Genomic DNA, 105,845 nt, shown 5'->3' on the forward strand with positions numbered 1-105,845 from the left:
TAACTGTACTTATTCTGGAATTGTGTTTTTTTAAGATTAGCATTTATTTATAATGGATTAGTCATACATGTAAAAAAGTCTCAATTAATATTGTCTTTACAAATGCATTAAATAATATTAATGTTATGAAAGTAATTGTTGATTCTTTATTGGAGGTGATAGAATTGATAAATAGTAACCATGTCTTAAAAGCAATAGATTTTTTTCACAAAGGTACAAAATCATTTCAATACAGGAAAAATAACCTTTTCAACAAACCATGTTAGGACAATTTCAGAACCACAAGCAAAAAAATGAACATCAGCCTATACTTCACACATATACCAAAATTAATTTAAATGAGTCACAGTATAAATATAAATATAATTGTGTAAATATTTTAACAGATAACAGGAGAAAATCATTGGGACTGAAGGCCTGGTGAAGGGCTCCTGTACATGACACCAAAAGCACAATCCATAAAAGAAAAATATCAATAAATTGAACTTCATCAAAATTAAAATAAAAGCAATAGATTTTTGTGTGTGTACCTTCAGATAAGATGCTACAATCTAAAAAAAGAGGCAAGTAGGTGTGGTGATGTTCACCTATAACCCCAGTACTTGGGAGGCAGAGGCAGGAAGACCCTGAGTTTGAGACTAGCCTGAGCTACTTTGCAAGAACCTGTCTCAAGCCAGGCTCATACCAATAATGGTAATCCTAGCTACTCAAGAGGCAAACTTAATAAATAGTTTGTGATGCTGGGGATCAAACCCATGATCTTGAGTACGTTAAGCAAGAACTCTACCACTGGGTAGAGTACCCAACCCCACCCTGGGTACTTTAAACTCAACACAGTCCAAACTATAGTCATTATTGTCTCCTTTAGTTTTTCTTTTGTTTCTTTCTGTAAGTAGAATTTGCATAGCAAAATTCACCATTTTGAGCATTTTAAAGTATATAATTCAGTAGCATTTAAGACAATGTGTGCAGCCATCACTGCTATCTAATTTCCTCATTCAAATAGAAACTCCATAAACATGAAGCTGTCACTCCCTACCCCTCCTGCAGTCCCCCACAACCACAAAGCAGCTCTCTGACTCTCCGTGCTGTGACTTGAATGTGTCTCCTGAGGCAGACTAGATCATGGAAATTGAGGCATGGGAAACAGCAACCAGGAATTCAGAGATAAACACTATATTAATAAACGGCTTGAGCCAGGTGGCAATAGCTCACACCTTAATCCTAGCTACTCAGGAGGCAGAGATCAGGAGGATTAATGATAAGAAGCCAGCCCAGGCAAATAGTTCACAAGACCCTATCTCAAAAACACCCTTCACAAAAAAGGGCTGGCAGAGGACTCAAGCACTAAGAGTGCTTACTTAGCAAGCATGAGGCCCTGGGTTAAATCCCAGGGCTGCTAAAACATACACACACACACTGTTTACTATTTTCTCTGCTTAAAGACTTACACCCCCTCATCAAGCTGCAACATTTACTAAAAAGAAAAAAAAGGAGGAGGGGGGGAAGACCAGCTCTTACTCCCTGACCTTGCCCACCTGCCCCAAAATAGTTAGTGCACTATGAGAACTGACCAAGGATATCTTAAAGAAAGACACTTGTCCTGAGAAATAACTCTTGGAAAAATGACTCCTCTGGGCTCAAAAATATCTACAAAGAAAAATTCTCATTGCAAGGATAGACATCTGTCTTAAGGGAGCATCTTGCAAGACCCATTCTTTGTTTAAAGGGATGTTTAAACATCTCTGTCATAGTGACCCATATTTAATGAGCTGGCCAACTTTGAAGACTCTGGGCCCAGTTGATAAAGCAGTGTAACAGCAAAACTGATAAAATATACCAGATGTCAGAACAAAGAGGAGCACTCTTTCCTAAGGCAATTTTGAGTCAAACCTCCAACCCACTTTTTCACCATAAATACCCTTAATGTTGGAGCACCCATTTCACCTATTATCAGATGTGCCCACACCCATGTCGTAAAAGGTGTTCAAACTGTTTTTGCTGAAAAGCACTGACTCCTTACTCAGGCCCATGAATTAACTAAAAACAGGAGAAAAACATGGCATTTCTTCTTTATTTTGTATCTAAGCCATTCTCTCTGCAGCTACTTTGCAATCACCTTGGATTCTAGGAAACACAGACTAATAAAATCTTCATGACAAGGAACAGAAACAACCCCAATAGCAGAGCCTCGTCAGGATGGACCACCAGCCAGACAACAATGACTCCAGATTACAACTCCCAGAACCTCTCCCAGAACTCAGACTGAGATAATGACCAATCAGATCACACCTGTGACCAGGACTGCTGGTTATGAATACCTTTGCCCCGCCCCCAAATCTTTGTCTATTTAAATCTGTAACTCATGTCTGCACCTTGAAGATGGTTGAGGATGAGCTGAGTGTTTACTCTGCCTCTTCCCACGCCATGTCCCAAGCTGTTCAATAAACCTTTCTCTGCCTTTACCATGCCTCTTTATTTGGCGTAGAGGGGCAAGTAGCGGGACCTGGCATGTAGAATCCCAGGAGTTTGGGCTGCGGTTCCAAAGCTTTGGTTTCAATGTTTGGTTCATTTATTATCTTTCCTTTGCTTTGCTTTGTTCTACCAATAAACTTTTTTGGCCTCTACTTCAGTGTGTCCTAAAATTCTTTTTTTGCGACATCACAAACCCAGTACCCAAAGACCAGGTGGAGGCCCCTCCCTTTCGTAGACTACCTCCCTAAAACGTCATGGATTTGGTACTATCTCCCAAATTACACATGTTGGAAACTCAATCACTAAAGTCCTAAGTCAGTGATGCTGAGAGATGGGAACTTTGGGAGGCAATTGGGTCACAAGGGCTCTGCTCTCCTGATGGATGAATCTATTGCTGGGCTGTCTCTGGAGTGGCTTGCTGTCTCCCCAGGGGAAGCCCTCCATCATGCTAGAAAGCAGTAAGAAACTCACCAGATGCTGAGCGCATGCCTGTACCCTACAGACATGTAGAAAATAAGTGTCCTTACAAATCACACTCCTGAAGTAGTCCATTATACCAACAGAAAACAGACCATAGCCATATGGATTTGCCTGTTTTGGGCACTATATATGTATTATAAAGGCACATCCATGTTGAAGCAAGGATCAGTACCTCTGAACCATGATCCTCCTGATCTCTGCCTCCTGAATAGCTAGGATTACTGGTGTGAGCCACCAGCGCCTGGCTGTATTGCAGATGTTAATCAGAAATAATAGTTTATGTATTTTACTTATCTTTGGCACAGATAGACTTCTTATAGATTTTAATCTATAAGAATGTAATTTTCACAATGAGTATCTAGCACTCCAGAAGGCATTTATAAAATTTTTTTCAGTTCTCTGGAATTATCACGTTACTGCATTTTGACTTAACAAACTTCCAAAGTTAGATGGAAACTCTCCTGTTGAACACCTCAATGGATTTTGGAATATGGAACAATCCTTTACACTTGTCACATTGAAGTCTGAAAAATTCTATTGGGCTCAGTTATATATCCACTGCGATTTTTGATTGTGTGTGTGTGTGTGTGTGTGTGTGTGTGTGTGTGTGGTACTGGGGTTTGAACTGAATTGCCGCATGCTTGCTAGGCAGGTACCATACCACTTGAGCCACTCCACTAACCCTGTTTTTGTGTTAGGTTTTTCCAAGAAAGGGTCTAGGAAACTGTTTACCTGGGGTGGTTCAAAACTTGATCCTCCTGATCTCTGCCTCTTGAAGAGCTAGGATTTCAGGAATGAGCCACAGTGCCCAGCTCTGCTGCAAATTTTATGAGAATGGAGATCAGGCTTCTTGTTTTACTAAAAACAAAACAAAACAACCTGCTTTGTGTGTGTGTGTGTGTGTGTGTGTGTGTGTGTGTGATACTAGGGCTCAAATTCAGACCCTTGCATATGCTAGACAAGCACTCTACCTGAGAGCTACATCTCTAGCCCTTGTTTTAACTTTTTTTGGAGGTGGAGGAGCAGTAGTGGGATTTGAACTCAGGGCCTGAGCTCTCTAAGAATGCACTCTACCACTTGAGACATCCCCCAGGCTTTTCTTGCCTCAGTTCTTTTTTGGATAGAGTCTTCTGTTTTTGCCCAGAGCTAGCCTGGGATCTCAATCCTTCTACCTAATCCTTCCGAATAGCTAGGATTATAGATGTGTGCCTTCACGTCCACTTTGTCTGTCTAGGTGGGATTTTGCTAACTTTTTTGCTTGGGCTGACCTCAAACTATGATTCTCCTGATCTCCACCTCCCAAGTAGCTGGTATTATAGGTGTACACCACCACATCTGGCTCCCTTGTTTTAACTTTTGACAGCATAGGAAGTATATCAAGCAGGTTAACATTACTTGTCATTCATAGATGTTCCTTCCAAGACTTTTGCCATGTAATTTTTTAGACAATTAAGTAACATTACTATGTCTGCAGCAAAAGCTAATTTCCAAAGCTATTCAGTGTTTGATAATAGTGATTCAGAGTAGCTATCTTCCAACCACCTTTTAAATAGCTAAACATCTGGGTGTGATGGTAGGCACCAATAATCCCAGCACTCAGGAAGCTAAGGCAGGAGGATGTCAAGTTTGAGGCCAGCCTGGGCTAAGTAATAAGAACTTGTCTCAAACAACAGCAAACAAGCAAGCAACACCATCCTCCAAATGTCAAATCGATTGTTAGTGGGTCAAATAAGGACAGGTGAGGTAGAGTTGACAGCCACTTCTTTTTTTTTTTTTTTTTTTTGTGGTACTGAGGCCTGAACTCAGGGCCTACTCCATGAGCCACTCCACCAGCCTTTTTTTGTGAAGGGATTTTTCAAGATAGGGTCTTGAAAACTATTTTGCATAGGCTGGTTTCAAACTGTGATTCTCCTGATCTCTGCCTCCTGAGTAGCTAGGATTACAGGCGTGAGATACTGGCCCTCTTACACACTCATCTCTGGGGTAGGTCCAAAATACTGTAATTACTAAATATAAATTAGCTTCTCCCAACTCTATACAAACATACTCATCCTGCAGTCATTCCCAAGGCAGTTTTCTATGTTTTTCAGGATAAGAGCTAAAGAATATGATAGACTAATCTTTTTTGATACATTTTAGCAGGCATCTTGCAGAATTTGTCCCTGATATACCCTAAGGGATTCATCTTAAGGTCAATTTTTCACACCAAGGAAAAGACAGTTAGAGGTTCTTTGGATAATCTTTCATTTATTTAGTTTGAGACTTTTCTACTTTTTAAAAAATTTAAGACATGGTCTTGCTTGAGGCTTTGCTGCTCTTGGTTGCACATTAGAACTGGAAACTTTCAGAAAAACAAAAATAAGACAAAAAAATTAATGCCAGACCCAAAAAGTCAGAATCTCTTGGAGTAGAGCCTATACATCAGTATTTAAAAAGTTCAGATGATTTTAAAGTGAAATCAGATTAAATGCTACTGTGTATTTCAACTATTTCGATGTTCCAGTTTTATTTATGCATTTTAAGGTGCATAATAATCATCGTAGTATTTAATTTAGTAGATTTGGCTGAGGGTTAGGAATTTTTTAATTTTTTTTTTTTTTTGTGGCACTGGGGTCTAAAGCTTGCTATGCAGATGCTGTTACAGTTTGAGCCACTCCACCAGTCCTTTTTTGTGTTCGATTTTTTTGAGATAGGGTCTTGTGAACTATTTGCCTGGGGCTGGCTTGAATCTTTATCCTTCTGATCTCTGTTTCCTGAGTAGCTATGATTATAGGCATGAATCACTGGTGCCTGGCAATTTGTAATTTTTTTCTTTTGAGACAGGTGTCCAAGAAAAAAAGAGAGAGAGAGAGAGAGAGAGAGAAAAAGAGAAAATAAAAGAAAGGAAAAGAAAAGGGGCTGGCAGAGTGTCTTAATTGGTAAGAGCACCTGCTGAGCATTAGGCCCTGAGTTCAAACCCAACTTCTGCCAAAGGAAAAAAAAAAGAAAGGAAGAAAGAAAAGACAGGGTATCCATATGTGGTCTAGGCCTCATAAGATGAGTGAGGAAGTGTTTCCTCCTTTTCTATTTTTTGGAAGTATTTGTGTAGAATTAATATTGTTTCTTCCATAAATGTTTCGTAGAATTCACCAGCAAAGCCATCTGGGATTCAAATCTTCTTTGTGAGAAGATTTTTAACTAATATTCATTTTATTTAATAGATATAAATTTATTCAAATGCTTCTCCCCCCCCCTTTTTTTTTTTTTTGCAGTTCTGGGATGTCTTGTATATGTTTGGCAAGCACTTTCTATGACTGAGCTATAGTCCCAGTCCCATATGGTTTTCTGCTCTTACCCTTATTATATTATCTTTCCTTATTTGGATCTAATTTGCTCTTGTTTTCCTAGCTTTATAAGCTGGAAGCACAAATCACTGATTTGTGCCTTCTTTTTTGAGTCAAGTGTTGTATTTTACAAATGTCTCTCTAAGCTTTTTTTTTTTTTTTTTTTTGCAACACTAGTGTTTGAACTCAGGGCCTCATGCTTGGTAAGCAGGTACTCTACCACTCTGCCAGCCCTTTTTTGTGATGGGTATTTTCTTTTCTTTTCTTTATACTGGGGTTTGTACTCAAGGCCTACACCTTGAGCCACTTCACCAGCCCTTTTTTTTTTTTTATGATGGGTAATTTTTTTTTTTTTTTTTGAGATACAGTCTTGCAAACTATTTCCCCTGGCTGACTTTGAACCAGGATCCTCCTGATTTTTGTCTTGTTAGTAGCTAGGATTACAGGTGTGAGCCGGTGCCCCGTTATTGTGTTTTCATTTTCAATCAGCCCCAAATACTTTCTAATTTCCCTTGTGACTCCTTCTTTGCTGAAGCCTTACTTATTTATTTATCTCACCCTGGAGATCAAACCCAGGGTGTTGTACATTTTAGGCAGGTACTCTGCCACTGAGCTATACCCCCGGCTCCTGAAGCGTAATTTAGAAATGTGTTGCTTAATTTTGAAATTTTCCAGATATATGTGTGCTATAGATTTCTAGTTAAATCCATTGTGGTCAGAAAAAACACTTTAAATTTTTGGTTCTTCTAAATTTATTGCGATTTGTTCAAATATTTTATGCACACTTGAAATGAATATATTTTGCTGTTGTTTGGTGAAGTATTCTATAAATGTCATGAGGTCAAGTTGGGTGATAATGTTGTTCAGGTTTTCCATACCCTACTGATTTCCTCCCTACTTGTTCAATAAGTTTCTGACATAGGAGTTTTTAAAAAAAAAAATCCCCAGCTTTTTAAAGGACTTGTCTATCTTTTCAATTTTTCCTTTATTAAATTACAAAGCTCTGTGATTAGATGTGTACATATTTGTAATTATGTCCTCTTAAAGATTTCTTTTTTTTTTTTTTTTTTGGTGGGATTAGGGTTTGAACTCAGGGCTTCACACTTACAAAGCAAGCACTGTACTACTTGAGCCATACCTCCAAGTCCATTTTGCTCTGGTTATTTTGGAGATGGAGTCTCGTGAACTATTCGCCCCAGGTGGTCTTGAACCTTGATCCTTCCAAGTAGCTAGGATTGCAGGTATGAGATACCAGTGCCTGACTGAAATGACTTATCATTATGAAATATGTCTCTGACCTGGCTATGTTTCTTTTGTTTTTTTTTTCTTTTTCTTTTGCAGTACTGGGGCTTGAACTTGGCCTACACCTTGAGCCATTCCACCATTCATTTTTTGTGAAGGTTTTTTTCCAGACAGGGTCTCGTGAAACTATTTGCCCGGGCTGGCTTCTAACTGAGATCCTTCTGATCTCTGCCTCCTGAGTTGCTAGGATTACAAATGTGAGCCACTGGTGCCTGGCTATACTATTTTTTTTTTGGCAGCACTAGGGTTTGAACTCAGGGCCTCACACTTGCTAGGCAGGCACTCTGCCAGCCCCTGGTAATGTTTCTTATTCTAAAATCTTCCTTGTCTGGTATTAAGGTAGTCTTTCCAGATTAGATTTGCTTTAGTGTTTGCATAATACTTTTTTTTCCAATCCTTTTACTCTATCTTTACATTTACAGTAAGTTTCTTATAGGCAGAATATAGTTGAGCCTTGTCTTTTTCAACCAATCAACAATTTCTGTCTTTTCACGGCAGTCTTCAGACATTACATAATGTAATTTTTGATATGGTTGAGGGTGAGCATACAACCTTGCTATTTGTTTTCTACTTGATCCATATGTCTTTTTTCTGTCTTTGGGGGCAGGGATGGGGTCTTACTAGATTGTACAGGCTGGCCTTGAACTCTTGGACTCTATTACTCAATTTTACTGCTAATTTTGACCTACTGACTATACATCTGTGTGGTTTTTTTTTTGTTTGTTTGTTTTTCTTTTGGTGGCTGATGGAGTTCACAATATACATACTTATCACAATTTATCTTCAAAAAATAAGCTGGATGTGGTAGTGTTCACATGTCATCCCAGCACTCAGGAGCTAGAGGCATGAGGTTTGTGAGTTCAAGGCCAGTCTGGGCTACATAGTAAGACCTTGTCTCAAAAAACAAACAAAAAAACAAGAACCTCTCCCCAAATGCCAAAAACTCAAACAATAAACAACAAAAAATTAATACCATTTATGTGAAATTTGCCATTGCATACTTCTATCTTCACCTCAATTATTTGTACTGCTGTTTTACTACACTTTTTATTTGTAAAAGAGTCACACTGTGTAGCCCAGGCTATCCTAGAATTTTCAATGTTCCTGCCTCTGCCTCCTGAGGACTGGGATAACAGGTCTGTGCCACCACATCTAGCCTACATTTTATGAACTCTATGATACATCATTATCATTTGTGTGTGTGTGTGTGATACTGGGGGTTGAACTCAGGGCCTCACACTTACTAGATAGATGTTCTACCATTTGAGTCCTTATTTTTTGTTCTAAACAATTAATTACCTTTTACATATATTGTCTTACCCATTTCTGCTGCTATAACAAAACATTTGAGATTGGGTAATTTATGAAGAACAGAAATTTACTTCTCACAGTTCTGTAGGCTAAAAGTTCAAGATCAAGGTGCTGAAAGGTTTGGCATCTGTAAAGCTTGGCCCTCTGTTTTTAAGATAAATCCTTGTCTCTGAGTCCTCACATGGTGGAAGGCAGAGGGCTAAAGGGGCCTAGCGAGTTCCCTCCAGCCCTTTTCTAAGGTCACAAATCCCATCCATGAGAGCAGAGCCTTATGGTTTCATGACCTCCTAAAAAGCCCCATCTCTTAATACTATTGTATTGGGAATTAAATTTCTACATGAATTTTGGTGGAGACACAATTATTTAAAGCATATTTAAAGAATGTTTTCTGGCATTCTTTATTTCCTTGTGTCAATTTAAATCCTCCTTGCGAATCATTTTCTTCTTCTTGCAGAGTGTTCATTGTTTCTTATAGTACATGTCTGCTTCTGATGAACTCTCTATGATTTTCTTTGTTTAAAAGTCTTCATTTTGCCTTCATTTATCTATTTGATAATTGTAATGGCTGAGAATATGCTAGTACATGGCTGCTTGTTGCTGGTTTTTATTTGCTTGTTTTTGTGAGTTCCTATTTAGTATTTATCTGTGACAATCCTCAGGAATTCCAGTTGAGGGCGCTCTTCTCCAAAAAGGGTTTTGTTTAGTCTCTGTGTCCAGTGTACTGTCAACTTAGGATCACTTCAGTTTTAACCTCAGACCCTCATGTGAGCAAAATATGTTTACAAATGCTCTGAAGAGACTCTCATTATTATCATTATTGAATGATAATGAGATCCACCTGCAGTTACAAACGCTCCTTTGCTGTCAGGCAATCTTTTGTCTAGACCACCCTTTGACTCAGCTGTTGAGACTGCAAGCTCTCTTTCAAGGGCTCTCTTTATTGTCCAAGACCTTGGCTCCCATGCTCCTATATAGTTATTAACCATCAAGATCCTGTGGTAAGCCTCCAGGGCTTTCCCACTAATTTACCACTCTGGTCTTAGCTCTTTTTCTTGAACTTTTATTTTTTTAACCTTTTCCTACCCTAACACCTGGGGATTCCTCTTATTTTCCTGTCAGTTCGGTAATGCAGTTATACATATATATTTGTTATATTTATCCAATATCTGAGTATTCTGATAAATACCTCCCCCCACTTTCTTTTTTCAGTGGGACTATAGTTTGAACTCAGGGCTTTGTGTTACAAAGCAGGTACTCATTCTACCTCCTGAGCAACACCTCCAGTCCATTTTGCTATGGTTCTTTTGGAAATAGGGTCTGGGGAACTATTTGTCCATCCTTGCTTCAAACCTTAAGCCTACCCATCTCAGCCTCCCAAGTAGCTAAGATTACAGGTGTGAGCCACTGACTTCCAGCACATAGGTGTTTTCCCATCCATTCTGAATTTTTTTTTTTTTTTTGGTCTTTACTCTGGAGTCATGGTCCTGGTCCTTGGTCAGTCCATGGATTGCACAAATGTCTTATTAGCAGGCAAACAACAGGCATTTCTCCAAACATAGGAAGCACATACACATTGATCATATTCTCAGTAGCAGATGTCCATTCTGCTCACTGTTTTTGCATCTCAATTCCAAATGTGATTACTCAGGTCCCACCCCTTGGGTTGGTGTGGCAGTTTCTAGAGAAAGAGAAAATAATTATGTATGTATTTTAGTTTCTCTAGCTACTGTATAGCTTCAAGTGTTCACCAATCTGTAGGTCCAAGTGGCATAATTGTTTAAGCCTTAATAGCAAAAATCTAAATTAATAAATAAAATATACATATTGCCTGGGATTGAACCCAGGGTCTTGAGCATACTAGGCAAGAATTCTACAACTGAGCTACATCCCTTGCCCTTGACTTTTTTGTTTTTTGTCAGTACTGGAGTTTGAACTCAGGGCCTACACCTTGGGCCACTCAACCAGCTCTTTTTTATGATGGGTTTTTTTGAGATAGAGCCTTGGAAACTATTTGCCTAGGCTGACTTCAAACAGCGATCCTCCTGATCTCTGCCTCCTGAGTAGCTAGGATTATAGGCCTGAGCCACCAGCGCCCAGTTGCCCTTGATTTTTAGAAACAGGGTTTTAATATGTACCTTTGGCTGTTCTGGGACTCACTATGTAGCTTAATCAGGGCCTCATGATTGCTAGACAGGTGTTCTACCACTTGAGCCACTCCACCAGCCCTTTTTTGTGATAGGTTCTCGAACTATTTGCCTAAGGCTGGCTTCGAACCATTCTCCTCCTGATCTCTGCCTCCTGGAGTAGATTACAGGCGTGAGCCATCAGCAACCAGCACTGGCCTCAAACTCTTGATTCTCCCTCCTTTGCCTCCAGAGTGCTGGTATTATAGTTGTGTGTTACACACCAAGTTGGGGCAATTTTTAAATGCCAAACTCCTATGTTGAATTCAATTTTGGCCATATTTTTGCTTTATTCTCTCAGTTAATGATATTATCCACATGGACTTTCCTAGTACCTTTTCACAGAGAAAGTTTAAATTTAATAAGATCTAATTTTATTAATATGATTTTGGTGTCATGTCTAAGATCTCATGGCTTAGCCCATGTTCTAAAGATTTTCTCATATGTTTTCCTCTAAAAGTTTTATAGTTTTATGATTGATATTTATTTATTTTTTGTGGTCCTGGGGACCACAGAGTGGTCCCTTGAGCCACTCTGCCAGTCCCTATGATTTATATTTAAATCTACAATCCATTTTGAATTAATTTTTAGATAAAGTTCATTTTTTTTGCCTATTTTTTGTCCGATTAATCCAGCACCCTTCTAGGATAGAGGGCATACTACTCATTCGTGTAGAATTATTTTTTGTGCTTGTTAAAGTTTGGATTTTTTTTTTTTTGCAGTACTGGGATTTGAACTCAGACCTACACTTTGAGCCACTCCATCAGCCTTTTTTTGTGAAGGGTTTTTTTGAGATAGGGTCTCCCAAACTATTTGCCCAGGGCTGGCTTCGAACTGCCATCCTCCTGATCTCTGCTTTCTGAGTAGCTAGGATTACAGGAGTGAGCCACTGGCTCCTGGCTGATGGTTTGGATCTTAAATGTCCTAAAGGCTCATGTGTTGAAGGCTTGGTCCCCAGTGCAGCAATGTTCAGAGGTAGAGTTTTGGGTGAAGGAATCATGAGGACTCTGACCTCATCAGTGGATCAATCCATTGAGTTCATGATTTCATGGGCTATTAGAAGATGATAGTAACTTAGGAAGTGGGGATCTAATTGAAGGGAGTGGGTCTTTTGGCACTATATCTTATCCCTGGCCTCTTCCTCTCTCTCTGCTTCCTGGCCACTATAAAGTGAGCAACTTTGCTCTGCCACACCTTCCCACCATGATGTCCTGCCTCATCACAGACCAAAGCACAACAGAGCTAGCTGACTAAGGACTGAAATCTGTAAAACTGTGAGACAAATTATTTCCTCTTTTTTTTTTTGCAGTACTGGGGGTTGAACTCAGGGCCTACACCTTGAGCCACTCCACCAGCCCTTTTTTGTGGTAGGTTTTTTCGAGATAGGGTCTCGCAAATTATTTGCTCAGGCTGGCTTCAAATCACAATCCTTCTGATCTCTGTCTCCTGAGTAGTGAGGCTTACAGGCATGAGCCACTGGCACCTGGCAAATATTTCTTTCTTTAAGTTGATTCTCTCAGGTATTTTGTCAGTGATCAAAAGCTGACTAATACAATGCTATTTATTTTTTTATTTTTGTGGTTCTGGGGTTTGAACTCAGGGCCTCATGCTTGCTAAACTGGCGCTTTATCACTTGAGCCTAATACAGTGCTTTTGTTAAAACTTTGTTGAGTGAGCCCAGTATTATGGCCCATATCTGTAATACAGCACTTCAGAGGTAGAGGTAGGATGATCACAAGTTCACGGCCAGTCTGGGCTACATAGTGAGTTCAAGGTTAGCCTTAAATGCATAGTGAGATGCTATCTTGTAAAGCCAAGGGTCCAGGATGTAGCTCATTTGTAGCATAGTTGTCTAGCATGTACAGGCCCTGGGTTCAATTCCCAGCACAGAAAAAAAGAATGGGTGCATTTTTCCATGGTAAAAGTCGAAGAAGGAAATGAGGTCCCAAGGACATTGAGTTTTAGATTGAGTTTTTCTAAAATCATAATCTTCTGTATTATTCATTATGTGAGCTGGTCCTCTTAAGGCAGTTTGATTTGCAATTTCCATCTTCACAAATGGAATGAATATATAGCTCATAGGATTTAAATGTTTTTGATGAAATATATTATTATATTTAAAGAAAAATGTATCAAGAGAAGTGGAGTAGGTCAGCCATTTCAGTACAGTAAAAGGAAACTCTGGCAAAACAAGGATTGTCTGTAATGGACCTCTGTTATTGTTTTGTAGTCAAATATTTACTTCCCTTTCCTGTTTGAAGATAATTCCTCACTGTGTCATGCCATACATTCCAGAACTCAAAAGAAGTCTTCCCTCTTTCCATTTTCTCTTACAGCCAAGCCATAGGTATATGATCCATGGGAGACAATTAGATTCTTCTGCCCAGGAACGTTTTTTTTGTTGTTGTTGTTGTTGAAGTACTGGGATTTGAACTCAGGGCCTTATACTTGCTAGGCCACTTGAGTCATACCTCCAGCCCCTGCTCAGGAGTTTTTTTTTTTTTTTAATATGTGCATACAATGTTTGGGTCATTTCTCCCTCCTTCCCCCCACTCCTTCCCTTATCCCCCGCCCCCTCCTTCTCCCTTCCCACTCCCTTGCTACCAGGCAGAAACTATTTTGCCCTATCTCTAATTTTGTTGTAGAGAGAGTATAAGCAATAATAGGAAGGAACAAGTGTTTTTGCTGGTTGAGATAAGGATAGCTATACAGGGAGTTGACTCGCATTGCTTTCCTGTGCATGTGTGTTACCTTCTAAATTAATTCTTCTTGAACTAACCTTTTCTCTAGTTCCTGGTTCCCTTCTCCTATTGACCTCTGTTGCTTTAAAGTATCTGCATTAGTTTCTCTGCATTAGTTTCTCTGCGTTGAGGGCAACAAATGCTATCTAGTGTTTTGGGTGTTTTACCTATCCTCATACCTCCTAAGTGTGTTCTTGCTTTATCATGTGATCAAAGTCCAATCCTCTTGTTGTGTTTGCCCTTGATCTAATGTTCGCATATGAGGGAAAACATACGATTTTTGGTCTTTTGCTGCCCAAGATTTTGAATCAAGACAGACAGACAGGATAATTTGGAGACAAATTCGAAATGATTCACAGGAACAGTGCTCTCTTAGTTTTCTGTTGCTGCTGTAAAAAATTACTAGTGATTTTTTTTTTCAGTCTTAGTTTAGAACAAGACAACATGGATTCTTTAAATTGGGTATCTTCCAATTTTATGGGTCAGAAATTGGCTATAGATGTCACTTAGCATTTTGTGGCTTATTTTTCTCCATCTTCAAAGACAGCAAATCTCTGACTCTATGATCACATTTGGTTTTTTACCAAATCTGTTAACAGTTCTCTGCTTTGGTATTCCCTAGATCCACCCTGATAGTTCAGAATAATCTTCTTATTTAGGATCCTTTTTAAAAAAAAATTGTTGTGCTGGGTGGAGGTACATTGTGGCATTTACAAAAGTTCTTACAATATATCAAATGCATCATGCTTATTTCGGATTCTTAACTTTAATATCATGAGCAAAGTCCCCTTGGAAATGGGTCTTAGTCCATTTTCATTGTAACTGAACACCACAGACTGAGTGATTTATAAGGAAAGAGGTTTAAGGCTGGAGTGTAGCTCCATGATAGAGCATTTGTCTATCATTTGAGATCCCCAACACTGCAAAATAAATAAATAGAAGCCAGGCACTGGTGGCTCATACCTGAAATTCTAGCTACTCAGGAGGCAGAGATAAGGAGGATCACGGTTGGAAGTCAGCCTGGGCAAATAGTTCAGGAGACCCTATCTCAAAAAACTGATAAAAAAACAAGGCCTGGGGGAGTGGCTTAAGATATAGGCCCTGAGTTCAAACCCCAGTACCACAAAAATAAATTAATTAATTAACAAATAGGTAGAATAAAATGTAAAGAAAAAACAAAAAAGGAATTAGAAAATTAAAAAAAAAGAGCTTTAGTGCTGGTGGAGAGGCTCAAACAGTAGAGCACTTATCAACTAATTGTGAGGCCCTGACTTCAAACACCAGTACCACCCAAAAAAAACAAAAAGAGGAAGATACATGTATTTAGTTTAGTTCATGGTTCTGGAAGTCCAGCATCATGTGGGCTGGGCATCTGATAAGGACCTTCTGGTGGGTCATAACATGGCCCAGGGCATCACATAGGGAGACACAGTGATAAGATAGCCAGAGAGCTCGCTTTTATAACACAGCTACTCCATCTCTTAAGGTCCCACCTGGTCTTACCTCTTACTACCTCATAATGGGATTAAGTTTCAACATGTGCTCTGGTTGGGATGTTCAAAGCATTGAACCAGCTAATGGAACATCTACAGCCTCTGAGGACCAGGATGTGGACATCTTGGCAGGGGGCACTGTTTTGGCCAAGCATCATTGCCATCACTTGAGAATCCAGTGGTGGCAGTAGCACGTGGCATAGTGGGAAAGGTGTTCAGTGGAAACATTCAACCCTCACCTACTCAGGAGAGAACTACTAACCACTTCCCTTGTTCCTGACCAATTTTTGTGCCAGGTTTTCTAAGAGTCTCAACAATTTAAAGATACCTACTATCTTCCCAATAAGTTAACTTTCTTCTTAAATTATTCACAGTGAATTTCTCACTCTGTCTTGGTGGATAGCAAAGTAATGTAAAGGGGAAAGGTAACTTTACAGGACTTAAGTTATTCTGTACTATGGGCAAAGACCAACTCTACTATATATGTTAGCCTCTTATCATAAATATTCACTGGTCTGATTCCTTTCTTCTTGTTCTCATTCTGTTTTCACAAAGCACCTTTTTCATTATGGTTCTCCTATGTGACTATTATCATGGGAACAAATGTGCTATGCTAATTTTAAGAATTCTGGTTTGGGTAACAGTAATATCTCACTATAAGTTACTCGATTGGTATCCTCAGCCTGCTAAGCTTGGTTAATATGTGTTCACTACTAAGAGAGTAATTCTCTTTAGGTGGATGCAAATGGATACAAATTCACCAAGGAAATGAATGACATCTGACATCTCTTAGCATAATTTTTTTTTTTTTTTGCGTTGCTGGGGCTTGAACTCAGGGCCTTCACCTTGAGCCACTCCACCAGCCTAATTGTGATAGGGTTTTTTTCAAGATAGGGTCTCGTGAACTATTTGCCCAGGCTGGCTTTGAACTGTGATTCTCCTGATCTCTGTCTCCTGACTAGCTAGAATTATAGGTGTGAGCCACTGGTGCCTGACCTAATTTTTTAAACTCACACTGTATACCTGGATAAGGCCTCATGAAGTTAGGAGTGTGTATTTTAAGAGCTACAGATCAACTGTGTATGTGTGTGTGCTTATACTGAGGACTCCCTTTAAAGGGAAAGTGAGACAGGAAGTTGAAGGAGAAAGCCTGGAAATGTCTTACACTAGTTTTGTATCTCTTGTTGTGCTCAAATATTGTTAAGACCTTTAAAATGCTATGTTGAATGACTTAGGAAATGATTTTATTAAGTCCAAGGACTGGGTTTGCTTATCTTATAGAACCTTCTTTCATGGTACCTTTTCCTTTATCCTAATTACTTTTTTTTTTTTTGGCAGCACTGTGGTTTGAACTCAGGGCTTCACACTGTGAGGTAGGCACTCTACCATTGGAACCATACCTCCACGCTCCTAATTAAATTTTTAAATATGATTTTTTTTTTTTTTTTTTTTTTTTAGGACTGGGGTTTGAACTCAGGGTTTTCAGCTTGCAAAGCAAGCACTTTACCACTTGAGCCATACCTCCAGTCTATTTTGCTGTTTATTTTGGAGCTGGGAGGGGCCAGGCTGGCCCCAAACTGTGATCCACCTGATCTCAGCCTCCCACATTATATATGATTTTGTGTGTGTGTGTGTGTGTGTGTGTGTGTGTGTGTGTGTGTGTGTGTGGTACTGGGGCTTGACTCAGGGCCTACACCTTGAGCCACTCCACCAGCCCTTTTTTTTTTTTTTTTTTTTTTTTTTGTGATAGGTTTTTCAAGATAAGATTTTGATAACTGTTTTCCAGGGCTGGCTTCAAACCACGATCCTCCTGATCTCTGTCTCCTGAGGAGCTAGGATTATAGGTGTGAGCCACCTGTGTCTGTCTTATATATGATTTTTAAATTGTGAGACATAGTATAACATAATATACAAATGGAGAATGCAAGAGACAATGAATTGTTTAATGCATAATTATCAAATGAAGATTGGTGCAACCATCTTCCAGGTCAAGTGTAGAACACTGCCAGTACCCAGAAGCCCACCATATGCCCTCATCATACTGGCTCCCTTCCTGAGCTAGCTATTAGTTTGAGTGTTCCTTTATTTTTTTAAATATGGTCCATAAGATAGAAAACCAACTGCCCTGCTAAAAATAACTAAACATGTTAGTAAAATATTAAGTCACAAGCAGATAAGAAATCATCAAACCAAAATCTAGGTGAAAGTAGGATCAAGTAAGTGGAGCAATGTCACTTTTACCTTGAGTACATGTGCCTTATTTGGTGAACTTAAGTTGGTTTTTCTAGACTTCATGAGACAAGTGGGACAGAAGACAAAGTGCAGGATCTGGTGGAAGTGGGAAATCTAAATCTGAGAGCTCAAATTCCCATATATGTGCATGAGACATGAACACACCCTATCCAAAAGACCAGAATGGAAGCTGTTTTTGGGGTAGGGAGGTTGTGGGGCTATGTGTGGGCCGCACAGAACGCATAAGCAGCCTTCTCAGGCTATGCAGCTCAAATATCCATCTCTTGGTGGTCTATATAAATAAATGAATAAATAAAATACCAAAGCATGGTGGAGAGTTGGTGGCTTATACCTGTAATCCTACCTATTTGAGAGGCTGAGATCAGGAGGATCATGGTTCCAGGCCAGTCTGGGCAAATAGTTCTTGAGACCCCATCTCCAAAGATCCAGAGCAAAATGGATTGGAGGTATGGCTCAGGAGGTAGAGGGCCTGCTTTGCACACCCAAAGCCCTGAGTTCAAACTGTAGTCCCACCAAAAAAAGAAAAAATAGAATAGCAGATTTAGCTTAAAGTGATTCAAAATAATTTTTTTCACAGTAAAAAATAACTAAACATGCAAAGAATGAAAATGAGCAAAACTTTTGCTGACAATAACAGATTTGATACTTTCAATTACTAGCTGGTAAAAGTAATAAAACTAGTTTTTGGCCAGTAAATTCAAGTCCCCTAGAGCACTGAGAGTGTTCAAGCTCTTTTTGATTTTTCTTCTTTTAACAAAAAATGTGACATGTGATAGTGGATTGTATAAGCCAGTAAGAGAAAAAAAAAAAACCTATTTTTTTTTATTATAGTTGACATATTGCAACCACATAGTAAAAAACAAAACAAAACAAAACTAAACCCTTAAGAGCCTTGGGCCCAGTCCCCAGCACCTGAAAAACAATCAAGAGTATAAATGTGTTGCCAGGTGCTGATGGCTCACACCTATAATTCTAGCTACTTGGAAGGCTGAGATCAGGAGGATTGAAGTTAGAGGCCAGCCCAGGCAAATACTTCCAGAGGACTACCCACCCACACCTCCAAAATAACCAGAGCAAGATGGACTAGGGGCATGGCTCAGGTGGTAGAGCATATATTTTGCAAGCATGAAGCCCTGAGTTCAAATCCCAGTTCCACTAAAAGGAAAAATAAAAAAGAAAACAATTGTGTTTAAATGAAAATTCTTTTTTTCTTCCACATCTTAGTTACCCTCTTTAGAGGTAACAATTTCCCATAGTTTTAGGGTTTTTTTCCCATAGGGATTACCATTACAACTTTAAATATATATACTATACACTTTAAAATGTGTTCTAAAGGATTTATTAGATATCTTTTTTCCAGAATATGTTAATAGCCTAATTTTTTTGTGTGTATGGTGCTGAAGATTGAAAACCCAGGACCTTATATGTGCCAGGCAAGCACTTTACCACTTGGCTATATCCCCAACCTTAATATCCTCATTTTATTTTATATTTTGTTTCAGATTGTAGGATATGAAACAATCTATTGTGATAATAAGAAATGATAGTGGCAGTCCTAGGAATAAAACCTAGAGAAATTTTATGACATGCTACATCTCAACTAGTTTAAGACCTACTATCTTAATTTCCTTTCTAAAATCCCTCCTTTCTTCTCCCCATCCCCCCCTTTTATTTTTAATTTAAATTTTTATTTTTTTTGCCTGGCTCAGCAGTAGCTATGTAGAGGTTTGATGAGCTATAATCAGGAATGAAAGTCAGGCTGTTTTCCCTGGGAAATAAGAAAGGAAATATTAGTATGATTAGACAGCACTGTTACCATCCTTGCTTTATAGACACCAAGCTGATGCACAGAAAGGCTGTTTCACCTTCCCAGTGTCACACAGAGGAAAATCACAACCAAGCTTTTTTAATTTTTTAATTTTTATTATTATTTTTTAATGTATATATATTTTTTTATTCACATGTGCATACATTATTTGGGTCATTTCTCCCCCTTGCCATCCTCCCCCACTCTTTTCGCCCTTCCCCTCTCACTTCCAGTCAGGTTGTTCTGCCTTTATCCCCATCCCCGTTTATCTCCAATAAATATTTTAAATTTGAAGTGCTACAGAAGCTGGGCACTGGTGGATCACACCTGTAATCCTAGCTACTTGGGAGGCCGAGATTGGGAGGATTGAGGTTAGTGACCAGCCCAGGCAAATAGTTTGAGAGACCCCCATCTCCAAAATAACCAGAGCAAATGGGGTTGGAAGAGTGGCTCCAGTGGTAGAATGCCTGCTTTGCAAGTGTGAAGCCCTGAGTTCAAATCCCAGTCGTTCTCCCTCCCCCCTCCTCCCGCCCCACAAAACAAAAAACCCCCCACCCACCCACCCACCCACCCACAAAATCTTCTACAGATTGCTTGCTTCTCAATATCCTGGTTTGTGATTTGACATTGGGAAAAAAATTCTCAGCCAGGTTGTGATTTACCCCACTGTTGACTCTGCTGTTTGGAAGACATAATTTTCAGCAATAAAATCCTTGAACACAGCTCATTCAGTATTATGTAGATTTGTTTTTACTATTGCTATAATTCCCTCCTTCAAGTCAGGAGATAAGGTCTTGTCCCTGCTTTGTCACTAATTTGCTGTGTGACCTTGGCAAGTCACTTAACCTTAGTTTTCTCTTCTGAGTTAACGATTATCAAGATAGAATCATGGAACATTAAATTGGCAGAGACTTCAGAAATTACACAATACAATTTATTTTATGAAGGGATTGAGTGGTTTACCCTAGCCATCTGTATAGTAGGAATTTTTTAGAACAAGCACCCAGTCTGAGGCATCACAAACCAACACTCTTTTCATTACCTTAGGCTTTTGTTCAGTGTTGTTCCAAAAAATAAACGGAAAAAGAAAAAGTGAAAGCACTAAGCAAATATAAAGCCATTTTACAAAAGCCAGATGACAGTGTTAACCATTATCAGGCACTGTAACCTGAAAGTTTATTGGAAAATGTACATTGTCTACCTTAAAGATAATATAAAACTTAGCAGTTTTGAAGGTAGGTAGGGAAAAGTTAGAAAAAGAATAGGTTGGGGAAAAAAATTAATGGTGTTTTAGAGGTTTCCTTTGAAGGGAAAACCCAACTCCCTCAAGAATACTGATACTCCCCCTAATCAATTCTTACTGTTTTTTCTACTTTGTACCTTGTGAACCCGAGACTATTTTTACACATTTTTAAAGTAATGATGTGTCATGAGGATTATTTAAAATCACATTATCTGCCTCGCCTTTTACTACTTCTAGTAAACATTATTACATCAGTTTTCTAATGTATAGCATTTCCCTGCCACTACCCTAAACAACGCGGTGAAACCTGAGAAAACACAAATGAACTCAAAGACTCCAAATTCCGAAATGCTCCACGGCAGGTCTCCATCGCCGGCTCGCAAGAGCGGCACTTCCATCTGGGAGTTGTAGTCATCCGGAGCCTACACTTCCGGGGTATGGGGTGGAGGACGCACAGTGAGAACTACAACTCCCAGAAGGCGACGCGCACCATTTTCCCCCCTCCCTCTGGCGTCGCGCTCCGCCCCCTGCCGCTCTTCCCTCCCTGGGCTGCACCGCTCACGCCTTCCTGTTAGTCGGGCTGAGAGAAGTTCACTCCGATCAGCTGATCCCAACTGACAACAAGAGAGGAGGAAGCCCAGGGGGCAGTGAGGGAGGCGAGGGGCGGAGGTGGAGATGAGGATGGATCCACCGGTGCCCTGAGGAGCAGCCCCCGCTCCCACCAGCGCCCCGCGGCCCCCCGACTCCACCTCGCCGCCGCCGAGCTGCTCAGTGGTGGGATCCCCGGGTCGCCGCGGACAGGGAGGGGAGGGCACAGGCCAGCACCGGGCGAGTGAGTGAGCGAGCGTCCTGGGGCTCCCGCTGTCCCTGGGAGGAAGGGGGGCCGGGTGCGGCTTGGGTGGGGGTGGGGTGGCATAAACAATGGATTCAGCTCTGGGCTGTGCTGGCGTGGGGGGGATTTGGGGGGACCTTCTTTGTTCTTGGGCTCGATTCCTACCCCTCGGTTGTGGTGGTGGTGTCCGGGAAGAGGGTAAGGTGAGGAACCCTGGGGTGGAGAAAGGCGTCGAGGTGGGGGCCTGAGTGGGCAGATTGTTTTTCTGGCCTGGAGGGGGTGAGGTGTTCTTTTAAAAGGTTGATTTTATATTTTTCTCAATTCTGACAAGTTTTGGTTTTTCCGTCTTGGAATCTGGCTGGACACGTCTGAGGTTACGGTGTAAATAACTATGCCCTTCGCCTTTCTTGTTTATCTAAAGATCAGATTGATAGACTGATAGGGAGGAGTGAGGATCAGAAAGGAGGACTTTACATATACTTGGTTGGGGTTTTGGAATGGGGGTCAAGTCTACGGGGAATTAGGATTGTAATTCTAAAGTGACCAAAGCCCCTTTCCTGCCCCAGTTGCCTCTCCCTTCTCCCCATCCCCTATTTTTTTTGAAGTTATTTTTAAGTTTTCGAGTGACAAAGAGAAAAATTGTTTTGACTCACTGCAGGCCTGGCTTTGCCTAGGCTATAGTGCAGGAATTCTGCCTCCTGTTGTGTCTCCCCCTCTTCCCCCCCACCTTTTTTTTTTTGTTAAAGACGGGACAAAAGGAAGTACAATTAATTGTTTTTGAATATGAAATTGTGACTGTGGTTTCCAGGTTTATTCTTACTAGACATCTGTCTAGAGCTGAAGCAGTCCATTTACAATGATTATGGATTTGCCCAGATCTTTGATGGGTCTAAACTTTATTATTACTCCTTTTTCATTAGTTTTTTACAGAACTCTTTCTTTCCCTCCCAGTTGTGAGGTGCAGTTGTGGGTACAGAGGGTTATCTTTCCAAGGATTGTTTGCTTAGTGATTTTGGTTCTGAATTTAATAACAAAATGAACAGCATTTCAGTTGGGAATGGAGTAGCAAAATCTTTTAAAGGCCTGGGGCTTAGAGGTGGTGTTTTGGTTTCTCTTTTTTCTTGTTTTACTTTTTTTTCTAGTTTTTTGAGACACAGTCTTGTTGTGTAGTCCAGGCTGGCTTCAAACTCGAGATACTTCTGCTTTAGCCTCCTGTGTCCTTGGTGCACAGGCCATCACATGTGGCATGGTGTTTGTTTTTAAAAGGAGGAGACTTAGCCCTGATTTTGAAGATGAAATTTCTAGTACTAGAACAAGCTACTGTAAGTTTTACAAACAAGAATAAGATTTCTCTGAATAGTTTGGCCTAGTATTTAATCACAGTCTTTTTATTTTAAGGTGTACTTCTGTTTTTTAGATGAGTGAAGTTCTTTTCCTTCCTTTGTTGTAGGTATCTAACCCTTGAAATAGTGACTTTAGGTTGAAGTATTTTGAAAAGCTCCTGACCACTGTATTTCATTACTGAAACTTTGTGGCTGAGGCCCAACCAATGAGCCCATCTCCCTGGACCCACCGGACCTCTCTCAACCATTAACAGCTGTCAAATTCATTTTGACCCCATCTTTTCTTGCACTTTATGGAGGATGAAACCATCAAACCAAATCAACGTTGCTGCTGATACAAGAGTCTTGGAAACAGAAAATTAAAAACTTGAACATAATTGAGTGTGTAAAGAATTATACTGGGACTGATTTTCTTTTTTAAGGCATCCAGAACCCTGTGGAAATTCTGTGTGCTCTGCAGACAAAAGTTTTTGTCTTCCTTCCTGGGGAAAACTTGGTGACCATTACATGGTGGGTGGTTTCCTTACGAATCTGAGTTATGAGTGCCCAGACTTCCCCAGCAGAGAAGGGCCTGAATCCAGGGCTGATGTGCCAGGAGAGTTACGCCTGCAGTGGGACTGATGAAGCTGTCTTCGAGTGTGACGAGTGCTGCAGTTTGCAGTGTCTCCGCTGTGAAGAGGAGCTTCATCGGCAGGAGCGCTTGCGAAACCATGAGCGGATAAGACTCAAAGGTGGCCATGTCCCTTACTGTGACCCCTGCAAGGGTCCCAATGGGCATTCTCCAGGTGTTAGGCAGAGGGCAGCTGTGAGGTGCCAGACCTGCAAAATCAACTTGTGCCTGGAGTGCCAGAAGAGGACTCATTCTGGGGGTAACAAGAGGAGACACCCTATTACCGTGTACCATGTTAGTAAGGTTCAGGAGTCCCTTGAGGCGGAGGAGATGGATGAAGAGACTAAGCGGAAGAAGATGACTGAGAAGGTTGTGAGTTTCCTCCTAGTTGATGAAAATGAGGAGATTCAGGTAAGAATGTGGGAGGCAGGACTGACATGGTTGCCATAATGGAGCCCATCTGCGGTTGGAAGGAAGCTCTTGGAAAGGTAGTGCAGGGACCTCCCAACTTTGTCACTAAAAGCCAAGACCTCTGAAGCTTAAGAGGTTTAGTTACCAGCCACATTACCTTGGCTGAACTGCTTTCTTCTCTGAGCCTTAAGTTTTCTCATCTGTAGAATGGGGACTGTGCTATTTTGTTGGGTGGTTGTGAGGATGAAATGAGACAGTGTTTGTAAAGCCTATTGTCTAATAAATGCTCAGGAAGAGCCGTTTTCAAAGTTATCTGAAAGAGAGCACTTGTCAAGTTGTGAGTTAATATCAGTGAGGAGCGACTGCATATCCCAGTACCACACACACACACAAAGTGTCCTTTACAGGACAGTATTCTTTACAGATGGCCTCTTCTTGTTCTCATGCAGAGACTTCTGTCTTAGTCCATTATCTGGTGCTATGACAAAATACATGAGTCCAGGTAACTTATAAGGAGTAAAGATTCCTTTAGCTCGCAGTTCTGCAGACTGGGAAGTCCAAGAGCATGATACTAGCATCTGGTGATGATGGCTTTTTATGCATCGCCGCAAGGCAGAGGGAGACCGAACAAGTGTGCTTTATCTCAAGTTTCTGTTATAAAGCCACCAGTTCTATCATGGTGGCCTCACCTTGATGAATTTACCTAATCTAGTTACTTCTTGAAGTCTCCACTTCTAAAACCGTCAACATACGAATTCCTCAAAGTTTTGGAGAAAATATTCAAACCATGGCAACTTCTGATCAGTAAAAGCCAGCGAAGGCCTCTACAATAACTAGAGGATATTTGGTTTGATTACAAATTGGGGAGAGGATAGCATGTGACAAGAGCAAGAAGGGAGTGTGTGAATGTCAGGATAGGTGGTGAAGGTTAGTATAATGTCACTTTTGCACAAAGTGATAGCATGTCTAGACTTTCGAGGAGATGTTCAAGTAGGGACTTCTTGAATTCGCATTCTCGGTCACTGCTCACTGGCTCTGTAACCATGGGCAAATTATTTAAGTTTTACAACTCAGATTCACTTCAATCTCATGGTACCACTAAGAGGATTCAGACTAGGAATGGAGAAGAGAGTTCATTGGGCTGGTACTTAGGGTCTAATACCAGTTTGTTGTCAGTATCCTTGGAGTACTTGCGGCCTATTGACTCAGTACTTTTGGTGGTGATGACTTCATTAGTCTCCAGATGGGAGGAGCACCTATGTAAGTTACCATTGGAGAAATAATCCAATTATGCAGGAAGTATTTTTATCTCTCCTTGTTTTCCTTCTTGAATAAGTGGATGGAAGTGAATTACATCATGATTCCTATGTTCTTCCATTGTCAGCTAAATGCTTTGCTAACACAGTCTTTTCTTTATTGGGTTGAGAGGAACTAATAAGAGTTATGGAAGAGTGACCCAGATCCCATTCTGCTTCCCTTGTCAGGAATAATGTTTTCATTATGGATTATGTTCTAATTGGACAGCACTGAGGACTACATATTTTATAAATGGAGCACTTGGATTTGGATGATTCTTGTTGGGGTTTTGCTATCAGTTCTCCTTAATGTCAGCCTATGGAAAATCACAGTTTGTGGTATTGTCACTTTCCTAATGTGAGAGGAAGATTTGAAGTGGGCCAGTCCTTATGAATATTGTGTTTGCACTTTTCAGAAGAATGGTCTTTGAGGCAGAAAGATACATATTTTTAATTTTTATTTTATTTTAATTAATTTACTTATTTGTTTAAGACAGGGTCTCTTGTAGCCCAGGCTGGCGTTGAACTCTTTAGCCTCCAGAGTGATGGGATTGTAGACATGCTTTTTTTTCTTTGTGGTACTGGGGTTTGAACTCAGGACCTACACCTTGAACCACTCCATCAGCCCTTTTTTGTGATGATTTTTTTTTGAGAGAGGGTCTTGTGAACTATTTGCCCAGGCTGGCTTTAAACCAAGATCCTCTTGATCTCTACCTCCTGAGTAGCTAGGATTATAGGTGTGAGCCACTGGCACCTGTCTTTTCTTTTTGTAATATTGATACTTGTTCCTTGGTGGAGAAATGAAAACAGAAAGAAATGTAATGAAAACAACAAATCCAACTACCCAGAAATTATATTTGTCCTTTATCTTTTTTTATGTGCTATATAATATGTATATAACTGGGTTGTTGTTAAAAATTGTTCCTGCTTTTCCTCCCTTCATAAATACTGACCACTTCTCAGGAAGTACCAGTTTATTCATCGCAAGCAGCATTGGTTGGGACTAATGCATTAGAACAGAGTTTATTCACTTTAGGTGCACATTTGTTCTCAGTGAGTCAAAAGTCAGAAATACTTAAGGAAAATATTTGGTTCAGTTTTCTGAGAGGTGCATATACAAAACAATTGGAAAGATAAATGATGCAAATGTAGATTATAAATTCAACAAAATTGTAAACTCCTGGAGAGCAGGGTGTTTTTTAATGTCCTGTACAGTACCATGTACAATGGTAAGCACGTCAGTGCATAAATACTTGTCGATTGAATAGTGATGTCATATCTCTAAGTTTTTTAAAATGGATATCAGGCTATATACTAGCTATATTGCTAGTAAAAGATCAAAATAATGCACAAGTGGCTGACAGAGTGGCTTAAGTCATTGAGTACCTGCCTAGTAAGTATGATGTCTGGAGTTCGATCTCTAATACTGGAGGAAAAAAAAAGTTTTCCTCTTACTTTATACCCTTAGTTTCTTCTTTTTCTCCTCTTCTCCTTCTCCTTTTTCTAGAATAATCACCATTGGCAGTTAGGTGCATATCTGTCTAGAATTTTTTCATGTGCTTGTGAATATATGCATGTAGCCTTTTTTATTTTTAAACAAAATGGAACCTAATATATATGTACTGTACTGTACTTGCCTTTTTTTTCCACTAAAGGACACATCTTAAGGAACTTCTTTCACCAGTATATTGAGATCTATCTCATTATATAAAGAGTGCCGAATATTTCTTTGAATAGCTTTCTATAGTTTAGACTACTAATGGATACCTACAAACAAGGATGTGTTGAATAGCTTATATATTGATTTAGAAATGGAATCTTTTGTCAAATGATGTGTGAAATTTAAATTTAGATATTACCAAATTTCTGAACCTTGTTTTCTTTTTGGCATACTGGTGTTTGAAGTCAGGGCCTCATGCTTGCTAGGCAGACACTCTACCACTTGAGCCACTCCAACAGTCCTTGTTTCTTTTTTATATATATATGTGTGTATGTATATGTGTATATATATATATATATATATGCATATGTAAATCTCTCTATATTTTTTTGTGGTGCTGGGGTTTGAACTCAGGGCCTACACCTGGAGCCAAACCATCAACCCTTTTTTGTGGGGTTTTTTTTTTTGAGATAGGGACTAGTTCGGGTTTTGTGAACTATTTGCTTGGGCTGGTTTGAACTGCAGTCCTCCTGATCTTTGCCTCCTAAATAGCTTGGTGTGAGCCACCGGCACCTGGCACGTGTGTGTGTGTGTGTGTGTGTGTGTGTGTGTGTGTGTGTGTATTTTTTTTAATGTTTTGCAGTGCTGGGAATTGAATCCAAGGCCTTGGCCATGTTAAGCAAGCTATATCCCCATCCCTAAACCTCTTTTTCTTTTTTTTGTGAGACAGGGTCTTGTGCTCCTTCTGTTTCAGCCCCCTGAGTCTTGGGATAATAGGTGTTGACCACTGTGCCTAACTCTGAACCTCACTTTCTTTTTATTTTTCACTTTTTTTTTTTGCTGCGCTGGGGGTCCAGTCCAGGGCTTTGTGTGTGCTAGGCAAGTGCTCTACCACTGAGCTACATTCCCAGCCCCTGGACCCTGGACCGTTTTGTTTTGGTGGCATTGGGGTTTGAACTCACACTTGCTAGGCAGATGCTTTTACTGCTTGAGCCACTCCTCCAGCCCCGCCCTGAGCTTTATTTTCTTAACCTCTGAAGGACTTCTGTGAGTGCCCTTTGGGTTCTGGTCTTGGCTCGTAATAGTTGAAATGTAAACACACTTTGATGTTAGAAACTTTTATTATAGCTGGGCACTGGTGGCTCATACCTGTGATCCAAGCTACTCAAGAGGCAGAGATCAGGAGGTTTGTGGTTGTAAGCCAGCCCTGGCAAATAGTTTGCAAGACCTATCTCAAAAATACCCATTACAAAAAAGAGCTGGCCAAAGGGCTCAAGTGGTAGAGTGCCTGCCTAGTAAGTATGAGGCCCTGAGTTCAAACCCCAGTGCCACTAAAAGAGAAAAAAAAGAAACTTATTAGTACTTGTATGAGATCATTTAATTTTTTTTTTGGTGGGACTGGAATTTGAATTCAGAGCTTCATGCTTGCAAAGCAGGTGCTCTACTGCTTGAGCCATACCTCTAGTCCAGAGATCATTTAATTCTAATGTAACCCAATGTATTAGTTTCATATTGGTGTCATAACAAGTTACCAAAGGCTTAGTGGCTTAAAATAGCACAAAGTTATTCTTACCTAGTTTTGGAGGTCAAAAAGTCCCCAAATGTGTCCTTTTAGAAGCTGTAGCATCTTGTTTCCTTATCTTTTTTTTGCTTTAGAGTTTGCCTGCATTACTTGGTTTATAGCCCCATCATTGAACTTCAAAACCAGCAGTGTGAAATTTTTCAGTCCTTGTGCATGCCTCTTTGCTTTCATTGTCATATTCCTTCTGTGTCTCTGTCCTTTCTGGCCCCTTGTTATAAAAATCCTTGTGATTACATTAGACTTACAAAGATAATCCAGTATAATTGTCCCATCTCAAGGTTCTTAACTAATTTCTATCTGCGAAGTCCCCTTTGCAATATAAAGTGACATATTCACAGGTTAAGGGATTAAGGACACAGACATTTGTGAGGGGAAGCCAGTGTTTAGCCTCCAACACCCTGTGAGGTAGATTGTGTTTCATAGATGAGGATATGAAGCCCAGAGACAAAACTTGCCAAGATCAAGTTACAGAAAGTGGCAAAGGGTGAACACAGGCATCTGGCTGTAAAGTCCTAGCTCTGAACTGTCATATTTCTGTTGTCTCTGCCCAAATTTTTAAACTTTCTAATTAAGCTTCATTGTGGTCAATAGCACCAGCCCACCAGTTCCTAATGGCTCCTATGAGGATCAAATGAAACAATTCTGCATAAATATAGAAGAGAGAGTTATCATTGAAGATTGCTCAGAGCAGTGAGGACTCTATGAATTAGCCTCTGACTTTCTCCCCTTCTACCCACCCCCATACCCGTTTTATTAATTGAACACTGTGTGTGGGGTTTATTAGGTTTCTATTCATGAATGTAATATACTTTGATCATATTTGTTCCCTCTATTTTCTCTCTCTTTTTAAAATTTTTATTATTTTGGCAGTACTAGGATTTGAACTCAGGGCCTCAACACTTGCTAAGCAGGTGCTCTACTTGAGCCACTCTGCTAGCCCTTTTTGTGTTGTCATTTTTGAGACAGGGTCTTGTTTTATTCCTGGACCATGATCCTCCTATTTGTGCTTCTTGCATAGCTGGGATGATAGATGAGTACCACCATGCCTAACTTTAATTAGTTGAGATGGGGTCTCACAAACTTTTTGCCCAGACTGGCCTCAAACAGTGATCCTCCAGTCTCCTCCTCCCAGGTACCTAGGATTATAGGTGTGAGCCACTGCACAAGCCCCCTCTGTTACTGTTTCTTATTCCCTCCGCCCCTTCCTTTAAAAAAAATCTTTCCCAGAAGTTTTTTAAAAAATGGGTTTCATTATGCCCTTTTCACACATACCTACAATGTATTTTGATCACATTCTCCCCTCACTTCCCCCTCCTACCTCCCTCTGGTTCCCAGTAGTCCCCAATTTATGTTCATGCCCATTTTTTCTCCTAAATTTCTTTTCTTTCATGTTTCTAGGCATTCATGGGTTTTGATTATTTTCGTCAATTTAGTTCATAGGGATCATTTTACCATCTTATAGGTTATATGTAGTTTCCTCAAATTTTCTTGTGCTTTTTGGAGGTGCTTGGGTTTGAACTCGGCGTTATCTTGATAGGCAGATGCTTGAGCCATTCACCCAACCCAGAAACCACTTTCGCAGAGTGGTGAGAAAAAGGCTTATGGAGGAGGCTTTTAAGTAGAGACTTGATGATTAATACTAGCTGGCAGAATAGACCTCCAGGTAGAGGGACTGGGAAGAAGTGAAGGTAGGATGGCATGTATAAAATGTAGAATACCAGGTGTGGCTTGATGAGCTGGCAGAAGGAAAGAGGTGCCCAGATAAGTAGGTGCCAGATCATGTGAGGCCTTGCAGGACATAGGAAGAAGTGCGGATGTATTTAAGGATAAGTGGGAAGCACCACACTGCTTTCTACTAGCAAGTCACCTGACCTGAGGATTTGTTAAGAGCAGCTGTTGACTTTAGTGTGAAGACTAGACCATAGTGATTGTAGAGAGACCACACTAAGGCTGTTGTAGAAAGTGGGATGGATTTGAAGTTATAGAGATGGGGAGACACTGGTGAATGTGGGACAAAGTTTGGAAGTTAAAAACCAGGAATGCTGACATTAGGTGGAGGAAGGAGGGAGTCAGAGCATTCAGTAGCATTTTTTTTGCAAATATTGCCTGCTTAGTACTCTAGATTTTATTGACTTAAATTGATAAAACCAAGAACCTGATTTTGTGCAATAAAGAGAGCTAAATTAGTTTCATTTGGTATTATCTAACAGAGTGGTTCTCAACCGGGAGTGATTTTGCTCTTGGGAGGCGAACATTTGACAATGTTCAGAGACACCTTTTGTGTGTCACAGCTGGGGGAGAAAGTGTCACAGCTGCTAACTAGTTGACAGAGGCCAGCGTGAGGCTAAACATCTGTGTACAGCCTATGGCAGCCTTCTCCCCTCCTCAAAAAAAAAAAAAATTCTCTGGTACAAAATGTCAGTTAGTGTTGAGATTGAGAAACTCACCTAACAGATGAGTGCAGTCTAATAGGAGATCTGGATTCTATCGAATTGGAAAATAGATCAGGGGCAAAAATTTAACCTAACACGTGTTCTCTCCCTCTTTTGGTTCTGCTTGCTCCTCGGAAGCGATCTAGCTGGTGAAATCAATATTTTCTTTTGGCATGTTTTGCAACCTTTCTGATGAAATGGTTAGACTTCTGGGTTGTAGTCATTGATTTTGCTAGGCTTCGGTGGGACAGTACTAGAAAAAACAAAGGACTTACAGATCCATTATTTAGAGTTAGTAATAAATAAATGATCCATGCTGACAAGTCATTTATAATCTCCTGAAGCCAGAGGTACCACCCTTAGCAAATAACTCAAAGGTTAGAAGAAGAAAGTTTCCAGGGTTCTTCCTGGAGGAAGAGAATGGTATTTCCCCAACTCTTAGGTCTTAGGAAGTCAAACATTTTGTTTTATCAGAATGTCTACTAGTCGGGGGAAGAAAGATAAAACACTAAAAGGTACATTTTCCCTTTTTTTGATGGTATTGGGGTTTGAATTTAACCTTATACTTGCTATGTAGGCTACCACTTGAGCCACACCCCAGCCCTTTTTTGCTGTAATTTTTTTTTTTTCCAAGATGGAGTCTGCACTTTTTCCCTGGGTCTGGCCCCAGTCTGTAATCCTCTTACCAATGCCTCCCATTTAGCTGGGATTGCAGGCATGTACCACTATGCCCAGTTTATTTATTGAGATAGAGTTTCACTAACTCTCTCACTTACCTTGAAGTTCAGTCCTTCCAATCTCTGCCTCTTTTGTAGCTGGGATTGCAGCCATGTACCACCTATTTTTATGTCTATGTATCTATATCTCCTGTGTAGGCCTTTCTTTTCTTTTTTCCACCACCACCCCATTCTCTTCTTTGTCTTTTTTCTACAAATTTCCCACCACTATTGCTTTTCCAAGAGAGTAAAGCATAGGACTGGTGGAATGGCTCAAGTGGTAGAGCGCCTGCCTAACAAGCATGAAGCCCTGAGTTCAAACTCCAGTTCTGTCACAAAAAAAAAAAAAAAAATAAAAGAAAAAGAGTAGCAAACTGATGAGACTTTTTACCTGAGCAACCTGAGTGTGGTCAAGAAGAGGCTGACAGGTGTGCACTTGGGCCAGGTCTTTGCATGCAGCCTTGGCCCTCCCCGATGAGGGAGCCCATGATGAGTGTCTTCTGCCCTTCCCTTCAGCTACATTGTTGGACCTCTCACCAAGACCGTCCCTTTAAACAGACCCATCACATTGCTTGGCTGCTCCACTTGTTTACAGTCCCAGAATAGTGCTGCTCAAAATACTGGGACTTGGTTTTTTTTTTTTTTTTTTTTTTTGTTAAAAGAGACATTATTCTAGGGGGACTTAGGAATGGAAAACAGCAGAGGATGTGTCGTATTGTATGGGAATTCTTTACCCCCAACTGGCTGAACTGGCCTGCCATGTTTCCAGGCTGCTTTTGACTTAATGTCTTCTGCTCTGGCCTGCTTGGTCAGTGTTCTGGTTTCTGGTCCAGTTAGCTGGTTGGGCCTTGCTCTTTCCAGGCCTCTGTCTAGATGGGCCAGGGGAGACCCCTCAGGTCAGTAGGTGCTGAGCCAGAGGGATCAGAGGCTTCTAAATGGTTCACCTTTCCCATTTTTTCTTCAAATGGCCAGGCTAGCATGGTATGAGGACTAATTTTGGTACTGTGGCTGGTTGCCCTTTAGTAAGTTCTGGTCAGAACAGGAATACATTTGTCATTGGTTTCTTAGGTGCTACAAAAGCACCCTAGATCTGTGATGGAGCTATCTGTCAAAATAATAAGCAGTAATTGGATGAGTAGCTTCCCTCCCTGACTCACCACTGCCTTTCACTCTCAGAAACGCAAATAAAAGCCCCTTTTGTCTAGTGGTGGTGGTAGAGGGGAAGGCTTTAAATGGTACTAGTGGGAAAGGCAGGGTTGAGGATGACTCAGTCTGACAGAAGGATAAAAGAACTCCCATTATGTGCCTCCAGTGTCTGCTCAGCATCTTGGGCGCTTTCTGAGCCTGGGGCTCATTCACTTATAACAGACTTCTGGCATTTAACCTGGAGACTACTTTGTTTAGTGCAGGGCAGTTTAAAATTTGACCCATGTAAGCTATCAAAACCACTGTGAGTCAGCTTTTTAGGGATCCTATCTTGAACTGCTAAGTTACAACCAGTTGCTGTTTCTCTTGGATGTCAATTCCTTGAAGTGATTGATTTTTTTTTTTTTTTGGAATTGGATTTTTTGAGTCGGGGTTAATATGAGAGGCAGATCTCTTGTTAAGCTGACCTTCTTCAGGTGTATCTACTGGTTGTACCACTCTTGAGTTTCTCCTGGAGATTGTGCAGCACAGAAGCACTTCTGATGTCTGAGGCTCCTGCTTTGGGATGAGCTCCTATGAGACAGTTTTATCAGTGGTTAGGAGGGGTAAATGTATTGAGCATGAGTGATTGGTGGTAGGAAATCAGAGGAAGCTAGTAGAGGGAACATGAAGAGTTCAGGAAAGAAAACAAGTGCATAGAAAGTTCCAAACAAGAAGAATTGGAAAGATCTGTGGGGAGAGACTCAGAGGGACTTTTGGAGGCAGGAAAGGATAGGTGCTTTGGTGGAGGATGTTTTTGTCCATTTGTCTCTCATCCCAAGGGCTTTTAGCCAGTCACCAAGAGGCTCTCTTCGACTGGTTGGTGTGGTCAGCTTGGTGGTGGCTGGGGTTCTTGGGCAGACATGTGTGCTAGCCATATGTAAGCGCCCGACCTCTTCATCTCACTGAAAATAATTTAGCTTTCTAGTAGCTCTTGGAATTGTTTCACCTTCCTGACTGTCTGAGACTAGATTTATTACTGCCTTTCTCAGTGAATTTGATTCTGGATGCTTGGACAGAATTTACAGAATCTTGTCCTGGCATATAGTCACAGACTCTCCAAGTTCAAGTTGAGGGACAACAGAATTCTGAGCAATGCAGCAGTCAGAGAGTATTCTAGAAATTCTACTAGAATATGCCGTCTACATGGCTGAACCGTTCCATAATTTCTTGTAACCTTTTCTTTTAACAAGCTCTATGCAGTTTACATTCATCATTCAACCATAGCCATCAGCATTTATTTAATTTAACTTAGTTTTATTTTTTTGGCTGTACTGGGGATTGAACTCAGAGCCTTTGGTACATAGGTGCTCTACCACTTGAGCCATACCCCCAGCCCTTTTGCTTTTAGTTTGTTTTTTGAATATACCTTAGACTGTGATCCTTCTACCTACGTCTCCTTTGTAGCTGGGATCAGAGGCGCCCAGCTTGTTGGTGGCATGCCCCTGTGATCTTGTTGGTTGAGATGGGGTCTCTCTAACTTCTTGCCTGGGCTGGCCCTGAACCTCTATCCTCCTGATCTCCACCTTCCCAATAGCTGGGATTACAGTTGTGAGCCACTGTGCCCAGCCTAATATTTATTGAATTGTGTTTCTTAGTTTGGGTAATCCCTCTGTGCCAGTTTTTTTTTGCTTTTTTTTTTGGTGGGACTGGGGTTTCAGCTCAGGGCTTCATACTTGCAAAGCAGGCACTCCAGCACTTGAGCCATACCACCAGTCCATTTTGCTCTGGTTAGTTTGAAGATGGGCTCTCATGAACTATTTGCCTGGACTGGTCTTGAACTGCTATCCTCCTGATCTCAAATAGGATTATAGGCATGAGCCACAGGTGCCCAGTTCCTCTGTGACATTTAAAATAAATTTTTGTTTTTGCAGTGCTGGGAATTGAACCCAGAGCCTCATGCATGCTAGGCAAATACTGTACCACTGAACTTATACCCCCAGCCTGCCCCACCCAGAATGTCCTAAAATGAAAATGAGGTTAAGTGAGTATAGGGAGGGGTGGCATAGGCCATCATTCCCTGGAAAACCCCGCTCTCTTGTTTGTCTATGAGGTCATTTGAGGATCCCACAGTTCTTTTTGTATAGCCTTGCTGGTCCTGGTGACTGTGGGTTTACTTTGTAGTTGGTTGGGCACTGTTGTTTTCCCCCAGAGTTCTCAGTAAACTCTGTTATTTAAATCTGGATTATTTGGCAGGCAGGCAGACAGACAATTTCTTTTCCTGCTTTCTTTCTCTAGTTCTCTCTCCCTTTCCTTGCCACCCCTGCCACCTCTTTCATGAATTAAGAAATCCAATCTCCCACTGTCAGGGGAAAATGTTTGTGTCTGTAACTAAATAGAAATGAGTTTAGGCTTGTGTACTATTTTAGATTGTTCATGAACTGTCTTTTCCTTTCATTACTACATAAAATTGAGTTTGTTTCATTTTTTTTTTTAATAATTGGCCTAAATGTTTTGGCTTTAAAGTGGTATCTTCCTTGCCCACCATAATTAAAAGAGCCACTCCTGACCCACCTTATAGTCCTGGTCTCCTGATTTTTCATGTCACTTGTCACCACTTGACATAACATGTACTTTTAAAAGCTAACTTTATTGAGGTATAATTTGTTCATAATATAGTGAACATATATTCAGTATATAGTTTTGTGAGTTTTGACAAATGTATACCTATCACCACCACAGTCAAGACATGGAATATTTCCGCCTCCTAAGAAGGTTCCCTTGTACCTCTGGGAAGACAGTCTCTAGCAATCACTGGTCTGCTTCCTTTCAGTATGGATTAGAAATTTGACTCTCATAGGATTTTTGTTTGTTTTTTTGGCAGTCCTGGGGTTTTTTGTTTTAGTCCTGGGATTTGAACTCAGGGTTTTCTGCTTGTTAGGCAGCTACTCTGTTGCTTGATCCCTTTGCTGGAGTTTTATATAGATAGAATCAGGTAGTATTGTTTTGAGTCTGGCTTCTTTTACTCACTGTTAGTTTTTTTTTTTTTTTTTAATACAGTACAGGGTCCTGTGCATGTTAGGCAAGTATTCTACCACTTGAGCTATATTGCCTTCCACTTTTTTTTTTTTTTCAAAATTTTGTTTTGAGAGACAGGGCCTCACTGAGTTGTCAGGCTGCTAAGTTGCTCAGATTGGCCGTGAACTTTCAGTCCTCCAGCCTCAGCCTTTTGAATAGCTGGGATTTCAGGTATGTGCTACCTGGCCTGGCTCACTCACTGTGTTTTAGAGGTTTGTCCTTTTGTTGTATGTCTCAATAGTTCATTTCTTTTTATTGCTGAGTAATATCCCATTATATGGATACACCACCATTTATGATGAATATTTTATGTGAATATATGTATGTGTGAATATATATATATATGCATCTATATATATATATATATTTTTTTTTTAAAGACATAGTCGTACTATGTAGTTTAGACTGGCCTCCATTTATAATCTTTCTGATTCACCTCCTGAGTGCTGGGCTTACAGGTGTATACCACCATGCCTGACTTGTAGCATATGTTTTTATTAGATTTTTTTTTTCTCTTCTTCCTGTCAAAATAAGGGCAGGTTTTTTTTTTTTCATTTGTGAAGTAGATTGTGTTGGTTTCTTCATTTTACAGAAGAGAAAATCCAGGCTTAGAGAATGTTATTCTAAAGGTTATTCTAAAGTTGCTGAATGGTAGACCCCTCAATGGCGATATTACACTGCTTCTTCCCTTAAAGAGAATATAACATCTAGACGTTCTGTGCTGTGTTCATTCATTTATGTAACAAATCTGTATTGGTTTCCTGTTGCATGTCAGGCACTGTGCTAGGGATGCAATAGTGAATAGCACAAAACAGATCCCTTCTGGTATGGAGTCCATGCTAGTTAGGAAGCCAGAGCAGGGAAGAATGGGAAAATGTCAGCAGAGACGGTGGGTGGGAATAGAGGCTCTGAGAAGAGAGGGTTGAGTCAACTGCCCATGATCTGATTGAAGCCTAGTGCTCTTGTCCTCTGTCTAGCCTGGTACTAGGGCTAAGGCCCCTACCTTTACCAGGGCTTACATTAGTTTTTATTTTAGCCAAGTGTGGGTATGCTATGCCATGTAAAAAGGGGCTGCACCTCTGATCCAGAAGCTCTTTGGAAAGATGTCTTGAGGATGAGGTAGATCTTGAGGACGACTCAGCTTTTCCAGTCTTCAGAATTGGAAGACTCTTTAATTCAGATATAAATGGGGAGCTGGACTGGGTGAGTTATGTGGCCAAAGAGACTGATTATGGAGCAAAAGTGACAGTGAATTTGTATGTAGATTGTCTCTCCATAGACATATGCTTTGCTGCTAGAGCAGGAGAGATGCTGTGGTGTGGTGTCTGTGAGGCAAGGGTCAGAGGCACCACTGGTGGTTACAAGACATGGGAGGGGAATTCCTGACCTCTCAAGTCATGGAACACTTTGGGGACACTGGAGTGGAAGAAAGTGATCTTTGCCCTTACCAAATGTGCTCAATGTGTTTGTGAGGCCAGACTCGTGACTTCAGTCATCTTAAGAAAACATTTGATTGAGAAACAATTGTGTTCTCAAATGAAGCAGTACCATCATGGACATGGATAAACACCACTGTACCCTCCTTTAGGATAGAATGGAAGAAAATCTTCTTAACTTCACTGTGTTGGAGATACTAGATTTATAGAACTTTCTGGTAATAGGGATTTGCTATTGGAATGGATCTGCCATATCATTTGGACTTTAAAAATAGACTGGTCTCTTTAAAAACAGACTGCTGGTCTCTTTGATATAGTTTTGGTAAAAACCTGTTTGAACATTAGGCCTTAAACATAAACCATTGACTGATTTCTTTTAAATATGATGAAGGTGGCTTTGGATATCTCAAGGAAGCATTCCTTCACCATCTACTTTTTTCTATCCCCTACAAGAAAGAAAAGTGCTCCCCGTGGCTTATATCTGTGCTGGTCCAACATCATCAGGTCAGTGCTGGACACAGATGAGCTCAATGTTTGTCTCTTGACTAAATGAGGGAGTCAAGGACATTGGTCCCTGTTCTGATAAGAGTAAGGTTCTTGGTTTTTCTGGTCCTTTCTTTTCTTCTGAACTTAGCCAAACAGGCAAAGCAAGCAACTAACAAATAAAAGTCACTATTAGGAACTCAGTCTGGAAATAACTGTCCTCCTAAGTTAGTCTTAGAATTTTGACAGAAATATATGAAATACTCATTTGTTGTCCCGGAATGGATTTTATTACAAGCATTCCTTTGCATGACTTGGGAAGGGAGTGGCTTCTGTCACAAGGAACACCTTTAGAAAACTTCCAAGGAATGTCTGACTGTGGCTGGTACAGATCAGTCTTTTCTTCCACAGGGGCCAGTACTGGGAGCACCTTGATGCTCAGCTGCTCCTCTAGAGTCCGGCTGTGCTGGAACGTCCCTCCTTTCCCTTTGCTTGCTTTTGTTGTCTCAGGGCTGCTGGGAACAAAGTCTGTGTGTGGTTATTCTTCCTGGAATGAATGAATCTGAGGGCTAAGTTGGGATCGCTCTCTCTCTCTCTCTCTCTCTCTCTCTTTTTTTTTTGTCATGGGTGTTTTTGAGATAAGGTCTCACAAACTATTTGCCCAGGCTGGCTTTGGATCCTGATCCTCCTGATCTCTGCCTCCTGAATAGCTAGGATAACAGGCATGAGCCACCAGCGCCTGCCTAAGCTGGGATCTCTTGACATAGACTGTCTTCAGTTCTCTCAGCTGCTTGGGTCAGAAATTGCCTGCTGGACCCTTCACTACCATAAATCTCTGAACTCTAAATCAGAGTCATGGGGATCACTAAGCACTGTTATTTTATCTTGCAACTCTGCTTGGAACCTTGTACAAGTGAAAAGATGAAGGAGGAGGGGGAGAGAGACAGAGAGGGGAGTAAAGGTGTGTGCTGGTGGGTTTCTTACAGATTAATATGATATTAGATGGTCACTTTGCTAGGTGCCAGCTAGTAAAGTAATGGCAGTATTAATAATAATAATACATTATTTTGATCAGAGGGAGAGGAAAGAGCTATGAAGTGAGCAGTGAGGGCTTTCATTTTCTGGTAGAATCATGTTGCTGAATTAGTTCTTGAATGAGTGACTTCTGAGCAACTCCTGAGCAACAAGCATGTGCAAGCCCAGTAGTTACTGCCACACATGCCATGCTGTTGCATACATGGATGTTTTTGTCCTCCGCAGGATCAGGCCTAGGCAGTCAGGGTCATTTGTCCCAGGTGTGTGTGGAGGGAGTGGCGCCTTGCACAAGTCCTGCTCCTAGCCCCACCTTACACCTCAGGGCATCAGACCCTTGTAAGTCAATTGTTAGTTCAAGGTTATAGTTCCAGAAATAACTAAATAGACATTACTGTGGTCTCTAAATTTCTCATTTAGAATTTTCTATACCTTTGGCCTCAGCATAAATTTTTTCCTCCAAATATTAACAGTAGTTGTCCCGTATGGCACTGTTACTGGCCTGAAATGCCCTCTGAATGCCCTTCTGTAACTTTACAAATGATTTCTTTGTTAAAAAGGTAGCCTTTATTAAAGAGGCTGCCTGCTGTTAGCTAAAAGACAGGATCTTAATGTTTTGTTCTTTCTAGATGGGACCTGCAATCTTCCAGTCCTTGGCTCGTAGATGTTGGAAGCTTTGTACTGAGGTTGGCCTCAGTATGCCTTGGGTGACCAAGAGAAGTGGCCTTCACAGGGCTCCTTAAATTACAATAGACCTTTTCTATAAAAGTTAAAAAAAAAAATGTAAACTGAGGTCCCCTATACAAATTTCTCTCATTAGAAAAGCAATGGGTTCTGGCCCAGGCCACTCAGGTTGGAAATGATTATATGGCTCAAGCAGTAGAGTGCCACTTTACAAGCAGAAAGTCCTGAGTTCAAGCCCAGTACAGCCAAAGTAAAAAATAATAATAATAATATTTGGGGCTGTGGAAGTAGCTCAATGGGAGAATGTCTGCCCAGCATGTGCAAAGCCCTGGGTTCAATTCCCCAGCATTACTTAAAAAAAAAAAAAAATTGGTAAAGAAGATAAGTGGCATTAAGCCATCTCATAGTGGAAAAGCATAGTTTAACCTGGACCAGATCCCTCATTCTTCAAGTGAGGAAACTGAGGCCCAGAACAGTTCAGAGACTTGCTCTCCAGAGTGTCAGCTGTCAATGTAAAATAACAACTTTACTTTACAGCAACAACCTATCAGAAAGCATACCATGGGCTCAGAGTCACAGGTGAGAGAGGTTCTCCTCAAAGATAAATTTCTAACAGTCAGCCCCAGATATTCGTAAAAAATTCAGACTGTGGCTGAAGGGAAAAGTCATTGAGCCAAGTGACACAGCTAGCCACGTCTGTATTTATAGCCATGTCTGTATTTACAGCTATGTCTGTATGTCCGGGACCTTACTAACAGGAGAGAAAAAGATAAGAGACACCATGGCCTCGTTGCTGCTCTCAGAGAGGCCCCACCCGACTGGGGCCTGTATCCTGAACTTGCTACCGTGGTGGGCAGGAGGGGCACTTCTGCAGAGAATGCTTAAAGGGGGACAGCGTGGGAGACAGCCCTGCCCCCATCCGGGACCCTGCCCTCTGCAAGGGTAACCACTGGAGGTCTAAATGCCCCCGTCACTAGATGGAAGGCGAGGTGCCACCTTCTATGGATTGATGGGTCCAAGCCTCCTGTCCACACTCCACTTCTTGGCATCAGTGTTGAGGACCCATAATGGCAGAAAAAAAAAAGGCCATTTTCCTCCTAGACAGTGGAGCCTGTTTCTCTGTTTTACCTTTTTCTCCTGGTCCCCGGTCCAATGACAAAAGTTATCATTCGGGGCAAATCTGGCTAGCCCCTAGAGCGCTAGTTTACCTGGCCTCTGACCTGCTCTTGGGGAGACCTCCTCTTCTGTCACTCTTTCCTCATAGTACCTAAAACTCCAGTGTCCCTCATGGGACAGGATTTACTATCTCAATTAAAGGCTCAAATTCTCCTCCCCCCAGGCAGCTATCTCTACCCCCTCCTTCAGGAACACAGAGATTCCACAGTGTGGACTGATGAGATGAGTGTAGGGTGAGCCTGGATGGCCCTCCCTATTCAAATAAAACTCAAAAATCCCTTACAGTTTCCACTCCCAAAACAATATTCCCTCAAGCCTGAGGGACAGTGAGGCCTCATGCCTATTCCTAAAAACAACAAGGGCTACTAATGAGTTGCTCCAGCCCCTACAATAAGTTTAAAATTCTTATAAAAGTTAATTTTAAAATACAAGTTACAAAGTAAACAACTGGAAAGGATATAGATAGGTAATAAATGTATTTTTTGAGAAGTTAAAGGAAAAAGGAATGGTTTTTTGGATGAGAAGGGATTTTGCAAAGAAGGCGTTTGTCCTAAAGATTGTTTCAAATAGGAAGGATAAGGACAAGCCATCAAAGGGTTTAGTATGTTGTATGAAGGTCTGAGGAAGTTTGAAAAGTGTGTAATAAAAACTTTGGTGTGTGATAAAGTTAAAGTTGAATATAATCTAAGAGTTGCCTAAAAGATTTTCAGGGTCATGTCAAACTAAAATCAAATCCTCTATGTCTATGAAATAACAAGGTTATCTTAATATTGTTCTGCTCTGAGTAACATCTACAAAAAACCATTACAGAGAAAGATTTTATCAAAGAAATTATTCATGTTTTCTGCTGATCTTGTCAAGCTTTAAGTACTACTAAATCAGAGTTCATTTACATATTTGCTTATGTGTCTTAAATGACCACCTTGTAACAGTGTTATCTGAATATGGTACAAACATTTAAAAGGTTAAAAGTGTCAATTTATATAAAATAATGAACTAAAGCTCTCTTTTATCCAAGAGTGTTATATTTAAATCCTGACAGCCCCTGCCTCCCACAGGTCACCTACCTAGGTGTGGCCTTAAAGGGACAGACTCACTCCCTGAGTCACAAATGCATCAACCCAATCTTCCGTTTCCCAGCCCCCATACCATAAGACAGCTTACAGCTTTCCTGGCAGTTATAGGATTTTGCAGAATTTAGATCCCTAGGTATGTAGTCCATGAGCAGACACCTTTTTATGCTCCTCCTAATATTCCTATTTGGGTCTTAGATAATGTATGGCCACCCGTTTCTCTCTCTGTAGTTGGAGGACTCTTGAAATTGTCTAGGGAACAACATTTCACAGTGGTTCTCCTGGCAATGCCCATCCTGATGCCCATGTTTTTGCTCTATTCTTCACCTTCCTCCCTTGTATCACACTGCATGTCTGCTATTGCTAATCAAAAATTTAACCAGTTGTACCTCCAGGGATACCAACCTCTCCAAAACACGAGGATAGTTGGCTGATACCTGCCATTCACAGCTCAGAGGATTGGCTCGAGGCCATTTACGACCTATGGCTATAAGGGACCTTCATCAACTTCAAGGAGGAGGAAATTTTCACCTTTGGAGCCTGGGTGTACGCCATTATGAGACTCACTACCCCAACGGCATTTGCCAACTAACCCTCCTTCCCCTACGCCGCCTCTTGCCAGCTCGAAGAAGCCAGACGAACACAACACCCCCCTTCCTTAACAAACAAAAAAGGGAGGAATGTTGGCAATAATGGCGCTGATAGGTTTCGGTTCTTACTGCACCCTTAAGCTTCCGTTTTCCAGGGTCACGGTCCTGCCTCAAGTCTAGCTTGAATCCTCCTTCTGCCCCAACCTCTAGTCAGCATGAACCATAAGATCCTAACCAATCAGATCATGCTGAGTCTCACTGAGGGGTATTTAAGCCCCTGCCTCTCACCTCTCTCTCTCTCTCTCATTTCAGACATATTGTAGAATTGGGTGGGTGGCTGCTGGCAGGGTTTAGGGTCAGGGAATTTGTTTCTCTCTAGAAATGGAGCAGAGTGGGGTCATTGATTGCAAACAAGCAGAACTAGTAGAGCAGGAGATTTGTCCCTTCTGGGGCCCCTTCCTTCATCAAGAAGAAGGGAATCTTCTTATCTTTCTTTACCTTTGACGCCCTGGGCTGAAAACCAGTTTTTTATTTTATTTTATTTTGCTGCACCTGTATCAGAACATCCCTGCCCAGGTACAAAAGTAGACCTTAAAAAGTAGACAGGAGGCAGGTGCCTGTGGTTCATGCCTGTAATCCTAGCTACTTAGACAGAGATCAGGAGGATCGAGGTTCGAGCCAGACTGGGCAAACAGTTCGTAAGACTCTATCTTGAAAAAACCCATCACAGAAACAAGGGCTGGTGGAGTGGCTCAAAGTGTAGGCCCTGAGTTTAAGCCCCAGTACCAGCAAAAAAAAAAAAAAAATGTAGACAGCTTTTTGCTGCCAGACCACCGCCATCATGGGTCGCATGCATGCTCCTGGGAAGGGCCTGTCCCAGTGGGCTCTGCCCTATCGCCGGAGCATCCCCACCTGACTGAAACTGATGTCTGACGACGTGAAGGAGATTTACAAACTGGCCAAGAAGGGCCTGACTCCCTCGCAAATTGGTGTCATCCTCAGGGACTCACATGGAGTTGCATAAGTACGTTTTGTCACAGGCAGTAAAATCTTGAGAATCCTTAAGTCCAAAGGACTTGCTCCTGATTTTCCTGAGGATCTCTACCATTTAATTAAGAAAGCAGTTGCTGTCCGAAAGCATCTTGAGAGGAACAGAAAGGATAAAGATGCTAAGTTCCGTCTGATTCTGATAGAGAGCCGAATTAACCAGTTGGCTCAATATTATAAGACCAAGCGGTCTTATATGAATCATATTTCATATATTCATATATGAATATATGAATTCATATTTCCAAGCGGAAATATGAATCACCCACAGCCTCTGCCCTAGTGGCATAAATTTGTCTTGTGTACCCAAGCAATAAAATAATTGTTTCAATAAAAAAAAAACGTAGACAGGAGTTACACATAGGGACATGAAGGCCTGGAAGGGGCAGGGGGCTGGCCTAGCCTCCTGGCTGGCAGCACTTCTCAGCTTCTCGTGGGCATCAGAGCTGGCTGGTGGTGACTGGTCTGTTTTCGACCCCACAAACAGAAGCTTTTCTGTGCCTGTCCTCAGGGATAGGAGCCCTGCACCCCTGTGTCCTGATTGTTTTCTCCCAATTAAGCAAAGAAGCCAACTACTTTATTCTTAAGCAAACTAATTGCATCTTAGCAGGCCCTGTGCCTCTGAAAACCAGTCTTGCTTCACCTAGTGAAGGCCGTTCTCTCTTTCTGGCTTGGAAAAATTCCCTGCAGGTTATTGATGGGTTTAGTACTGGAACACGAAGCAAAATAATGTGAAAGGCAAGACATGGAAAAATGAGGCATGATTTTGGTTTGCCAGGCATTTCTCCCTCATCTATTAACTTAACTAGCAACTATACTACCTAGTCAGAGGAGGCAAAAATGGTTCTATCATCATTGTATAGATGAAAAAAATGCTAGTGGTACATTTTTTAATTTATTTTTTCTAACAGTACATTAAATGATGGTCCACAGCTCATCAAAAGAAAAACCAGCCTAGGGCTCTTTCTCCTATACTTTTTCCACTGGACCCAGGTGTATATGCTTGACACTTGAAGACATGTGCTAACATACTCCAGGACACCACATGCCAAATAATATCCCCAGATGCTAACAGGGAGTGTTTTAGTTTCATCTCAAATGAGTTCATTGTGTATATAAAGCACACATCATTTAGTGAGCACTTCATGTGAGTCTGGAGACATTTCTGTGCCTAAAAGCTCCTACATGACCTTTTCAGGTGCCCATTGTGAGATATTCTGGATAGCAGTTGCTGTTTTGTGGGCTAACAGATTCATGGCAGTAGATTTTTGTGGGGAGACATTCCCTAGGCCTGGTCTTCCTGCCCCAGTAGTGTTTGAGAAGGTGGATGGCTCTTCTAGCTTGACTTTGACCTTAGCTCACTCTTTGCTGGTAGAAGTTTGTGGAGCTTTTGTTTTGTCTCCTACTAGCTACCTTAGCAACTTGGAACCAGCCTGGCTAAGTGACACAGGTCCAAAATGGACTGTTGTGTGTCACTTCTTGTTTCTTAAAGTTATCTGCTAGGTACTTAGCTCATTGCCAAGTTTATCAAATGCTGTTGTGTTCAGCTCTGTGGAAGATACATGGTGGGGGAAGTGATTAAAGTTCCTGGCAAGGTGCCATTCGTTCATTCAGCAAGTAGATACTGAGCTCCTGGGTACCACGCTGTATCCCCAGTGCTGTGCATGCAAAGATAAGATTTGACATGCTCCTGGGCTACTGGATCTAGTAGGGCCCTGACACCACAGTGGGCATTCAATGAATTGCTGGTGTTCGCCGACAGTTAGGCTCTTAATGTAACAGTAGTGGCTCATTAACAGAATCATGAATGCTTTACCGTCTTAAAGTTACAGGAAACAAGGACTTAACCTTATTTTGATACTTGGTGGTCTATCTACATTTCTCTAACTGTTCTTTATCAAACCATCATATAGTCACATCAGAAAGGTGTTTTTTTCATCTGATGGCTAGAAAACATTGGTTGGTGTAAAGGATTGTCACTGCATTTGCTGGAGTAGACATAATCTGTTTGGACTTTTAGCTTTGACATGGGCTTCTGTACTCTGAGTAGGGGCCTTGAGCATCTTTCTGGAGCTCCTCTCCAGAGCTTACTGGTCTCATTTCTGGGCTGGCTTTTTATAAAAACTATACTGCAGTTTTGGGGGGATTTTTTGGTGATATTGGGAATTGAACCCAGGGCTTTGTGCTTGCTAAGCAAGTGGTCTGCCACTTGAGCCATGCCCCTAGCCCTTTTGTTTTTATTTTGGTTTTGAGATAGGATCTGGCTATCTTTGCCTGGGCTGACCTTAACTGACAATTCTTCTGCCTTTGTCTCCTGAATAGCTGGGATTATAGGTGTGAACCACCACACCTGGCCCTGTGGTGTTTTTTTTTTTAAACTATTAGCAGGGGAAATTATAGATGTATGAACAATAAGTCCTTTTTTAAAAAAAATAGCAACCTTATTGAAATATAATTCATATACTACAACATCCACCCTTTTAGAGTCTTTTTTTTTTATTGTTTTATTATTCATATGTGCATACAAGGCTTGGGTTATTTCTCCCCCCTGCCCCCACCCCCTCCCTTACCACTCACTCCACCCCCTTCCTCTCCCCCCCACCCCCTCAATACCCGGCAGAAACTATTTTGCCCTTATCTCTAATTTTGTTGAAGAGAGTGTATAAGCAATAATAGGAAGGAACAAGGGTTTTTGCTGGTTGAGATAAGGATAGCTATACAGGGAGTTGACGCACATTAATTTCCTGTGCATGTATGTTACCTTGTAGGTTAATTCTTTTTGATCTAACCTTTTCTCTAGTTCCTGGTCCCCTTTTCCTGTTGGCCTCAGTTGCTTTTAAGGTATCTGCTTTAGTTTCTCTGTGTTAAGGGCAACAAATGCTAGCTAATTTTTTAGGTGTCTCCTTTTAGAGTCTTAAAATATTTTTTTTTTCAATGCTGGGATTGAACCTAGGAAAGCCTCTACCACTAAATTACATCCCCAGCCCAGATTCATCCTTGTAAGGTATACAACTCAGTGATTTTAGTATATTCATAAAGCTTTGCAAGCCATGCCACTATGTAATTCAGAACATTTGCATCACCCCAAATAGAGATGGTACACTTGTTAGCAGCTCCTCCATGTTCACTCCTACCCCCAGCCTCTGGCAAGCACTAATCTACTTTCTGCTTTATGAATTGGCCTGTTCCGAACATTTACTATAAGTGAATCATATATTATGTGACCTTTTGTGTTTGGCTTCCTTCACTTCATGGTATTTTCAAGGTTCATCCATGTTGTGGCCTATGTCAGTACTTAAACTCCCCACCCCCACAGTGTTAAATATTATGTGATAGTCAGTTACTTTCATCTCTCAATTTTTCTTTTTTTAAAAGATAGGGTCTGCTGTGTAGCCCAGGCTGGCCTCAAACTCATGATTCTCCTCACTCGGCCTCCCAAGTGCTGGGACTACAGCCATGTACCACCACACCTGGTGGAAATTTTTATTATTTTCAGAGGGAAAATATTTGTACTTTACTTTCTCTCCTTGATAAATTTGTTGATTGAGGTTGTGTGCAAAACTTACTGGCTGCTTCATAAGCATATTTAAGGGATTGGATTACTAATAAAAATACTCTGGAAATATCATACAGAATATTCCAAATTCTATAATTATAGCTGTGAAAAACATTTTAATGTCTTTAGAATGAGAGAAATGTGATTATGTTGGTTCATATATTTTTCTCAATCTCTGGGTATAAGGTTAGGTAAGTGAAATTTAAATAAAAGATTACCATGAATTTAAGGAAAATCTGCCATCATAGTCATTTTTCCTCACTGAAAATTTTTCTTCACTGGGTTCATTCCTTTGTATGGCTAATATTCAGTGTACGTTATGCCATGTTTTGTCTATGTATTCATCATGTATGCTTTGTGTGGACATCTGCTTTTAGTGCTGTTGGGTGTGTACCTAGGAATAGAATTATTGAGTCATATGGTAATCATTTATATAACATTTTGTTTGTTTTTATTAGACAGAATCTTGCTAGGTAGCATAGGAGAACTCTTGGTCCTCCTATGGTTAGGAATCTGGGCTTCCTGAGTAGCTAAGGGTGTGCCACCATGCCTGGCTCAACTATAACTTTTGAGGACATGCCAGACTGTTTTCCAGAGTAGCTGTACCATGTTACATTCCTACAGTGTTGTAATTTCTCTACAACCTTGCCAACACTTCATATTGTCTTCTTGGGCTTGGGCTTGCTAGGCAGGTGCTCTACCACTTGAGCCATTCCACCCGCTCTGTTATTATCTTTTTGATCATAGCCATTCTAGTGGGTGTAAAGTGCTGTCTCACTGTGGTTTTTTTCTCTAGTGAGGAATGATGCTGAGCATCATTTCATATGCTTATTGGTCTTTTGCATATCTTCTTTGGAGAAGTGTCCATTCAGATTCTTTGCTTGTTTTTTAATTGGGTTATTTTTTTTCCTGTTGAGTTTTAAGAGTTCTTTATATATTCTGAATACTAGTCCTTTATCAGGTATATGATGTACAGATATTTTCTTTCACTGTGTGGATTGTCGTTCACTGTCTTGATAGTGTTCTTTGCAGCACATAGGCTTTAAATTTTAATCAACTCTAATTTATGTCTTTTTTTCCTTTAAGAAACCATTGCCTAATCCAAAGTCACAAAGATTAACTCCTTTTTTTTTTTTTAAAGTGTTTTATAGTTTTAGTTCTTTTATGACCACTGAATTCTTATACTGACTGAGGCTTCAGAGGCTCTTGGGAGCTATTTGCTAAGGGTGGTGGGTGGTAGTAGAGCTGTTGTTCTGGGACTTCTTTTCCTTCCCTTGTATTTTTCCTGACAAGGCAATCAAAGACTTGACTCTGGGAAGCACTTGTCCTTCTTACAGGTGTTTCTGTTTTGCAGTTTTCATATTTCATTGTTTTTCTGTGTGTGTGTTTTTTTTTTTTTGAAGGTAACAAATGAAGAAGACTTTATTAGGAAATTGGACTGTAAACCTGATCAACATCTGAAGGTGGTTTCCATTTTTGGAAATACTGGTGATGGAAAGTCTCATACGCTCAACCACACTTTCTTCTATGGCCGTGAGGTCTTCAAAACTTCCCCTGCCCAGGAATCCTGCACTGTGGGAGTGTGGGCAGCCTATGACCCAGTCCACAAAGTCATAGTGATAGACACAGAAGGGCTCTTGGGGGCTACCGTGAATCTAAGCCAGAGAACACGGCTGCTGCTGAAGGTCCTGGCCATCTCAGACCTGGTCATCTATCGAACTCATGCAGACCGGCTACATAATGACCTCTTTAAATTCCTGGGGGATGCCTCTGAAGCCTATCTGAAGCACTTCACCAAGGAGCTCAAGGCTACCACTGCCCGCTGTGGCCTGGATGTCCCCTTATCCACCCTGGGCCCTGCAGTTATTATTTTCCACGAGACCGTGCACACTCAGCTTCTTGGCTCTGGTGAGTAGATGGGGTACTGTGTCACAGAGTGACCTTTTTGGGTACAAGGAGGTGGCCAGTGGGCTGGAATAGCAACTTGGTGGTGGTGGATTGCCCAGGTAAGACATAAGGAAGTGTTCTAAGAAGGATGGAGTTGTCAACCATGTCAAGGATTGAGAATTGCCAATTGACTTTGGAACCATAGAGGTGGGATGAAAGCTGGATCAGAGTGAGGTCAATAGGTGAGTTGGGTGTGGTGGTGCATGCCTGTAATTCTAGCACTTGAGAGGCTGAGGCAGGAGGATCATGAGTTCAAGGCCTGCCTAAGCTACATCAAGAGATCCTATCTTAAAAAAAAAATAGGTTACGAGTATATTGAACTCTTTCTAAGACTTCTATAAAGAGAAGCAGAACAGTATAGTGATAGCTGGAGCCTAATGTAGAATTTCAAGGAATTTCTCTTTTTAAAGTTTAAGATGGGAGATATTACAGATACTGGTTTACTGATGAGGCAGTACAAGAGAGCAGGTGCCTAGCATGCTTGAGGCCCTGGGTTCAATCCTCAGCACACCACATAAAGAAAGAAGGAAAAACAAACCAGGAACAATTGGAATGTTGGTCAGGTAGAAGAGTTGACTTAGTCAGGAGCGTGGACAGTTCATCCACATCAGTAGGAGAGAGAGAGGCTGTGTGGACATGGCTGTGTGGACATGACTACGGGTAAGCAGATAGATGTGGGTGTGGGTGTAAACTCTTGTCTTACTGTTTTCATTTTAGAGAAATAGGGAGCAAGATTACTGCCTGAATGGGGGGGATGAAGGAACAAGTGCAACAACAGTGATGGATGGTGGCATATAGCAGTATGGCCCCCAAAACAGTCATACATTCATTCAGCGAAGTATACATCATGTGCTGAGCACTGGGACACAGAGTTAAAACAACATCCACTCTTGACCAACTCACAATTTAGTTAAGGGGAGACCACTGCTGTTCTGATCTGAGGCAGATGTTGGTAGTGGAGCTGGGGCAGTGCAGAGGAGGGACTCTGCACATCCTATGTGATCTTGGAAAGAGGAGGTGATGTTTGCTCTGAGCCTTGGCTAGGTAGAGGAGGAGAGGGTGATGTTCTTGGAAGAGCAAATGTATGGCAGCTTCCAGCAGAAGGTTATATGAAGGAAACTACTGCAGTAGTTTCTTAAACTCCAGTCATGCCCCCTTGGATGTGTTCTCCACTCAGCAGCAAGAGTGATTTCTTTAAATAAAGGCTTAATTTATAATTTAGATCCTGTGATATTTCTGCTGTATCTTGTCAGTGGCTTTCAACTACGTCAAAATATAATCCAAGTTCCTAAATACGGTGTGCTAATTCTAATTCCTTCTTGTAGGTCTGATCTCCTCTGCTTACTCCCTGCACTGTCTCCCCACTCTGTATGTGTACATGTGTATATATATGTATATATATGTATATATGTATATATGTATATATATATATATATATATATATATATATGTATATATATATATATATACATATATATACCCACTCTCCAAGTGGCAGTGCTGCCTTTCTCTGTTCCTTGCATATGCTACTCTGGGTGGTCACTCTGTCCCCTTCTGTCTCTCAGATTCAGCTCAACTCTCAGCCCTGTAAAGGCTTTCCTGACTACCCCCATAATGTGGTGTTTCCTAAACTCTACTGCTTACACTGTTGTCTCTGTTCATCTGCACATGTCACATCTGAAGTCATCCTAGGCATTGCTTTTTTGTTGTTGGTCTTTTCCCATTAGAGTGGAAACAGGATGAGGGCAGGAATTGCCTGCCTTATTTACTCTATCTAAAGAGCCTGGATGAGTGTTTGACACACAGATGTTTGCTGAATGAATAAATGAAGAGGTTCTGTGTCTGAAGCACAGTTTGTGTAGGAGGAGTGTTGGAAATTCTTGAGTTGCCTTGACTCAGTTCTCAAGAATGACAGGAGCCCCTGAAAGACCATAAGCGGAGTTAACACCGTCAGATTTGTGTTTTCAAAATCTCTCTTGGCAGCCTGTTGGAGGGTGAGTTAGAGGTGCCTGCCTGGAGTCAGGGAGGCCTGTCAGGAGGTTGTCACGGTATTCAGGTGAGAGAAGGTGGAGACTGGGCCAAGGCAGTAGTAGTAGAAGGGCAGTGGACAGGCTGAGCCCTAAGAGAGGTGGTGATGGGCCTGGGACTAGTTGATTGTGTGGTCCCAATGACTCATGACCTTCTAGAGTGAAAGCAGAGACTCAAGAGCAAGTGACTGTGAGGTAAGAAGAGGTGAGAAATACTGCCTTAGGATGCTTCCTGTGACCAGTGCTTCTTGTGCCACTTTGGATCTTTACAACTTTGAGGGGAAGATTTAATTGTCAGTTCAGGATTTTGAAATGACAAGTCTGCCGTGTCCTATGCAATGTGGGTTTTTGTTTGAACTCCTTCCTCAGCCTCCTGATTGCTGGAATTTACAAGCATGGTCCACCACATTGGGCTATGCTATGTGTTTTAAAATAAATACTAATTTGACTGTCTTTGTTATTCAGTACAGTCAGTAGCAATCTCATTTTACAGATGAAGAAACCAAACTTAAGAGAGCTTCTTACATTATGTAACCCAGGAGGTTCTAGCAAAACTGGGATTCAAATCAAGGTCTTCTAACTCCTAAATCCGGAGCTTTTTCTTGAATACCACTGTGGCTTCCTAAAACCGTAAGACGGAACCACGGAAGCCATAATTTATAAATTTATAAATTTATAATTTATAGGAGGGGGTGCCTGAATGATGGGCAAATTGATAATTAGATTTTTTTCTTTCTCTCATAGAATTTCTGGTTTTATGTTTGTTTTTCTTTTCTGGATATAGGATTCCTAGCCAGGGTTTTAGTAGAAAAATGAATTATAGGTTGAATATTCCCTATCCAAAATGCTTGGTACAGGAGCCAGGCACCATGGCTCACATCTATAATCCTAGCTACTTAGGAGGCAATCAGGAGGATCATGGTTTGAAGCCAGCCGGGACAAATAGTTTGCAAGATCCTATCTCAAAAAAACCCATCACAAAAAAGGGCTGGCAGAGTGGCTCAAGTGCTAGAGTGACTGCCTAGCAAGTGTAAGGCCCTGAGTTCAAGCAACATTACCACATTAAAAAAAAAAAAAAAGCTACAAAATGCTTGGGACCAGGCTGTTGGCATGGCTCAAGTGGTAGAGCCCTTGCCTAGCAAGCACAAGGTCCTGAGTTCAACTCCCAAAATGGTTGGGACCAGAATTGTTTCAGATCTTGGAGACTTTTTGGAGTTTGGCCTATTTGCATAGACGTTACTGGTGAAACCTCCTTAATTTGAAAATCCCAAACCTGAAATGCTCCAAAATCTAGTGTTCCAAAATTTTTAGAATTTGGAGCATTTCAGACTTTGGATTTTCAAATTAGGGATCCCCAGTCTGTATTTCTGTTTTACACGTGAGCAGTGGTTACATGTCAAGGGACAAACTGTAAGGTGGCTGGCAGGAAGGGAAGGAAGCTGGACTGAGCTCCTGGGTGACTTTGGGAGAAGCCGGCGACCCCCACAGCTACTTCTTTTTTTCCCCGTGATACTGTGGTTTGAACTTAGGGCCTACACCTTGAGCCACTCCAGCAGCCCTTTTTTGTAATGGGTTTTTTTCAAGATGGGGTCTTGTGAACTGTTTGCCTGAACTGGCTTCGAACTGCGATCCTTGATCACTGCCTCCTAAGTAGCTAGGTTACAGGTGTGAGCCACTGGCACCCGCCAGAGCTACTTCTTTCAAAATTGCAAGATGTGATGAGTGTAGGGAATGAAGTGGAGAGTTGTGGCTACTTTTCTTTGATGACTGTTCCTTTAAATTTAAGCTAATGAGAGTTGGGGATATGGCTCAGTGGTAGAGCATGCACCTATCATGCATGAGGCCCTGAGCTCCATTCCCAGCACTGCAAAAACAAATGAACAAATACTTTTTACTTTTTTTTTGAGGGGGCAGTGCTTGGGTTTGAACTTAGGGCTTCAAAGCTTGCTAGGCAGACTTTGAAAAATTATTTTAAAAAATTATCTTAAAATAATTATTAAAAAAAAAACAAATAAATTTGACCTAATCTGTCTTCAGTGTTAATTGGAATGATCTTATTAAAATATTAAAGGACATTAAACAAAACAGTGCTTCCATCCTTTACCTCCAAAACACTTGCTGACTCCATCTGTCCTCCAGCTGTCTACACTTCTAGGCAAATACTGAGCCCATGATGAGCTAATACCTCCTGCACTGGTAGTTGCTTACAGCTTCATCATTTAAGACCAGAAATTTCAAAGTACAAAATTTTAAATGCTTACTCATTAGTAGGTGAGTGGTTAAATATATGTACAGGCTGAAGACTGTATAGCTGTTAATATGAATAAGGAACTTCTCAGCATGAGTCATAACAAGGACAGATGCAGAATATTATTTAAGTGCTAACAAAGCATGTTGCACATAAATGTTGGTAAATGTGGCAGAAAAAACTCTGAAATGGTGAACTCTGAACTATAGTTACCTTTGGGGAGTAGAAGGGAGCTAAGTCCATACATATCTTTTCTTTTATGCTTTGTGACCCATTTTTCTTACAGTGAAGACATTTTTTTGTTGGTACTGGAGTTTGAACTCAGCCTCATGCTTATTAGGCATGCACTTTTGTCTCTTGAGCCACTCCACCAGCCCAGTGAAGACTTTCAAATAGACTACTTTGAAGTATGATTTGTGTATGGAAAAGTGCATATTACATTAATGTGTGTAATGTGATGAATTTTCACAGCCTGAACACACCCATGTAATCAGTACCAGATCACAAAACACCCATGCCTTCTATTGGCAATAATGGCGCCGATAGGTTTCGGTTCTTACTGCACCCTTAAGCTTCTGTTTCCCAGGGTCACAGTCCTGCCTCAAGTCTAGCTTGAATCCTCCTTCTGCCCCAACCTCCAATCAGCATAAACCATAAGATCCTAACCAATCAGATCATGCTGAGTCTCACTGAGGGGTATTTAAGCCCCTGCCCTTCTCTCTCTCTCTCTCTCTCTCTCTCTCTGCTCTCTTGGCTCTCTCCCTCTCCCACCCAGCAATATAGAATCTCTTGCCAGATCACTCCTCTCCACATGGTCACTTTTGGGGCCTATATTTCCAACACCTTTCTCTTGCTCCTTTCCAGGCAAGGCTAACCTAATGGTATAATTCTAACAACATGTTAGTTGTGGCTATGTGTATAGTTCACATATATGGAGTAGAGTTTGTCTTAGTTTTACAAGGAAGATAGCTAACTTCTTTGTTTTCTTAAAGTCACTCACTAGGGCTGGAGGCATAGCTTAAATGGTAGACCATCTGCCTAGCAATGTGAGGCCCTGAGTTCTAACTCTAGTACCTCCAAAAAAAAAAAAATAGAAGTTATCACTCATTGCTCATGTCCCTCTTTCTGCTTGTACAGATCATCCCTCAGAGGTGCCAGAGAAGCTCATCCAGGACCGGTTCCGGAAGCTAGGCCGCTTCCCCGAAGCCTTCAGTTCCATTCACTACAAGGGAACCAGGACTTACAACCCCCCCACAGACTTCTCTGGGCTTCGACGTGCTTTGGAGCAGCTGCTAGAGAACAACACTACCCGGTCTCCCCGGCACCCAGGGGTCATCTTCAAAGCCCTGAAGGTCAGTTGGCTCCTGCCCTGGGTGCTTCTCTTGGGTACGAGTGAGTGGTGAGAACACTCAGTTTTCCAGCATTCATGATGCAGGTAATTGGAAGACTGGGATGTAAAGAGAAAGTATAGGAAGAGGAAGAGCATGAGTGGAGTTTGCATCTATCCCATGCCTTCATCTTACTGACAGCATGAGTGTGGAGGCATCTTGAGTCATAACAAAAAGTTGATAGAGCCTCATTTTGGAGAAAAAGTAAGCTTTTGGGGAATAGGAAAAAGCATTCGTTCTGGGTGGTCTGGCCCAGTCCTAGTGAGTTGACCTCAGATTGAAGCTCAGTTTATACTTTACGCTCTTCTTTATATTAACTTAACTGTGCTTTTTTTCTTTAGTTTTACTATTTTTTTCCTTACTTTTCATAGTTTGTTTTCTGTTGTTACAACAAAATACCTGAGACTGGATAATTTATAAAGAATAGAGGTTTATTTGATTCATAGGTCTGGAGAATTTCCATTGTGCTGGCATCTGCTCAGCATCTGGTGAGGGCCTTTTTGCTGAATGGTTACATGGTGGAGGGCATCACATGGCAAGACAGAGCAAGTGTTTCAGGGGGCTCTCATGACCTCCTACCCTTCCCCCAAGGTCCCATTTCCAAATACAATGAATTTGAGGATTAAGTTTCCAACATGTGAAATTTGAGGGATATATTCAAATATCAGCATCACCAAAATGAACTTTTTTTTTTTTGGTGGTATTAAATTTAGGGCCTCACACTTGCTAGGCAAGTGCTCTTACTGCTTTTGCCATTCCAATAGCCCTTTTTTATGATGGGTTTTTTCGAGATAGGGTTATCCAAGCTATTTGCCAGGCTGGCTTTGAACTGTGATCCACCTGATCGCTGCCTCCTGAGTAGGATTACAGGTGTGAGTCACCAGTGCCTGGCCAAAATTAACTTCTTAAGAAGGAAACCTTGTTGTCACTGTAAGTGGAATGTTTGTATCCCAGGTAGAAAATTATCAACATAAAACCCAAAAACAGTCACATGATAACAATAATTAATTGCTTATTAGGTACTGAAGTTGAGAGTATTAGCATTTTGTATGAATTAATTCATTAATCCTTATTAGTGTTTTCATTAATCTGTATTAGTGTTTTCATTTTGAAGATTGGGAAACTGAGGCACAGAGAAATGGAAGTAATTGGCAATAGTTACTAAGTGACAATAGGCATAAACTAAGCCCTGGTCATTTTATTCCAGAGCTCCTTCTCATAATCAGGAAGGCTCTACTGCCTCTCAGCAAATAAAATAACAGTATTTTTAGTCAGAGACTGTTGCTCATGGAAGATTCTGAGACTTGGGCCTGTTTCTTCTTTATTTAAAAGGAAGATTAGCAAGTATATAGGAGATAACAGATATACTATTGTCTGTGTAGATTTTTCTCCTTAACAGATTCTAAAATTTGGAAAAGAATTGGAAAGGGGTAATTTTTTGTGGAGTTTAATGTTATTCAGTGTGTCACCTATAATCAAGTCCTATATCACCTGAAGTCTGTCATATATGCCAGTGATAGGAGGCTCACCTTTTGGGAAACCAACTCTTAAGCATCGTATCTGTTTCCTTTAAAAGCAGGTTTATTATTTTTCTTGCGTATCCCAGCAATAGGATCAATGTATTGTTTCGATTGCATAGTGAATTCCTATTATAAGGCACTCTGCTGTTCTTTAGGCTCAGGTTTATCTGCAGCTCCTTCTAACAGAGGGCTCTTACTTCTTTTACACAGAGAACCTTCCCCGCCGCCCCAGGTGGGCTTCCAGCCCTTCAACCAATATGGGTGCTACATAGCCCATCTGAGCCCCTTCGGGATTAATCTGTGTCCCCTTCTCTATCAAATGGTGTCTTGGGCCCCACAGCTACCTGGGTAGGAGGAGATCACTGCACTGAGTATTAACACCTCACTTCTGTGTGGTACTGCCGCTCTTCCACCGTGTAGTCATGGCCATCAACAGCAAGAAATGGCTGGAACAAGGGCAGTATGGGGAACAGAACAGCATAACTGGAAACCGTGACTTAGAGTATTACTGATTGTTGAAAATTGCTGTTTAAAGAATTTGGGATGGCTGGGAATGTAGCTAAGTGGTAGAAAATTTGCCTGGCATGCCTGAGGCTCTTCATCAATCCTCAGCAACATACACACACACACACATACACACACACACACACACACACAAATTGGCTAGGTGGTCTTGATGAAATTTTGATGTTTTTTTCCCACATGCATTGTTTAGAACATTCCCAGGGCCTACTAAAGCCAGGAAAAGTTTTTCCAAAAGAAATTTAGAAGTTGTTGATACCATTGTAGAAATAAGATTTAGGGACGTTTTGTTCAGTGATCAGTTGTCTAAATTCATATCCTTATGGTTTATGTAAGGAATACATGCTTAAGTATAGAAAATGTGGATCCCACAGTAGAAGATAACTGAAAACAGAGGCCACCAATAATCCCCCCATTAGAGAATGGAACTACTAACATTTTAATATGTGCCCTTGCATGCTTTGTGTCTTAAATAGGTACATAGCTTGCCATAATATTCTAGATACCAATTTGCAGTCTATTTTTTATTTTTTAGCCTATAGTAATTGTACCAGGCAGGTTTCATTGTGACGTTTACATATGTGCTTAGAGTCACCCCCTCCAAATTTGTAGTTCTTGTTTTGGCTGTACTGGGGTTTGAACTTGGTCTCAGGCTTGTTAGGCAGGCATTCTACCACTTGAGCCAGTCCGCAAGCCCTGTTTTGTGTTGAATATTTTTGAGATAGGGTCTCACCAACTATTTGCCTAGGCTGGCTTTAAACCACAGTCTTCCTGATCTGTGCCTCCCAATTAGCTAGGATTACTGATAGTGCAGAGAGAGCAAGAGGAAATGCTGACCAGAGGACTGGAGTAGGGATGAAGATGCCCAGGGGTTAGAGGGAGAAGAGATTTGGAACTGGGAGGAATGAGAAGGGACAGGAGAAAAGGGGTTGGCACAAAGGTGGGCAGACCCTGTGGTACATGCTGATTTGCATAATCTGTGGAACTTCAAAGATTTGGTATGGGGCATAATGTAAATAGTGAATTTGAGTAAATCATGTATGGGGGTTCCTTATATGATCCTTGCAGCTTTTCTGAAATTTGAAATTATATCAAAATAAAAAGTCACTCCTCCCTCCCAAAAAAGAGAATAAAACCAATTTGTGGTTTTGTATAATAGTTAAAAGCCTGGGCTCTGGAATCAGGTTCACTTGTGTTGGAATTCTGTTTACCAGTTGTTTGGTCGTGGGAAATTATTCATTCATTCATTCAACAAATAAATGAGCACATTTGTGTGCCAGGCAGAGTTTGAGGTGCTGAGTATACAGCGGTAAGTAAAACCAACCAAGATCTCTGCTCTGGGAGTTCTGCTCCAGACTTTTCCTTAACTATAGGAAGGGGTAATAGAATGTTCCCAACAGGGCTGATGTGGGGGTGAAATGAGAACATATTAAGAAGCAAAGTGCTTGGTATATACTAAATGTTCAGTGGGAGTGATGTTAAGGAAAAATTGAAAATTTTATATGAATAATTCATGAAGTACTTTTAGAATTTTAGAATTTGAGGCTAACGTGTACTTAAGAGGTATTGGCTAATCGTGTCCTTATAATGGCTCAAAGGCAGTCCAGGTGGAATCTACTCTTAATGCAGACATTCTCAAAAGACGCAGAATCTGTATGATATACAAACGGTTATAAATATGATCACTGTGAATTATAAGGTGAGTAGGCCAGTGGATTATGGCAGTTTCTTAGCTTTTCTCAAAATTAACCCAGCTTAATGTTTAAATGAAATCGTCAGGGAGATTGAATGCTGCAAGCAGTAATTACTGCTCAGGGATTTTTCTCTTTAGGAATCTTGCTTGTCTTACTCCAGGCCACTTGGTTAGGCACTTTTGAGGAAAACAGTTACACTGTATCCTTGTAAGATGATACCATTCATGAAATGTTCTGTGATTAAATTAACTGGTCAGCTGGAATTCTGATGATTCTTAGTAACTGGTTTATCTAGAATTTCTCTTGAACCTGGTATTTTCTGCTCTCTGTGGTAGGTGAGGGGCTATGCTGGACTGAGATGTAGAACCTACTCCTCCTACTCCTGTCTTTGGGAAAGAGTGACCTGTTCAGGCACATGGTTTGGGCTGTCCCCAGGAAAGTGTATTTGTTCTTGCATCTTACTCAGTCCTGTTTTTTCTTTGTTTGTTTGTTTCCTTCTTTAAATTTGGAGCGATGATCAGCATTAGGCATATTGAGTAGAGTCTTATTGCTGTTAAAATTAATTCTGCTGTCTTCATAGTTCCCAGTATTCCTAGTAGTGTATAATGTAGTGGTGGTCTGTTCTTATCCACTTACTCTTTTATACTGTTGTATTTTTTTGTGTGTGGTACTGGGGATTTAATTTGTTAAAGAAGATAGTGGGGGTGGGTATAGACAGGTAATTGGTCAAATGCCAAAATAATTTGTTTGGCTTCCTCTTTTTCCCTTGATATTCTTTATTTCTTCTGATTCCTTAGCAACTCACTGAATAAATACTTTGAGAAGGCTAGGGATGTATTTTAGTATTATTTATATGATTCTTTGCTACTTATTTAAAAAAGAGAATTGGAGCCTGTAATTCCAACACTTAGGATGTGGAGGCAGCAGGATCACTAGTTGAAGTCTATTCTGGGCTACATAGTGAATCCTCGTCACAAAAAAAAAAGTGGAGTGGCTCAAATCGTAGAGTGCTTGAATGCAAGGGCTGAGTTCAATCTCCAATAACAATAAATAAATGGGAACAGAGTTTCTCTTTAAAATAAAAAAAAAGTTATTAGCTTTAACTTTTTATTTTTTGCATGGCACTGGGAATCAAATTCAGAGCCTTGTGCCTGTTAGGCAAGTTTTTTGAGACAGGGTCTTGCTAACTGCCCAGATTGACCTGTAACTTAAAGATCCTCCTGCCTCTGCCTTCTGAATGTTGGAATAACAGCTGTGCCTCACCTTGCCCGGCCTATTAGCTTTCTTTTACCTGTGAGGTTTCACCTGATTGATGCAGCACTATTAGAATTGAAGGTGTCCAAGTGCACTTCACGTGTTCATTATCGAACAGGAAGTATCAATTTGGAAGTGGGATCAATGAGAAAGAATGACAAGTTTCATGTGTGTGGGAAGGGGGATAGGGAAGAGAGACAGATAGACAGAAATCTGCAGCCACTTTCTGCCTTAGCGGTTTTCCCATATCTGCCTTGGAATGGTTTCCTTGCTGACAGGATCACTTTCCTTGCCATTTGAACTCAGGGCCTCATACTTGCTAGGTAGGTGCTTTACCTTGAGCCACTCTACCAGCCTTTTTTTTTTTTTTCATTTTTCTTTTATTATTCATATGTGCATACAAGGATTGGTTCATTTCTCCCCACTGTCCCCACCCCCTCCCTTACCACCCACTCCGCCCCCTCCCCCCCAATACCCAGCAGAAACTATTTTGCCCTTATTTCTAATTTTGTTGTAGAGAGAGTATAAGCAATAATAGGAAGGAACAAGGGTTTTTGCTGGTTGAGATAAGGATAGCTATACAGGGCATTGACTCACATTGATTTCCTGTGCGTGTGTGTTACCGACTAGGTTAATTCTTTTTGATATAACCTTTTCTGTAGTACCTGTTCCCCTTTTCCTATTGGCCTCAGTTGCTTTAAGGTATCTGCTTTAGTTTCTCTGCGTTAAGGGCAACAAATGCTAGCTAGTTTTTTAGGTGTTTTACCTATCCTCACCCCTCCCTTGTGTGCTCTCGCTTTTATCATGTGCTCATAGTCCAATCCCCTTGTTGTGTTTGCCCTTGATCTAATGTCCACATATGAGGGAGAACATACGATTTTTGGTTTTTTGAGCCAGGCTAACCTCACTCAGAATGATGTTCTCCAATTCCATCCATTTACCAGCGAATGATAACATTTCGTTCTTCTTCATGGCTGCATAAAATTCCATTGTGTATAGATACCACATTTTCTTAATCCATTCGTCAGTGGTGGGACATCTTGGCTGTTTCCATAACTTGGCTATTGTGAATAGTGCCGCAATAAACATGGATGTACCAGCCCTTTTTTTGTGATAGGGTTTTTTGAGATAAGGTCTTGTGAACTATTTGCCAGGGCTGACTTCTCTGCCTCCAGAGTAGGTAGGATTACAGGCATAAGCTACCCGCACCAGGCCTGGGTTTTACTTATTTATTTATTTTTTGGTGATACTGGGCCCTCACGCTTGCTAGGCAGGCATTCTTAACACCTGAACCACTCTGTCAGCCCTTCCAGCACCATTTTTCTAGCTGGGACATTTTGTACTCCTTTGCTTAGGATCCACAGCGCCAGCCCAAACACCACAAGATACACCCTTGCTGAGCAGCTAAATCTGTTGAAACAGATGCTCAAATCCAAATTGAATAGAGAAATTGAATATTAATTATGGTTGTTTCTACTTACAGTTCTGAACAACTGGAAAAACCATTTTAAAGTTTGAATTCATGTAGGTTTCATGTAATACATTCTTTAGCTTCTGATTGCTAAAGAACTCTGGCTCCAATTCCATCACATTAGGAAGCACCTATTAAGTATTTATAAAGCTATGATGTTTGTTAGGGGGTGGTAACATTGATTGCAGAAGAATGTCCATTTGATTCAGGAATTCCTCTGCTAGGTACAATAGAAGGAGCCATACTGTTGCCAAGGCAACTAAAGTTCAAGATCATCTGGTTTCCAGGCAACCAGGTCTCCAGGCTTGCTTCAAATACTTTTGTAGGCACTCTCAGGAGAGGCCCTTGCCTGAATTTCCCTCTCAGCTTTGGGACCTCAGGAGGAGGAAAGCCCGAGAAATCATGGAATGATGTGAGGTTTGGCTTTTCCTTTTTTTTGATGGTGCTGGGGATTGAACCCAGAGCCTCATGCATGCTCTACTACTGAGCTACATCCCAGGTCTGGAAATTTTGAACTGGCAAAAGATATGGATCAGGTGGTAGGTTATGTCTACACTAGAAAAAGCAAATCAGATTATAGAGGAAGGAGGACAATTGTTTCCTATCTTTGTGTCTAAAATATGCTAACACCAGAAAATTTTAATAGTTACTGTTATTCACATCCTCTTGGTTCTTATAAGACTTCCTGAAGCTTGTTGAGGTCTGGTTCTTTATTGTCAGATTGTGCTTGTGAAAGAACTGATATGCTTGTTCCCTTATCCAACACGTAAGAGAGTGGGTGACCAGCACCTGAAGTGATAAGACTGGTTTGTCTAGGAGTGCTTTGCTTTCTGATGTCATAAGAGGTTGCCTGTTGTCTTGGACATGGGCTACCAGTTAATTTGCCTAGGGCAGAGAATGATAGGAGTTCTAAGAGCTAAGTTCCATGGGAAATCAGGCTGCAGATTGTTTCACGCTAAGTCCTGAGAGAGTTAAAAAATGCACCCTTTCCCTGAAGAACTTTCAGAGAATTGATCTGGGCCACTTGGGTTGAAACAGAAATGTGCTGTCAGTGTTACTGGGCTCCCAGTTTATTTATTGGAGGTAGCCTCACCCCCGAATTCAACTCACTGAATTCATGCTAAGTTTGATATTATTTGTCCTTAGGAAAACAAGTACTTAGGTTAGCCTAAAAGAAATATATCTGAAGCCAGGTGCTGGTGGCTCATGCCTGTGGTCCTAGCTACTCAAGAGGCAGAGATCGGGAGGACTGCTGTTTGAAGCCAGCCTGGGCAGAATAGTTCCTCAAGACCCTATCTCCAAAAAAACCTTCATAAAAAAAAAAAACGGCTGGTGGAGTGACTCAAGGTGTAGGCCCTGAGTTCAAACCCCAGTACTCAAAACAAAACAAAACAAAACAAAACTCTGAGGCTAAACAGTGCTGGTTTTGGTTTCCTTTGTATCTTCTATAGCAGCTTCTGCATTCCTTAGCTAGCTATCCTTTTTGCTCTTATTTTTTTTTGTCACCTCATTAGACACATAAGCATCTTCTTGCAGATAACTATTCACCTGCAGTGTCATCAGCCATGGAGACCAGTGAGCTACTGGGGGAAGAAGAGAGGTTCTTATATTCTGTGCATTACTTGGATTAGGTGGGAGAGTGCCTTGGAAGAAAGTGAGATAGTCCTCATCATTATAAACGATATTAAGAACAGCAGCTCCCATCTTCCAAGCTCTCCATAATGCCAGGTGCTCTAACGGGTGGCCTCCTCTGAGCTTTAAAATGTTGTCTGAAGAGACCTACTGAGGAAGGTGCCACTGGTATGCCCATTCTGTGGATAAAGAAAACAGGCACAGAGTACAAAGCTCTCAACTACAAACTGAAGTAACTTCATGGATCTCATATTTTATTTATTTATTTATTTTTGTTGGTAGAGGAGGTTGAACTGGGTACCTGTGCTTGCTAGACAGGTGCTCTATCACTTGAGTCCTTTCTTTTTCTTTTTTGCTTTAGTTATTTTTCATGTAGGGTCTTGTGTTTATGCTCATGCTGGCCTGGCCTGGACTGTGTTCTTCCTATTTATGTTTCTCACATAGCTGGGATGACAGGTGCATGTCACCACACCCAATTTTATTGGTTGAGATGAGATCTGGCTCACTTCTTGCCCAGACTGGTCTTGAACTATGATCAATCCTCTTGATCTCTGCCATCCTGATAGTTTGATTACAGGTGTGAGTCACCACACGCAGCCACTTCACATTTTATTCATGCAAATTTTCTGTTTACTTCCATACTATATCCATGTTTTTAAAAAATATAAAAGCAACTCCTTCAAAACATTTGATTAATTAATAGTGTATTAGGAAGATGACGGTCCTTTTTCCCACCAGGTAACCCTATAATTAGTTATGCACATTCTCTTTGAGAAATAGTCTTAAAAGTTACCAGTAATATGGTTGGTTAGGTAGTAGTTAGCCTTAAGCTTGAGAGAGTCTGTGGGCATGGGATGAAGTCACTGGGCACTGGAGTACATCTTCCTAAAAGTCCTGGTTGAGTGCCTGTGAAGACCTGTGGTGGAATTTGGAGGAAGATACAAAAGTAGAAAGCTTCTTTCAGAGTCTGGGATATAACATACATATAATCGACCGGTAGCTTTGCACTATCTTCTACTTACTCAATACCTACTTCAGGTACTGAGTGCAGCAGGGCTTCAGAGAAGGCTGAGGATGCAGTGGTTGGAAAGCCTCCAGTGAAAGAGGTGAAGTCTCTGAAGGGTCAGGTGCTGTGGCTCATGCTTGTAATCCCAGCTACTTAAGAGACAGAGATTGGGAGGATCATGGCTTGAGGACAGCCCAGGCAAAAAGTTACTGAGGTCCCATCTCAACCAACAGTTGTGTGTGGTAGTACATGCCTGTGAGTCTAGCTGTGTGGAAAGCATAAATAGGATTTTTTGGTTCAGTTTAGCCCGGGCAAAAATACTAGATCCTATCCCTAAAATTACCAAAGCAAAAGGGGCTAGGGGAATGACTTAAGTGGTAGCACCTGTCTAGCAAGTGCAAAGCCCTGAATCCAACTCCTAGTACCACAAAAACACAAACAAAATCCCTAAAGAATGGGTCACATTTACAAGTAGGAAAGAAGAGAACGATGTATGGGCTAACATGCCCTTTTTTCCTTTATTCTCATTATTATTTGTAATTATATTAATTCATATATTCATTCAAAATTTTTGTGTTTTTCTATTCTAGCAGTTTTTTTTTTTCCCCCTATGGGACTGGGGTTTGAACTCAGAGCTTTGTAAATCAGGTGCTTGCAAAGTCAGCTTTCTATCCCCTGAGCCACAACTCTAGTCCTCAAAATCTTTATGTTTTTGCTCAGTCTTTACAGAATTACTCCCAAGGAGGACAGCGTTTACTTGCATTATTGTTTGTGAGGCCATTGTTTTGTTGGTCTAAGTCAAAAATTGCTATTTGGTCAGCTATCACTAATTGATAGTGTTTTATGGGTCTGCCAATTATCTTTGTAGAACCTGAATTTGAATGCCTCTACATGAGTCATGCTCTACTATTCTCATCTTACACCTGACCTGACTCAGCATTGATGTCACATGCCTTTCTATAAAGGGTTTTCAACTCCTGGTGTTAAGACTCCATTGAAAAGAGTAAAAGGAACCTATCTTATTTATATTTTTGCAGTGCTGGGGATTGAACTCAGGGCCTTGTGCACTCCCAGCCCAGAAAGAAACCTTAAAGGAAGCTCTCATTAAGTGAAACGTTTCAGCGCTGGTGGCTCACACCTGTAATTCTAGCTGCTCAGGGGGCAGAGATCAGGAGGATTGTGGTTCGAAGCCAGCCAGGGCAAATAGTTTGTGATACCCTATCTCGAAAAAACCCTTCACAAAAAAGGGTGGAGTGGCTCAAGGTGAAGGCCCTGAGTTTAAACTCCAGTACTGAAAAAAAAAAAGTGAGACTTTTCAGAGCTTGAGTTTAAAACCTAACCTATTTTTTATCAAATCTCATCTCCAGATTTCTTCTACCTTTCACCAGAGGAAGTAACATCTTGGACTTTTGGTTTAGCCTACTTTCCCTTTTCTTCCCTTGTATAGTGTCTCGCAGCCTCAGACTGGGACCCTGAACAGCATGTATTGAAGGGTTTTTTTAAAGCCTGGAAAAGCCCATTTCTGTAATTAGCCTGAACAGTGCTTCAAATATAAAGTAAGGACTGAAAAAACATGATTAGAAGTGGAAGTTACCTTTCTCCATGACATTTTCAGTTTGTTTTCACTTTATCTTTCTTTTGGCATTTACTTTGGCCATTTGCTAATCTTTTAGGCCAGTAGAGTTGGTAAATGACTCTGAAACATTTTAGTAATTCTTCCCTGTTTTTTGGCAGATTTGTTTTCTGTGCTGAGATAGTTATGTAACCAGTAAACTCCAAGTGAACACCTGTGGTTAGAACTGAGATAGAAGCCCAGGAAGCTCCCAGCTCACTTCTTGGCTCCTGCCTTCTTAAGGCTCTGTGTTTTGGTCTCAGCTTCACATGATGAAATGGGCATCAGTCAATATTTGTGATGGTCCTTTTTTTCTTTATGGTGGAACTGGGGTTATGGTTAAGCTCGGCTTCGTGCTTGCAAAGCAGGTGCTCTACTGATTGAGCCATGTGTCTCATCCTTGTGATGGTCGTAAATCAAACACTGAGTGTGTGAGGTACTTGTAACCTCCAAGGCAATTAGGAGAGAACAGTAACTTTGCTTACTTTTGACCTATTGGGCAATGAGCTGATTCCTTCCAAGGTTTCCTGTGGTGAGGGTTGGTGCATGTTGAGTCAAGTTTGGGGTAATGAACAGAAGTTACTGGGTTGCCTCTTCCACTGTTGTGCTTGTAAGGAACAGGCTAGCAGTGTGGCAATCCTAGGAAGGCAAGGAGAGGAAAGGCTTAGCACAGGCACTCTGCTGAGGGCCTTCATGTATCACTTTCCCTCTGTGGCAGGCACTGAGCGACCGCTTTAGCGGTGAGATCCCTGATGACCAGATGGCGCACAGCTCCTTTTTTCCAGATGAGTACTTCACCTGCTCCTCCTTGTGCCTCAGCTGTGGGTAAGTGAGACCAGCCGTGTTGTCCCTCCCCCGCCCCCTCCGCCCCACTGGGGACTAGAGACTGAGTGTGGGTGCTAGTTACCCTGGGTCTTGTTAAATCACAGTTCTGATTTAAATGATCAGGGGTGAGGCCTGACATGGTACATTTCTAACAAGTTCCTAGGTCATCCCTGGTGGCCTGGGGACCACACTTTGATATAGCAAGGGCTTCTTGGGTATGTGGTTATGAAGAATTCCCTGAAGATTCCAAACTTGTAGAGATGCATAGTTGAGTGGTTTCTGGTTTGGGCAGGTTTTTTTTTTTTTGTTTTTTTTTTTAAATACAGGGTCTCTTAGCCTAGGTTGACCTTGAACTCAAAATCCTGTCTCTGCCTCCCAGGTGCTGGGATTCAAGGTGTGAACCACCAAGCAGGTTTGGGCAGTTTTTGTGGCAGACTTTGGGCTGTCTTCTTTTCTTTTTCTTCAGCCAGAGTTTTCAGTCATTTATTCATATTTAAAATATTTGCTGTTTGCAAAGCACTGTAAGTAGGTATTGATCCTAGGTGATTGTTTTTATTATGAGGGCAAATGATTAGAGCACATTAGAATTTTCCAGGAAGCATTCAAAATTGAGGCCAAGGCCCCACCTCCATTTAATGGATCTGGGGTCTGACCTCAACATTGATATATTTTAAAGGCTCCTCACATGAGTCTTCTCTGTAGAGTAAGCTGAGAACATTGAGTTAAAGCAGTGATTCTCAAACATTAGCCTGCATATGCCTCACTTTGAATTGTTCAAATGTAGATTCTGAATCCATAAGTGTTGGTGAGGTCTGAGATTCGTCTGCATCTTGGACAAGCTTTAGGGTGCTGTGCTGCTGCCATGGGCCCCACTTTATTACAGAGGAGTTAGACAAATGATTCTCAAATCTTAGCATGTATCAGAGAGACCTGAAGGGTGTGGTAAACAGATTGTCAGGCTCTGTCCCCAGAGTTTCTGATTCAATATGTCTGAGCTAGGACCTGAGAATTTGCAATTTTAATAAATTCCCAAGCAATGCTGGTGTTGCTTATTGAAACCACACCTTGAGGATCAGTGTGTTAGTTTAAGCTGCAATGGCCATTACATCATAGTCTGGTGATATGTCTAATGGTTCCCTCTCAGTCAAGTCAGATCTTAGTCTCCATGCCCTGTAGATACTCCCCACAATTGCCTTCACCACTGAATTGTTTTTGTTAATATCAGGACCACTGCCTCATCTTCTGCACTTCCCCATCTACAGGAAGAGACCTGAGCTCACTTCTGTTATGTGTGGCCTTTTGGTCTTTGGTATAACTTCTGTTATGGTGGCCTGTAGGCCACCTGCTGGGTACTGAACTACTTCTGAGCTGGGTCAAAAGGTCTTGGCTTTTAATTATACAGTGTATTTTAGGGAGAACTAAGAATGATTTGGGAAGAGGAGAGGGATGTTAGTTGCCAGTATGCCTTGCCTCCCAGCATGAGGGGCTAAAACACTGTTGGATCATTGCTTTTCTCTTCTACCTGAGCCTACCAGGGTTTCCAGAATTTTCCCTTTTATCACTGTGAAATGAAGTCTGCTTTGTCAGGATGGCAGAGCTCACTGTTCATTTGGGTTTTTCTTGTTCAATGTAAGCCTCCGGTTAATGCATTGCCAAATTTTGAGGGTTGGTTTTTGTTTAGTATCTTTGCTGACTATGTGGCTTAACTTTTCATTTCATCCTTTTTTGATTTTTAGTTTCTTGAGACCTATTTAGGTTTTGTCTCTGGTCAAGTTGGTGTCTTCTCACTTCTCCATTTCTGCTGAGGGCCAGGTTGTTTCTCCAAGAGATTCCTTTTTCCGTTTTCCCAATACAGGTGCTTTACCTCTGTTATTCTCTTGATTACCAAGTGTCAAATATGGTCATGTGGGTGAAACACCTTCTTGTCTGCTCAGCATGGAGGCCCAGTTAGTAACCAAGGTCTGGTTTAGGCCTGTGCCTGGCTCAGGGTCAGACTGTTTTGTTTAAATGACCTTGACTCCTTGGCCATCTCACTGTCTGTTTTGGGGATTTTCTCAGGGTTGGATGTAAGAATAGCATGAATCATGGGAAGGAAGGAGTGCCTCATGAAGCCAAGAGCCGGTGCAGATACTCCCACCAGTATGACAACCGAGTTTATACCTGCAAGGTGAGTCCTCTGAGCCTTTCCTTCAACTTTTTTTTTATCGGTTGAGATGGGTTCTTGTGAACTTTTTTTTTGCCTGGGGTGGCCTCAAGTTGCACTTCTTCCCCATCTCTGCCTCCGAAGTAGCCAGGATTATAGGCTTGAACTACTGGGTCCAGCCTCCTTAGTTTATGTTTTTTAAAGCTATCATTTAAACTTTTATGTAAGGGTCATATACATTGACCATTTTTCTTCAAAGTAGAAGTGCTTTTTAAGAAACTAGTTTTGAGGTATTTCTCCTGTTTGTGACAGGAGTAAGATTTAGAGGTTTCTTTTGGGCTGGGTACACAGTTGATTATCATTCAGGCCTTCACTGGTTTCTTTAGAGGCATGATCTCTAATATGCTAATGCAGGGTGTGTAGCCCTCAGCTGGTGTGGTTGGTGGGGCCAGGGAACGTGAAGAGGCCTGGGGACTGGCGTACCTAGAACGAGCTGGCAGAGTGCTCCATGTTTCAGGCCTGCTATGAGAGAGGCAAAGAAGTCAGCGTGGTGCCCAAAACATCTGCTTCCACCGACTCTCCCTGGATGGGTCTTGCAAAATATGCCTGGTCTGGGTGAGTTTAAACAACTAGAGCTAAAGGTTTTTTGGAGTTTGTCTCCCCAGCACCTGGCCAGGTAACACTATGTATTTGCCTCCCTGTAGGTACGTGATCGAATGTCCTAACTGTGGAGTGGTCTATAGGAGCCGGCAGTACTGGTTTGGAAACCAAGATCCAGTGGATACGGTGGTGCGGACAGAGATTGTGCATGTGTGGCCTGGAGTAAGACCCGATCCACTGATTTCCCTCCTCCTTTCTCTGGGCCACTCAGTCACTGGTGTGTGGGGAGGTGCAGTTTGTCTAGAAGGAAGGTCACCCATGAACTTCGAAACAGTGGTAGCTTAGAAAGGCATGATCTGGACAGTTGTTCCTGTTGCAGCCCTTTGTTTTTATTTCTTCTTGAAGAAATAGTGGGAACACAACTTTACATGAAATAAAGTGTATCTGTCATTCTCCTTTGGTAAATAAAACTTCATTTTTTCCATGTTCTCCTCATTTTCTGCATGCATTTGTTTTTATAGATGTGATCACAGTTTATTCATTCATCTTGAGATGGGGCCTCATAGTGTTGCCCAGGCTGGCCTCAGATTCCTGGGCTCAAGTGATCCTCCTGACCCAGCATTTCCAATAGCTGGGACAACAGGCATACCTCACCGTGCCCGGTTCAGTTATAATTCACATGCTATTCTTCTGCCTTTTTCTTATAACACAGCATATTTTGTCCAGTTCTAAAATCAAACTGTAGTTTGAGTCACCATTCCCTTATTTTTAGACATTCATGCTATTTGTAATTTTTTTTTTTTAATTATCAGTTAATGTGGTTTAGTGAACATCTTCATGTAAGAAAGCTACTTCTAGCCAGGCACTGGTGGCTCATGCCTGTTAATCCTCAGTACTCAGGAGGCAGAGATCACGAGGATTGTGGTTCAAAGCCAGCCCAGGCAAATAGTTCATGAGACCCTATCTCAAACATACTCAACACAAAAGAGGACCGGTGGAGTGGCACAAGTGGTAGAATGCCTGCCTAGCAAGAGTGAGGCCTGAAGTTCAAGCCCCAGTGCCACCCACCACCCCCCAAAAAAAGCAAGCCACTTCTTTTTTTGTGGGAAATTTTATTAATGTATATTCTAAGAAGTGGGTTTTTTTGTTTTGTTTTGTTTTGTTTTTTGTCATTGTTGTTTTTTGAGGCAGGTTCTCATTATGTGGCCCAGGCTGGCCTTGAACTTAAGATTCTCCCACCTCAGCATCCCAAGTCCTGAGAATATGCCTGTACTATCAGCCACCATACCTGGCTAAGAAGTAGGATTATTGTAATTAGTATTTTTAATTTGACTTTGAAATCAAGATACTAGAGAAACAGGTTGGCTTAGGAGGTATGAGCATGGTACCTGTACACCCAGCTTCTTGTCAAAAGGCTGAGGCAGGAGGATCACTCGTGCCCAGTAGTTTGTGGGCAGCCTGGGCAACATAGTGAGGCCCTGTCTCAAAACAAAGAATAAATAAAAGCAAAAGAAGTCACTATTCACACTTGGAATTATTCATAAATCACAATAAGCCCAACATCACTGATTTTATCTAAGGGAGAAATCTGTGTTAGGCAGCTTTCCCTTACTGTAACAAATACCTGAGATAATCAGCTATATTACAGAGAGGAAAGTTGGCTCACAGTTTTAGAGGTTTTAGTCCATGACTCATTGGCCCTGTTGTTTTTGGTCTGTGGTAGTACAGTATATCACAGCAGGAGTGTGTGGCTAAGGAAGCCTGTTTACCTCATGGCTTGGAATCAAAGGAGAAAGAGACCAGTGTCCCATAGTCGTCTTCAAGGGCATGCCTCCCAATGACCTAAAACCCAGTAGGCCCTACCTCTTAAAAGTTTCCACTACCTCCCAATAAAGCCAAACTGGGACCAAGCTTTTAACATAGGGCCTTTGGGGGACATTCCAGATCCAAGCGCTAGACCAGTGCTACCTGTAGATTTACTTTTGAACTTTCTGTTTACCTACAGGTACATAAAACTTACTTTGTCCTCTCCTCTTTTTACCTCATACCTTCTAGGCCCACTGAAATTTGTTAGTATACTGTGGTCTCCTTTCTGGAGCCCACACACTTGGCCTGATGGTCTTGATAATCTAGGCCATCCTGTCCCAAGAATTTAATATGGATTTAAAAGGTGAGAAATAAAGTGGTGAGATAGTTTCTATCTCCAGAAAACAGTAGTAACAATAGTTTACTTTCAGCTACATTCCTTGTAGTCCTTGGGATTAGGAGAATACCTTGCTTTTGGTTTATCTGCCCATTTGTTTTTTCGTTCATTCATTCATTCTTTATTTCAATATAGCTTAAGTACTCCGTGCCTAGAATTGTACTAGATTCCTCAAGAAAGACAGGTGTTTGTTCTCAGAGAGTTCACAGTCTAGCAGGGAGTCAGATCCATTATTATGTACTTACACACAGAATTAGGATTCCTAGAGATGTACCACTAGTAGAGAAACTGCGAGGAAGGGTTCCTAACTGAGGCTGGGGTGGGGGCTTCCTGGAGAAGGCGTGGCTTTGTAGTGATTCCTGAATTGAACAGCTGCATATCAGGTCTCAGGATCATATTGAAAGAATATAGCAGCGCTAACTGGCTGGGTATGATACTGCCCAGAGGCCGGAGAGGTTGCTGGTCAATCCCCATTTCCCTCTTGCCTTTTACTCCTTCCACTCAGACGACAGGAACCTGCATTTTCATTTCAGACTGATGCATTTCTGAAGGACAACAACAATGCTGCCCAGCGCCTGTTGGATGGGATGAACTTCATGGCTCAGTCAGTGTCTGAGCTTAGCCTTGGACCCACTAAGGCTGTGACTTCCTGGCTGACAGACCAGATCGCCCCTGCTTACTGGAGGCCCAACTCACAGATCCTGGTATGGTATGGCGGGATGCCCCTGTACCCCTAGCACAGTCTATTCTGCTTAAGCACTTTGCCATGTGCTAAGCTCATTCTAGCAAGGAGGTGCAATATTTTCCCCCAGTACCATTAGCTCCGGGAGTATTGGAAAGGGTAGGAGCTTTGAGGTAGTCGTTTTCGTCTTTCCTCATGGATTTCTATTTGCATTATTCTGCACGTATTTTCTTTGTGGTGGGTTCATTTCCTTATTTGTGAGGGCCAATGAATGTTGCTCAGATGTCCGAGATCCTGGAAATAGAACCTGGAGAAAGGAACCCTTTAGAGGTCATTTAGGGTCATCCTTGGCTTGATTCATAAATCTCTAGTAGGCACCCACAGCCAAGGATGCACCTGTCTTCTGCCCAAACACCTTGTGTCAGGAAACTTACTCTCCCCTCCTTTTCACATTCACGTAACTGTATTACTAGAAGTCGTCGGGGTTCTAACTGAGCTAAACCCTACCTCTCGGAGTTTCTAGTTACTCCCCAGGTCTCGTTGACTTTCTCATCTGAGCAGACGTGTAGGATTCCTGCCTTTCTGTTTTGTTTTGGGCTGAAAACAGAGCTGCAACAAGTGTGCAACATCATTTAAAGACAATGACACCAAGCATCACTGCCGGGCCTGCGGGGAGGGCTTCTGCGACAGCTGTTCATCCAAAACCCGGCCAGTGCCTGAGCGGGGCTGGGGACCTGCACCCGTGCGGGTGTGTGACAACTGCTACGACGCCAGGAATGTCCAGTTAGGTAACGTGGGGCCTAGGAGCTACAAGGGTGGAGGGGAACCATTCTCCTTTGCACTTACAGGGAGTTGCCACTGCCCCAGCCTTGTTCCTAACATCACTCTTGAGCAGTTGCTCCTCTGGCTATGGTCCATCATCCTCTCAGCTTGCTCTTAGCAGAGTTTGCAGGTGCTGTTCCTTGGGAGTTGAGCCTGGCTCGTGCTCTGAGCTGCAGAGGTACTTCTGAGGGAGGGAATATACACACAGCTGTTGAGTTCTGGAAAGCCTGTAGTTAATGACGGCTTAGACTGAACGCCTCCCTGGAGAAAGTTCTAGGTCATGCTCTCAGAGCCTTTCTGACTTTTAAGAGGTTTATAAAATAGTTACAGAGGGTCAGAGGTAAAGGACAACAGATACCATCCAATTTCAGGATCTGCGACCTGACCCACAGCCCACATGCTTGCTGTCGTTGTAGGACAGCACAGTGGTCCAGGGATATGAGTCCAGAGTGCTGTGCCACAAGCTTTTCATTTGGGAAATGACTAAAAGGCAACAGCTTTTCTTTTATTACTTCCATTTCCACAGATGTTACTGAAGCACAGGTGGATGATGAAGGCGGAACGTTGATTGCTCGGAAGGTGGGCGAAGCTGTGCAGAACACTTTGGGAGCCGTGGTGACAGCCATTGACATACCACTAGGTGGGCCCTGTAATGCCTCTCTTAGGTGTAGTGAATGTGGGATGAGGGTTTCAAGGTGCTCTGGGCTGTCATTTTGACAATAGCTTGCCAACCTGGATTGAGTTGGGCAGCAAGGAATGAAAATTTGTATTTGCTTATTTCTGCTAAATCCCTTATTGTTCTTGTTTATTCCTGGAGGCCATCCTTCTATACCAGCTATTGCTGCATAACACATTACCTTGAAATGTAAAGGCCTGTCCACAAGCATTTTTTTGTCTTATAATTGAGGGCCTAGAAGTCTGGATGGTTAATTATTCTACTCCCAGTGGCAGGGCCTGCAGTTACTCTGATACTCAAGGATGGCATTTGGACCCAAGAATCAAGCTAACGTCACTTACAGTGCCAGGTGCCTTAGTGGACAGTTGGAAGCTGGGCTCAGCAGAGCCCACCTTCCTCTTGGTGTACTCTCTAGGCCTTTCCACAGGCTATCTCCAGTGGTAAAGTTGGACTCAAGTGGCAGTTAAAGGCTTTAATTGCTTAGGCTGCAAATTGGCCTGTAGTCTCTTGCAGTTGCAGAGCCTGCCTAGATTCAGGGAGTAGGGGCATCAAAGATGGAAGGCATGTCAGAGAACTTGTGGTTGTCTTTAATCTACTGCACCAACCAAGCTGTTACTGATTTAGCATTTAAGATTGCTCCCCAGCTGCAGATGTGAGGGGTACTTGTAGCTGGGGTAGGAAGAGGGAGAGGAGGGGAAAACAGCCAGTGGGTGGAGGACATTGGCAGGATTGGCTAGGCCTGGAGGTAGTTTGGCATACTGAGAGACCAAAGATTCCTGGCTGGGTAGTGATGACAGTGGCTTGGATCAGATTTAAACATGCAGCCCACAAAATGAGCAGATGATCAGCTTTTGCATCAAGGGCATAGAAATAGGTGGATTTGCCCTGGCTTGAAGCTCAGGGATACCTGGGAGGGGCAAGGGCTGCCATTGGCACTGATGGCCTGCCATCTCTGCTCACCAAGTACTTGCTGAGCACCCACCAGGCCAGTGTATTAGACACGTTATTTCTTGTCCCCATAATAGTCATGGAGGGGGGTTGTTAAAGATGAGTAAGCCCCTGAGAAGTGAAGTAACCTCTCAACCTGCAGCTGCAAGTTCACCTGCACTCATTGGAGCTGGGAAGTGAGTGAAGTCTGCCTTACTACAGAGTCCATTCAGACTTCTTTGCAGTTCCTTCACTGGGTCTTAGTGCAGCTGTGCTCTAGGGTCATCTCTGGAGCTTAATAGTTATTGGTGCCTAGGCCCCAGCCCCAAAGAGTCCATGGTCGGGGTGGAGGACATGCATCTGTGTTGTTTTTAATCACTGTAGATGATTTTGTGTGCCGGGTGGGGTATGGCACAGGGTATGGGGTTCGAGGGTACTGACCATCATCATTTCTTCCTGCTGCAGGCCTGGTAAAGGACGCAGCCAGGCCTGCCTACTGGGTGCCTGACCACGAAATTCTGCACTGCCACAACTGCCACAAGGAGTTCAGCGTCAAGCTCTCCAAGCACCACTGCCGCGCCTGTGGACAGGGCTTCTGTGACGAGTGCTCCCACGACCGCCGGGCTGTCCCCTCTCGTGGCTGGGACCATCCTGTCAGAGTCTGCTTCAACTGCAATAAAAAGCCCGGTGACCTTTAACCCCAGCTCCCTCTCCAAGTCCTTCACAATTCCTTAGGTTCTCAGGGTTAGAAACAGAAGTCTCAGTGAGGTAGACCCTCCTCCCGGTCACCTGTTGTGGTGTGTCTCCTTTCCTGTCATCCTGGGATTGCTTTCCCCTGGTGGGGTGAGCCTGGCGGCAGGCCCGAAGGCACAAATCCCTCAGGGCAGGGCACCTAGCAGCTCACAGCAAAGGGGAATGACCTGAATCCGTTGCATTTATTTCAGTTAAAAATAGTGTCTCTGTCTCTATATCTCTGTATATACATATGAAAGGGATTTGGAGTATACTGAGGTTGCTGCTGGCTCAAGACTAACCCCAGTCTGTCCCCAGCACAGATACATGGGGGCAGTGGCAACAGGTCTTCCCTACAAAGCCACTACCTTGCTGGTCACCTTTTGCTGCTTCTCTCAGAGCCTTGACAACCTCCTTTTCCTGGCCTTTTCCCTCCCTGCAACCAGCTGCTTGGACAGCGAGCCTCCCAGTGCCTCCTGCTGGAGCAGCCTGAAGGGAATTCCACTGGGCCCTTGGGGAGTTGAATCTCAGTTCTTGGTCTCAGCCTATTTTAAGCAGAGACCACCCTGCTTCGGGTGGAGTGTCAGAGGTCAGGTCTTCAGCGCTGAGATGCTGTGGTATCCCTCATAGCCAGGGGAGTCCAGGTGACCCTGGCCTTCCCCAGAAGTGTCCCTGCTGATTGATGCTTCTGTCTGTCCACTAGACCTTTCTAGAGGGCCACACCTTGCTCCTAAATCAACACCTGGAACCCATGATCTGCTTCTGAGTGTCACTAGAATTTTTACTGCTTATTTTAAAGTGTCTTAATTCTTTGTTCCCAGACACACAACCCCGCTAGGAGGGGTGATCATGAGAAACCCTCCAGGGAAACAGAGCACAGAATGGACTGTTAGTTTTTATAAAGTATATACAAATACTTCAACAGGTCACAAAGAAAAAAATCTCTTTGGTTCTTGCAAGAGAAGTCAAATGAAAGAATGTTTCTCATCAAGAGCTTGGAGATCCTTACCTATCATGACTGCAAAGAGTCTGTTGTGCTGAAATCCTGTCATCAGGGCAGAGTTTTGTCTTCAGTGGCCAAAAAAAGAATTAAAGCAACATAGTTCTTGACTGAGCTGGTGGGTGGGTGGAGCTTTTGGGAGATGCATGGGTGGGCATTCCTGGGGTGTGCATCCATGTGACATGAGCTCTGGTGTGGGTTGGTCCTTCTTAGACCTGCTCCTTTCTGCCTCCCAGCAGCTGAGGCCCTACTCTAGAACTGTGTATTATCAAACTCACCATCATAAAGGAATCTTCCTCAACATGGACTGTGCTGACTCTTTCCTTTAACTCCATTGTACTCACGGCCTCTCTCCAGTGGATGAGAATATAGTTGGTTGGTGGCTTATAGAGCAGAACCCAAGCAAGAGGCATATCTAGAGAAGCAGTAGTTTATCTGTAAACACAAGTTTATTACTGACTGGAACCTTTTTCTAGAAAAAGCATAAATTCCACAAAACCATTATGTGTGTATTTTTTCCAGATGGGGAGGGGCTCATGTTGTTCAGACTGGTTTTGAACTCAAGTGATTCTCCCAACTGAGCCTCCCAAGTGCTGAGACTAGAGTTGTATGCCACTGTGCCTGACTTTTGAGTGGGTTTTAAGCTCCTAACAGACTGTTTTCACCCAACTTTTAGGTAGATAGTATGCCCCAGGCCGTGCCAAGTAGTGCAAGGTTTGTGATTGCCATAAGTACTCCTTTATGTAAAAAAGGTTATAACTGATGATCTCCAAATTCTTTATAGTGACAAGAGGGTTCCACATGGCATCCTACACTTATGGCTGGATGGGGGTTAAGTGACGGCTGGGGATTACCACAGCAGGCTGCCTGATTGGGGCTGTGCAGTTTGACAGCAGCTGTGTACCCACTTAAGTTCTCTGGGTTTTCCTTTGATAGCCACTATGTCAGGGTCTGTCAGGGAATCCCCTTCATAATAAGACTGGGCATTACTCTTGACTTGCTATTTCTAGTTTAAAACATTACTAGTGATCTATGAAGGCACCGAAAATACTTCATGTGTGTATGTGTGCTGGGAATTGAACCCAGGAACTCACACATGCTGGCAAGCATTCTACCACTGATCTACGCCTCCAGTTCTTACTGCCTTTTAATGTGGACAACCCTCATTTCCCCTCCCATCTCATCTATCCAATTCTTGTGTCATCCATCATCTCCTCAACTTCTGTGGCCACTGCAGTGGCTGGTGTAGCTGTCCCTCTTCCTCACCCTGTCTTCTTTTCCCTCATCTTTCTCTTTCCTGCTCTCTCCCTTCTACCCTTCTCTCATTTCCTGGGTGGGTGGGACAGGTTGGGGAGTGTTTGGGAAGAAGAGATGAGTTGACTGTCCTGCCATTCATGCTGGAGCACCCCTTAGCACATGAGTCTGCCTAGCCATGTGGTAGGGATGTTTCTAGCCCATTACTGTCCTGTCTCTTTTCATAGGAATCACACAGAAGAATCTTCTGAACTCTCTTTCTCATCCAGTTCAGATCAGTGGAGAAGGTACCAGTGGCATAGGATCTAATCCCAGCCTTAACTAAACGTGAAGCGAAAAGGAGCAGAAAAGCAGAAGTCTAAAAAAACTTAACTGTCTACATTTCAGCCTAATTTTTCTCCAACTGGAACATCACAAAACTAACATCTAGATTAACATACCTGTACTCCAGGAACTCCCAGTCCCTCCCCACAGGAGTAATTACTGTCCTCATAGACAATAAGTAGCACATGGGAGTCATTATCACTCCCCACACCCATTCAGCCACCCTAATGCTGGGATTACAGGTGTATGCCACCAGGCCTGCCATAAAGTCTTTAAACATTTAACTGTGTAAAACACTAGCCTATATAGGTGGAAAAGATAGTTGAACATGATCTATGACTAGAGGGCTCAGCTTGTGGATGAGAGCAAAGTGGTATCCTAAGCAATGGGCCTCAGTAGGAGCCACACACACCCCTTGGGGTTAATGCAGCTGGTTGGCTTATTTGGGAACTAGAAGAGTGAGGAGAACCAATGCTTAGTTACCTGTTACACTGCCCTGTACTATGCTAGCAGCTTTACATGCTATGGTTCTCCAGCAGCCTGGAAGGTAGACAGACAGTCATGCATGTTTTACAGCTGGATGCAGAGCTGCCTGGCAAGGGAGACTCAGGGCTGGCTGGTGAGCCTTCAAAGCATTGTGGAGCTGCTCCCTTGAAGCTTTCCTTCCCGCTCATAGGCTGTGAATTTTTTTTGGATTTCCAGATAAGTCCAATACCTTTCCCTTTAAGAGGAAAGTAAAAAAGACAAGGTTTCTATTATCGGAAGGGCTTAGCTGTCTGTCTAATCTTTTCCATTTGCCTCAGGTTCAGGCAAGGGATAGTAATACTTCCCTATGCCAACAGTAACTGGCTTAGAGGTTAAGCAAATTGGTTTAGCCTATAATGCAAGAACTGAGTTCCAACTGTTACAGAAAACAAAAACCTGATGCAATGGTAATTTTGCAACTGTATTTGCACTTTCAGTCATAGCGACTACCATCATTCAGGGAGAGAAAACAATGCCACACAGTAGCTTGTTTACTTATTGATGTTAGTGGACTGCATAATCTGGGCTCTACCTTTGTTAGGCACCTGGTGCCTTTTTCTTGTACTTAAGCTGTCACAGACATTTTACTGTTTGTAGATAACTGTATGTCCTTCTGGGCTTGGTGGACCGACACTGGATGAGTAAGTTCACCCACTGCGGTGTCTTCAGCTGTCCTCAAATCCTGATGACACCTTTAGTCTAGCCCGAATTGCTCTCTAAGGCTCTGGCCCCAGCCCTGACTACTTCCTCAGTATCCTGAAGACTCTACAACTAACCCAACTTAAATGCATTTCCCAGTCAAGTCACCTGCATTGTGGCCCCTGGGCTATGGGACATCCTTTATGATTGTGTGTGCCTTTGCTCAGATCATAGCCTCTGAAGAGAACACCCTTTTTGGTATTACAACAGCTTTTATTTAATGGAACCAGGACCTTGTTAAACACATTATCACTGAGCCACACCTCCTTCCCCGTCTAAATTCTAGTTTATCTATAAAGTGATGCCAGTAATTTTATTAATTAATTTATATTACTTCTGCCCTGCCTCCTTTATTAGTTGTTACAAGGATCAAATAAGATAGGGAAAGTTCTTTGTAAAATGGGACACATTAAAGTATTATAACCTGTAACTCAACTATTAGGTAATTGATCTGTTATTCTCACCAATTTTTTGGATTTGGTTCTCTCTGTAAGATGTCTCTGTAAGTTGGCCAGGAAACAGATGGAACATTCAAGTGGGTAAATGAAGCATTTAATTGGTGGAGCATCCTGGCGCTAGCAACAGTAAGGTGATAGGGACAAACAGAACAGTAACTGAACCCAGAGACAGCTATGTTCCAATAGAAGCTGTGGCCTTTGGTCACAACTACCACAGCCCAACATGACAGAAGCCAGGGGACTAACAATCTCACCTCCTTACCCTCAGCTTTCCTGTTGGTATGTCCCATTGACTGCAACCACCCTGGCCACTTAGGGTCAAGTCAGGGTGCTCTCAGGAGTCCAGAGGTTAGCCTCCTGGGGCAGACATAAGCAGCGTAGGAACAAGCTACTCTAAAGGAATAGCTGGAAGCTCTGCAGTATGGCGTTTATTAAAGCTGGTTCTAGCTGCTTTTCCCTCATCCAAGATCTGATCGAGGCTTTAGGTAGCTGGTTTGTGGTCCAAGCATCAAAACTTCTAATCAGTAATAGAAGCAACATGCCACATCATGGTTCTACTTTACTGATTGTAGAAAGACAGGCCTTTAACACTTTGTATAAACATCTCATACACTGAGATTACAAAACGTCTAAGTAATTTTCTTTGACCCTGGGCCCTTAAACCAGACATTCTAAAGTCACCATAACAGAAACAAGCTGCTATCCCTTACATTCTAGAAGGTGCCTCAAAAGGATGTTAAAGGATGTTTAAAAACTAGCATTTAAAAAGATCCAGTGCCTACATGTGCTAACAAAAGAATCCCAGAGATCTATGCTACCAAGTTTGAGAAGGCAAATTTAATGATTCCAAGCTCCAGCCCTAAATCATTACTTTGTAGAGACTCAAGACAGGACCGTCCTTTTCCTCCCTACCCCAGCTGCTTTTCTCACCTTGGGTCCTCTGCACTGACCATTTAAGCTGTCCCACCAGTCTCATCACTGAGTCTTCCCAGTGAAAGCAGTTGCTGTGATTTGGTTATTTTAGTTTTGGCCAATCTCCAGGCCTTAGAAAAAAAGTCTTTTTGTTAACAAAGGAGGGGAGACTATTTTGAAGAATTCAACAAGAAAAGGAAATAGGTACCTTTTATGAAAAGGACTTTCAAGCTCTCTGAGCCTACAGTTCAACTGCAGCAACTTAGCACCCAGCAGCCAGAAAGAAGCTATCTACATATGCCCCTTAGAAATGGAAATAAGCCAGTCTTTGTCCGTGACCACACTCCTCTACACTGGCCCCTCAAGAATTAGCTGTAGGAGAAACAGTAAAGGTCCTGCCGGACGGCCATGAGCAACCCTGGGGCTCCCCGGAAGCCCCCAAGCCGAGAAGAGAAGGCCACACTGGGAATGTCGGCCTTGGAGGCAGGGTATGGGGAAGGTATGGTTCTGAGCAGCTGGGCATCGTGGAGACTCCAGATTCTTGTGTAGCAGTCTTGGCCCACTAAGAAAGAAGTAAGACACAGCAAGTCAGTCCCAGTCAGAGAATGCAAATGAAAACTTAAGATGTCTGGGGGCATGGTTCCTCAGGACTGCTAGGGGCTTCACATGCTTTCACGTGAGCCAAAATGCACCCTTTGTTAGTGGAAAGTATTCCTACTGCTAATGTATACTTTTAAAAATCAAAATCATGAGTCATCTTCATGCTTTAGAACCACAACTAGTTGCAAGAATTCAAAGGAACAAGATGTACTGGTTGGCTGTGTGTCACTGCGGGTGCATCTGCAGGTGTCCTGGCTCATGGTGGTGGTGGTGGGGTGTCTTCTGCATCTCTTGGTGTTAAGAGCTGTTCGAGAGGGAACCCAGACTACCAAGTCTATGATGGGCAACCCATTTCCTTTTTATGAAATACTAACTAGGGAGACCTCTCAACTTCATTACAGCTTGGTGACAAAGAGATGACAGCTCTGACCTGAGCTTTTTCTGGTTTAAGTTCATAAGATCAGCTAAAGTCTTCAGGGCCCCAAGTTCTGAGCAATGTGACACAGAACACTATGGCAGCCTAGACATACTTGCTCCTGGAGACCAGCAGGATGAGGGTGGGCCTTTAGCATTTATGTTATTTCATATTCAACCACTTGGTGATTCTTACCACATGCACAGTTCATCTTTGCAGCTAGTGGACCACCCACTCCTGCCTCTTAAGAAGGCTTAGCTCTTCTCTACTACCCAGCACACACTCTTTTAAGATGAAAACTGGTGGAAAATAGGAAGCTAGGAGCCAGGCGCCAGTGGCTCATGCCTATAATCCTAGCAACTCAGGAGGCAGAAATCAGGAGGATCACGGTTCAAAGCTGGCCTGGGCAAATAGTTCTCAAGACCCTATCTTGAAAACCCTTTACAAAAATAAGGCTTGGTGGAGTGGCTCAAGGTGAAAGCCCTGAGTTCAAGCCCCAATACTGCCAAAAAAAAAAAAAAAGGAAGATAGGTCCTGGTGTTGATGAGACCAGTAAATAAGTCTAAGAAAGTTCCAACAAAGTAATACTCTTTAACCACAAAAACTTTCACGGGGAATCGTACTTTCTGTAGAAACTACATTAGCAAACATGAGGCTTCATGAAGACTGAGAATATCTTTGTTAAGGTCAAGGACCTACTGTTTCAGATGTAAAAACACTGACCTGTACGTTACCACATTTTACTATGGCCCACAAATAGTCTGACAAGTTAGGACAAAGATGACTTGATGAGGACTTGTACCCCTAGCCCAGATTCACCAGCATTGTATCCTGTACCTCACTGTTTCCAGGTGATGCTTGCCCTCTGATGTGGGGACACAGGGCTGTCCAGCTGCTATTTACACCATCACTTACTTAACATCCACCCGGTTCCCCTCTACTCTCCCCATTATTCAATTCTGGTTTTGAGTAACTTCTCCCTCTGCTGCTGAAGTTTCTGGGGCCTACGAGATAGTATGTTAGGGGAAGGAATCTCCGTTCACTGTGTACCTGCCACCAGAATTCCTTCTTCTTCGTGCACGTGCAGGGGCAGGTAGGCATACTCGTTCACGTGACCTTCGTACTGCCTTATGCACTTAGTGGCCCTCAGGTCCCACAGCTTGATCTGTGAGAAGCACAAAGGGTCACTAGGGAGGGTCCAATAGACACATGGTGAACACGAGGTATAAAGCCAGGCAGGGTGAGCTAGTCTTCAGTAGCCTCTTCGGGTTGTATCTTCACCTCCAACTCCTAAGCCATTAGTCCATCGAAATCAGTAACCAGAAACCCTTTCCCCTCTGCCTCAGCCACATTAAGCTTAAGGGGCAGTGAAGGCGCTCCCTGCCTAGTCTCCAACTTGTCTGCCTGGCATCTTAGTACAGGATCTTTTGTGGAATCCCTCTGTGTGGCAGGGCCTGGGTCCCACACTCCCGAGGCTTAACGACGTCAGTGTTCCCTACCTTTCCAGCCATGTCTGATGCCATCAAGTACTGCTCTTCCTGGAGGATCTGCACAGAGGTCACTGCTGAGTCATGGAACAGATTGGTGGCCTTCCAGCCCTTGCCTTGACTTGGACAACGAAGATCAATGGCAAAAATCTCCCCAGAACGGCAACCGTTAAACAGCAAAGGGGTCTGTGGAGGGAGGGAGGAAGGGAGGGACTGCTCAGTACCCAGGTGGTGTGTCCTCCAGAAGATGAGTCTCCCTCAGTGTCCTTATAGGGAGCTGGCAGGTGCTTGGAGTGGCCACAGTGTCCCCTTAGGCATCCAAGTGATGGCACTGTTTCCACTAAGGTGTTTGGGGATGAGCTGGGATGATTAAGTGTGGAGTAGGAGAAAGCAGAGGTTCAGGGGAGGTGTAGGATCCTAATCACAGGGGATGGCTAAAGTTTAGAGTGGAGCTGGGTGCTGGGGACCCATGACAATAATCCTAGCTACTCAGGAGGCAGAGATCAGGATCGTAGTTCAAATCTAGCCTGGGCAAACAGTTCATGAGACCCTATCTGGGAACAAAACCATCACAAAAAAGGGCAAGTGGAGTGCTTCAAGATGTAGGCCCTGAGTCCAAACCCCAGTATTGCAATAAATAAATAAATAAATAAATAAACATCAGAGTGGTCAACTCTGTTCCACAGCAGGTCAGTGGACTCTTCCATTTTCTATAGGGTATACAGTAATGTACAGTAATGACCAGAATTTGCTTTTTTTTGGGTAGGAATGGGGTTTGAACTCAGGGCTTTGTGTTTGAAAAGCAGGCACTCTACCACCTAAGCCATGCCTCCAGTTCATGTTGCTCTGGTTATTTTGGAAACAGGGTCTGATGGGGTCTTGTAAATTATTTGTCGGGGCTGGCCTCGAACTTTGATCCTCTTGATCTCAGCCTCCCAAGTAGCTAGGATTACAGGAGCCACCTTCTCCTGGGGAATTTCCATTTTTAAATGTATAAAATGTACAACTTGAAAGTTATATATGAAGCCAGTAAGTGCTTAATTTACACATTTTACTTTTTGTGGTGATGGGGATGAAATGCTAGGCAAGCACCCTACCACTGAGTTACATCTCTAGCCTAACTTACACATTTTAAAAATGATTCATCCCACTGGCTAATCCAAATCCTCAAGAACTGCTAACAAGTCATTTAAAGAGGAAGGTGGTTAAAGCAACCCATCAATCCTTTCCAACACTCTTTTCTCCCCTGCAAAGGAAGGAGGACTAGGTGCTGCAAAGGGGAATCCTATTTCCCTCCAGCAAACTTTGCACTCTAAGTCAACTTCCTCTTCTGCCCTTCCCAATCCAACCAACCATGACAGCAAACTGCTGGGCCAAGACGTCACTGTTGGTCCCATACGACTGCCGGTGTCCTGTCACCACATTGGTCAAAAGGACCCGCCGAGACAAACCTGGTAAGGAAACATGGGTTGGTGAGACAAGGGTCACCATCAGTCTGTAGAAAGAGACTGTGGGATGGTCTCTACTTGAAGGGCTCCATTCTGGGCCCTAGGGGAGGCAGCCATGGCTTACCGGTACTGAAGCAGTTATTTGATTGGATATTCAGGGACCAGGCACAGGACCAGGCACCAGGGATCCGGAAACTACAGAGCATGCCAGGCCGGTCTGTACCTGCTGAGGGAAACAGAAAGTATGCTGCCAGGCCACTGACCACTGAGCCTTGGAAGCCACTGGGAGAAGCTGTGCAGAGGGGCTACCCTGGATTAGATGTGCCCCTCAAAGTCATATATTGATAGCCTTTGGGAGGTATAACGGGATGCCAGTGGCTCACGCCTATAATCCTAGCTACTCAGGAGGCAGAGATCAGGAGGCTCATAGTTTGAAGCCAGCCCGGACAAATAGCTCTTGAAGCCCTATCTCAAAAATACCCAACACAAAAAAGGGCTGGTGGAGTGGCTCAAGTAATAGAGCACCTGCCTAGCAAACATGAGGCTCAAACCTTGTACCACCAAAAAAATAACAGTTAGTTTAATAAGGTAGAACTGATTCTGTCTTTGGCTCAGTTTCCTCATCTACAAAGTGGTGAAATGCTAGGCAATAGGCCTGTGTAATTCTGCCTGCACCTAATGGGGTAGGCACCGCCTTCACTTCCCAGAGGTTGGGTGATCTGCTCAAGTGGAGAAAAAGCAGTGCTGGGCTTCGTGCCAGGTCTCTGCCTGAGCTCAGAGCTGACCTGTCTCACTGATCCTAATTCTCTAAGAGACAGAATGTTGCCAAGAAAGAATAGTCAAACTACCTTTAGCCAGAGAGAATGTAAGCATCCCTGGCGCCTGCCATACAATGGTGCTTAATAGGTATCTCCTGAATGATCAGTACAGGAAGCCCAAACCAATGTTATGATGCCTCGCACTGGCTATACACTTTAACTATGCTCTGGCTGCAAAGTAACCCAAAAGAGATTAAAAAGCAGGAAACACTAAAAAACAGGAGTGCCTACTACTGATCCTGTGACAGGCCTAGGACTCCTCCCCCAGGGCTGCAGGGTGTCCCCATCCTATGCTCTAACCTGGCTCATCCAGCCCTCCTCTCAAAGCCTTCCTTCCTCCCACAGCTAGGAAGCACAGCAGAGATGCCTTCAAAGCTCCCTTCAAAGAGAAAGGAGCCTGTACCTGGTTGACTACTGATGAACAGCGATGCTGGGAGCAGAGTGGCACAGCCTGGCGTCTCTGCAAGTCCCATGAGACACAGCCTGGAAAAAGCTGTTAAGGACAGTCAGGTACAAGGCTCTCCTCTAGAAGAATGGTCATCAGTACTCTTCAAAAAATTGAAAAACATCCAAAGTAGGACAGAATAATATCCACCCTCCTGAACTAACACATTTACATCATCCACAATTAACTTTAGACTTCCTTAAAGGAAACAAACACAGACACAGTTAAAAGTTCACTGTAGTCCCTCTCTAGACCACTTCTCCTTCTCCCCAACCCGGAGAGAACTGCTGTTCTCAAAGAGGTACAAGTTCTTCTAAGTCATGTTGTAATACTTCCACACATGATAAAAAGTACCACTTTCAAAACATCTGTAAGAGGTACCACACAGAACATCTGGCTCCAACTTTCCAATTGCCATTGTCTCCCAGGCATATATACATAATGTATGATGGCATATGTTGATGCCATCATACATAATGTTCCAGTGGCCCATTTCTAACTGCACACTCCTTGGCCTCCACCTTTTCACTCTTGGAGTTCTACCCTGGCTTCTTCTCCCGTTACCAGATTCTCTGGCTAGAACCTAAGCCTTTTAGGCTCATGCCTTCTCCTTCAGGCCTGAGGTCTCACCCTTGCCAGTCTATGACCCACACTGCTACCAAAGGAGCCTTCAAAAATTCTAATCCTCCAGGAGTATCTTACAGCTCAGATAATTCAGTCTTGGAAGGCCCTACCTGGTCAGATGCATTATGTGATGTCAAGCAGGCTAACCCCTCTCAACTAACCCTTTGGTTGGGAGCTCCTGTTCCTCCTTCCCATGTGGGTACACATGTGAGCAATCCATGTGTCCCTGTTGCATCCAGCTGCCTTCAGGGACTGATTAGCTGTTAAACTGTCATCTCTAGCACCTAGCAAAAGGATTGTACATGCCCAACAGACTCTGGTTGATGAGCACAGAATAACTGTAAGCACGATCACCTGCAAAGCAACCAGGTTAACATCTCAACCTCTGAATGTGTGACATGGCCTTTGGTGGTAAGTAAGCTCCATGCTAAATAGCTCCAGTACAGAGAGGCTGCTGAACCATGAGGACACTGCACCTGGTCAACTCCTTCCCAAATAAACCTTTTGCTTCTGGGTTTGAAGGGTGAGGATATGGGAGGAAGTCCTTACCAATGGGCACTTTTAGTAACTGTGGCTGACACCCAGGTTTCACCATGTAGTATTTAGAGGGTCAGTACTATAGGTTTACTCCACAGATTAACGAAAACACAGTAAGTGGAGAAAGCCCAGGCCAACCACCCACCACTCTTGGGAATAAAAATGCAGAATGCAAGGTCTGAACAAAGTGCCATTTTCATTTAAAAAAGGAAGAAAGTTCTGTCACAATAATAAAAAAAATAAGTAAAATAAAACAAATTTTTTGAACAAACTAAAAAAATAATTTTTTTTCCCTAATAAAAAAGAGAAAGTTCTATGAACTTTGGCAAGAGGCACAAAAAGCCTGAAGATGACCTGGAATGGCCAGCAGCTGGTAAGCCACTGCTCATGCTGGAAGCCCCACTCTTTAAACCCAGTTACCTTGGCCCACAGAGAACATGAGAAAATGCTACACCTCTTTTTAATCAGAAATGAGCATGGGGCACCAATGGCTCACACCTGTGATCCTAGCTAACTGAGGGGCTGAGAATGGGAAGAATCTAGCAGGAGGGAATTCTTGAGGCCCAATCTCAACCAATAACTGTCTGCAGTGGCCTATGCCTGTAATGTAATCCCAGTTACTCAGAAGGCCTTAGGTAGGAGGATCAGGGTTCAAGGCTAGTCTGGGTAAATAGATCCTACCTGAGAAATAAAGCAAAAAAGGCCTGGGGGAGTGGCTCAAGTGATAGAACACCTGCCTAGTAAGCAAGCACAAGGCCCCAAGTTGAAATCCCAGTACCACCAAGTCAAAAGACTGTGAGTTTTTTTCTTTTCATGAGTTTGAGGTCAACCTGGGCTAATAGTGAGACTGGTCTAAAAGAAACCAAACTAAACACTCAAAAGATTCTGATTCAGCTTTCATTCGCTGAAGATCAATGGAAGCCAAAACTCTGCCAGCAAGCAGAGTTTTTCCATTTGACATGCAAAGGTCAACTAACGATAATCACATACAATTCATGCAGTAGATATTAATAGCAATGACAGCACAGATATTCAAGAACTCATTTATTATGGGAATGAACTGAGGACAAGTGTCACAGACATGTGGCTTTGGTCAGACAAATCCTATGTACCATCAAGAGCTCCCAGAGGAAGGCTCAGGCACCATGACAGCATGCTACCATGTTCCTAGCAAAAAAATCTTGACAGCTCTCTGGGAAGGCGATACTAGTGTGCTCTAAAGAAGGTACCTCAGTGGTAGCTCACACCTATAATCCTAACTACTTGAGAGACTGAAATCGGGAGGATCATGGTTTGAGGCTAGACCAGGCAAATGGTTCACAAGGCCTGCATCTTAAAAAATAACTAGAGCAAAATGGACTGGAGGTGTGGGTCAAGTGGTAGAGTAGAGCACCTGCTTTGTAAGCACAAAGTCCTGAGGTCAAACCCCAGTCCCACCAAAAAAAAAAAGAAAAAAGGCACCTTGATCCTAGGGCCCACAGACCCATGTCCAATGCCAAGGGAACCCCCTTATCTGTCATCTGCCCCTGCCTTCAGCGTCCCATGGAAGAACCCCTGTCCCCTAGAAACCACTGCTTTCCTCCTTCACCTCAGGAGAACTGCGGGTTCCTTCCTAAGGCTGTGCTGTTCCTTTCTACTTTTTTATCCCTCTGCCAAAGTACTCTGGAGCCAGACTACCTGGATTCTGTTCCAACCTACACCATTTACACCTGAAGTCCCAGAACAGTATCCGGCACACAGGGACATCGACATCATCCCTAAAAACAGTCATCACTAGATCCCAATCGCTTCCACGGGAACCCTTGCTGTTTGCCCAGGCAGTTTTCTTCTACGGACTGAGACATGGGTGCAAACGGGCTCACATCAGGGCATGACTGCCCAGCAAACCTCTTCACTTGGGCTGGGGGCTCAACTAGTAAAGTGCTTGCCTAGCGATGCAAGGCTCCAAGTTCAAAAGCCAGTATCACAAAAATCAATATAAGTAAATAAAATTTTCAAACCTCTTCACCCACCAAAGGATACAGAATGTGGGAATCCAAATGATTCAGGGAGGCCCAGCACATAGAGTTTACCTGGCGAGGAAGCACACAGCAAGATGGAAAGATTGAGTAGACTGTCAATTCAGGAGCAATGGTAAAATGCTTTCTCATGGAACTACTTGTAGGGACACAGGCATGTGACTTCCTTCTTTGGGTCTCACACCACTTAAAATGGGCTGGAACAAGCATTCTGAAGGTGGGGAGCCCCTGCCTGGCTACTTTCGACTCTAAGGAAGACAGGAAGGAAGTAAACCCCAGGCCTCAGCCCTCCTATTGGTATACCCTCTGGGCTGGGGCTGAATTTTCTATCCACAAAAACATGGGACAAACATGACTCCAAAGGTGTCCCGTATCTTCCTTTTACCCAGAAGCCATTTTCAACCCATGGTTATATCTCAACTGAACAGAAAGTCACAGTTTCTTACAGATGCAGCATCATCCCACTGCAATTTAAAGGTCACTCCTGGACAGCAAGCATCTTATACTTATTTAAACCTAAGTATTGCTCACAGGCTGTGCATCATCCTGATGCACAAGGAAGGACTCCTCCATCCAGGCCACAGTCACTCAGGCTTACATCCTAGGAACTCTGCCCTTGTAGGTCAACTCTTGATCCTCCTGGAGTGAACAACCTTACAACCAGTGAAAGCAGGATGTCTAGAACCTGCCCTGACCATCTTCCAACACAAGAAGTTCCTGGGGCCTTCCTCTTCCCCTGGAGGTTCTAGGAGCTAACAATCCACTTGTCCCTTTGAAAAATCAGGTCTTGTGCCCTGCCTTCTTCACAAAGTTCTTCCCTCCTCTCTGAATTTGGCCGACTACTGCAGGGACCCTGACCCAAAGGCAAAGTGGGCTCTAAGGCTGAACAATATACCTTCCGGTTGGTGAAGTACAGGTTTTCATGCATGCGCACTTTGAATGTGGGGGTCTTTAGGCCTTGCAGGTTGATGATGCCATACTTAGAGCCTCCGATTTTGACATCGTTCACTGTGAACAGCCGGTCACTATTGGTATCCGCCTGGAAGACAGAAGTGGGTTGCCAGTGACCACCCAGGTGTAAGACCACCTGCCCATCTGTCCTGGTCCCCATACTCTGTGCATTTCCCCCAGCTGACAGCGTAGGCATGCCCTTTTTCCTCAGCTTGATGCAGCAATCTCTGAGTAAGCTCACAGGTGTCTGTTGTACCACTTCAGGAAAAGACATGATGCCAGCAGCAAGAGGGCGTGGCTAGGAAGTCTGAGGTCTGCAGGCTGGGTTTGGAAGAATCCCAACACTGGTCCAGAGGAACACACTATGTGGCCATTGTGAAAACCATACAGACACATAGAAAATGCTAGTTATAATTGCTAATGGGTTAAAAAAAGAATACAAAACTGTGCTCTTACACTGATTACCAACAAGGAAAAAGAACAAAACAAAACAAAACACTGCAGTGGCTGAGTGTGTAGCTTGTGTGTGTGTGTTGGGGGGAGGGGGGATTAAAAGATAAAAGGACAAACACGCACTGAATAAAAAGTGCAACAGTAAGTATACGTTAGCCATAGGCTAGTTTTAAGATTTTAACACAACACAGTACCTGTAATCCCAGGACTCAAGAGTCTGAGGCAGGAGGATTGCGAGTTTGAGGCCAGCATGGACCACATAGTGAGAACTTGTCTCAAAAACAAAACAAAGGCCAGGCACCAGTGGCTCATGCCTGCAATCCTAGCTACTCAGGAGGCAGAGATCAGACGGATCATGGTTCAAAGTCAGCTGAGCCAACAGTTCGCAAGACCCTATCTCGAAAAAAAAAACAATCACAAAAAAAGGACTAGTGAAGAGGCTCAAGTTGTAGGACCTGAGTTCAAACCCTAGTTCTCCCCACAAAAAAAAAAAACTATTTATATTACTATGCACACATACCCAACCCACATGCCTACACTAGGGTTTGGATGTTAGAGAAATCACATCAACTCTGAAGTTTGCTTGGGAAGAAATGTTAAGTTCCTGGACAAATCATTACCAGCGACCAGAGTCCAATCTGAAAAACAGTCACCTTACGAGGTTGTGTGATGATATGGAAGGCCTACCACAGCTGTGTTAATGGCATGAACTGGGAGGTTTGGGTGCTTATCGGCGTGTGTGAACTACCAGACTGCATACCAGTGACCTTCACCATCCGTACCTAGTCCACCCAGGGAAGGGGCGCTGGAAGGGAGCCTACCGCAAGAAAGTATTCTTCTGATTCAGATCGAATTATAGCCCTAGGCACACACAGCAGAGAATCTGGGCCTGTTCCCAATACCCCTTTCATGGAAGGGCTGTGCTGTGGAGGTCCTCTGGGGCAAGAGGACTCCATCAACCTCAGAGCTCAATCTGTAGCTTTGGTCTCCAGTCCTGTCAGCAGACCACTTTCTTCTGTGTCCTCCTCTCACCCCCTCAGGTTTTCCCTAGGCCTCCAAGAAGGACAGAGCTTGCTAGGCCTCACTCTCACAAGGCGTATGAAAGTGAGGCTCCTTCGTTTGCAGGGGACCCTTTAACTCTCTGCCAACATTTCCCTGACCCCTGGGCTCTAGCAGTTGGCCAGGGCTTCCAGCCCAGGTCTAAGTAGCAGCAGAGGAGCTTACAGCCTCTCCCCCCTCCCCCCACACACTATGGTGAGGGTCAGTGAGCAAGAAGTCATACTCTGCAACTGCACCCTGGAGTTCAGGTTTAGCCTCCAAACCCTGCCCCAGCTTAGGAGTTAGAAGCTCCTGGTCCACTGTGTACCTTACACAACACAGCCAGGGAGGAGTTGTTTTGTAATGGCTCTTAGTCAATGTGTGGCCAGACCCAGGGTCTATGTCAAATGACAGGGCTGGAGGGGGTAGAGTAAGACATGGTCACAGCACAGCCTGCCCCACCATCTCTGCACTTCCTCATGGATACCAGTAGGTTGGTTAAAATCATCAAACCAAAAGCTGGTGCAGTGGTGTACACCTGCAATCCCACTACTCAGGAGCCAAAGGAAGAGGACTTCGAGTTTGAAGGGAGTCTGGGTTACATAGCCAGACCTTGTCTCAAAAAACAAGCAAGAGGACACTTCCTGCTTTCACAGCCATCAGCTTATACACAGCCAGGCTTTATGACTGCCAACATTAAGCCAAGAGCCATCCAGGGAGCCAGGCGCCAGTGGCTCATGCTTGTAATCCTAACTACTCAAGAAGCAGATATGAGGAGGATTGCAGTTCAAAGTCAGCTCCAGGCAGTTTGCAAGACCTCATTTCGAAGCATCCAGGAGGTGGCATTCACGGATATCTCCTTCTCACTCACCAGAATGAGGTTAAAACGGTCACTTGCCAAAGCAGAGGGATCTGAGCTCTCAATCTGGACCTTTTTCCTCTCCATGCAGCTCATGCGAAGCTCGTGGGCTAAACTACAGAAGGAAACAGAGGTACAGGGAGGGCATGGACACCGTATCTGGACACCTATAAAGACAACTAGGGGAAGCTGGGAGCAGTGGCACACACCTGTAGTCCCAGCTGCTTGGGAGGATCACTTGAGCTCAGGAGTTCAAGGCCAGCCTAGGCAACACAGCAAGGACCCATCTCACAAAAACAATAACAAAAAAGGGCTTCTGCCTTTTCCCATCCCCATCTCCATATTTCTTCCCAGGAGAGGAGCTGAGGAAGATCCCCAATAATCTCAGAAGGCTGAGGAAAACTAAAACAAAGACCTGTGTAGCCCTTCCCAGAACCAAAGGAAGTCAGAACCAGAGGGCTTTATTTCTATAACTGTTTCTTTTGTGATGAAGAGAATGAGCATGACAGACAGACGGACTAAAGGGCAGAGCCAGGTGTGCAGCCACTGACATACTGCCCCTCCCCCTTTGAGGCATGGCCACCTCTCCACTACAAATAGCAATCTTTCTGATGAGATCTTTCCTTCTTTCTCTCTCAGGATGGATACCCCTTGCATGGCTGGCCATACTGAAAGGTGAGAGGACTGTGTTCCAGTTAGCCACCTTGCATGCATGTGGGAGGCAGCAGAATGCAGGGGTTAGATGCTCAGAAGCTCAAATAGATTCTTCACCTGGAGCAAATCATTCCACTCTGGAACTCAGTCTCTTCTTCAGGAAACGGGAGGCAACTGTCAACCCATCTCACTAGTTTCAGTTAGAATTCTATCAAACATCACAAGTTTTTTTTTTTTTTGGTGGTACTTGGGTCTGAAAGGGCCTCATACTTGCTAGGCAAGTGCTTGACTACTTGAGCCATGCTCCCAGACCCTTTTGCTTTAATTTGCTCCTTCCGACATGGTCTCATGCTTTTGTCTGGACCAGCCTTGAGCCTTGACCTCCTACCTTTGCCTCCCAAGTAGCTGGGATCACAGGTGTGGGCCACGATGCCTGACCCTCAAACATTAGAAATATTTTGATGACATTTAGTGCACACATGTACATTTAGTGTCCTATTTCTGGTGACAACACATCAGAAGGGAAAGAGGAGGCAGAAATCTTGAAGGAACGAAGCTGCCATGAGGATCACAGAGTAAACACCTTGAGTAATTTCTGCTTAAATCCTCACTACTCTCCCACTAGCCTCCTGCGAGTGTCTCTCTCCCTGAATCTACAAAGAACCAGTTTCTCAGGGGTAAGTTTAAGGGTCAGAAGGCAGACTGGAGCCTTCAACTTGGAAGACTCCTCACAGAACAGCACAGGATCTCTCTAGAGTCTTGGACCACAGAAACAAGGAACAATAAAAGAACATTCACAAGGAAAACAACAATGAGGCATTCTTACCGGCAATAACTGGTGACATTGAGAAAACCCAGCTGGCTTTTTCGCAAGAAGGAAGATGCGTTAAATCCCGTTCTGGCTATTTTCTAAGTTAAAAAACAAAACAAAACCAGAGATTCAATGAAGATTTATTTGTGTTATAGGGTAACAGAGATGTTTTAGTTCCACAGGACTCAATGAAGAAAACAGTGCTAACTGGGCAGAAACTATGTGCATGAAAGTCTGATGGTGTCCCTTGCAAGTCTCCTCTCCTTGGCAGGATGGGAAGCTGCGCCACACCTCTGTCCAAACCCCTGTCAATGTGCACCTGGGGAGATGAAGCTGCCATGCTGGCTACTGCAGAGCAAGACTGAACACTTGGATCTGTGTCATATTCTCCATCCACCCAGGGTGGGCCCGAGACCTGGATTTTCCCTTCTGGTGCCCCCAAATCAACAAGATATCCCAGCACCTAAACCTGCCTGGAAGACTCCCAGTGACCAGCAAACCAGCACCCTAACTTTCTACTTAAAACAGTTACTACAATTCTACTACGCTGCTTCGCAAGATCACCCTGGGGAAGGACGACATGTTAGAACCGCAGTGAAAAGGAACAGGAGGTTTTTGCCTGCTCTTTTTCTCCTCATTATTTCCCTGTGAGGGAAAATCTGGGCCCCTATGCAGTGCGTGTCACAGGATGCCTACTCGTTCCCTGCTTTCAACAGCAGGTAGAGGCTGGCAGTAGTTGGCGGCATATGGCCCACCTTCTTCTGCTTGTCCTCTTCCTCCAGAAGCTGCAGTCTCCTGCTCTCCATCTCCTTGTACCGGATGCCCTCCCTTGTGAGGGGGTTGCAGTTGTTATGTCCAGGGAGCAAGCGGAAGTAGCGGTTCTTCTCAGGGTCAAAGTAAAACCCTGGTAGATCTTTAAATAAAAAAATTTAAAATCTCACCAACCTAAAATTGTCAACTGACCCACCTACTAAGGAGCTCAGTAGGCTGTCCATCATTGCTTGCAGCTGCTGTCTTTTCTGAAGACTGAGAATGGGCTGGCACGGTCAGTCACCATCCTGGACTGGATTCTGTCCCAGGGGAGACCACCTGCCCCAGGATCATCATTCTTGACACCCAAGACTTCCTTCTGTGTTTCAGTTTGCTCTTAGCATTCCATCCCAGTCAGGAATGGGCTGGTGACTTCCATGCAAGTGAAGAGACATATGTGAGCCCTGGCTGAAGAGGAAGGCCATCCAGAACAGACACTATCAGATGTTGGGGCAGGATGAAGTTTTGTCCTCCCAGGGTTAGAGCCAGGACCTCTTCCCAGCAGACTGCCTTACCTGGTACAGAAGAATCCCCAGTCCCTTTGGATGAGGTTGATGGGGACTCATCATTGCCATGGCCAGAATCCTGCAGGCTCTGTGGTACCTCCATGGTGTACCTGTTGACACATACTTGTGGTGACTTGCACAGAAGGGCTTGTGTTACCAATCATTATGACTGTGGAGGGGAGGAGGGTTCCTATTTCCAGCAGGTCTGCAGCCTCACCTTAACCTTTCTGGTTACTTAAGTACTGACCCCCTACGACTAACACACCAAAATGAGGGCCATATCACAGTAATTCCTTTTACTTATCTTCTCACTGGAGCATTTTATGAGGTCTTTGGGACTTTTTCCAGATAAAAAGAAAAACAGAAATCTTTGCCAATAAGATTTTCCCTGGCTGGGCTCATTTGTCAGTTCAACAGCAGATACAAGGCCAATGAATTTTATTCTTTATTGGGTTCAGTAGCAGCCAATTTTAAATAGTTTAAATTTTACCTGGCTAGCCAACCTTACAAATGGAGAAACTGGGGTTCAGGGAACAGAGGTAACTTGCTCAGCAATATGGGAGAGAGCCGTGGCTACAACACTGGATTTGTAAAGCCACAAGCAGTTTCTGTGGCAACTGTAGGGTGAAGGATACAGTGACAAAGTAAGGTATTATTTTAGAATTCTGATAAAATTACTTTAAAATCAAGAGCTCTACCTCCACCCCTTAAATACACTAGGAATACAAACTAGGCTGAGAATGAGAGCACATTCTTTCTTCCAGTGCATACCAGTGCTATACACAGCTTCGGGGAAAACTATTTACTCCCCTTTTCTGGCTCACACTTCCTGAAGCAGTTCATCTGTGATCAGCAGGTGGAAGAAGGATTAAATGTCAGGACAAATGTCCATGTTTCTAATCCAAGCACTCCCTCTCCATTCTCTTCACATGGAGCCCAGAAGGTGGCTGTGACCAGCAGGTTTCCAAGCAGGCTGCCAAAGCTGTGCTGGGACTCTTGCACAGATCACATTTTGTTTCATGTTATGTTCCTGCAGAAGGGCTGGGGCCCGGAAAGTATCCTGGTTCTCATTTAAGACATACAAACACTGGGTACAGTCCTGTTCTTTCTATAATATGGGTCAAGCCTAGGATTTACACCCAGTGAGACCTACCATGTGCTGAGGGTCTACACAGGGCCAGGCAGCCTATTAAGGGTTTTACACATGTTCCCTCCTCTTTTATACAACAAACAGTGGCTCAGAGGGATGAAGTATTTGCACACAGGAAAGCAGATCTCTTAGGTCTAAAACCCTTGTTCTTTCTACAACCTTTATAGGCTTTTGTTACCCTCTGGGTTAATTTAATCTAAAGTATCATCTTGATATTTGTTATCTTATGAAGCTATAACTAGAAATTTGTCCACTTTAAAAGCAGGTGTGGGGCTGGCAGAATAGCCCAAGTTGTAGAGCACTTGCCTAGCAAGCATGATGCCCAGAGTTCAAACCCCAGTACCACCAAACAAACAAAGAATACCTTCTTTAAAAGCATGTCTGAAGTGCGGAAGAATTTGAGTTTGGTAGACATGTCCCCTTGATGAAGAGGGAGCATGGGAAACCGAGGGCTGTGGGAAGACTCTGCATGGCCAGGAGGCCTGGGGATCCTCTCCTGGAGTCAGGTGGCGAAGGGCGTACCTTGTTCTGAGACAGAACTGTTTGTACTTGCTTCATGAAGGAAAATAATCAAAACGTGGAAAATGTTTACACTGGGGACTTCAGCTAAATACGGTCTAGAAGGTTTTATTTTCTAAAGCAGGTATTGGGTACATGTGTTTAATATTCTTTATAATTTTGTGTATGTTTAGAGTATTTTATATGTAAAGATTTATACATATATAAATGTTATATATTACATTTACATGCATAAACTACACATATACTTTTTTTTTTTTTTTGTGGCACTGGGGTTTGAATTCAGGGCCTATACTTGCTAGAATGTGCTCTTCCTGTTTGAGCCACTCTGCCAGTCTATGGTTTTGATTTTTTAAGACAGGGTTTCACCTGTAGTCCAGACTGGCCTCAAACTCATGATCTTCCTGCCTTGGCCTCTTGAGTGCTGGGATTACAGGCCTGTGCCATCAAGCCCTTTTAGGACTTAGGCTGAATATGGTTTTCAAATATGTTCTTTGCCATTCTGAGACACAGGTCTCCAGTTGTGTCAGGTAACATCTACCTGCAGCCTTACGGCTGATACTCTGGCCAGAAGCCATAGCCACTCTGAAAAGAAAACAGTGTGGCCATACTCCACCACTCACAGAGCAGTGGGCTGCTGGCGGCAGCTGTCTCCTCATGCCCCACCTCAGACTCATCGTGAGGACACAGCACGTAACACAGCACACGAGTGTGTGAGACATGCCGAGCTGATAATGCCAACCGTCTCTGGCCAGAGCCAGCTCCCCAGTCCAGGCACACTTGCCTCTCGCTAGAATTGCAGTGTTCAAACCAAGGGTTCTGCTGGAGGTTTCTTCTTCGTCTTCTCCTACTCTGCCAATTGCTTCTATTCATTTTTGATCCTACAAAAGAAAACAGAACCTCACATATACTATGTGTTCTTGCCCACAGGTCCTTGGCAGGTCCTTCACTCTCAGAATGGTCACCACCAAAGGGGCCACCCCAAACACATATGAAGTGTTAAGAAAAGTAGGCCATACTCACCTAAGATTATTATTACTGATTTCATAAAAAGACTAACATCTCACCAGTGCACAGACTTTACATAAATGATTGTAGCTTTTTAAAATTATGTACTGATGTAGGAATACAGCGAAGAACACATGCACTGATGAGTTAGAGACTTCGGCTCACCCATCAGGAGCCAGGCCCTCCTACACCATTATCTCCTCTGGAAGGACAGAATAGATAACAAAGAGCTGGTAGTACAGATCTTGACCAGCGAAAACATTCCAAACCACCAACACACACAGGCACAGGTTCAAGCCCTGAGCAAAGTGAGGGAGCTGATGTCAACTGACATCATTAGCAAAACAAAGCAGAAGCTATTTTTTTATTATTATTCTTTTTTTGTTTTTTGAGGTGTGATCTCACTATGTGGCCCAGGCTGGCCTCTAATTCCTAGGTCCAAGAGACCCACCCACCTCAGCCTCCCAAGTAGCTGGGACTATAGATTTGTGTCACAACACCTTGCTTCAAAGTCATTTTAAAAAACCAAACAGCCAGAATGCAGGAGATGGAGGCAGGAAGGTCACAACTTGAGTTGGAAGCCAGAGCCTGGACTACAGAGCACGACCCTCTCTCAAAACAGCAAAAAGTTGTGCACCAGCAGCTCACCCTTGTAATCTTAGCTACTTAAGAGGCTGAGATTGGGATGAATCGTGGTTTGAAGCTAGCCTGAGCAAATGGTTCATAAGATCCCATCTCCAAAATAACCAAAGCAGCTGACAGAATGGCTTAAGTGGTAGAGCACCTTGCCTAGGAAGTGTGAGACCCTGAGTTCAAACCCTAGTACTGCAAAGTAATCAGAACAAAAGGGACTGGAGGTGTGGCTCAAGCAGTAGACTTCTGCTTTGCAGTTGGAAAACCTGAGTTCAAACCCCAGTTCCACCAAAAAAAAAAAGAAAAAAAGAGCCAAACAGAAACCTTCTAAATACAGTAAAGGTTTTGAAGGCTAGGGTGAAAACAGTATCTTTTCAGTACTTTTAAGAAGTCTGAGGACTGATGGAGTGGTTCAAGTGGTAGAGTGCCTCCCTAGCAAGCATGAAGCCCTGAGTTCAAGCCCCAGTATTGTTGTTCCCTACCCCTGTGGGGGAAAAAAAAAAAAAAAAGATCATTTGTTGGGTGCCGGTGGCTCATGCCTACAATCCTAGCTACTCAGGTGGCAGAGATCAGGAGGATAGCAGTTCGAAGCCAGCCCAGGCAAATAGTTTGCAAAACCCTATCCTATCTTGAAAAAAAATCACAAAAAAGGGCTGGTGGAGTGGTTGAAGGTGTAGGCCCTGAGTTCAAACCTCAGTACTGACCAAAAAAAAAACCTGTTTAAGGGTAAGGAGTGTGTTTTCCCAAAATGCAAGCACAATTCACTTTTAATATCCATGTTAGGACTCACACTTGCTTCTCTCTCTCTGTATTAAACTTTACTTATACTCTCATCTCACACTAGATGTGATGTGTTGTGCTTTTAAGTTTTTTGGGACATGGCCTCACTATGCAGCCCAGGTTGGCCTCGAACTTTCCATCTTTAGATCCTCCTGCCTCAGCTTCCCTGGTGCTGGATTTACAGGTGTGCACCACCATGGCCAGCTACTGTGATGTGAATTCTTCAAGGAAAGATTCTTTCTTCTTCCTTTTTTTCCTCCCTTCCCTTGCCTCTCCTCTTTTCTCTCTCTCTTCATTTGTAGCATACTCCCAGGCCTTGTATGGCCAAGCAAAAGATCCTGTCTTGTTCGTCTTAATTCTACTTCTAGCACCTATGACCTAGTTGGCTCTCTGCAGATCGTTTGCTGAATTAAAAAACAAAACTGGGGGAAGTGGGAGACCAGAGGGAGACAATGGTGAAGACCCAGGTCTCTCCAGGGAAAGAAGCCAGGGAAAGAAGGGAGCGAATGCCCTGTGTGGACAGGCCAGAAGAAGAAAGAGAGTTGAACTGCAGTCTAAGGAATGAGGTGCCGGGCAAGGTGATGGGCTGAGGAGCCTGCAGGTAGGTTGGTACCATCTAAGCCTAAGTACAAGGAACTGTAGGAAGAGGCTGGAGAGGCAGGCAGGGTCGGACTGTAAGGACTCCAGGTGTCAGGGGAGTTGGATGATTGCACCTGCTCAGAAAGGGCACCTTACAGGTAGAGTTAAAGGCTGCTGCAGCAAGCCAGGTGAGATGAATTCTCACTCAAACTAGGGAGGTGGCATTGGGGAAGAAAGGAAGAAGCCTGAACTTCGAAAGATTTAGCAAGTGAACTTCATGGGAAAGCCCAGGATGAGCTAGGAGACCGAGGACAAAGGATAAGAAGCAGCCTGAGGCGTGGAGAGAGGCAGTCTGATTTTGAACCAACTGCAAGATGCAGACAGCTGGAAATCTGGAGGGGAACCAAGGCTGAAGATACACATCTGAAAGTCATCAGTACCGGGTGACACAGACTGAGACAAGTGTGGTTCCAAAGCCAAATAGTGAGAATTCAATGGAAAATTACAGAGACTATCACCTGACAGTAATATGAAATCCAGCACAAATCACAGTTTGTAAACTAAGGGCAGCTTTGTCCACCAGGGGACATTTAGCAATGTCTGGAGACGTTTTGTGTGTCATACTGCAAAAGCCAGGAAAAAGTTCTACATTGCTCAGGACAACTTCCTGCAGTACAGAACTACCCGATCCCAATGGTACAAGGTTGAGAAACCCTGTTGTAGGTGGGAAGCGCTCACTGACCATTTGCTGATTAAAGGCTCTGAAGCTTCCACAGGGCACAGGCATTAAAATCAAATGGGCTGGGCTGGTGGAGTAGCTCAAGCAGTAAGACCATCTGCCTTGCCAAGCACCAGTGGCTCATACCTGCAATCCGAGCTACTCAGGAGGCAGAGATCAGGAGGATGGTGGTTCAAAGCCAGCCCTGGCAAATAGTTCAGGAGACCCTACCTCAAAAAAGCCCATATCAAAAAAGGGTTGGTAGAGCGGCTCAAGGTTTAGGTCCTGAGCTCAAACCCCAGTACTGAAAAAAGGGAAAAAAAAAAAGAGAACTATTTGTTCGGGCCGGCTTCAAACCTCGATTCACCTGATCTCTGCCCCCTGAGTAGTTAGGATTACAGGTGTGTGCCACCAACTCCCGGCCTGATATATTTCTTATTCTGGTTATGTTCTTGTTGAAAGATCAAATATGAAACTTTGTATTTCAATAAAAGTAAAGAAAAAAAAAGTAAAGTTTGTTTCATGAAACAGAACTTATATTTAATCAGAACTACAGGACTGGACGTGTGGCTAAAGCGGTAAAGGGCCTGCTTTGCAAGCATGAAGCTCTGAGTTCAAATCCAATCCCACCAAAAAACCAAACCAAACCAAACCGGAATGACAAGCCTGGAGATATGGCTTAAGTGATAGAGTGCCTGCCTAGCAATTTCGAAGCTGAGTCCAAACTCCACAGCAAACCACCAAAAAAATAAGAACCACATAGTATCTTTTTCTAGTATTAACATAAAAAGTTAATTGGAATTACTAGATCTTTTAGTTTCTTGATTTGTGGTACTGGGGTTTGCAGGCGCTCTACCACTTGAGCCACTCCTCGAGCCCTTTTTTGTGTTGGGTGTTTTTGAGATAGGGCCTTGAAAACCATTTGCGTGGCCTGGCTTCAAACCTTGACCCTCCTGATCTCTGCCGCCTAAGTGGCTTGGATTACAGGCATGAGCCACCAGCGCCCAGAAGTTCTTTTAGTTTTTGTATTTACTTACTATAGCATGACCAAGTACATTAATCAACATTAATCAACACCAAATACTTTGAACTTTTTTTTTTTTTTTGAGACAAGGTCTCATTAGGCAGCCCAGACTAGCCCTAAACTTGCAATCCTGCCTCAACCTCCTGAGTGCTGGAACTACAGGTGTGCACCACCACACCCTGCTTGAAATCCATAATCTTGGAAAAAGATAAGGCCTTGAGAACTATTTGCCCAGGCTGGCTTTGAACCTGGATCGTCCTGATTTCTGCCTCCTGAGTAGCTAAGATTACGTGCGTGAGCCACTGGCACCTGGCTTTTCTTTCTGAAGACAGGGTCGTGCAATGTTGCCCAGGCTGGTCCTGAATTCCTGGGCTCACGGGATTCTCCTACCTCAGCCTCCAGAGTAGCTGGAGTTACAGCCAGCCCCTGTGTCCTTTCTAACCCAAGTCACTGCTTAGCTTCTCTAGCCCTTGCTGCTGTATTGCTGGGAAGTCATCCTGTTTCATCTTTACAATGCTTCTAAGGCCCTTCAAAGGTTCAACTCCCTTCTTTTCGTGGGTCTATAAGAGGTACTCAAACCGCTTCTCCTAAAAAACGCTGACATCTTCTTGGGCTCATGAATTAACTACTAGCAAGAGAAAAGCATGGCATCTGTCCTCCATTTTATATCTGTCATTGCTCTAAGCCATTTTCTGTGCAGTCACTTCACAATCACCTTGAATTGCAGGAAAAACAGATAACAATCTTCATGACAAGTGACAGAAACTACTCCCAAAAGTAGACCTTTCTCAGGATAACCACCTGCCCATTGACAATGAATTCAGATAACTCTGAAGCCTCTCCCAGAATAAGGACTGAGATAATAGTCAACCAGAACACACCTGTGACTAGAACAGTTAAACAGTTCCCTGCCCCCTGCCCCTAAGTCTTTGTCTATTTAAACCTGTTATCTCATGGCTGTACCCTGAAGATGGCCCAAGATGGGCTGAGTGCTTACTCTGTCTCTTCCCATAGCATGTTCCAGGTCATGTAATAAATCTCCTTTCTTCATTTGGCATTTAGGGGGTGGATGTGACATATGGAATCATAGAGGAGTTTGGGCCTTGGATCCAAAACTCTGGTTTCAGGTCCTGCACATTTGGCCCTTCTGCTCCTCCAGGACCCTTCCAGGCCTGGCCTCAATATCTCCATGGTTAAACCCTGAAAAAAGGCTAAGTGAACGGGGGCTGTGTGGGTGCTTCACTGAGTTGCTGGCAGCTGGCTGTCTGCTTTTGTGCATGTTTGGCAGTCTGGGCCCAAGGACTCCGGATCTGGGAGAGGGAGCACAAGTGCTTCAGGGGGTCCTGTCGGTTGGCACTGAGGACTGTTGCCTTTTTCCAGGCTGAGCTTCAGTGCCTTGCCCAGCTCATGGCTGGTGGCCTGAGTGGGAGCCCAATAGTTCAGGGCCCCTTGGCCACGAGGTTTTGGGGCAGTGATAAAAACCTTCGGGAATTGTGTAGTAATGATGGTTTCACAACCTTGCAAATACACTAAAAGCTCCACTGAACTGTGCACTTTAAAACAGTGGCTCGTGTATAATCCTAGCTTCTAAGGTGGCAGAGATCAGGAGGACTGAGGTTCTAAGCAAGCCGCTGGAAAATAGTTCGTGAGACCCTATCTCGAAAAAACGCACCACAAAAAAGGGTTGGCAGAGTGGCTCAAGCGGTAGAAGCACCTACCTAGCAAGCCGCAGGCCCTGAATTCAAACCTCAGTGCCACCAAAAAAAAAAACCAACCAAAAAACAAATCCAGCCTTTGGGACCACAGAATTTTGCTTTCTTTAGGATGCTGTTCCTTCAGCTCTCGGTGTCTGGACACCTCCAAGGTGGAGGGAATGTAGTGGTTTCTGAAGTCACCAGGGAGACCACGAGGGCCCATGGACTCTCAAGAACTACTATGGAAAGGCTGGCTTTCTCGCTAATGTACAACCCAGTATGGAAGTGAACTCAGAAAGGTGGTCCAACACCGCGGCTTACTAGACCACGAACTAGCTCGTGCACTACCTTGGGCAAGCGACCACCTCACTTTGCCCGTTTCTGCGTCAGATAAAGATACGATAAGGCTGTTGTTGCCCCAAATACGAGTTTTAACAGGGGAATGGTGGTTGAGGCCTTCAGTAACAGGGCTTAGAAAAATGCTCCTTCTGTTCAGACGCTGTGCGGCGACACTCGAGGTGCCCTCCCCCGGCGTTTACTATTGCTGAGGATCAGACCCGGCCGGACAAGCCCCGCATGCCCACAAACGCCGCGCTCCCCTACCTGCGGGCCCAGCGTCCCACCCACGCCCTCTGAACCCTGCGGTCCACGTGCTCGCACCTCCCCGCCCCCTTTCCCGGACCCGACCCTACCCGGACCTCTGCAGGGGGAAAGCACCAGCCCTCTGACCGTCGCCAACCGGCATCCCACTAAGCACACGCTTACCGGTTAGAGCGTCCTCTCTCTGCTCCCGTAATGGCCCAGCTTCGCAGGAGTACAGCGAGGCGTGCAAGGACCCGGAAGACCGGAGGTGTCACGTCAGCCAATTAGGTGCGCCTATTTTGTGTTGCTGCAACCGATTGGGTACGGTGGCCGGTCCTGACTTCTCATTGGACACATCTTCTGTCTGTCGCGGTCAATACACGTAACGGGGAAGGCGGGCTTAGGCTTTGGCTCCGCCTAGGCCTGGTAAATCTGGGCCCCGGCGCGCTTGGGGGCGGGGCTGGACGGTAGGGCAGCCTCTCTCCGAGTAGTACAGATGTTCTTTCTGCGCGGAGAAAATCTCGTCGCTTGGGGCTGCTACCTAGGCCCTAAGTTAACGTTGAGATTTGGGGAAGGAGGGAAGGCAAAGGAAGTCTTGAGATGAGGGAGAGAAAAAGGAATAAGTGTGACTTTAGCTGTTTCGTTGCTGCTGACCCTATATCTGTGTGACTCCAAGATGCAGAAGACCATGCCCTAAATCGGAATTAGCTGACCTCTGATCTAGGTCTGCTTGTTTCCTACTTGCTGTGTTATCTAGGGCGAGTCCTTCCCTTCTCTGTGTCTTGATTTCTTCTATTGTAAGTCGATCTACTGTTCACATGTCCTCTCCAGCTCCATGTTTGTTCATATAACCAGTACTTCTGTGCTGTGTCTGTTCCAAGCATCAGCTGACAGCCCTGAGACCCTCTAGAAGGAAAATGGAAGCTGATGGGCACATGGTCAGAAGTGACAATTTTCGGGGGTAACCTGGGTTCCCATAGGCCAGGCCAGGCCAGGCCTGACATTATCATGTGCCCATGAACCCAAGCTGCTGTGAGTGCCTGGACTCATTAGAAACTAGGTGGTGGGATTTACCGATGAGCCCCACTGATAACAAGGAAGGTAGGATTTGGGCACTCAAGGTGTTTACAGGTAAGAGTAGGGAGTGGAGTGGTAGAGGGAGAGACATGAATATAATCAGAATAAAAGACAGCTTCATGAAGGTTGAGCGGCCTGATGAGGAAACAGAATTTTTTTTTTTTAAAGCCTTTATTTTATTTGTATTCTTATTTTGGCAGCACTGGGGTTTGAACTCAGGGACTCAAACTTGCTAGGCAGGTACTTTTACCACTTCAGCCTCTCGGCCAGCCCAGGAAACAGAATTTTGAAGCTGGTCAAACAACATGCCTGGAGGCCTGTGTGGTCAGTGGTTTGAGCTGGTCGGGAGGAGTGTCTTGGAAGCAAAGCTGGCAAGATGGTTTGGCTTGGTAAGGCCAAGCCTCCATTCGGGAAACAGTAACAATGGGAGGCTCCGAAGGTTGCAGAGTGGGGGTGAGATGGAACTAGAGCTGTGCTCCATCAATCAGTCAGCTGCTAGGGCAGGAAAGTCAGGTAGATGGGAGACGTCTGTAAGACTTGAACTCTAGGAGGAGGCAAACACGATTCTAAGCTAAAGTGCAGGGTCACTGAAGGAAATGGGGAGGAGGAGTAGACTAGGGGCTGCAGAGTGAATGAATGGCAAACAACCAGCCAGTGAGTGGACTCCAACGAATTGAATACCTACCAGGGAGGCACTGGATATGCCTTGGGAACCTGTAATGGCCACACAATGCACAAAGGAAACTTGGCCTCTGGTAAGTCATGTAGCATCTCCAACTCACTTTCCTCACAGGTGAAATGAGGATCAGATACTGCTGACAAGGCTGTTGTGAGGAGTGAATGCTGTTTGATAAAGCGTTCTTGGTCTACAGCTCCCACATATAAATCATCCTCTATTATACCTAAAAGGAAAAAGAATTACTTTTTTCCCTCCATTTCATCTTCAGAGTTTGAAGCCAAGGTAAATACATTTTTTCTTTGAAATGAATCAAAATTAAAGTTGTCTACATAAAAATATAAAAAAATACTCTTTTAGTTCTTGTCTTATACCAGGTATTTTCTAAGCCTTTCCATGTGTTTATTTATTTACTTATCTATTTTGGTGGAACCGGGGTTTGAACTCAGGGCTACCATTTCAACCACACTTTCAGTCCTATTAATTCTTTTAATTACAATAACCCAAATGAGGTATGCACTATTAATATCACAACCTTACTGATAAATTGCATGACAGGTTAAGTAACTTGTGCACTGTCACACAGCACTTGAGTGGCAGAGCCAGAACTCAAATTCAAGCAGTTTGTTTCCAGAATTTGGAAAAACTGTCATGAGAGTTGGAAGACATATACCAACTTGGTATAAAACATTTGCAACTCATATCATAGGAAAGGGCTAATTTTCCAAACATAGAGTCTTCCCACAGATAGAATCTCAATAGAAAAAATGAGCAATGACTACAGACAATACATGGAAAAGGAAAACATGTGTGTCTGGAGACTGAGACAGGATTTCAAGGCCATCATGGCTATGTAGCAAGACTTTGACTCAAAAAAAAAGAAAAAAAAACGGAAAGAAACATGAAATGATGTTCATCCTTACTCAGTATGAGGAGAACATAGTTTAGCACTTCTCTGATATCCTTTTTATCACTTTTTTTTTTTTTTTGTGGTACTGGGGCTTGGACTCAGTGCCTACACCTTGAGCCACTCCACCAGCCCTTTTTTGTGATGGG

The 105,845-nt window shown here is 43.1% G+C and overlaps 2 protein-coding genes across 7 annotated transcripts; one reads left to right on the top strand and one right to left on the bottom strand.

Annotated features, from left to right (window-relative positions):
- Positions 1–21,141: 21,141 nt before the first annotated feature.
- Positions 21,142–76,004, top strand: Zfyve1 (zinc finger FYVE-type containing 1). 2 transcript variants are annotated; one of them, XM_074067615.1, is made up of 12 exons: positions 21,142–21,443; positions 22,894–23,807; positions 48,176–48,680; positions 54,132–54,346; positions 65,812–65,918; positions 67,977–68,085; positions 68,579–68,676; positions 68,766–68,883; positions 71,398–71,568; positions 72,154–72,334; positions 72,895–73,008; positions 74,437–76,004. In XM_074067615.1, the coding sequence occupies exons 2-12, from the start codon at positions 23,325–23,327 to the stop codon at positions 74,667–74,669; spliced, it is 2,334 nt and encodes a 777-aa protein (XP_073923716.1). In that variant the 5' UTR covers positions 21,142–21,443; positions 22,894–23,324; the 3' UTR covers positions 74,670–76,004. The 2 variants fall into 2 exon arrangements, with proteins under 2 accessions (XP_073923716.1, XP_073923717.1); XM_074067616.1 differs by having other exon boundaries at positions 21,142–21,385.
- A 129-nt stretch (positions 76,005–76,133) lies between these two features.
- Positions 76,134–103,351, bottom strand: Dcaf4 (DDB1 and CUL4 associated factor 4). 5 transcript variants are annotated; one of them, XM_020164800.2, is made up of 14 exons: positions 103,220–103,351; positions 96,803–96,899; positions 94,359–94,459; positions 93,789–93,946; positions 93,049–93,131; positions 91,581–91,683; positions 89,163–89,306; positions 88,272–88,321; positions 85,047–85,126; positions 83,950–84,048; positions 83,731–83,828; positions 82,390–82,563; positions 81,941–82,055; positions 76,134–80,437 (listed from the first exon to the last, which is right to left on the bottom strand). In XM_020164800.2, the coding sequence occupies exons 2-14, from the start codon at positions 96,889–96,891 to the stop codon at positions 80,244–80,246; spliced, it is 1,488 nt and encodes a 495-aa protein (XP_020020389.1). In that variant the 5' UTR covers positions 96,892–96,899; positions 103,220–103,351; the 3' UTR covers positions 76,134–80,243. The 5 variants fall into 5 exon arrangements, with proteins under 5 accessions (XP_020020389.1, XP_020020388.1, XP_073923718.1 ...); XM_020164799.2 differs by having other exon boundaries at positions 83,950–84,051; XM_074067617.1 differs by lacking the exon at positions 96,803–96,899 and having other exon boundaries at positions 83,950–84,051; positions 103,220–103,271.
- Positions 103,352–105,845: the final 2,494 nt, after the last annotated feature.

The sequence above is a fragment of the Castor canadensis genome, chromosome 3, assembly GCF_047511655.1.
Source record: "Castor canadensis chromosome 3, mCasCan1.hap1v2, whole genome shotgun sequence".
In the NCBI taxonomy this organism is placed as follows: Eukaryota; Metazoa; Chordata; class Mammalia; order Rodentia; family Castoridae; genus Castor; species Castor canadensis.

Coding starts and splice junctions, on each gene's coding strand:
- Zfyve1 (XM_074067615.1), top strand. CDS start 23,325: ATGAGTGCCCAGACTTCCCCAGCAGAGAAGGGCCTGAATCCAGGGCTG. Junction 68,086..68,578: donor ACCGAGTTTATACCTGCAAG/GTGAGTCCTCTG, acceptor TCCATGTTTCAG/GCCTGCTATGAGAGAGGCAA. Junction 68,677..68,765: donor GCAAAATATGCCTGGTCTGG/GTGAGTTTAAAC, acceptor GCCTCCCTGTAG/GTACGTGATCGAATGTCCTA.
- Dcaf4 (XM_020164799.2), bottom strand. CDS start 96,891: ATGAATAGAAGCAATTGGCAGAGTAGGAGAAGACGAAGAAGAAACCTC. Junction 93,947..94,358: donor TGGGGATTCTTCTGTACCAG/GTAAGGCAGTCT, acceptor TTTTATTTAAAG/ATCTACCAGGGTTTTACTTT. Junction 85,127..88,271: donor CATTTGGATTCCCACATTCT/GTATCCTTTGGT, acceptor AGCTTTTTCCAG/GCTGTGTCTCATGGGACTTG.